A 102,057-nucleotide genomic window follows, 5' to 3' on the forward strand; every position below is an offset into this window, starting at 1 on the left:
GTGCTCACTAACAGGGATGTAAACATATTTGTGCACAAAATTTGAGAGAAATAATCTTATTGTGCGTATGGAACGTTTCTGGCATCTTTTTATTTAAGCTCATGAAACATGGAGCCAACACCTTTTACATGTTGCGTTTATATTTTTGTTCAGTGTATGTGTAGATGTCCACGGTGGGTCCGTGTAAACTATGCGATTATATTGGAGACGGGTTTATAGCAGTGAATGCCATCTATTCATCAACTGTTGTCTAAGTATGTCATATCAGTAGCAGCCATATCAGCCAGAGAAACATTATGATAGAACATTTCTGATTTTTCTGCCTGACTGTGGAGCTCTTTACCTGAAATATTAGGATTTTCTTGTGATCACAACAAAACTACTTATTTTTCTCAAATAGAGATATAATTCAATTGTGTTTTCTTTGAAAAGATGAGCCTGTTTTCTGCCTGAGTGTGTCACTGTTTTCCACATTTTTCTGGATTACCTCACAAGGGTCGGCATAGCCCTGTCTGGTGTGCCTTTCTAGTATGTGGCCAAATACCTGCCTGAAGACAGGAGGCCCAAGTTTATTGGTAAATGAAATGGTAAGGGTTAGAGCTATAGACACACAGACACGGGGCTGGTTGAAAAGATCCTGAGGCCTATTGTGAGGTCAATTTTTTTTAAAGGTATCTGTGACCAAACGATGCATATCTGTATTCCCAGTCATGTGAAATCCATAGATTAGGACCTAATGAATATATTTCAATTGACAGATTTCCTCGTTTGAACTGCAACTCATTAATCTACACACAATACCAAAGCAAAAACAGTTTTTTCGATATTTTAGCAAATGTATCACATTTACGTAAGTATTTAGACCCTTTACTCAGTACTTTGTTGAAGCACCTTTGGCAGCGATTAAAGCATTGAGTCTTCTTGGCTATGACGCTACAAGTTTGACACACCTGTATTTGGGGAGTTTCTCCCATTTTTCTCTGCAGATTCTCTCAAGCTCTGTCAGGTTGGACGGGGAGCGTAGCTGCACAGCTATTTTCAGGTCTTTCCAGAGATGTTATATCGGGTTCAACTCCGGGCTTTGGCTGGGCCACTCCAGGACATTCAGAGACTTATCCCGAAGCCACACCTGCGTTGTCTTGATTGTGTGCTTAGGATCATTGTCCTGTTGGAAGGATGAACCTTGACCCCAGTCTGAGCTCCTGGGTGCTCTGGAGCAGGGTTTCATCAAGGATCTCTCTGTACTTTGCTCCATTCATCTTTCCCTCGATCCTGACTAGTCTCAGAATCCCTGCCGCTGAAAAACATTCCCACAGCATGATGCTGCCACCACCATGCTTCACCATAGGGATGGTGCCAGGTTCCCTCTAGACGTGACACTTTGTATTTAGTCCAAGCGTTCAATCTTGGTTTCATCAAACTACAGAATCTCGTTTCTCATGGTTTGAGAGTCCTTTAGGTTCCCTTTGACAAACTCCAAGCAGGCTGTCATGTGCCTTTTACTGAGGAGTGGCTTCTGTCTGGCCACTCAACCATAAAGGCCTGATTAGTGGAGTGCTACAGAGATGGTTGTCCTTATGGAAGGTTCTCCCATCTCCACAGAGGAACTCTGGAGCTCTGGCAGAGTTTCCATTGGGTTCTTGGTCAACTCCCTGACCAAGGCCCTTCTCCCTCATTTTCTCAGTTTAGCCGGGTGACCAACTCTAGGAAGAGTCTTGGTGGTTCCAAACTTCTTCAATTTAAGAATAATGGAGGCAGCATTTTTTGGTACCCTTCCCCAGATCTGTGCCTCAACACAATCCTGTCTCGGAGCTCTTTAGACAATTTCTTCGTCAACAGTGAAGAGGCGACTCCGGGATGCTGGCCTACTAGGCAGAGTTGCAAAGAAAAAGCCATATCTCAGACTGGCCAATAAAAAAAAAAGATTAAGATGGGCAAAAGAACACAGACACTGGACAGAGGAGCTCTGCCTAGAAGGCCAGCATCACGGAGTCGCCTCTTCACTGTTGAAGTTGAGACTAGTGTTTTGCGGGTACTATTTAATGAAGCTGCCAGTTGAGGACTTGTGAGCCGTCTTTCTCAAACTAGACACTCTAATATTGTCACAAAGCTTTTATTTTCTATGGTAGAGTAGGTCAGGGCGTGACTGGGGGGTTGTTCTAGTTTATATTTTTTATGTGAGGTTCTAGGTTTATTTTCTATGTTGGTGATTTGTATGATTCCCAATCAGAGGCAGCTGGTTATCGTTGTCTCTAATTGGGGATCATACTTAAGTAGCATTTTTTCCACCTGTGGGATATGCGATATTGTTTATGTTTAGTTGCCTGTTAGCACTGCATTGTTAGTCACGTTTCGTTGATTCTTTATTTGTTTGTCTTTGCTAAACTTTCACTTTATTCTTTAATAAATATGTGGAACTCTACATACGCTGCGCCTTGGTCCGACCATTATTACGAACAACGTGACAAATGTACTTGTCCTCTTACTCAGTTGTGCACCGGGGCCTCCCATTCCTCTTTCTATTCTGCTTATAGACAGTTTGCGCTGTTCTGTGAAGGGAGTAGTACACAACGTTGTATGAGATCTTCAGTTTCTTGGCAATTTCTCGCATAGGATAGCCTTCATTTCTCAGAAGAATAGACTGATGAGTATCAGAAATCACAAACATCAAACACAGTCACCAACGCTCTGGATAACATGAAAACAGCCTAACAAGCTATGTTAGGGCAAGCAAAATGTTCAGAGTGAGATTGTTTTCTCATTTGTGTCTGGAAGTAGCTAGCCAACATTAGCCAGTTAGCTTGGGTGCTTGATAGTCGTTGTGAGGTCAGAACGCTCGTATCGACCATAGTCCTCGGCCAGGACGTCCAGTGTGCGCTCCGAGAGCGAAACGCTCTGGATTTACGAACGCCCAGAGCGCACTCTGGCACTCCAGATTGAATTTACGAACCGAATGTCAAACATACTCCACAATCTGATTCTAGCCTTGCCTGTCTAATACCTTTGCAGGAAGTGGGCTCAGTAAAATTCAAGGATTACACCAACAACTGGATTTGCCTCACATATGAATCAGCCAACTGTACAGTTAAGCGTTTCAGCAGAAGGATTTGGGAAGCAATACTCATGTTATACAGATCCCGAGTTGTGCAGTGGTCTAAGGCACTGCATCTCATTGCTAGAGGTGTCACTACAGTTCCTGGTTCGATTCCAGGCTGTATCACAACCAGCCGCGATTGGGAGTCCCATAGGGCGACGCACAATTCGCCCAGTGTCGTCCAGGTTAGGCCATCATTGTAAATAAGAATTTGTTCTTAATTGACTTACCTGGTTACATAAATAACTAGGCATGTTGACTGAGAACACATTCTCATTTACAGCAACGACCTGGGGAATAGTTACAGGGGAGAGGAGGGGGATGAACAAGCCAATTGTAAACTGGGGGTGATTAGGTGACCGTGATGGAATGTGGGCCAGATTGGGAATTTAGCCAGGACACCAGGGTTAACACCCCTACTCTTACGATAAGTGCCATGGGATCTTTAGTGACCATAGAGAGTCAGGACACCTGTTTATCGTCTTCAATCACTGCCCTGGGGCATTGGGATATTTTTTTTTAGACCAAAGGAAAAGGTGCCTCCTACTGGCCCTCCAACACCACTTCCAGCAGCATCTGGTCTCCCATCCAAGGCCAACCCTGCTCAGCTACAGAAGTAAGCCAGCAGTGGGATGCAGGATGGTATGCTGCTGGCTACTCAAGTAAAATAAAATAAATGTAGGCTACACTCTCTGGAGCCCTCTGGTTCTGTATGTTCATAATAACATAGGCCTACATGACTTAGTTTCAAATGTCGTTCTAAAATGTACATTAAATATTTTTTACATTGACATTTGTGAATACTCAATTAAAAACTGTTAACAATATTTATGTTTGTGTTGTAAATGAATACATCAATTGAATTTGAGCTTTGGAGAGAAACCCTTTGCTTGCACAAAACATGTGGTTAGTAGTTATCAAGGTTTAGCTTAATTTGTACACATTGTCATGATTTTTTTCTTTATATGAATGAAAAGTTACATAAACATTTTTGGGGGGTTGGGTTGGACTGTTCTTTTCAGGGAAGTCACCTTATGTTTGATATTTTAAAAAAGACTGAAGTCAGATCCATTGAATTAACATGAGTGTGAGAACAGACAGTTGCAGTATTTGTAACATGTTTATAGCCAAAGAAAAGATTACAGTAGTTAGGACTATTCAGTCCAACATCAAATCCATCAGAAAACACTGGAAGCAGATGACAAGATTCTATGAAAGTGGGAAAAGTTGTGACATAACTCTTGAATTACAGCTCCTCCCCCAGATGGTGATTGGAACGTGCAGCAAGTCAGTAAGTCAATGAAATTATACATTCAAATATATTATTAACATGAATATAATGACTGATAAACAGCATAAAATCATTGAAAATACAGTACAATAGTTCTTAATCTGCAGAACATGATGTACCACTAGAACTTCAATCTGCTATGCCTTGGATCATAATCCATCAAACTTTCTGGACAGTTTTCACGGTCAGTCGAAATTTCAGATCAGGTCGCTTCGCCCGAACGATGTCGTAGATCTAGTAGAGAAAATAGATCACTATTTAGTTCAACTCAAGCTCATCTACTCTAGATCTTATTTTCCAATATAAATAATTGTATAATAGATCAATCATATGCATTGGAACTTTATATAAAATATGCTACCTGGGATATAGATAAACATTTAAATAATATTTAAAAAAACACCATGATTGAATGAGGAAATGTTACCTGACTCTAGACTGGATCAACTGTGGTCTAAATGTCAGCTGACTCTAGACTGGATCAACTGTGGTCTAAATGTTACCTGACTCTAGACTGGATCAACTGTGGTCTAAATGTCAGCTGACTCTAGACTGGATCAACTGTGGTCTAAATGTCAGCTGACTCTAGACTGGATCAACTGTGGTCTAAATGTTACCTGACTCTAGACTGGATCAACTGTGGTCTAAATGTCAGCTGACTCTAGACTGGATCAACTGTGGTCTAAATGTCAGCTGACTCTAGACTGGATCAACTGTGGTCTAAATGTCAGCTGACTCTAGACTGGATCAACTGTGGTCTAAATGTCAGCTGACTCTAGACTGGATCAACTGTGGTCTAAATGTTACCTGACTCTAGACTGGATCAACTGTGGTCTAAATGTCAGCTGACACTAGACTGGATCAACTGTGGTCTAAATGTCAGCTGACTCTAGACTGGATCAACTGTGGTCTAAATGTTACCTGACTCTAGACTGGATCAACTGTGGTCTAAATGTCAGCTGACTCTAGACTGGATCAACTGTGGTCTAAATGTCAGCTGACTCTAGACTGGATCAACTGTGGTCTAAATGTCAGCTGACTCTAGACTGGATCAACTGTGGTCTAAATGTCAGCTGACTCTAGACTGGATCAACTGTGGTCTAAATGTCAGCTGACTCTAGACTGGATCAACTGTGGTCTAAATGTCAGCTGACTCTAGACTGGATCAACTGTGGTCTAAATGTTACCTGACTCTAGACTGGATCAACTGTGGTCTAAATGTCAGCTGACTCTAGACTGGATCAACTGTGGTCTAAATGTCAGCTGACTCTAGACTGGATCAACTGTGGTCTAAATGTTACCTGACTGAAGAAAGAAGCAACTGTTGTCTCATTTAGCTCCTGATGAGATTTGACAGCGACATGAAGAATTGCAAATCCTATATTTGGGCAAGAATATTCAAATTATTTCAGTAAATAAAAGACAATTAGCCGAGTATCATAATTCAATGTATTTATTTTATGCTTAAATACCCACCACTTTCCAGGGGTTTAGTACCAAAAGGTGGGTCCACATAAGGGGTAGTAAGAGTTGGAGGTGTTGTCACCTGTTTCGTGGTAGCCCTTGGTCCCATTGTAGTTGTTGAAGCTGATGGGGTAAATATTGACATGAAGCTGTATCTCTCATTAGCCTGAAATCCAAACCTGTTTTAGGCTAAACATTCCACTCCCTGTACTCCGTGTCATATACAAAACATTACATTATAAGGAGTGGAATGATAGCCCAAACAGACTAGTACCCATTCTAGTATATATATTTTATGATCACAACAAGCAATACAAAAATACAAAATAAAGTCGTTTTTACAGTAGTCATCACACTTCTCTACTTCCTACTATATTTTAAATATCAGCATTTGATCCACATTTAATCATCAGATTTTTTTCAATTGAATTGTTCTATTCTTTTCCACATATCATTTTTGTTGTTGTTGACTTACTCATGCTCACTACTAATGACTGGAAGATACATATCTTCACTGATATCTGGGTTTGGTTATGCTTCAACAGTCACTGTTTTCTGGACTGAACCTCTGACATTTTCTTTTCAAATCATGAACATTAAAAACATGTTAAATTGATAACTTACCAAAGGATTGCCCTGCAGACAAAGCAACACATCCAACACAAAATAATAGGAAAAGCATGATGTTGTTTCAGACGACAGAGCACCGACTGAGCTGTGATGTGGGAAGATTCTGTTCAGAGTCCAGTGCGTCTGACAATCTATGTTCAGCATGAGGAAGTTGACTCTTCTATTCATCGTGGGAGGGATTTGCCTTTTAAATAATGCCCAGGTTTTCAAAAATTCATTTGAGGCACAAGTGATTTCAGAAAAATGGTCAAACCGCCTCCTATTTTAACAGCTATGAGGAAGTTGTTCCATATTTCTGTCTCACAAGATTTTATGTCAGAACCTCAACGAGTATTTTTTAAATGCCCAATGAAGCTGTTTTTTTTACAATCTCAATATCACATCATTTCTGGGTAACAATTAAGCACCTTACTGTGATTGTTTTCAATTAAAATTTAAAAAGAAACAAAAATTGGTTCTTAACAAAGAGCAATTTCTCAAGCAAGAATTTTGTCACCAGGCAGGCCAAAACACCATCCCACCAAAACAGCCTTACATTTCAGGTGGTCTTTTCAAACAGCTCTTACTCTAAAAGGGTATTATCATAATTTTAACAGTATTATTCCAACCTCATAGTGTGGAAATATATATAAAACACAGAGAAAAAAAAAACATTTTTGACTACATTGGGCATTTAAACAAAACAAGTGTATTATCAACTAATTGATTATTCTGACAAGCAACCATCTATTTTATTGGGATATATCCAGAAACACATTGCCAGGAGTAAAAATAAATTTTAAAAAAGTACATATTTTCTTCCAATATTCTTCCATTTAAGAATGCTGGAGGCCACTGTGTTCTTGGGGACCTTCAATGCTGCTGCAGAAATGTTTTGGTACCATTCCCCAGATCTCTGACTCAACACAATCCTGTCTCTGAGCTCTTTAGACAATTCCTTCATCCTCATAGCTTGGTTTTTGCTCTGTTAATGCACTGTCAACTTTGGGACCTTATATAGACAGGTTTCTGCCTTTCCAAATCACGTCCAATCATTTGAACTTATCATAGGTGGACTCCAATCAAGTTGTAGAAACATCTCAAGGATGATCAATGGAAACAGGATGCACCTGAGCTCAATTTGGAGTCTCATAGAAAAGGGTCTGAATAATTATGTAAATAAGGTATTTCTGTATTATTATTTTTTACATTTGCAACAAAGAAAAAATATTATGGTGTATTGTGTGTGGATGAATGATAATTTGTTTTAATTTAATCAATTTTAGAATAAGGCTGTAATGTAACAAAATGCAGAAAGAGGGAAGGGGTCTGAATACTTTTCTAATGTACTGTATGTATTACAAGAACATTTACTAGCCCATCTTTGGTACATTACATGATAATACAAAGTTGAAGTTTCTTAAAGATCCCGATTGGCAAAACCATCTAAATCTTTGGTGAGGGCACTTATGGAGGCCGCTCGAGGACAGAGATGGAATGTGGCATCTTCTGCAAAGGTAGAAATCTTGGTCATAAAACCATACATGTCTAATCCTTCGATCTCTAAATTATTTATCAACTTTATAGCTAGTATTTCAATTCCAATTAGATATAAATAAAGTGAGAGTTTTAAACTATCAGAGCTGTATCCATGAACTACTTCTCTTGTGAGCCTACTTCGAGCTGGGGGTAGTTTGTTCGGCCTGTGCCGCGAGAGGGCAGAGTTAGCCGTTTGAGAGAGTGGTGAATTTGCTGCTAAAAAAACAAATCCAGGGGACGCAGGGGAACATAATGAACAAACTACTGTACATCATTCCAGTCGTTTGCAAAGGAACAGTCGTGATTAGAACTCAGGGTGTGTTCGTAAATTCAACCTGGAGTGCCAGAGTGCACTCTGGGTGTTCGTAAATTCAACCTGGAGTGCCAGAGTGCACTCTGGGTGTTCGTAAATTCAACCTGGAGTGCCAGAGTGCACTCTGGGTGTTCGTAAATTCAACCTGGAGTGCCAGAGTGCACTCTGGGTGTTCGTAAATTCAGAGCATTGTCAGATTGTCCTTTCGGAAATTCATCAGTTATTCTGCATTCTGGCACACTCAGACAAGAGTGCTCTGGTATCGGAGTAGACGGCCAGAGCGAATGTATGAACACACCCCAAGAATATAAGCGTTCTGAGCATTGATCAACGCCGGGAGCAATATTTAGATACTGACCCATAATTGATTTTCTTTGTATACAAAATATATATTTTTATGAATCTACTTTTTTTCAAATTAGGAAAAATTACAGAGATCCTTAATGTTCTCATATAGATACGGTCATGATTGAGACGCAGCCCGATCAAAAAACAGATTTCTCTATCTTAAACAGACAGACTTTGATGGATTTTTTATTTGATTTATTATGACTTGAGCAAAGAAATGATTTGAATACGTTTTTGTATACACTACCGTTCAAAAGTTTGGAGCCACTTAGAAATGTCCTTGTTTTTGAGAGAAAATCACATTTTTTGTATAGAAAAATAACATCAAATTGATCAAAAATACAGTGTAGACATTGTTAATGTTGTAAATTACTTTTGTGGCTGGAAACGGCTGATTTTTTATGGAATATCTACGTACAGTGGCCCATTATCAGCAACCATCACTCCAGTGTTCCAATGACACGTTGTGTTAGCTAATCCAAGTTGATCCTTTTAAAAGGCTAATTGATCATTAGAAAACCCTTTTACAATAATGTTAGCACAGCTGAAAACTGTTGTGCTGAATAAAGAAACAATAAAACTGGCCTTATTTAGCCTAGTTGAGTGTCTGTAGCATTGGCATTTGTGGGTTTGATTACAGGTTAAAAATGTCCAGAAACAAAGACCTTTCTTCTGAAACTCGTCAGTCTATTCTTGTTCTGAAAAATGAAGGCTATTCCGATTCAGAGGGGTTGGGTTAAATGTGGAATGCACATTTTAGTTGTACAACTGACTAGGTATTCTACATTCCCCATACGGAAGAGTACATTTTTTCCCACTAACACTACATTCCCCATAGTCTCGGAAATTCCAGACCTAGTGTTTGCTGGAACATTGGTTACATTGTGGGAGGCAACTCGTCTGTCGAGAGAGACTACATACAGAATAGTACCTCTTTGTCCATCGTGAAATGGACATTTGTCACTTGCGGTCTTGTTTAAAAATCCTAACGGTAATACCTTGAACACCAAACACATACACATGCCCTGAAAAACAAACACATACACATCAGTGGACACTCCTCAGTGAATTTCATAAAAATAACAATTGTAAAACATTAAAAAAGTTATCCTTTTTAGAAAAAACTATACTAAATATAATCACGTCACCAAAGAATTGATTAAAACACACTATTTTCCAAATAAGGTCTACGGTAGCATCAACAACACTCTGTAGGGTAGCTAGCTTCCATCCTCTGGGTACATTGACTTCAGTACAAAACCTAGGAGGCTCATGGTTCTCACCCCCTTCCATAGACTTACACAGTAATTATGACAACTTCCGGAGGACGCCCTCCAACCTATCAGAGCTCTTGCAGCATGAACTGACATGTAGTCCACACAATCAAAGGATCAGATAATTAATCTAGTACTTACTGAAAGCCTAAATTACAGCTAGCTAGCACTGCAGGGCATCAAATATGGTGAGTAGTTGACTCAAAGAGAGAGAAAGACAGTAGTTGAACAGTTTTCAACAAATCCATTTCTTCCAAAATGAAGGAGAAGCAAGAGAGAAATAGTGTATTTTTTTCCCTTTCAGTTTCACTTACTTAGCTAGCAAATGCAGCTAGCTAGTTTAGCCCACTGAAACAGCCTGCTCAAACAGAGGGATGCTATGTTAGCTAGCTGGCTATGATTTTCCAAACACAGCACTGGAACTCTTCCAAGTCAAGGTAAGCTTTTGGTTTTATGATTGTTTTTGCCACAGGGGCCCGCTGGTGTAACTGTTTACTTGACTGTACAATGTAATGTTACTGCATGATTGTAGCAGGTTTACAAACGGGTTAGTTCTATTAGCTATGCTGACTATGACGTTACTTTAGTTACTATGGTGACAATGATGTAGGCTGTGTGTAGCGGTTTGGCATGGAAAGGTTTTTTCGCCTGGTCACATACAGTTGATGTGTTATGCAAGTCCACAAGCAAAGGGAAGAGGTGAGAGGAGAAGAGCACATAGATGCTAGAAGGAATACAACGTGGCTCCTATGAAAGTGAACTGTGTCTCAAATCAAATCAAAATCTATTTGTCACGTGCCGAATAGAACAGGTGTACAGTGAAATGTTTAATTGCAAGCCCTAACCGACAATGCAGTTAAAAAATTACAAAAAATACATATATACCAAAAAAAAAAAGAGAAATAAAAGTAACAAACAATTAAAGTAGTAAAATAACAATAGCGAGGCTACATACAGAGGGTACTGGTACAGAGTCAATGTGAAGGGGCACCGGTTAGTCGAGGTATTTGAGGCAATATGTACATGTAGGTAGAATTATTAAAGTGACTATGCATAGATAATAACAGAGAGTAGCAGTAGTGTAAAGGGGGGGCAATGCAAATAGTCTGATTATTTGATTAGATGCCATTTGATTAGATGTTATGCCTTGCAGGTTGAAGCTATTTAGAAGCCTCTTGGACCTAGACTTGGTGCTCTGGTACCGCTAGAGTGGCTGGAGTCTTTGACAATTTTTAGGGCCTTCCTCTGACACCGCCTGGTATAGAGGTCCTGGATGGCAGGAAGCTTGGCCCCAGTGATGTACTGGGCCATTCGCACTACCCTCTGTAGTACCTTGCTGTCGGAGGCTGAGCAGTTGCCCTACCAGGCAGTAATGCAACCAGTTGCTGCTTTTCAAACCACACATCACTACATCTTGCTCTGCCATTGAGTGATATACCAACAACAACAAAAAAATCCCAGTTGAGCCCAGAACACCACAGACATGTGATGCGTCCCAAATAGCACCCTATGTCCTATTTAGACATTTCGATGGTGCAGCTGTAGAACCTTTTGAGGATTTGTGGACCCATGCCAAATCTTTTCAGTCTCCTGAGGGGGAATAGGTTTTGTCGTGCCCTCTTCATGACTGTCTTGGTATGCTTGGACCATGTTAGATTGTTGGTGATGTGGACACCCTCAACCTGCTCCACTACAGCCCCGTCGATGAGAATGGGAGCATGCTCGGTCCTCCTTTTCCTGTAGTCCACAATCATCTCATTTGTATTGCTCACGTTGAGTGAGAGGTTGTTGTCCTGGTGCCACACGGCAAGGTCTCTGACCTCCTACCTATAGGCTGTCTCGTACAGGAGGGGACTGAGCATGCACCCCTGAGGGGCCCTGTGTTGAGGATCAGTGTGGCGGATGTGTTGTTACCTACCCTTACCACCTGGGGGTGGCCTGTCAGGAAGTCCAGGATCCAGTTGCAGAGGGAATGGTTTAGTCCCAGGGTACTTAGCTTGGTGATGAGTTTGAGGGCACTATGGTGTTGAACGCTGAGCTGTAGTCAATGAATAGCATTCTCACATAGGTGTTCCTTTTGTCCAGGTGGGAAAGGGCGGCATGCAAATTGGAGTGGGTTGAGGGTTTCTGGGATAATGGTGTAGATGTGAGCCATGCCCAGCCTTTCAAAGCACTTCATGGCTAGAGATGTGAGTGCTATGGGTCGGTAGTCATTTAGGCACATTACCTTAGTGTTCTTGGGCACAGGGACTATGGTGGTCTGCTTAAAACATGTTGGTATTACAGACTCGGACAGGGAGAGGTTGAAAATGTCAGTGAAGAATCTTGCCAGTTGGTCAGCGCATGCTCGCAGTACACATCCTGGTAATCCGTCTGGCCCTGTGGCCTTGTGAATGTTGACCTGTTTAAAGGTCTTACTCACATCAGCTGCAGAGAGCGTAATCATACAGTTGTCCGGAACAGCTGGTGCTCTCATGCATGTTTCAGTGTTATTTGCCTCAAAGCGAGCATAGAGGTAGTTTAGCTTGTCTGGTAGGCTCGTGTGACTGGTCAGCTCTCGGCTGTGCTTCACTTTGTAGTCTGTAATGGTTTGCAAGACCTGCCACATCCGACGCGCGTCGGAGCCGGTGTAGTACGATTCGAACTTAGTCCTCTATTAATGCTTTGCCTGTTTGATGGCTTGTCAGAGGGCATAGCGATTTCTTATAAACTTCCGGGTTAGAATCCCACTCCTTGAAAGCGGCAGCTCTACCTATGCATGATCAGGGTTGTATCCATTCTGCCGATTCTGTTGAAAAACGTTTCTTAAATCGGAAGCAAATGGAACAAAACAGGGATAAACATACCTGAATTTCTCCAATAGAAACTCTCGTTTAGGGCTGTTGGGGTGACCATATTACCGCCACACCTGCGGTCACGAGTCATGAAGGCAGTCAAATTCCAGATGACCGTTTAGTCACGATAATTAGGTTTTTCTAAGCTCTGATGCAGGTCAATAGTAGCTTACCAAACTTGCTAACTGCCTGGTACTCATTACTCCATTGTCCCTCTAACTTTTGATAATGGTGTTTTCCTGCTAATAGAACATTTGTGCTTATAGCATACTACCATGTGTGCATTGCTGTGCTTATAATGTGAAGAAATAGCCAAATAGTTTATCAACATTTTAAGCTAAATGTTCTGATATGTTGCGTCAGCCACATAGCTTAAACATTTTTTGGGTGGATGATAGTCGTTGTATTATTTTGGGATCTATCGCATCCTACAACTGTCCCAGACAATGTTTGGAATATTTATTTCTTACACAGAATAGGTCAACTTTTGTACTATGGGGGATAGTAGATTGACATAGGCTAGTGAGTTTGCTGTTCGTTATGCCTTGTCATCTTGTTAGTTGACGAAAAGTAAATGTGGATAGTTCTTCCAATATCTTCAATATGCACCTCAGAATTGGATAAGGACGCCAGAGTTGGGTCCCCGATGTTTGTCTTCACTTGTAGCCTGTGAGAAAGACCCGAGTGTGAGTGAGAGATGCTTCGGATTGCGCAGCACACTCAGGGAGAAGCCGAAAAGGTTGCAGGTTCAAATCCCCGAGCTGACAAGGTACAAATCTGTCATTCTGCCCCTGAACAGGCAGTTAACCCACTGTTCCTAGGCCGTCATTGAAAATAAGAATTTGTTCTTAACTGACTTGCCTAGTTAAATAAAGGTTAAGAAAAATAAAACATTTGTCTCTTCCTGCAGCCTTACAATGTATTCAAAATCAAACATATAGCCCAATGTTTGTAGAACAACTGAGGTTACATTAATAACTCTAAATTAAGCATACCTATTTCTTTGTTAATCGCTCAACACAGAATGTGCACACTCCCTCAAATCGTTTGAAGAAAATGTTTGTGTTTTATTCAGCTTTTTTCAATTGCATTCTTCATAATATAAAATAATGTCACTGAATTATAAGCAAATATTGTCTGCTAAATGAACTAGTGTAGCCCACAGCCATTTGGCATAGTCAGATCAGGACCTAACATAAGGATAAATCATGCTTCTTTAGACATGTCTAAAATAAATAATGGATTTATTGTGAAGGTTTAGGCTATATTACATGGATTTATTAAACTTTTTAAAATGGCTTTTGTGAAAGCCAGGAGATGCTAAATGTGTTTATGTTAATTACCGTAAAACCAACAGTTATTTGTTTGACAATCACAGACAAAATTTTGTGACCGCCACAGCCCTACACTTGTTTGCAAATGTTGGACTAATGATTACACCCTATATCAGTTGATGCAGGCACTAGTGTACAAGGCGGTATTGAATGTCACTATCTGTCCATGTGTCACTGTCCTCCCTCATCTACAATGGCACTGACCGCCACTGATACACATTCTCTGAACACCAAACACATGCCCTGAACACCAAACACATACACATGCCCTGAACACCAAACACATGTCTTGAACACCAAACACATGTCTTGAACACCAAACACATGTCTTGAACACCAAACACATGCCCTGAACACCAAACACATGCCTTGAACACCAAACACATGCCTTGAACACCAAACACATGCCCTGAACACCAAACACATACACATGCCTTGAACACCAAACACATGCCTTGAACACCAAACACATGCCCTGAACACCAAACACATACACATGCCTTGAACACCAAACACATGCCTTGAACACCAAACACATGCCCTGAACACCAAACACATGCCTTGAACACCAAACACATGCCTTGAACACCAAACACATGCCCTGAACACCAAACACATGTCTTGAACATCAAACACATGCCTTGAACACCAAACACATGCCCTGAACACCAAACACATGCCCTGAACATCAATCACATGCCTTGAACACCAAACACATACACATGCCTTGAACACCAAACACATGCCTTGAACACCAAACACATGCCCATGAATAACAAAAACATACCCTGAACAACAATCACATGCCTTGAACACCAAACACATGCCTTGAACACCAAACACATGCCCTGAACACCAAACACATGCCCATGAATAACAAAAACATGCCCTGAACAACAAAAACATGCCTTGAACACCAAACACATGCCTTGAACACCAAACACATGCCCTGAACACCAAACACATGCCCTGAACACCAAACACATGACTTGAACACCAAACACATGACTTGAACACCAAACACATGCCTTGAACACCAAACACATGCCCATGAATAACAAACACATGCCCTGAACACCAAACACATGCCTTGAACACCAAACACATGTCTTGAACACCAAACACATACACGTGCCTTGAACACCAAACACATGCCTTGAACACCAAACACATGCCCTGAACACCAAACACATACACGTGCCTTGAACACCAAACACATGCCTTGAACACCAAACACATGCCCTGAACACCAAACACATACACATGCCTGCAGTACGAGTTTGATTACAGTATTTATTTCATTCTATTCCATGTCCTTTAATACTATCTGTATGAGGGGTTGAGATCCATTTGCTGGTTTTGTGTATTTAATTAAATCTGCACTTGGATTCCTAGGTCATTTTGTCTCCATCGCAAAGCAATCCATCAATTATTCTTCCCTTCCACACACTGTGGCCTCTTGCATGTTCTCAGGTGACACTTCTGTTCTTTACCAGGTTGATGCCATCTCAGAGTCTTGGATAAGCCAACTATTGCAGCCTCAAAGACCTGATTGTAGGTACGAGTATATCCCTACTACTTTATCCAGTAACGTCCCTGGTAATGTCCAATATTCTACTGCCATTTACTTTATGTTCATATTGTTATTTTTTTACTATTTCTCATTGTTGTTGCATTGTCAAGAAGGAACCTGCGAGTAAACATTTCGTTGAAGGATGTATACCATGCGTGTCCCGGACATGCGACTAAATGCTTCGATCACACCGACAGTGTTTTTGCATTTTGGTACACCAGAATTACATTCATTTCCAACGAAACGCTGCGTTTGCCTTGCAGCAATTGCGTTTCAGAGGCAGTTGCAGTGCGTTCGGCTTGGTGTATACCTTGGATTTATCGAACGTATGCGTCAAACTGTCTGCGTAGACGGCTTGATAGAAATGGTAGCATGTTAAACTGTTGTTGCATACATATCCATTTGCCAGCAGCATACCACCCTGCATACCACTGCTGGCTTGCTTCTGAAGCTAAGCAGGGTTGGTCCTGGTCAGTGGGATGCAGGATGGTATGCTGCTGGCTACTCAGGTAAAATAAAATACATGTAGGCTACACTCTCTGGAGCCCTCTGGTTCTGTATGTTCATAATAACATAGGCCTACGTGACTTAGTTTCAAACGTCGTTCTAAAATGTACATGGTACATTTTTTACGTTGATATTTGTGAACACTCAATTCAAAACGCTTAACAACATTAATGTTTCTGTTGTAAATTAATACACCAATTGATTTAGCTTTGGAGGGAAACCCCTTGCTTGCATAAAAAAATGTGGCTAGTAGTTATCAAGGTTTAGCTTAATTTGTACACATTATCATGATTTTTTTTATGAATGAAAAAAAATTATATATACATTTTTGGGGGGTTGGGTTGGACTGTTCTTTTCAGGGAAGTCACCTTATGTTTGATATTTTAAAAAAGACTGAAGTCAGATCCATTGAATTAACATGACTGTGAGAACAGACAGTTGCAGTATTTGTAACATGTTTATAGCCAAAGAAAATATTACAGTAGTTAGGACTATTCAGTCCAACATCAAATCCATCAGAAAACACTGGAAGCAGATGACAAGATTCTATGAAAGTGGGAAAAGTTGTGACATAACTCTTGAATTACAGCTCCTCCCCCAGATGGTGATTGGAACGTGCAGCAAGTCAGTAAGTCAATGAAATTATACATTCAAATATATTATTAACATGAATATAATGACTGATAAACAGCATAAAATCATTGAAAATCTTAATCTGCAGAACATGATGTACCACTAGAACTTCAATCTGCTATGCCTTGGATCATAATCCATCAAACTTTCTGGACAGTTTTCACGGTCAGTCGAAATTTCAGATCAGGTCGCTTCGCCCGAACGATGTCGTAGATCTAGTAGAGAAAATAGATCACTATTTAGTTCAACTCAAGCTCATCTACTCTAGATCTTATTTTCCAATATAAATAATTGTATAATAGATCAATCATATGCATTGGAACTTTATATAAAATATGCTACCCGGGATATAAAGATTGATTTTTTTGTTGTTTTACCTTACTCAAGACTGGATCAGCTGTTGTCTCATTTAGCTCCTGATAAGATTGGACAGCGACCTGAAGAATTGCAAATCCTATATTTGGGCAAGAATATTCAAATTATTTCAGTAAATAAAAGACAATTAGCCGAGTATCATAATTCAATGTATTTATTTTATGCTTAAATACCCACCACTTTCCAGGGGTTTAGTACCAAAAGGTGGGTCCACATAAGGGGTAGTAAGAGTTGGAGGTGTTGTCACCTGTTTCGTGGTAGCCCTTGGTCCCATTGTAGTTGTTGAAGCTGATGGGGTAAATATTGACATGAAGCTGTATCTCTCATTAGCCTGAAATCCAAACCTGTTTTAGGCTAAACATTCCACTCCCTGTACTCCATGTCATATACAAAACATTACATTATAAGGAGTGGAATGATAGCCCAAACAGACTAGTACCCATTCTAGTATATATATTTTATGATCACAACAAGCAATACAAAAATACAAAATAAAGTCGTTTTTACAGTAGTCATCACACTTCTCTACTTCCTACTATATTTTAAATATCAGCATTTGATCCACATTTAATCATCAGATTTTTTTCAATTGAATTGTTCTATTCTTTTCCACATATCATTTTTGTTGTTGTTGACTTACTCATGCTCACTACTAATGACTGGAAGATACATATCTTCACTGATATCTGGGTTTGGTTATGCTTCAACTGTCATTGTTTTCTGGACTGAACCTCTGACATTTTCTTTTCAAATCATGAACATTAAAAACATGTTAAATTGATTACTTACCAAAGGATTGCCCTGCAGACAAAGCAACACATCCAACACAAAATAATAGGAAAAGCATGATGTTGTTTCAGACGACATAGCACCGACTGAGCTGTGATGTGGGAAGATTCTGTTCAGAGAGTCCAGTCCGTCTGACAATCTATGTTCAGCATGAGGAAGTTGACTCTTCTATTCATCGTGGGAGGGATTTGCCTTTTAAATAATGCCCAGGTTTTCAAAAATTAATTTGAGGAACAAGTGATTTCAGAAAATGGTCAAACCGCCTCCTCTTGAACTATTCTAATAGCTATGAGGAAGTTGTTCCATATATATATATATATATATATATATATATATATCTCACAAGATTTTATGTCAAAACCTCAACCAGTATTTTTTAAAGGTCCAATGAAACCGTTTTTAAAATCTCAATTACACATAATTTCTGGGTAACAATTAAGTACCTTACTGTGATTGTTTTCAATTACAATTTAAAAAATAAACAAAAATAGCTCCTTAACAAAGAGCAATTTCTCAAGCAAGCATTTGGTCACCAGGCAGGCCAAAACACCATCCCACCAAAACAGCCTTACATTTCAGGTGGTCTTTTCAAACAGCTCTTACTCTAAAAGGGCATTATCATAATTTTAACAGTATTATTCCAACCTCGTAGTGTGGAAATATATATAAACCACAGAAAACATTTATTTTTTTTGACTACATTGGGCATTTAAACAAAACTAGTGTATTATCAACTAATTGATCATTCTGACAAGCAACCATCTATTTTATTGGGATATATCCAGAAACACATTGCCAGGAGTAAAAATTAATTTAGAAAAAGTACATATTTTTCATGCACATTTACAATACAATTCTATAAAAGGTTAGCTGACAAATGGAAAATATGTGCATTTCAAAGAAAAGGTCAATCATATATTATTTAAGTGTATTTCTCATATCACTGCCAGTTGTCCCAGTTCATAAAAAAAAAAATCAACAACAACATGCAAATCAAATCAACTCACGAGTACACATTGAACAGTGACACACATTCTCTTTCCTAATGGCACTACAGTCACATTAGCCTTCTGGTGCTGTAAGTGAGGCTGTCCTATTGTGGGGTTTCTATGGGCTCTGGCGCTTGCTACTGCTGCTGCTGCTGGTGGAGCTGGGTGGATGGGAGTCCCGTGGAGAGGTGAGAGGAGGGGACGTAACGGACAACCCCAGGCCCAGCTCCAGAGTCTTAACAGGGGGAGACTGCACTGACGCCGCCCTTGGGCTGCTGCTGGCTGAAGACCCAGCTGACCTGCAATGAAACAATACAAAATACATTTAAGAAGCTATATTTTACAAGAACATATTGATATACAATGAGTGTACAAAACACTCTTTCCATGACAGACTGACCAGGTGAATCCAGATGAAAACTATTACCCCTTATTGATGTCACCTGTTAAATCAACCTTGATCAGTAGAAGACAGGTTAAGGAAGGATTTCTAAGCCTTAAGACAATTGAGACATGGATTGTGTACAGTGCATTTGTAAAGTATTCAGACCCCTTGACTTTTCCCAAATTTTGTTACATTATAGCCTTATTCTAAAATGGATTAAATGTTTTTTTCCCCCTCATCAATCTACACACAATAACCCATAATGACAATGCAAAAAAAACATTTTTAAAATGTTTGCAAATAAATCATTAAAATAAACGGAGTGTCGCTGCACAGCTATTTTCAGGTTTCTCCATGTTGATGTTTGATCGGGTTCAAGTCCAGGCTCTGGCTGGGCCACTCAAGGACATTCAGAGACTTGTCCCGAAGCTACTCCTGCGTTGTCTTGGCTGTCTGTTTAGGGTCGTTGTCCTGTTGGAAGGTGAACCTTCACCCCAGTCTGAGGTCCTGAGCACTCTGGATTAGGTTTTCATCAAGGATCTCTCTGTACTTTGCTCCATTCATCTTTCCCTCGATCCAGACTAGTCTCCCAGTCCCTGCCTCTCCCAGTCCCACAGCATGGTGCTGCCACCCCCAAGCTTCACCATAGGGATGGTGTCAGGTATTCGTCCAGACGTAATGCTTGGCATTCAGGCCAAAGAGTTCAATCTTGGTTTCATCAGACCAGAGAATCTTGTTTCTCTTGGTCTGAGAGTCCTTTAGGTGCATTTTGGCAAACTCCAAGCGGGCTGTTATGTGCCTTTTACTGAGGAGTGGCTTCCGTCTGGCCACTCTACCATAAAGGCCTGATCAGTGGAGTGCTGCAGAGATGGTTGTTGTTCTGGAATGTTCTCCCAGCTCCAGAGGAACTCCAGAGGAACTCTGGAGCTCTGTCAGAGTGAGCATTGGTCAACACCCTGACCAGGGGTGCATTCATAAATTCCCTCTGATTTCAGAGCTTTATTGTCTGAGTGTGCCAGAGAGCAGAATAACTGATGAATTTAAGAACGCTCAACACCAGCAGAATATGGCCGTAAACATTGGCAAAGAAAGCGTAATTCAATTGTTGCCAGCAGCACAGTTAGTCACCAAGGCTCTGGATAACTCTGCAAGGGCGAGTAAAATGGTTAGAGAGAGGTGTTGTCTCATTTGTGTCTGGAAGTAGCTAGCAAGCTAGCCAACTTTAGCAGTGTGCATTCTGAACGCTCCGAGAGCGAAACACTCCGGATTTACGAACAGACAATTGTACAACGCTCTGAATTTATGAATGCCCAGAGCACAGTCTGAGCCCACTCTGGCACTCCAGATTGAATTTATGTACACACCCCAAGGCCCTTCTCCCCCGATTGCTCAGTTTGGCCAGTCGGCCAGCTCTAGGAAGAGTCTTGGTGGTTCCAAACGTCTTCCATTTAAAAATGATGGAGGCCACTGTGTTCTTGGGGACCTTCAATGCTACAGAATTGTTTTTGTACCCTTCCCTAGATCTGTGCCTCAACACAATCCTGTCTCGGAGCTCTATGGACTATTCCTTCAACCTCATGGCTTGGTTTTTGCTCTGGCATGCACTGTCAACTATGTGACCTTATATAGACAGCAGTGTGCCTTTCCAAATCATGTCCAATAAATTGAATTTACCACAGATGGACTCCAATCAAGTTGTAGAAACATCTCAAGGATGATCAATGGAAACAGGATGCAACCGAGCTCAATTTTGAGTCTCATAGCAAAGGGTCTGAATACTTTTGCAAATAAGGTATCTGTTTTTTATTTATTTTGCAAACATTTCTAAAAACCTGACTTTCACTTTGACACCATATGTGAACTGGTTGCCCCCCATCTATCTTCAGAGCTCGTGCTGCTAGGTAACCTAAACTGGGACATGCTTAACACCCCGGCCATCCTACAATCTAATCTTGATGCCCTCAATCTCACACAAATTATCAATGAACCTACCAGGTACAACCCCAAAGCTGTAAACACGGGCACCCTCATAGATATCATCCTAACCAACTTGCCCTCTAAATATACCTCTGCCGTTTTCAGAGGTGTATTCTGTTTTTGGGTCTGCGATCAAACGACCACCCCTCATCACTGTCAAACGCTCCCTAAAACACTTCAGGGAGCAGGCCTTTCTAATCGACCTGGCCCGGGTATCCTGGAAGGATATTGACCTCATCCCGTTAGTAGAGGATGCCTGGTTATTGTTTTTTTATTCCTTCCAAATCATCTTAATTAATTAAGCATGCCCCATTCAATAAATTTACAACCAGGAACAGATATAGCCCTTGGTTCTCTCCAGACCTGACTTCCCTTAACCAACACAAAAACATCCTGTGGCATTCTGCATCAACATCGAACAGCCCCCGTGATGTGCAACTTTTCAGGGAAGTTAGAAACCAATATACACAGGCAGTTAGAAAAGCCAAGGCTAGCTTTTTCAAGCAGAAATTTGCTTCCTGCAACACAAACTCAAAAAAGTCCATGGAGAATAAGAGCACCTCCTCCCAGCTGCCCACTGCACTGAGGATAGGAAACTCTGTCACCACCGATAAATCCACTATAATTGAGAATTTCAATAAGCATTTTTCTTCGGCTGGCCATGCTTTCCACCTGGCTACCACTACCCCGGTCAACAGCACTGCACCCCCCACAGCAACTCACCCAAGCCTTCCCCATTCCTCCTTCTCCCAAATCATGTCAGCTGATGTTCTGAAAGAGCTGCAAAATCTGGACCCCTATAAATCAGCCAGGCTAGACTATCTGGAACCTTTCTTTCTAAAATGATCTGCCGAAATTGTTTCAACCCCTATTACTAGCCTGTTCAACCTCTCTTTCGTGTAGTCTGAGATTCCCAAAGATTGGAGCTCACAGATCACTGCACCTGTTCATAGCCCATCTGTATACAGCCCATCTATCTACCTCATCCCCATACTGTATTTATGTATTTTGCTCCTTTTGCACCCCAGTCCAGTGTTTAATTGCCATATTGTAATTACTTCGCCACCATGGCCTATTTATTGCCTTAACTCCCTTATTTGACCTTATTTGCACTCACTGTATATAGACTTTCTTCTATTTTTTCTACGATATTATTGACTGTATGTTTTGTTCATTCCATGTGTAACTCTGTGTTGTTGTATGTGTCGAACTGCTATGCTTTATCTTGGCCAGGTCGCAGTTGCAAATGAGAACTTGTTCTCAACTAGCTTAACTGGTTAACTAAAGAAAAAAAAAAAAAAAAAAAAATCCTCATCGGCAGACTCAACAGCCTTGGTTTTTCAAATGATTGCCTCGCCTGGTTCACCAACTACTTCTCTGATAGTTCAGTGTGTCAAATCGGAGGGTCTGTTGTCCGGGCCTCTGGCAGTCTCTATGGGGGTGCCACAGGTTTCAATTATTGGGCCGACTCTCTTCTCTGTATACATCAATGATGTCGCTCTTGCTGCTGGCGAGTCTCTGATCCACCTCTACGCAGACGACACCATTCTGTATACTTCTGGCCCTTCTTTGGACACTGTGTTAACAACCCTTCAGATGAGCTTCAATGCCATACAACTCTCCTTCCATGGCCTCCAACTGCTCTTAAATACAAGTAAAACTAAATGCATGCTCTTCAACCGATTGCTGCCTGCACCTGCCCGCCCATCCAGCATCACTACTCTGGACGGTTCTGACTTAGAATATGTGGACAACTACAAATACCTAGGTGTCTGGTTAGACTGTAAACTCTCCTTCCAGACTCACATGAAACATCTCCAATCCAAAGTTAAATCTAGAATTGGCTTCCTATTTCGCAACAAAGCATCCTTCACTCATGCTGCCAAACATACCCTCGTAAAACTGACCATCCTACCGATCCTCGACTTCGGCGATGTCATTTACAAAATAGCCTCCAATACCCTACTCAATAAATTGGATGCAGTCTATCACAGTGCCATCCGTTTTGTCACCAAAGCCCCATATACTACCCACCACTGCGACCTGTACGCTCTCGTTGGCTGGCCCTCGCTTCATACTCGTCACCAAACCCACTGGCTCCAGGTCATCTACAAGACCCTGCTAGGTAAAGTCCCCCCTTATCTCAGCTCGCTGGTCAACATAGCAGCACCCACCCGTAGCACGGGCTCCAGCAGGTATATCTTTCTGGTCACCCCCAAAGCCAATTCCTTCTTTGGCCGCCTCTATTTCCAGTTCTCTGCTGCCCATGACTGGAACGAACTACAAAAATCTCTGAAAATGGAAACACTTATCTCCCTCACTAGCTTTAAGAACCATCTGTCAGAGCAGCTCACAGATCACTGCACCTGTACATAGCCCAACTATAAATATCCCAAACAACTACCTCTTCCTCTACTGTATTTATTTATTTTGCTCCTTTGCACCCCAGTATTTCTACTTTGCACATTCACCTACTGCAAATCTACCATTCCAGTGTTTTACTTGCTATGTTGTATTTACTTCGGCACCATGACCTATTTATTGCCTTTACCTCCCTTCTCACCTCATTTGCTCACATTGTATATAGACTTATTTTTCTACTGTATTATTACTGTGTTGTTGTTGTATGTGTCGACCTGCTTTGCTTTATCTTGGCCAGGTCGCAGTTGTAAATGAATAACTGTTCTCAACTTGCCTACCTGGTTAAATAAATGCAAATTATTGATTTATTTTTATTTAAAAAATTATGGGGTATTGTGTGTAGATTGATGGGGAAAGAAATTGATTTAATCCATTTAAAAATAAGACTAACACAATGTGGAAAAGGGGAAGGGGTCTGAATACTTTCCGAATGCACTGTATGTATGCCATTCAAAGGGTGAATGGGCAAGACAAAAGATGAAGTGCGTTTTGAACGGTGTATGGTAGTAGGTTGACACCGGTTTGTGTCAAGAACTGCTACGCTGCTGGGTTTTTCACTCTCAACAGTTTCCCGTGTATATCAAGAATGGTCCACCACCCAAAAGAAATCCAGCCAACTTCACACAACTGTGGGAAACATTGGAGTCAACATGGGCCAGCATCCCTGTGGAATGCTTTCGACACCTTGTAGAGTCCTTGCACTGACAAATTGAGGCTGTTCTGAAGGTATTCCTAATGTTTTGTACACTCTGTGTAAATTATCAGGAGATATTATTGGAAACTTTGAGATTCAGAAATAACAGTATGGACAATTCCGTTGTAGCAATCTAAAAACAAGGCATCCAAAAAACAACTAAACAGGAAAAACCTTTGGGGTTTTAAAAATGTGTCAGGAAGAAAAGGAATATAGCTTTCAGATATGTCCCTAACTGTGAGTCTCTCATTTTTTTACCCGTTGGCCCCCAAAAAGTATCTCTAGAGGGTATTTGGCCACGGAGTGTATATTGTAGACCCCTGAGCTAGATAGACTGTGTAAAATAGTTGTGACGTACCTGAGAGAGACGGAGCTGCGAGCAGAGTTAGTCTTTGAGCTCTGTCGGCTGGCAGGGGTGGAGGCAGGAGACGGCAGGGGCAAGTTGGCCTGGGACACATACAGTACACACAAATTAAATTAGACCTTTTTAAGTCCTGAGTAAAAGGCCATCCAAAATTAGACTTAATGGGATGGGTCAACTTCTTGTTTGCTTTTAGAGTGAGTTGCCAGAAATTGATTAGTTTAGATTTATTAGATTGGTTTGAAACATAGCTATCCCTAAAACCTTACATTTTGCATTTCCTTGAATCAACTAACATCAGGGCAATTCGCTGTCAGAATTTCAGAATGTCATTGCCTTGTCCAACTCTACAAGGCTAAAAAGGTATAATTCACACACCTACACTTTTAGAAAATTTCACAACAAAGGGTTGTGAAAAATGTTAATTTACTGGTTTCACATGAACATCGTATTAGTGAAAGGATTCTACTTTGATTCTACTAATTGAAGAACCCATCTTGGTTCTAGGTGGCATCTTTTTTCAAAGACTGTATTATCAGGTGTATGAAGAAAAACATCATACTCTTTTTTTTTTTCTCTCCCCAATTTCGTGGTATCCAATTGTTACTACTATCTTGTCTCATCGCTACAACTCCCGTACGGGCTCGGGAGAGACGAAGATTGAAAGTCATGCGTCCTCCGATACACAACCAAGCCGCACTGCTTCTTAACACAGCGCGCATCCAACCCGGAAGCCAGCCGCACCAATGTGTTGGAGGAAACACAGTGCACCTGGCAACCTTGGTTAGAGCGCACTGCGCCCGGCCCGCCACAGGAGTCGCTGGTGCGAGATGAGACAAGGATATCCCTACCGGCCAAGCCCTCCCTAACCCGGACGACGCTAGGCCAATTGTACGTCGCCCCACGGACCTCCCGGTCGCGGCCGGTTATGACAGAGCCTGGGCACGAACCCAGAGTCTCTGATGGCACAGCTGGCGCTGCAGTACAGTGCCCTTAACCACTGCGCCACCCGGGAGGCCCTACTTTTTATAGTAAAAAGGCTACCTGAACAAAGTACATGTGTAGAGCTGATCTGAGGTCAGGTTGTTCCTCCATGGCAACCAGCAGCATCTTGTTGATATTCTTATTGAAGTCCTTCAGCTCCCTCAGCTCAATGTCCCTCTCCTCAAATGTCTCCTCCTTGGCCTTCTTGGCTGACCGGATCTCTTTGGTCAGTTTGGAGCACTGTCATGGAGGATAGCAAGGGATGAACACAGAGCAGTGATAAGTAGGGCCAGGATTTTTTCCTGACCCTATGACCAACTAATGTTTATGACTGCCTATGACAGACGTTATATGTCTTGTGTAGCTGTTATAAAGGCTTTATGAATGCATACATAAGGGGGCTACAGTAAAGTACATTTCATATTTCATGTTTTTCTTTCGTCATTGAAGAATGGTGTGAACTCACTTGTTGCGATGGTGTGAATTGTTGGGTGGTGGTATCAAACCTGCTTAGTGACCCTGTGGAGTTTCTCCTGCTGGGAAACCAGTTCTCTGTTCAGAGACATGATATGTGACTGGGTCTCTTCAGTCCTCACATTCTGAATGGCCTCCTCTTGAAGCAGGTTGTCGAGTGTATTGTTCATGCCCTTCCGATTTAAATCACACACATGGACGCACACACACATACACACACACAGTTATGATTGCACTGTCTGGTAGTTAAGAGTGAGTTGTCAGACAAGTCTATATTGGACCTGTTGTTCTTGGACACGAGCAGCCAATGTAAGGCGTGTGATGAAGACAAAAGAGATCATGATAGGGCTTAGGACATATCTAACACACTGTACATGGGAAAGGCAGAGAGAGACAGAGAGGTAAAGTAACAACATGGAAATGAAGTACACAAAAGATGATTCTACTCCAGTTTCATGTGAGAAGATGATGGCCTGGTGGAAAACCCATGCTCACATCAAGTCTAGGACCAGGAGTTTTAGTAGTCCAGTAAAACTCCTGACCCCAGTCATGGTTGGTTTGGTGGAGAAGTACCTGAATGTCCTCCTGCAGTTCTCGGATCTGCCTCCTCTTGTACTTGTACTTCTCCTCAGCAGCTCTCTTCTGCTCATCCAGCTTCAGTTTCTCCTGATACTCTTCACCTTCAAAACAGAGTTTTGGGTTCATTGTTAACTTCTATAAAAACATTAAAGGGTTGTACCAACACACTTTACAGCATGAAGCAAGAAATAAAAACCAAAACAGAGTTTAAAAGGAAGGCCTCCCGAGTGGCGCAGCAGTCTAAGGCACTGCAGTGCTTGAGGTGTCACTACAGATCCAGGTTCAATCTCAGGCTGTGTCGCAGCCGGCCGCGAATGGGAGACCCATGAGGTGACGCACAATTGGCCCACCGTCGTCCGGGAACCATTTGGCTGGCCAGGATGCCCTTGTCCCATCGCGCTATAGCGAATCCTGTGGCGGGCCAGGCACATGCACAGTGACCCTTCTCCAGTTGTGAGGTGTTTCCTCCGACACATTGGTGCGGCTGGCTTCCAGGTTAAGCGGGCACTGTGTCAAGAAGCAGTGCGGCTTGGCGGGGTCGTGTTTCGGAGGACGCATGGCTCTCGACCTTCACCTCGTCCGCACAGGAGTTGCAACGATGGGACAAGACGAACTACCAATCGGGGAGAAAAAGGAGTAAAAAACTAAAACAAAGAGTATAAAAGGATCTGAACAGAACAACAGTACAAAACAACCACCACATTAAAGTTATAAAATAGTTTATAAATAGTATATCCTCTCATCTGATTATGTTGGGTTTTCCCTTCATAGATATAGAACACTGATAACATTGATGCTTGCGTTACTATGGTGAAGGCATAGAGTCAATATTTATTGCTGGCATATTTGTGTCATCTTTTTGGGGGGGAGGGGGAGGCATAGAGTCCGAGGCTCAATCTCTAGCCACTTTAATAATTGGATGTAATAAATGTATCATTAGTTACTTAAACAATGACACTTTATATAATGTTTACATACCCTACATTACTCACGTCATATGTATATAATGTACTCTATACCATCTACTGCATCTTGCCTATGCAGTTCGGCCATCGCTCATCCATATATTTATATGTACACATTCTTAATCATTCCTTTACACTTGTGTGTATAAGGTAGTTGTTGTGAAATTGTTAGATTACTTGTTAGATATTACTGCATGGTCGGAACTAGAAGCACAAGCATTTCGCTACACTCGCATTAACATCTGCTAATCATGTGTATGTGACCAATAACATTTGATTTGATTTGTTGGAATCAGTTTATCTCACAGGGAACCTTTCCTCATACAGTACGCACTGGACTCAGTCACTTTGTTGAAGGATTTGCGATAGGTTGTGTTGCGGCTGTTGACGACGTGGAGAGTGTTCTCCAGTGCTCGGATCTCCTTCTCCATCTTGCGGATCTTGGCGTCCAAATCGTCTCCCTCACGTTGGAGCTCCTCTTTCTCTTGGGCAGCCTTATGAAAAGCACATCACCCACGGTAGAAAGTAAAATGGTACAACGTTTTTCTCAATTGATTTGTAAACAAAGTTCCATGTTCTCAAAACAATTAACAACTGTCAAAACTACAGTTGCAAGAAAAAGTATGTGAACCCTTTGGAATTACCTGGATTTCTGCATAAATTGGTCAAGAAATGTGATCTGATCTTCCTCTAAGTCACAACAATAGACAAACACAGTGTGCTTAAACTAATAACACACAAATGATTGTATTTTTCTTGTCTATATTGAATACATAATTTAAACATTCAGTATAGGTTGAAAAAAGTATGTGAACCCCTAGGCTAATGACTTCTCCAAAAGCTAATTGGAGTCAGGAGTCAGCTAACCTGGAGTCCAATCAATGAGACGAGATTGGAGATTTTGGTTAGAGCTGCCCTGGAATATAAAAAACGCTCACAAAATCAGATTTTGCTATTCACATGAAGCATTGCCTGATGTGAAATATGCCTCGAACAAAAGAGATCTCAAAAGACCTAAGATTAAGAATGGTTGACTTGCATAAAGCTGAAAAGGGTTACAAAAGTATCTCTAAAAGTCCACCGTAAGACAAATTGTCTATAAATGGAGAAAGTTCAACACTGTTGCTACTCTCCCTAGGAGTGGCTGTCCTGCAAAGATGACTGCAAGAGCACAGCGCAGCTCAATGAGGTTAAGAATAATCCTAGTGTCAGCTAAAGACTTACAGAAATCTCTGGAACATGCTAACTTCTCTGTTGACGAGTCCACAACAAGTAAAACACTAAAGAATGGTGTTCATGGGAAGTCACCATGGAAGAAGCCAATGCTGTCCAAAAAAAACATTGCTGCACTTCTGAAGTTCGCAAAAGAGCACCTGGATGTTCCACAGCGCTACTGGCTAAATATTCTGTGGACAGATGAAACTACAGTTGAGTTGTTTGGAAGAAACACAACATCAAAACCTCATCCCAACTGTAAAGTATGGTGAAGGGAGCATCATGGTTTGGGCTCCTTTGCTGTGCCAGGGCCTGGACAACTTGCTATCATCGCCGGAAAAATTAATTCCCATGTTTATCAAATCAAATCAAATGTATTTATATAGCCCTTCGTACATCAGCTGATATCTCAAAGTGCTGTACAGAAACCCAGCCTAAAACCCCAAACAGCAAGCAATGCAGGTGTAGAAGCACGGTGGCTAGGAAAAACTCCCTAGAAAGGCCAATACCTAGGAAGAAACCTAGAGAGGAACCAGGCTATGTGGGGTGGCCAGTCCTCTTCTGGCTGTGCCGGGTGGAGATTATAACAGAACATGGCCAAGATGTTCAAATGTTCATAAATGACCAGCATGGTCGAATAATAATAAGGCAGAACAGTTGAAACTGGAGCAGCAGCACAGTCAGGTGGAAGTTGAAACTGGAGCAGCAGCATGGCCAGGTGGACTGGGGACAGGAAGGAGTCATCATGTCAGGTAGTCCTGGGGCATGGTCCTAGGGCTCAGGTCCTCCGAGAGAGAGAAAGAAAGAGAGAAGGAGAGAATTAGAGAACGCACACTTAGATTCACACAGGACACCGAATAGGACAGGAGAAGTACTCCAGATATAACAAACTGACCCCAGCCCCCCGACACATAAACTACTGCAGCATAAATACTGGAGGCTGAGACAGGAGGGGTCAGGAGACACTGTGGCCCCATCCGAGGACACCCCCGGACAGGGCCAAACAGGAAGGATATAACCAAGACATTTTGCAGGAGAATGTAAGGCTCTGTCCCCCAATTGAAGCTCAACAGAAGTTGTGTGATGCAACAGGACAACGACCCAAAACACAGAAGTAAATCAACAAAAGAATGGCTTCAACAGAAGAAAATCCTGACCTCAACCCGATGGAGATGCTATGGCATGACCTCAGGAGTGGTTCACACCAGACATCCCAAGAATATTGCTGAACTGAAACAGTTTTGTAAATAGGAATGGTCCAAAATTCCTCCTGACCGTTGTGCAGGTCTGATCCACAACTATAGAAAACGTTTGGTTGAGGTTATTGCTGCCAAAGGAGGGTCAACCAGTTATTTAATCCAAGGGTTCACATACCATACTTTTCCCACGCTGCACTGTGAATGTTTACACGGTGTGTTCAATAAAGACATAAAAAACGTATCATTGTTTGTGTTATTAGAGATTAAGCAGACTGTGTTTGTCTATTGTTGTCAAATTATATGACCGATTTATGCAGAAATCCAGGTAATTCCAAAGAGTTCACATACAGTAGGGAGAACAAGTATTTGATACACTGCCGATTTTGAAGGTTGGTTTTGGTTTTGGAGCATGTAGAGGTCTGTAATTTTTATCAAAAATCCAGAAAATCACATTGTATGATTTTTAAGTAATTAATTTGCATTTTATTGCATGACATAAGTATTTGATCACCTACCAACCAGTAAGAATTCCGGCTCTCACAGACCTGTTAGTTTTTCTTTAAGAAGCCCTCCTGTTCTCCACTCATTACCTGTATTAACTGCACCTGTTTGAACTCGTTACCTGTATAAAAGACACCTGTCCACACACTCAATCAAACAGACTCCAACCTCTCCACAATGGCCAAGACCAGAGAGCTGTGTAAGATCATCAGGGATAAAATTGTAGACCTGCACAAGGCTGGGATGGGCTACAGGACAATAGGCAAGCAGCTTGGTGAGAAGGCAACAACTGTTGGTGCAAATATTAGAAAATTGAAGAAGTTCAAGATGACGGTCAAACACCCTCGGTCTGGGGCTCCATGCAAGATCTCACCTCGTGGGGCATCAATGATCATGAGGAAGGTGAGGGATCAGCCCAAAACTACACGACAGGACCTGGTCAATGACCTGAAGAGAGATGGGACCACAGTCTCAAAGAAAACCATTAGTAACACACTACACCGTCATGGATTAAAATCCTGCAGCGCACGCAAGGTCCCCATGCTCAAGCCAGCGCATGTCCAGGCCCGTCTGAAGTTTGCCAATGACCATCTGGATGATCCAGAGGAGGAATGGGAGAAGGTCATGTGGTCTGATGAGACACAAATGTAGCTTTTTGGTCTAAACTCCACTCGCCGTGTTTGGAGGAAGAAGAAGGATGAATACAACCCCAAAAACACCATCCCAACCGTGAAGCATGGAGGTGGAAACATCATTCTTTGGGGATGCTTTTCTGCAAAGGGGACAGGACGACTGCACCGTATTGAGGAGAGGATGGATGGGGCCATGTATTGCGAGATCTTGGCCAACAACCTCCTTGCCTCAGTAAGAGCATTGAAAATGGGTCGTGGCCTGGTCTTTCAGCATGACAACGACCCGAAACACACAGCCAGGGCAACTAAGGAGTGGCTCCGTAAGAAGCATCTCAAGGTCCTGGAGTGGCCTAGCCAGTCTCCAGACCTGACCCAATAGAACATCTTTGGTGGGAGCTGAAAGTCCGTATTGCCCAGCGACAGCCCCAAAACCTGAAGGATCTGGAGAAGGTCTGTATGGAAGAGTGGGCCAAAATCCCTGCTGCCGTGTGTGCAAACCTGGTCAAGAACTACAGGAAATGTATGATCTGTAATTGCAAACAAAGGTTTCTGTACCAAATATTAAGTTCTGCTGTATCAAATACTTATGTCATGAAATAAAATGCAAATTAATTACATAAAAATCATACTATGTGATTTTCTGGATTTTTGTTTTAGATTCCATCTCTCACAGTTGTGTACCTATGATAAAAATTGCAGACCTCTACATGCTTTGTAAGTAGGAAAACCTGCAAAATCGGCAGTGTATCAAATACTTGTTCTCCCAACTGTACTTTTTCTTGACACTGTATATATTTTTTCACAATAAGCCAAATCAATTATTAACTGAAGCAATAGTTGGCTGGTGAAATTTTTTTGGTGTCTGAAGGAATTCTCACCTTGATCACATAATAAGCCTGTGATTTTTCCTCTTCTCCCTCGGGAGCAGCCATTGAGACAGTCATAATCTCATAGCGTTTCCTCATCTTGTCGACCTTGGACAGTCTCTCATGCACCTCAGCACTGAAATTAACCAATCAATGTATGCATAGAATAATTTGAGAGTGCTCTTCCCGACCATTGACGGCCTGATAAATCCTACCCCCGTAAACCTATGTGTAATTTCCTCCACATTTAAAATGTGCTGAGCTTGAGGCATATTTCAGAGAAGTTTTTATTGTTATTCTTATGTAGTAAATATTTTAGTTTCCATTTTCATTGTTTTGATTTATTTTTTCTTGTGACGCACATTGCATTGCATGTCTGAAATGTGCTGTATAAATAAAGCTTGATTTGATTAGATATAGAATATACACAATGGCTCAAAACACCAAGTGTCCAGCTATCCTATGTTCAATTCATTGGACATCTTTCTTTTCAAGTGCCGCATTAGCCCTGGGCAAAACAAACACAACCCCCCTCGTATGGCACTGGATCATCAAGCCCTGTATTCAGAGAGCATCTCAGAGTAGGAGTGCTGATCTGGAATCAGTCCCCCCCTCCCGTCCATACAATCTTATTCATTATGATCTAAAATACTCTATCTGAATATGGGCCCAGGTATGTTAGTACTGGGAAGGAGAAAAGGCCTGCAAACCCTGTGGATCCCCATGACCAGGTTCAGGGTTTAAAGGCATCAGATAAATAGCCCCCACAGCCAAAATCCCAAAGTATCCCTTTAAGAACACGTCACTATACTGTATGGGTAATAGGGTATCTTTTGGGAGCCCGTCTTAGACATACCTGAGTCCTTGGCGCTCCTGGTCAGTGATCTTGACCTGCTTGTTGAGCATCTCCCGGTGCGCTTTAATCTCCTCCTCCCGTTCCCTCATAGCCGTCTGCAGCTGCAGCCGCCGCTTCTCCAGCGAGAGCACGCTGTCCGCCTTGTTGTACAGCAGGTCACGCAGACGCTTGATCTCCAGCTTCAGGATGTTGTCCTCCACCATGGTGTCCTGAAGGTCAAAGGTCAGAGGCAACGAGTGGCTGTGTAAGAGTATGAGTTTCACATAATCGTTTTATTTAATAAGATTGATAAAGTCAAGGTTGGCTGAGTAAAACTGCAGTGACAGTGACTGTGTGTGTGCGCCTGCGTTCTCACCTGCTTCTTGAGCCGGAGCTTCTTCAGTTCCTTGTCGGAGATGTGGTTGAACAGGTGCAGCTCCTCGATCTTGGTGGTTAGGTCACTCTTCTCAGCTCCTGTCTTCTCCGCCTCTTTCCTCACACAGCGAATATCATCCTGTCAGACGACAGAAACAGTAAAATCACAGAATGTCTATAAATATTTTTTTATGATTAGTTAAAATGTAATTATATGGTAACTGTAAATAGAGACTAATTTGAAAACATAGAAAATCTGAGATTAAAAACCACCAACAATTTTTGATGATTTCTATGATAAGATAGGGTTGCAAGAAATAGTCTTCCTACTTTTAAGGTGACAAAAAAAAACTGAAATACCCAAATCATCAGGAAAAATAGTATCAAGAACATTCTACAGTACAAGAGAGGTCTGTCCACCTGGAGCTTCTTGAGTTGGGTGGTGAGCATGGTGGCTGTCCTCTTCTTCTCTTCCAGCCTGTGGGCCAGCTTTTGGGCCTTCTTCTCCAGGACCTGCTTCTCCTCTGTGTTCACCTCGCCACGCAGACGCAACATCTTCCTCTCCAGCAGCTGGATCTGGAAGTCCTGGAGTAGCAAAGTTTGAGGTGGAGAGGGAGTTAGTGATGTACCCACTACACCAAGCATACACCTCAAGACCAGCTGTATAGGTCATGAAGAGGGCACGACAACACCTTTCCCCCCCTCAAGACACTGAAAAGATTTGATTTGTTTACCCTATTGGTAGAGGGAGATGTGATGACATTAGGGCGAACACTAGCTATAACGGTCATGGTGGTAGAAATAGATAATGATCATATGACAGTGGTCTAAGGGCTATCTGAAAGCGTCTGTTGAATGACCATGCTGTTATTACTATTCAAGTGGAATGTTATTTGTCACACGCGCCGATTACAACAGACCTTACAGTGAAATGCTTAATTACAAGCCCTTAACCAACAAAGCAGTTAAGAAAAATATATGAGTTAAGAAAAAAACATTTACTAAATAAACGAAAGTAAAAAATAAAAGAACAACAATAAAATAACAATAACGAGGCTATATACAGGGGGTACAGGTTAGTCGAGGTAATTGATGTAATATGTACACGTAGGTAGGGGTAAAGTGACTATGCATAGATAATAAACAGGGTGGGTATTGCATATTGTTAGTGATAGGAAAATAACAATTAGAGAAAGACTAGTGTTTCTGCTGTCTAGCCTGGTTGTAGATGATCTCCTGCTGCTTGAGGGAGTTCTGGTCCAGTTTACTGAGGCGGCTGTCCAGGTTGGAGAGAGCCACCCGGCTCCCAGAGAGCACGGCCATGGAGTCTTTCTCCTTCAACCTCAGGGCCTGTACCTCCTGGCTCTCACGGAACAGCAACTCGCGGTGGCGGTGCAGCTGGGCATCCATGTCCTGCAGCCCACGACAGACGCAGAATGAGACAGTTCACCACAACATGGTCATGAGTACATTAACCAACACAATGTGACACTGAAGTCAACACATGGTTCATCAGCTCCAAAGAAAGACATCCGAGATGTTTCCCTGGTTGGCAAAATTATGAAAGAGAACCAATACACAATGTAACACTACATTCCTCATGGGAATGAATAGAATGACATCAGCGCATCTAAATGAAAATAACTAAATGTGAGAATACAGTCAGTCAGAATAGGATTTAATGTATCAGTTTGATTGATACAATGTTCATATACTTCTAAATATCTAGCGATATCGAGTTCATATTGTGACCATTGCAAGGTAAAATGCACAGGTTAGCTCAACGCAACCGCAGCCTGCCATCCCAGTACCATGCAGACACTCTTTCCGATAAACATACTGATATTATAACAAAAACATAGTTTTATCATGCGGAGTGCACTCACTTTGATAGTTTGCTCCTCTTCCTTCAGTACTTGCTCCATCTGAGCAGCCCTCTCCTCCACGCTGAGGGTCGTCTCAGTCACTGTCTTCAGCTTCTCCTCCAGGGCTGTGTTATGAAGCTTGGCCCCCTTTACCCTGGACCAGGTTTACACACACACACACACACACACACACACACACACACACACACACACACACACACACACACACACACACACACACACACACACACACACACACACACACCAGAACTAGTGAGAGGGTGGGTGTTCCACAGAATTACATATAGAATTATTCCTATTTGACTGGTACTGAGGCCTGCCAATCTCTATGTCTCACTTGTTGTTTTTGTCCTGGATGTCCTTTTTCATGTTGGCTAGCTGGGACCTCATGGACTCGACATCAGTAGCTGCTCTGTCCACTGTCCCTTTCAGACTCTCCAACTAGAAAGAGATACGTGATAATAACATATAAGACAAGCCATCATTCCCATAGAAAGAATTCATACAGAATAAAAATACCTGTCAGCAGAAAGCTGACTTTTTTAATCATTTTCTTGAACAAGACACTATAAATGTAATTACATGCATATAAATGCTGATGAATTGCTGATGAATTGCAATGTTATAATGCCTGTAAATACTAATTTGTTAATGTTTCGTCCTGGGAAGAAAGCTCGGGACAACAGACACACAACAGACAGACTCACCTCGTCCTGTAGTCTGGTGCGGTTACTCTCCTGCTCCTGGAACTCCCGTCTCAGCTTGGCCGCCTGCCGGTCGGCCATGGCTATCTTCTTCTCGTACTCCTTGTTGTTCTCAGTCTCGCTCTCCAGGAAGGCCTTCTTCTCCTTGATCACTCCATTCCTCTCTCTGATGTCCTGGTTGACTTGGGTGAGGAGCTGGAAATATATAGCAAAATCCATTGCTTACATTGTCAGACCATTATTTTTAGAAACTTCACAGTTGTACATCAGTCACTTTCATGTAGCCTTTTTTATGATTTTGATGGACTAATCTTAAGAAGGTGTCGTAATATGAAAAGGGGAGTTGAAACAGTGTTGTTTCAACTATAAAATACCTATAAAACACATGTAATCGTTTCTGGACCAAGTGAATATGTGAAAAAGTAAACTAGTGTCTTTAATAGTTTCAAACTGCTATAATATTCCTAGCCTAGTTGAAATAGACAAAATGATAGTGAAGCAAAGTGAGTGTAGCATTCAATCTGGTTTATCCAGGCTATGATATCCCATGTCATCTCAAATATTGTATGACTGACTGACTGTAATGACTGCAGGCTGCCATCTAGTGGTTACCATTGAACACTGCTGCATCTCGCTATCTCTTTTCTTCATCTGCTCGATGGTGTTCTCCCACTGGTGGATCAGCTCCTGTCTCTCTAGGTGAGCCTGGCGGAAGTTTTCTGCTGTCTTATCCAGACCAATCTGTTGGCAGAGCACAACTACAATACATGAGACACACTCTGATGGATATCAACAAGGAAGAATAAATGCTTTCTGTTTGATGTGGGAAGTATAAATCTGTAGTGTGTCAACAATGGACACACAGTAGCTTAAATGTCAACAAAATATTCTTTGTTGCGGGTGATTGAACATTGACTGATATTCCTGTGTTGTTCTGTACTAGTTAATGTACTGAACTGTAAGATAGCTGGTGTTTTAGACCTGTGCTGATATGGTCTCAGTCAGTTCGTTGTCCAGTGCCTTGTGCTTTTGGTTGGCCTCAAGCGTCATCTTCTCTATCAACAAAGTGAGCTCCTGTAAACAAAGAATGCAAACAGTAGTTTAGAAAATAGATTGTTGTACTGTTCATTATGAATATTCCATTGTCAGTGAACTGTTCATTCTAGAGGATCCTGAAAGGAATGTAGTTGCTTGCCACTGTAACTGAGATCCAAGACCACACAGGGTACCCGGGATTTCGTACCCCCATCAGTCGGTCACTCACAACACCCATGACGTACCCGTATCCTGCTCTCATCCTGCTGGGCGTACTTGATGATGGCCATGGTGTCCTCGTCCTTGTGTGCCGACTCCTCAAGCCAGGCATCCAGGGTCTGCTGGTCCCAATTCAGCTGGCTTTTTAGCTCTTCCAGCTTCTGGGTGGCTTTGAAGATGTTGTTCTGAGGAAACAGATGGCTAGACATTTATCTAATACAGTGGAACATACACTGAATATATTGTATGTTCTGGTGAATACTAGCAGTTGGAAATAGAACTACAGGCCAGAGAATTCTCAGTCATGGAGAGAGAGAGAAAGAGACCCAATGCTGTTTTGAGGAAAGACCTCTATTTTAGAACAGAAAGACCAGGATGTTGATGGTACGTAGAATAACCTCTTGTGCATTCTTCTTCTCCCTCAGAGCTCCAAGCTCGTTGTCCAGCTGTGCAATCTCCTGACGCAGGCGGCCCACCTCCCTCTCTGCCAGGGCCTTGAAATGCATCTCCGACTCAGTCTCTTTCTCCCTGGCTTTGCACAGAGCCTGATACAGTACAGATAAAAATAAACCAGTTATAGGACAGCATTTCAAAGTTGTTGCAAAACGATTACTGTCATACCTGTGTTCGCATGGCATTATTAATTCATCCTTGCATAAACATAATTACTTAGCAATATAACTACCAGTCATACAGTAATGGGTGTAGATCTATGCATGAGCTAAATAGTTTTGGGTCAGAACCTCAGAAGTCTATTTTCATGGAATTCCAAAATGGGCAAGTAGCTTTACCTGAGTTTGAGATAACTCCTGCCTAACATTTGTCAGGTGTTCAGCCATGGCTTGTATTCTATCCTTGTATCCACCAAGTTTGTTCTCCAGTTGTAACTTCTGATTTAGTTTCATTTGAAGCTGTGGAGAGGCAGGAAGTGCAAATGACAGTCATATTTCACATTGGACTGATGTTCATCCCAGGTCACGTTACCTGTTTCGTTTTAGCTAGCTAACGTTCGCTAACTAACTTAGATCCCTACCAACTGTCCGCTATGTAACTGGGGCAAAAATATTTCGATTTATATAAAATACAGATGAAACAAATGAAATGTCAGATATTCTGGTACAGATAATCTAATAAACTGTTAGCTAACAGACACTTACCTCATCTTCCAAACCTTTATTTTCTGCATTGGCAACTGGGATGGCAAAGCCCTCGTCCCAGCCTACCTCGGATAAAAGTATGTTCGACATTTTTTCTGTATGACTAAATTCCAAGTTTTAGAACTGAATATCAAGCCAGCCCAATATGCCAACTAATTATTTACAATAAGTAATAAATTTCTACTTTGTTCAATTTTTTTGACAACTTGTAAAGGGTGATACAAAACCGCCGTGTTGTCAATGCTGGCCCCTAGCAACCGTGTCAGGTGGTTAGTTACCACATCATCCGGTTGTAAAATAAAATCGCACGCGTCACAAGAGGGCCACACAACTACCACCACTTGGCAATGCATGCTACCGTAAGTCACTGTACTGAGTTTATCCACTAAAAACTTTGTGAATCACACCAAAAGGTTAGAATTGAATGACTATTTTACAATAAACCATCCTGCCTATTTTCTATCCAACTTACATACTTAACATTGTAGGCCATCATTGTAAATAAGAATTAGTTCTTAACTGACTTGCCTAGTTAAGTAAATAATCACATTAAAGAATAGTTCATTCACTCTCAGGCCAGTAGCGTACAAAGGACATCACTATTTGAGAAACATGTGGAGTAAAATTAAACAATTGGAAGAATAGTACATCCTTTTAACATAAGACATACAAGTTCATATGCAGGTTTCAGGTATCAGCTTTGGCAGAGAGAAATATGACAGACAAGAGTGCATCACCATTATCAACACACATCAAAGAAATATAAAATGGAAACATTTATTACCTTATACATTTGTACTGGAATAGCATTATGATTAAAACTAACAAAAATTACAATCAAATGTTTTTGTACTGTTCTGTCACACAGGTCTCATAAAACAAAATTCATATTCATAGCAGGAATGCACACAAAGTATTAAAATGTAATTTAATATTTAAAGAATGACATTCCCTCACGGACCATCGTGTTTAGAATACGATACAATTGTATTTGTCTTTTCGGGGTGTCGGTTTGCTTCACGTGAACTTCGACTGTGTCAACTAAACACTGGGACAGGAACTGTAAGGTCCAGGATGGCGACTCCTCTCCAGTTGGCTAGAGTTGACACGAAAAAAGCCCCATACTAAAGATAAAATCCCAAACCACCACAAGACGACCGACGAGGAGATATGCCTTTTATATTGTCTGTTGTGTAAAACATCTCAGTCCTGAGGGTTGGAAAAGGCAACATAGATCTCAGCTCAGTGCAGTCCCCTGTGCTCCGTTTCTCAGCCTCGGTTGTGTGTTTTTTGTATAAACAAACGTATGGACGTTCCTCCGAGTTTGGGCGGTCCCTAGACAGCGGTGCTTTTGGTCCCAATGTGCAGTCGTGCAAACTCCACAAAATCGTCAATGAGGACTGGCCATGCTCCTTGGAGGAAGGAGACAAAAATGACAGATGTTTCATGCATAAAATTCAACTTGCTTTCTCTAAAAGGAAGCACAACAGATATGGGGTTAAGCAAAAAAAAATACTTTTCAACTCTGGTGGTTGTTGGGAGAGGCAACAAGTGGGCTGGCTCCATATTATTCCATTCACAACTGATTACATTGTCATGCACCTGACCTGAGGCAATAGGTTGCTATAGTTCAGCCTTAGTACACAAAAACACAAACCTTCCTCGTCGTAATTGGACATGTCATCAGTTATCATTGTGCTGAAGTCTAACAAGAGGTTCCAGGTGTCCTTAGGGATTGATCGTTTATGGTGCTCCTGCGGGGAAAGAAGAATAAAAAAATAAAAATGTGCATTAAAAGAAACTAGCCTGTTTATTGAAGCCTTCAACTGAAGCAAACCCATCCAATTTCCCCTCTGTGTGGATCAATAAAGTATACTCAATTCAATAAAGAGAAAATAACTTACCACTAAAAATTTGTTCCACAGGTCCAGGAATTTGAATCTTCCAGCCAGTACTAAATTCCAATACGCAATTGCCATTTCTAAGTCTAGAAAATGCACAACAATAAGGACATGTCTGAGAGAAATCCAAGTCCAATGAGCAGAGTAGACTATGAAAATAGATCAGGAATGTCAAAATGTATTGCTTACCCAAACCTTTCTGGCCAGGATTCTTTGCAAAGTTAAATGTAAACTGGTAAAAGTCCTTAAATTTTCCATGGTCTTTTAACTCTTGCTCCATTTTTGGTAGTTGGGCTTTTAGTTTCTCTATACTGTCACACCTGAGGAGAACAAAATAAGCTTTAGCACCAAGTACAAGTTTAAGGGTTAGCCTATCTGATGTGGAGAAAGAAGAGCTTAGCCTACATTCTGTTACACAACTCAGTGGCTGATGGACGACAACAAACAATTTCCTCTATAATTACATGATGAAATGAATTAACACAACACACACACACACACTTGTTGTCAATTAAATTGGCCCCAGAAATTAAGTGAAACCTCTCGCTCTTTAAAGGCCATCCTCACCCTTGTTCTGCCATCCCATCCATGAACTCTTGTCTGGAGAACTCGCACTGTGTTGCAGCCCGGAACTTCCAGGCGATGAAGAGCACACTAATACTGGCCGGGTCCAGGCCCAGGTCATCACAGAACTGCTGGATGCCATCTATTCCAATTTTGTTGTCATCTTGTGGGTCTGAGTGAAGGATAAGGCAAAAATAAAGTGTTTAATTAATACTTTGCCACTTTTGAGCAACTTGACTGACAAATATATGAATTTATTTGATGATATCCATTTTTATTTGATTTTGGTGGTCAAAGGTAAGTTATGCGTTTCGACATTATGCATGGCCCTATGGCAGATTTTATTTTTACAGTCAGTTATACTGCTATTGTTTTTACTTACAGTACCATAGTACTATCTTGTGCCCTTGTGACAAGCTCTCTGTAGCTCAGTTGGTAGAGCCTGGTGCTTGCAATGCCAGGATAGTGGGTTCGATGGGACCACCCATACTTAAAAATGTATGCACGCATGACCAAGTCGCGATGGATTAAAGGGTCTGCTAAATGGCATATATTATTATAGTACAGCCAGCATAGACAGAGATGTGAAAAGAAAGATGACACTTACCTCTGTATCTGTTGTAGAGTTGCTCTAACCTTTTCTTGTCCAACACTCCCTTTAGATTCGGATGGTAGAGGTCTGGATTTTGGAAAAAGTTGTCTGTGGAGACATCTAGTTTCCAGTCATTCTGTGACAGACAGGTCAATGCCGTCTTCTCATTTGATTGTGTGAAGATCATGAACTGTCGAACTTTATCCTTCTGTGAGGACTTCAGCTTGTTCTGGGGAACAACACAGACGTTTACAGAACAAACACAATGACAGAAATGTAGCTCTCCTCATGCTCAGAATTGTGAGCTTTCAAAACGGTATAGCCTTGGGTAGAAATTCCATCCCTGGCAACACTCTTGAGTCTGCAAACCTGACAATACATGCATTGCACACTTCTTCTGGTGTCATCTTGCCAAGCAATAAGCATAATCTTGGATGCATGTTATAATAGCTGGCTTGTAGCCACGGAAGTCGTTTTGGGAAGCTATTTAGCCTAATGACTTTCCTCTAGGTATCAAGGCAACAACGCAAAACTGCTTAATCGACTATACACGAACGGTTTGGATGCAGAAAAGTATTGGCATGACATAAGTGAGCACAACAATTAAGTTATTGTGACATTCACACATTCTATCCAATATCCACAGCGTTCATAGGCAAAACAAACAGGCCTAGTCAAAGCTATGATCCGCGACGGCGCATAATGTTCATTTGAACGACCAGCTAGCCGAGATTGGCCGGCTTCTTTAGCAACGTTTTAATATTTAGATAGCTAGACTGACTGTCTAGTATCTGTTGTTGACTAGAACTGTCTGACAAACCTACCTATGCTGCAGTATTGACAAGCCACATAGGTTGTTCAATGACAATGAAACGAAATACAGTCGAGTTGCTGAAAAGCTAAATAGCTAACAACTAGCTAGCGTTACCTTTGCAACGCTAACAGATAACCTTTTAAACAAGTATGTTTAAATTCAGTGTTTAGGGTGTTCATTTGATCAATGTTGTATGGCATAACTAAAAATAAACATAAAAAAATAGATAAATAAACGTATTCTTCACCATGTTTGTAATTGCCCGACTCCCTTTTTCCCATCCAGCTGCCTCGCTCGCTTCCACCTTTTTCCGCTCATGCGCAGTTTGGACACAACAGATGCCTGTCATGTTGGTGTAGCTACATATCACTTTTCCAGGTCGCTATATGTATAGTCAGACATGGTCCGTATGCATATCTACGGACTACGGTTGACAGACTGTAGCATAGTGTATCTTATTTGACTTAATGGTTGGATAGTGTATCTTAACCATTGACATAATGGTTGGTTGGTGGTGGACACTATTTGTGGGTGGGGCAGAAATGCTATGCTAGTATACCAGACATATAATTTACTAGATCAGATACCACGAAAAAACATGAATCCTGCCTGGATACCAGATTCTTATATTTCAAACTGAACAGATAGACAGACACACAATAACTCTTTACCAGCCCCAACCATAAGAATAAAATACAGAATATGTAAATTGCATATATTACAACATCTCTCAAAGGTATTATTAATATAGCTACTATTGTAATTAGTATTCTGTTCCCATGATATTGCAGTGTGCTATCACCAAAATATATATTGTATAATAATGATCTATCTATACCACTCATTACACAAACACTGGAATCAATGCCAACCAATTACATATTTTTTGTAATGTACTCCATGTTCTCCATTGAGTCTCATTAAAAGATGCAGTAATGATCACAATGAACCGCAAACAGAGAGTTTGCTGAGTTTGCTGAGTTTGCTGTAGGTTTTTTATTTATGCACTTTCTTGCACTATGATTTTTTTGGCCACTAATGATGTTCTAATAAACATCTTTATTTTGCATTCAAGCCTCAGTTTGGTATTTTTGACATGGGGCTAGGGCCGGAACAGCTATAACTAATTTGATAATAATCCAAAACATTCCAAATGTATGAGTGGTAAAACAGGGCATTTTGACATGAGAAAAATAGGAGTCTGATTGAGGTTAGAAATGATTTCATAAAGCTGATACAGTATGTTGTCTTGGCAAAGGTACTCCTGCATCATTGCTATCCCAGATCCTTGGGACTTCCCTACCCCATTGAAGGTGACATTTAAAATGGTTAAGGTTAGGGTTAGGTAAGGGTTAAGGTTAGGGTAGAAGTTAAGGTTAGGGTAGGAGTTAAGGTTAGGATTAGGGTTAGGATTTAGGGTAGGGACGTTCCCAGAATTTTGACATGATGAGGACGCCGTAGCAACCGAAGCACATGCAATTTGTGCTGTAATATCATTCCGTTCTAAAATATAGTCTAAATCTTTAAAATAAAAATCCTTATAGAATGAAACTTCACAGTATTAACACATAAAACACGAGTATTTGTATATTAAAAAAATATTGTGTTGTTGTGTTGAGAAAGTCTTGTCGAATAAATTGAATTTTTACATTTCAGTGAAAATAGTCCGGCTATATAAAAGCGCTTGTCCTCCTCCACGTAGATCTTTCCAGTCGCATGTTGAAGTTGGAGAAGGATCATGTCTAGCCACTCTCCTGAATACAACAGGTAAAACAAAGAAGAAACTTGTTACATTTACAATTATTGTAACAAATTAAAATGATATATATTTATAGATATGCGTTTTCCATGCATCTTGCAGATATTCAGAGGGAACTAGGTGGGTTACGCCGGACGCATTGGCATTCACTTAGCTAACGTTATCTAGCTAATGTTAGCTACTTTAATTATCTGCGAAGATGGCAATTCATATCCGACTCGTGTAGTTGCGTGTAACGTTAGTATGCAAAGAATATGCAGTCAACTATAGTAGTTACCAAGACATTTGTACATTTAATTGATGGAATAAGACCTGTGACTACTAAATTAATGTGTCATCCTTGGCCTAGTTCCAGCTTCCTCGGCTAAACTAATTTAACTTGCGACGCACTGAGTTGGCTGGCCGCAGGATTACAATACACATTTAGAAGGAAATAAAATATTAGCGACTATAAATTCATCTTGTCGAATTTCGGGGGCATGTCAGTCAAATTACCGCACGAGACACGTGCCCAACCAAGGTTGGTGAAATTGGACAGCACAGGCCAAACTCGATAAGCAACAAGTCATTTAGAATTTTTGGACGATGTGTTAAATATTGCTATCCCATCTTTCGGCTACGTAAACTAATTATGTAGACCTTTTTGTATTTTTACACATTTTCCAACTTCCCACGTGGCGACTTAGGTTTTTCTGTAATCGGTTCAACCCTCGCCCAATAACTAAGTTAGTCAAATGTTTTTGTTTTCTCCGTTTTTCCATCTCTGACGCAACTCTTTTTGCGTACCACTTGTTATAGTGGATTTCAGTTCTGTGGGGAGTGTTGAGTGAAATGATGGCATTTCATCTTTCGGGACAGACCTGATAATGGTGACAACATTTAATACTGATCACTCAAACCTCAAGCGTAAGCCTGCAGTTAACTCAATGTCATCTCGCACTTATCGAAATGTGTGAACAGAATACTCATTGTGCAGAGCATCTGGAACGAGATTAATCTTAATTTTGAAGACGTGGCCCCTGGAGGAGACACTCCTTAGGGTATGAGTGTGGTTTTCAGAAGCCATCAGCCATTCAAGAGTGCAGTCGTTCCTTGTATCAAAGGTATGCAAGTCAATGGCTTGTTAGCAAAAAATACACTGAACAAAAATGTCACAATTTCAAATATTTTACTCTGTTACCGTTCATAGTACATTTAATTCATTGGGCCCTAATCTATGGATCTCACATGACTGGGCAGGGGTGCAGCCATGGGTGAACTATCTGGTTACAGTAACTTTAGTCCGTCCCCTCGCCTCTACCCGGGTGCGAACCAGGGACCCTCTGCACACCAACAGTCACCCACGAAGCATCGTTACCCATTGCTCCACAAAAGCCGTGGCCCTTGCTGAGCAAGGGGAACCACTGTCTCAGAGCAAGTGACGTTGCCGATTGAAGCGCTATTTAGCGCGCACCACAGCTAACTAAGCTAGCCTTGAAGTCAGCATGCCAATTGTGCATGTCTGCCATTATGACAACTGCACATTTGTGGCCTTTCATTGTCCCTGGCACAAGGTGCATGTGTAATTATCATGCTGTTTAATTAGCTTCTTGATATGCCTCACCTGTCAGGTTTTTCTTGGGAAAGTAGAAATGCTCAAAAATGAGGATATAAACAAATGTATGCCCAAAATTTGAGTACAGCTTGTTGTCCATATGGACATTTTCTGCCGTCTTATTTCAGCTCATGAAACATGGGACTAACATTTAACATGTGTTATTTTGGATTAGTATAATTGCAAGTTAAATTCTTGTCTATTGACTGACACGATGCCATACCATCTTTCGGGACTGACACAGCAATGGAGAACTACTATTACTGATCATTAAGTCAATTGTCACCGGGCAAAGCAGGATTTAAGTTCTGATCCTGAATCCCTTTTACTTTTTCCCTTCACAGGCTGCATCATCGCCCAAGCACGGGCAAGACTGCCATGTTTGCCATCTCTATCCTGCAGAATTGTACCCAGGCTCTGGTGCTGGCCCCCACCACAGAGCTGGCTCAGCAGGTATGCTGTGCCTGAGGTCTGGATGAACGTACATGTTTATCAGACCGAGGCGGCATATTTGGACAATCTACAACTAAAAAGGTATATTTTTCCATAATTCTTCCTGCAAAATTAGCTAATTGGGTTAAAGAAGGTGACGATCTTTTGGGATTGTATTCAATGACTGCATTAATCTGAAAGTTGGCCTGAATACTTAGCAAGGGATTTCTGTTCTGTAACAAGTGAGTGAAATGATGGCATTTCATCTTTCGGGACAGACCTGATAATGGTGACAACCTCTTATACTGATCACTCAAGACTGTTTGTCCTGTATAATACAGTGGCGCCAAGAGCAAATCGCCATGAAGTTCTTGTTTTGTCTGTTTTCTTAGAGCCAGAAGGGACTTCTGGCTCTGGGGGACTACATGGGGGCGGCCTGCCATGCCTAAGTTGGGCACTAATGTCTGCAAAGAGATGCAGAAGCTGCAGACTGGGTCCCCCCGCATAGTGGTAGGAACTCCAGGCTGGATGTTTGATGCTTAATAGGTGACGCCTGTAAGTACTCATCAGTGTAATTATCTGCTATCTGACTGTCTTGTAATTCAAGTGAAATTGTATTCGTCACATGCACCAAATACAACAGGTATAGATCAACATTACTGTGAAATGCTTGATTATAAGATTTTAGACAAAAATGAAGAGTTAAATTCAGAAAATATATGTATATCTTGTCCATTTTATATGCTTCGGATGTCTTAGTTTGGCTTAACCACGGTGCATATTTTAAGTTGTGCCCATTTTACTTGTGAATATATATATTGATATTGATTTCTGGATTAAATTCTAGAGCCTTGCTGTAGAAAATAGAAGTTAAACCTTGTTGCCACAAGGCAATCAACATGGGCTTGTCTCATCCCCAGCCACCCCACTTCCATATAAAAGAACTGTGCTAAAATTGCAGAATCCAGGTAACCCTTGGTTTAGGCAATAATGCTAGCAGAGTATTGTGTGGAAGGAGAGCATTTTTGCACTGTGCCGGAAAAGAGTTGTGGTCGAACCTCTTTCTTAATGTTCGTTGACCTCGTGTCTCGAGGCCTAGTGCAACAATTAATCCGTGACTTAAGATTAGTGCATTTCCTCAAGTTGTGATTTTTACTGGTGTTTCTTTAAATGCTGTGCAGGTGGCCCTCCTGTCAGCCACCATGCCTACTGATGTGCTGGAGGTGACCAGGAACTTCATGCGAGAGCCCATTGGCATTCTGGTGAAATAAAAGGAATTTCCCTAGAGGGTATTAAGCCGTTCTACATCAATGTAGAGAGGTGGGTAGCGTTCAGAAGATACATGACTCTTGTGCCCGTGTGTATATACCTGCCTTAATGTTGCAGGACCGCAGGAAGACTAGCTGCTGCCATTTGTAAGTATTGAGTCTGTAGTCATTGTGTATAGAGTTTCCCTTCTTTTTAAAGCACCCTGCTAAAATTGTGGGGGCGAAGCCTGTGGGCTTCGCTCCTGCGGTCATGTAAGCATGGGTACACCAAGGAAGGACAGTAAAGCCAGGGTTGAAATGAGGCTTGGGTGGACCTCTTTCTTAATGTCCAGTGTCCTTTGTCTCAAGATTCTGTGCTACAAAATTTCTGGTTATTTTCTATTTTAGAAGTGGTATGTTCTAAGGTGAGTGGTCAGTGAAATAAGTTGTTACCCTCACATTAATTCCAGGAGTGGAAGTTGGACACATTGTGCAACCTGTACGGGATGCCAACAGTCACTCCGGCAGGCATCTTCCTAACACCGGGAGGATCTGCTGGCTGACCGAGAAGATGCACTCAAGGGGCTTCACGATCTCTGCTCTGGTAAGACCATCAGACCCATTGCTCCCTGAATTATAATGCATTTAAAATTACTGTTGTGTTGGGCATGAGGTTGTAATTTTAAATGCAGGTTGAAATATAACACTTTGTTTTCCAGCATGGCGACATGGACCAGAAGGAGAGGGATGTCATCACGAGGGAGTTCAGGTCTGGCTCAAGCAGAGTACTCATCGCTACGGACTTATTGGTGAGGATAGCATCTCACTCTTATCATCTAACTGTCATGTTTGACTTGACTTGACATGGCTACATGTATTTGTTATCCCAAATGGGTTTTCTCTGCAACTGCCCTTTCATGGCTTAGCAGTAACACCTTTTGGGAGATTAAATGTCTGTTCTCCACCACGGGTTTCTCTCTCTGTAGGAATCTGTTACTTAATGTCAGACTACATTTACAGTAAAATGTTTTGTAAGTCTGATTACACCTACACTTGCGTTTAATATCTTTTGTTTTGATATCCAGGCTCGGAATTGATGTGCAGCAGGTTCCTTGGTCACCTTCCTACAAAGAGGGAGAATAATATTCGCAGGTATGTACAGTCCCTGCATAAATATAAATGGTAGACTTCAGACTATTGTATTTGGAAAGCAGACCTGGACCTAAGGATTGTTCCTCCCCCATTTCTCTAGAATTGGTTGTGGTGGCTGTTTTGGCAGGAAAGGTGTGGCTGTAAACTGAGCGAGGAGAAGTGTATTCTTCGGGACATCAAGACGTTTCACAATACAACAGTGGATGAGATGCCTTTGAATGTGGCTGACCTGATTTGAACCTGGATGTTGAATCATTGCTAGCGGTCTTACACTCATTGTGTTCATTTGAGCATTGAGGTAAGTTTGCGTTTCTTTGAATCAGACTTCTGATATTTGTAAGATATGGTGTCTCATGGACAGGTTAGAATCAACAACTGTCCATGAGACCAAGTCTGATTCAAGATAGGCAAGCTTACCTCAATGCTCTGGGCTACACAGCTGATTAAAATAACTAGTGGGGTTGCAGGCTGACTCATTGTGGCTTGTGATGGTTTTAGCATGTACAGTCTTTTTTTGTGTGCCAGCAAAGCCACAAACAATACATTACTTGTGCTCACACGGTGTCCACAAGCTTAGGACACAACAGCAGAGCTTTTCACAATGTCGTGAATCCTTACGACTACTACACCTGGTTATCAGCGGAGCCTTGTCTGACAGCAACAGTTATATCAGCCTCATATACTACCTTTTAATAAAACAAAATGAAACATGGCTGAATTTTTTTTTCTTACTGACAATTGTTCATACTGTGGCATGAGGGGACGAGTGGAAAAGAGACTCAACGGTTAATTTTGATTAAGGCATGAGCGAGCTAGGCCGGATGTAGTCAATTTTACCTATTTGTTCAGCACTTGTGAAATGTACAGTGCCGGAATTCTGAACGTCAGTATTCTACCCCAAGTCAGAACCGTAGGGTAAGGGGGGCATATAAGCAGACAAAAGCTCTTACAATATTGGTGCACATATAGGCTGCGCCAGAAGATAGCGGCTTAATACACAACGTACACTTAGCTACAGTATGCAGTGCCATCAATGTTCAGACCCGCTGACTTTATCCACAATTTGTTACTTGTGACTGTTTCCCCCTTAGTGGTGGTAAGTACTACAGTCGTTTATCTACTTTTTGTATTTTGCCTACATTCCTAAAGATTTATTTTTACTCCACATTTTCCCTGCCGCTCAATGCGTTTCATTTTGAATGCTTAGCAGGCCAGGCAAATTGTCTAATTCACACACTTATCAAGAGATCATCCATGGTCATCCCTACTGCCTCTGATCTGGCAGTCTCACCAAACCCATGCTTTGTCAATTATGTCAGAGTTGGAGACTGGTTTTCTGCTTGGGTATGATGCTACAGGCTTGGGACCTGTATTGGGAGTTTCTGTCATTTTTCTATGCAGATCAAATTTTATTTGTCACGTGCCGACTAAAACAGACCTTACAATGAAATGCTTGTTTACAAGCCATTAACCAATGATGTAATTTAAAAAAACGTATGTAAAGAAACATATCAGCAGTAAATAAGAATAGCGGGGCTGTATACAGGGGGTACCGGTACAGAGCCCTCAAGCTCTGTCAGGTTGGATGGGGAGCGTTGCGGCACAGCTATTTTCAGGTCTCCAGAGATGTTTAAGTCCGGGCTCTGGCTGGGCCACTCAAGGACGTTTCGAGACTTGTCCCAAAGGCACTCCTGCGTTATCTTGGCTGTGTGCTTAAGAGTCGTTGTCCTGTTAGAAGGTGAACCTTCGCCCCAGTCTGAGGTCATGAGCACTCTGGAGAAGGTTTTCATCAAGGATCTCTCTACTTTGCTCCATTCATCTCCCTTGATCCTGACTAGTATTCCAGTCCCTGCTGCTGAAAAACGTCCACAGCATGATGCTGCCACCACCAAGCTTCACCTTAAGAATGGTGCCTGGTGTCTTCCAGATGTGATGCTTGGTATTCAGGCCAAAGAGTTCAAGCCTGACCAAGGCTCTTCTCCCCTGATTGCTCAGTTTGGGAAAGGAAGGATTGGAGTGATAAAATGTGGGGATTAGACTGGGACAAGGCACAGTTGAAAATTACAGTGACTATGCCTGTAAGCTGAAATGTCACTCAAGACGTAGACAGTAGATGGGTAAAATATACACTTTGGATGGTGTATCCAATATTTAGCGCGCACCACAGCTAACTAAGCTAGCCTTGAAGTCAGCATGCCAATTGTGCATGTCTGCCATTATGACAACTGCACATTTGTGGCCTTTCATTGTCCCTGGCACAAGGTGCATGTGTAATTATCATGCTGTTTAATTAGCTTCTTGATATGCCTCACCTGTCAGGTTTTTCTTGGGAAAGTAGAAATGCTCAAAAATGAGGATATAAACAAATGTATGCCCAAAATTTGAGTACAGCTTGTTGTCCATATGGACATTTTCTGCCGTCTTATTTCAGCTCATGAAACATGGGACTAACATTTAACATGTGTTATTTTGGATTAGTATAATTGCAAGTTAAATTCTTGTCTATTGACTGACACGATGCCATACCATCTTTCGGGACTGACACAGCAATGGAGAACTACTATTACTGATCATTAAGTCAATTGTCACCGGGCAAAGCAGGATTTAAGTTCTGATCCTGAATCCCTTTTACTTTTTCCCTTCACAGGCTGCATCATCGCCCAAGCACGGGCAAGACTGCCATGTTTGCCATCTCTATCCTGCAGAATTGTACCCAGGCTCTGGTGCTGGCCCCCACCACAGAGCTGGCTCAGCAGGTATGCTGTGCCTGAGGTCTGGATGAACGTACATGTTTATCAGACCGAGGCGGCATATTTGGACAATCTACAACTAAAAAGGTATATTTTTCCATAATTCTTCCTGCAAAATTAGCTAATTGGGTTAAAGAAGGTGACGATCTTTTGGGATTGTATTCAATGACTGCATTAATCTGAAAGTTGGCCTGAATACTTAGCAAGGGATTTCTGTTCTGTAACAAGTGAGTGAAATGATGGCATTTCATCTTTCGGGACAGACCTGATAATGGTGACAACCTCTTATACTGATCACTCAAGACTGTTTGTCCTGTATAATACAGTGGCGCCAAGAGCAAATCGCCATGAAGTTCTTGTTTTGTCTGTTTTCTTAGAGCCAGAAGGGACTTCTGGCTCTGGGGGACTACATGGGGGCGGCCTGCCATGCCTAAGTTGGGCACTAATGTCTGCAAAGAGATGCAGAAGCTGCAGACTGGGTCCCCCCGCATAGTGGTAGGAACTCCAGGCTGGATGTTTGATGCTTAATAGGTGACGCCTGTAAGTACTCATCAGTGTAATTATCTGCTATCTGACTGTCTTGTAATTCAAGTGAAATTGTATTCGTCACATGCACCAAATACAACAGGTATAGATCAACATTACTGTGAAATGCTTGATTATAAGATTTTAGACAAAAATGAAGAGTTAAATTCAGAAAATATATGTATATCTTGTCCATTTTATATGCTTCGGATGTCTTAGTTTGGCTTAACCACGGTGCATATTTTAAGTTGTGCCCATTTTACTTGTGAATATATATATTGATATTGATTTCTGGATTAAATTCTAGAGCCTTGCTGTAGAAAATAGAAGTTAAACCTTGTTGCCACAAGGCAATCAACATGGGCTTGTCTCATCCCCAGCCACCCCACTTCCATATAAAAGAACTGTGCTAAAATTGCAGAATCCAGGTAACCCTTGGTTTAGGCAATAATGCTAGCAGAGTATTGTGTGGAAGGAGAGCATTTTTGCACTGTGCCGGAAAAGAGTTGTGGTCGAACCTCTTTCTTAATGTTCGTTGACCTCGTGTCTCGAGGCCTAGTGCAACAATTAATCCGTGACTTAAGATTAGTGCATTTCCTCAAGTTGTGATTTTTACTGGTGTTTCTTTAAATGCTGTGCAGGTGGCCCTCCTGTCAGCCACCATGCCTACTGATGTGCTGGAGGTGACCAGGAACTTCATGCGAGAGCCCATTGGCATTCTGGTGAAATAAAAGGAATTTCCCTAGAGGGTATTAAGCCGTTCTACATCAATGTAGAGAGGTGGGTAGCGTTCAGAAGATACATGACTCTTGTGCCCGTGTGTATATACCTGCCTTAATGTTGCAGGACCGCAGGAAGACTAGCTGCTGCCATTTGTAAATATTGAGTCTGTAGTCATTGTGTATAGAGTTTCCCTTCTTTTTAAAGCACCCTGCTAAAATTGTGGGGGCGAAGCCTGTGGGCTTCGCTCCTGCGGTCATGTAAGCATGGGTACACCAAGGAAGGACAGTAAAGCCAGGGTTGAAATGAGGCTTGGGTGGACCTCTTTCTTAATGTCCAGTGTCCTTTGTCTCAAGATTCTGTGCTACAAAATTTCTGGTTATTTTCTATTTTAGAAGTGGTATGTTCTAAGGTGAGTGGTCAGTGAAATAAGTTGTTACCCTCACATTAATTCCAGGAGTGGAAGTTGGACACATTGTGCAACCTGTACGGGATGCCAACAGTCACTCCGGCAGGCATCTTCCTAACACCGGGAGGATCTGCTGGCTGACCGAGAAGATGCACTCAAGGGGCTTCACGATCTCTGCTCTGGTAAGACCATCAGACCCATTGCTCCCTGAATTATAATGCATTTAAAATTACTGTTGTGTTGGGCATGGGGTTGTAATTTTAAATGCAGGTTGAAATATAACACTTTGTTTTCCAGCATGGCGACATGGACCAGAAGGAGAGGGATGTCATCACGAGGGAGTTCAGGTCTGGCTCAAGCAGAGTACTCATCGCTACGGACTTATTGGTGAGGATAGCATCTCACTCTTATCATCTAACTGTCATGTTTGACTTGACTTGACATGGCTACATGTATTTGTTATCCCAAATGGGTTTTCTCTGCAACTGCCCTTTCATGGCTTAGCAGTAACACCTTTTGGGAGATTAAATGTCTGTTCTCCACCACGGGTTTCTCTCTCTGTAGGAATCTGTTACTTAATGTCAGACTACATTTACAGTAAAATGTTTTGTAAGTCTGATTACACCTACACTTGCGTTTAATATCTTTTGTTTTGATATCCAGGCTCGGAATTGATGTGCAGCAGGTTCCTTGGTCACCTTCCTACAAAGAGGGAGAATAATATTCGCAGGTATGTACAGTCCCTGCATAAATATAAATGGTAGACTTCAGACTATTGTATTTGGAAAGCAGACCTGGACCTAAGGATTGTTCCTCCCCCATTTCTCTAGAATTGGTTGTGGTGGCTGTTTTGGCAGGAAAGGTGTGGCTGTAAACTGAGCGAGGAGAAGTGTATTCTTCGGGACATCAAGACGTTTCACAATACAACAGTGGATGAGATGCCTTTGAATGTGGCTGACCTGATTTGAACCTGGATGTTGAATCATTGCTAGCGGTCTTACACTCATTGTGTTCATTTGAGCATTGAGGTAAGTTTGCGTTTCTTTGAATCAGACTTCTGATATTTGTAAGATATGGTGTCTCATGGACAGGTTAGAATCAACAACTGTCCATGAGACCAAGTCTGATTCAAGATAGGCAAGCTTACCTCAATGCTCTGGGCTACACAGCTGATTAAAATAACTAGTGGGGTTGCAGGCTGACTCATTGTGGCTTGTGATGGTTTTAGCATGTACAATCTTTTTTTGTGTGCCAGCAAAGCCACAAACAATACATTACTTGTGCTCACACGGTGTCCACAAGCTTAGGACACAACAGCAGAGCTTTTCACAATGTCGTGAATCCTTACGACTACTACACCTGGTTATCAGCGGAGCCTTGTCTGACAGCAACAGTTATATCAGCCTCATATACTACCTTTTAATAAAACAAAATGAAACATGGCTGAATTTTTTTTTCTTACTGACAATTGTTCATACTGTGGCATGAGGGGACGAGTGGAAAAGAGACTCAACGGTTAATTTTGATTAAGGCATGAGCGAGCTAGGCCGGATGTAGTCAATTTTACCTATTTGTTCAGCACTTGTGAAATGTACAGTGCCGGAATTCTGAACGTCAGTATTCTACCCCAAGTCAGAACCGTAGGGTAAGGGGGGCATATAAGCAGACAAAAGCTCTTACAATATTGGTGCACATATAGGCTGCGCCAGAAGATAGCGGCTTAATACACAACGTACACTTAGCTACAGTATGCAGTGCCATCAATGTTCAGACCCGCTGACTTTATCCACAATTTGTTACTTGTGACTGTTTCCCCCTTAGTGGTGGTAAGTACTACAGTCGTTTATCTACTTTTTGTATTTTGCCTACATTCCTAAAGATTTATTTTTACTCCACATTTTCCCTGCCGCTCAATGCGTTTCATTTTGAATGCTTAGCAGGCCAGGCAAATTGTCTAATTCACACACTTATCAAGAGATCATCCATGGTCATCCCTACTGCCTCTGATCTGGCAGTCTCACCAAACCCATGCTTTGTCAATTATGTCAGAGTTGGAGACTGGTTTTCTGCTTGGGTATGATGCTACAGGCTTGGGACCTGTATTGGGAGTTTCTGTCATTTTTCTATGCAGATCAAATTTTATTTGTCACGTGCCGACTAAAACAGACCTTACAATGAAATGCTTGTTTACAAGCCATTAACCAATGATGTAATTTAAAAAAACGTATGTAAAGAAACATATCAGCAGTAAATAAGAATAGCGGGGCTGTATACAGGGGGTACCGGTACAGAGCCCTCAAGCTCTGTCAGGTTGGATGGGGAGCGTTGCGGCACAGCTATTTTCAGGTCTCCAGAGATGTTTAAGTCCGGGCTCTGGCTGGGCCACTCAAGGACGTTTCGAGACTTGTCCCAAAGGCACTCCTGCGTTATCTTGGCTGTGTGCTTAAGAGTCGTTGTCCTGTTAGAAGGTGAACCTTCGCCCCAGTCTGAGGTCATGAGCACTCTGGAGAAGGTTTTCATCAAGGATCTCTCTACTTTGCTCCATTCATCTCCCTTGATCCTGACTAGTATTCCAGTCCCTGCTGCTGAAAAACGTCCACAGCATGATGCTGCCACCACCAAGCTTCACCTTAAGAATGGTGCCTGGTGTCTTCCAGATGTGATGCTTGGTATTCAGGCCAAAGAGTTCAAGCCTGACCAAGGCTCTTCTCCCCTGATTGCTCAGTTTGGGAAAGGAAGGATTGGAGTGATAAAATGTGGGGATTAGACTGGGACAAGGCACAGTTGAAAATTACAGTGACTATGCCTGTAAGCTGAAATGTCACTCAAGACGTAGACAGTAGATGGGTAAAATATACACTTTGGATGGTGTATCCAATATTTAGCGCGCACCACAGCTAACTAAGCTAGCCTTGAAGTCAGCATGCCAATTGTGCATGTCTGCCATTATGACAACTGCACATTTGTGGCCTTTCATTGTCCCTGGCACAAGGTGCATGTGTAATTATCATGCTGTTTAATTAGCTTCTTGATATGCCTCACCTGTCAGGTTTTTCTTGGGAAAGTAGAAATGCTCAAAAATGAGGATATAAACAAATGTATGCCCAAAATTTGAGTACAGCTTGTTGTCCATATGGACATTTTCTGCCGTCTTATTTCAGCTCATGAAACATGGGACTAACATTTAACATGTGTTATTTTGGATTAGTATAATTGCAAGTTAAATTCTTGTCTATTGACTGACACGATGCCATACCATCTTTCGGGACTGACACAGCAATGGAGAACTACTATTACTGATCATTAAGTCAATTGTCACCGGGCAAAGCAGGATTTAAGTTCTGATCCTGAATCCCTTTTACTTTTTCCCTTCACAGGCTGCATCATCGCCCAAGCACGGGCAAGACTGCCATGTTTGCCATCTCTATCCTGCAGAATTGTACCCAGGCTCTGGTGCTGGCCCCCACCACAGAGCTGGCTCAGCAGGTATGCTGTGCCTGAGGTCTGGATGAACGTACATGTTTATCAGACCGAGGCGGCATATTTGGACAATCTACAACTAAAAAGGTATATTTTTCCATAATTCTTCCTGCAAAATTAGCTAATTGGGTTAAAGAAGGTGACGATCTTTTGGGATTGTATTCAATGACTGCATTAATCTGAAAGTTGGCCTGAATACTTAGCAAGGGATTTCTGTTCTGTAACAAGTGAGTGAAATGATGGCATTTCATCTTTCGGGACAGACCTGATAATGGTGACAACCTCTTATACTGATCACTCAAGACTGTTTGTCCTGTATAATACAGTGGCGCCAAGAGCAAATCGCCATGAAGTTCTTGTTTTGTCTGTTTTCTTAGAGCCAGAAGGGACTTCTGGCTCTGGGGGACTACATGGGGGCGGCCTGCCATGCCTAAGTTGGGCACTAATGTCTGCAAAGAGATGCAGAAGCTGCAGACTGGGTCCCCCCGCATAGTGGTAGGAACTCCAGGCTGGATGTTTGATGCTTAATAGGTGACGCCTGTAAGTACTCATCAGTGTAATTATCTGCTATCTGACTGTCTTGTAATTCAAGTGAAATTGTATTCGTCACATGCACCAAATACAACAGGTATAGATCAACATTACTGTGAAATGCTTGATTATAAGATTTTAGACAAAAATGAAGAGTTAAATTCAGAAAATATATGTATATCTTGTCCATTTTATATGCTTCGGATGTCTTAGTTTGGCTTAACCACGGTGCATATTTTAAGTTGTGCCCATTTTACTTGTGAATATATATATTGATATTGATTTCTGGATTAAATTCTAGAGCCTTGCTGTAGAAAATAGAAGTTAAACCTTGTTGCCACAAGGCAATCAACATGGGCTTGTCTCATCCCCAGCCACCCCACTTCCATATAAAAGAACTGTGCTAAAATTGCAGAATCCAGGTAACCCTTGGTTTAGGCAATAATGCTAGCAGAGTATTGTGTGGAAGGAGAGCATTTTTGCACTGTGCCGGAAAAGAGTTGTGGTCGAACCTCTTTCTTAATGTTCGTTGACCTCGTGTCTCGAGGCCTAGTGCAACAATTAATCCGTGACTTAAGATTAGTGCATTTCCTCAAGTTGTGATTTTTACTGGTGTTTCTTTAAATGCTGTGCAGGTGGCCCTCCTGTCAGCCACCATGCCTACTGATGTGCTGGAGGTGACCAGGAACTTCATGCGAGAGCCCATTGGCATTCTGGTGAAATAAAAGGAATTTCCCTAGAGGGTATTAAGCCGTTCTACATCAATGTAGAGAGGTGGGTAGCGTTCAGAAGATACATGACTCTTGTGCCCGTGTGTATATACCTGCCTTAATGTTGCAGGACCGCAGGAAGACTAGCTGCTGCCATTTGTAAGTATTGAGTCTGTAGTCATTGTGTATAGAGTTTCCCTTCTTTTTAAAGCACCCTGCTAAAATTGTGGGGGCGAAGCCTGTGGGCTTCGCTCCTGCGGTCATGTAAGCATGGGTACACCAAGGAAGGACAGTAAAGCCAGGGTTGAAATGAGGCTTGGGTGGACCTCTTTCTTAATGTCCAGTGTCCTTTGTCTCAAGATTCTGTGCTACAAAATTTCTGGTTATTTTCTATTTTAGAAGTGGTATGTTCTAAGGTGAGTGGTCAGTGAAATAAGTTGTTACCCTCACATTAATTCCAGGAGTGGAAGTTGGACACATTGTGCAACCTGTACGGGATGCCAACAGTCACTCCGGCAGGCATCTTCCTAACACCGGGAGGATCTGCTGGCTGACCGAGAAGATGCACTCAAGGGGCTTCACGATCTCTGCTCTGGTAAGACCATCAGACCCATTGCTCCCTGAATTATAATGCATTTAAAATTACTGTTGTGTTGGGCATGAGGTTGTAATTTTAAATGCAGGTTGAAATATAACACTTTGTTTTCCAGCATGGCGACATGGACCAGAAGGAGAGGGATGTCATCACGAGGGAGTTCAGGTCTGGCTCAAGCAGAGTACTCATCGCTACGGACTTATTGGTGAGGATAGCATCTCACTCTTATCATCTAACTGTCATGTTTGACTTGACTTGACATGGCTACATGTATTTGTTATCCCAAATGGGTTTTCTCTGCAACTGCCCTTTCATGGCTTAGCAGTAACACCTTTTGGGAGATTAAATGTCTGTTCTCCACCACGGGTTTCTCTCTCTGTAGGAATCTGTTACTTAATGTCAGACTACATTTACAGTAAAATGTTTTGTAAGTCTGATTACACCTACACTTGCGTTTAATATCTTTTGTTTTGATATCCAGGCTCGGAATTGATGTGCAGCAGGTTCCTTGGTCACCTTCCTACAAAGAGGGAGAATAATATTCGCAGGTATGTACAGTCCCTGCATAAATATAAATGGTAGACTTCAGACTATTGTATTTGGAAAGCAGACCTGGACCTAAGGATTGTTCCTCCCCCATTTCTCTAGAATTGGTTGTGGTGGCTGTTTTGGCAGGAAAGGTGTGGCTGTAAACTGAGCGAGGAGAAGTGTATTCTTCGGGACATCAAGACGTTTCACAATACAACAGTGGATGAGATGCCTTTGAATGTGGCTGACCTGATTTGAACCTGGATGTTGAATCATTGCTAGCGGTCTTACACTCATTGTGTTCATTTGAGCATTGAGGTAAGTTTGCGTTTCTTTGAATCAGACTTCTGATATTTGTAAGATATGGTGTCTCATGGACAGGTTAGAATCAACAACTGTCCATGAGACCAAGTCTGATTCAAGATAGGCAAGCTTACCTCAATGCTCTGGGCTACACAGCTGATTAAAATAACTAGTGGGGTTGCAGGCTGACTCATTGTGGCTTGTGATGGTTTTAGCATGTACAGTCTTTTTTTGTGTGCCAGCAAAGCCACAAACAATACATTACTTGTGCTCACACGGTGTCCACAAGCTTAGGACACAACAGCAGAGCTTTTCACAATGTCGTGAATCCTTACGACTACTACACCTGGTTATCAGCGGAGCCTTGTCTGACAGCAACAGTTATATCAGCCTCATATACTACCTTTTAATAAAACAAAATGAAACATGGCTGAATTTTTTTTTCTTACTGACAATTGTTCATACTGTGGCATGAGGGGACGAGTGGAAAAGAGACTCAACGGTTAATTTTGATTAAGGCATGAGCGAGCTAGGCCGGATGTAGTCAATTTTACCTATTTGTTCAGCACTTGTGAAATGTACAGTGCCGGAATTCTGAACGTCAGTATTCTACCCCAAGTCAGAACCGTAGGGTAAGGGGGGCATATAAGCAGACAAAAGCTCTTACAATATTGGTGCACATATAGGCTGCGCCAGAAGATAGCGGCTTAATACACAACGTACACTTAGCTACAGTATGCAGTGCCATCAATGTTCAGACCCGCTGACTTTATCCACAATTTGTTACTTGTGACTGTTTCCCCCTTAGTGGTGGTAAGTACTACAGTCGTTTATCTACTTTTTGTATTTTGCCTACATTCCTAAAGATTTATTTTTACTCCACATTTTCCCTGCCGCTCAATGCGTTTCATTTTGAATGCTTAGCAGGCCAGGCAAATTGTCTAATTCACACACTTATCAAGAGATCATCCATGGTCATCCCTACTGCCTCTGATCTGGCAGTCTCACCAAACCCATGCTTTGTCAATTATGTCAGAGTTGGAGACTGGTTTTCTGCTTGGGTATGATGCTACAGGCTTGGGACCTGTATTGGGAGTTTCTGTCATTTTTCTATGCAGATCAAATTTTATTTGTCACGTGCCGACTAAAACAGACCTTACAATGAAATGCTTGTTTACAAGCCATTAACCAATGATGTAATTTAAAAAAACGTATGTAAAGAAACATATCAGCAGTAAATAAGAATAGCGGGGCTGTATACAGGGGGTACCGGTACAGAGCCCTCAAGCTCTGTCAGGTTGGATGGGGAGCGTTGCGGCACAGCTATTTTCAGGTCTCCAGAGATGTTTAAGTCCGGGCTCTGGCTGGGCCACTCAAGGACGTTTCGAGACTTGTCCCAAAGGCACTCCTGCGTTATCTTGGCTGTGTGCTTAAGAGTCGTTGTCCTGTTAGAAGGTGAACCTTCGCCCCAGTCTGAGGTCATGAGCACTCTGGAGAAGGTTTTCATCAAGGATCTCTCTACTTTGCTCCATTCATCTCCCTTGATCCTGACTAGTATTCCAGTCCCTGCTGCTGAAAAACGTCCACAGCATGATGCTGCCACCACCAAGCTTCACCTTAAGAATGGTGCCTGGTGTCTTCCAGATGTGATGCTTGGTATTCAGGCCAAAGAGTTCAAGCCTGACCAAGGCTCTTCTCCCCTGATTGCTCAGTTTGGGAAAGGAAGGATTGGAGTGATAAAATGTGGGGATTAGACTGGGACAAGGCACAGTTGAAAATTACAGTGACTATGCCTGTAAGCTGAAATGTCACTCAAGACGTAGACAGTAGATGGGTAAAATATACACTTTGGATGGTGTATCAATACACCCAATCACTACAAAGACACAAGCGTCCTTCCTAACAGTTCCCGGAGAGGAAGGAAACTGCTCAGAGATTTCACCATGAGGCCGACTAAAACAACTACAGAGTTTATTGACTGTGACGAGAACTAAGGATGGATCGACATTGTAGTTACTCCATAGCACTGATCAAATTCACAGTGTAATACAAAGTGTTATGTTTGGGGCAAATCCAATATAACACATTACTGAGTACCACACTCTGTATTTTCAAGTATAGTGGTGGCTGCATCTTGTAATCGTTGAAGGACTGGGGAGTTTTTCTGGATAAATAAGAAATGGAATTGAGCTAAGCACAGACAAAATCCTAGAGGAAACCCTGGTTCAGTCTGCTTTCCACCAGACACTGGGGGATGAATTCACCTTTCTGCAGGACAAAGCAGGCCAAACCTACACGAGTTATTCATGGTAGGACCTGAAAATGGTTGTCTAGCAATGATCAACAACCAATTTGACAGAGCTTGAAGAATTTTGAAAAGAATAATCGGCAAATGTTACACAATACAGGTGTGGAAAGCTTTTGAAGACTTACCCAGAAAGACTCACAGGTGTAATTTCTGTCAAAGGTGATTCTAACATGTATTAACTCAGGGCGTTGAATACTTATCTAATAAAGATATATTGTTTTATTTTTCATTACTTTTTTACAAGGAGGCAGGCAGGTTAGTTATAATTATAGTCTACCTCAGCGGCACTGAGCACCTCAGTGAATGTGTAATTGGCTATGATATGGTAAATGCATGTATTTTTAGCACATGAACTTTGTTCTTTGACTCCCACGTTCACAGAAGTCAATGCAATTATGCTGGCAGGACCGCATTGGGAGGGTAGAGAGAAGAAAAAATAAACTAATTGGACATTTGGATCGAGATTGGCTGATTCCACATGGACCAGTTCTGCTGCATTGTTAAATGTTTTTCAGATTGAGAAGCAAGTCTTCCAAAGGACTGGAGAAAAACTGGTTGACCTTTGTAAAGCTCCGATAATATCTTAAAAGTGATAAAAACAAGAAAATTGAATATATTTGGGTAGTTGTGTCACTCTGAACAGGACCTTTCAATGGCAAGATGAAAGTTACATGTGCGCTGCAGTAGTAGCTATGAATTGTGAAAGGTAGGTTGTTGGACTGTGTTTTGGGCCCCTCTTAATCATTTGTGTGAATTATTCTCGTTGTGCAGTTGCCGTGGAAACAGGCCAGATGTTTGGAGAATGGCTAATCCCAAAGATATTCCTACACACCTCTTTCAGAACAAGTCGTGGGCCATTATACAAAGAAAACGCACAAATAGGAAAAAGGCCCACGAGAAAATATGCCCAAAACAGAAAGAAAGGCAGATTTTTTGGGGTCCGTGATTTTGGGATATCTCTCTCCTATTGAATTTGACATTTTAAAGTTAAGGATAGGGTTTAGGATAGGGGCGTCCCAAGTATCCTTCATAGCACTGACCAATTTATTTGGTTTTGAACGATTCAACCAATTCTTATCTTATGCAACAGATCAGAAATGCACTTCCTCAAAACTATTTGTAACTGACATTATGGAGACAACAATCTCGTTGAGCTGTTGTCGTTAGGTGCACTAGATTCAAAAGTCCTGCGCACCGGGTAAACAAAGTGTTCCCATGAGACAAACTCCGCCTACCCGGCGGACCGGCAAATCTGTGAATAAATCGAGTGCACCTATTGTGCTGCCCAATCAGATAGCTCAAATCACCGTGGCTACAGAGCTTCCATGACCCTGGCTACAGCCAAGTTTAGTAGGCTACTAGCCTATGTCAGATTTAATAACTTTTAAAACCATGGCCACAGAGAGACTGTCAACGAATACAGCAAAGAGCTGCTGTTTTTCTGAGTGAGTTCATGTTTATATTCAGGACTGTCACAGTTTTTATTCAACACTATTACAAAATGCTGCAGCTGCAATGAATGAGTAGCCAAGTATCGATAGCCCTGCGTTTTATTATTATGAACAGCTTGTCATATTGATTTTAATATTAAGGAATATTTAACATTCTCTGGTCATAGGAACAACATTAATTTGTTCATGAGGCAGATACGGTGCGACTCGAATTTCACCATCAGGTGGAAGACGGTGTCCCCTCTCTCTGGTCAGTCTCACCGGAGGAAAGGAAGGAGAGGGAAAAATAGTTTTGAACGGCCATTCCAAGTCGGAAACTCGGGTATCTTTCTATAGCTCCGACTTTTTGACCTTAAGATCACTAGCGTCGTAATTTGACCTCCTTGAACATCAGATGCAGGTACCATCAGTCCAATAAAATAAAAAGCAAATTATTTCAATTCATGCTCCACAATGGTAAGCCAACTGATCTATTTTGTTATCAAAGCTCAAGTTTTGAAATATAATATAGTCTGATTAACAATATTGGCAGGCCATCATATAGGCAATATGCTGTGATAATGTATTCGGCCTCCTGCCAAAACCTCATTCCTACACAACTGTTTGTAGGAATGAGAATCTGAGCAGTAGATCTCCGCTTGCTTTTTGACTGCAAAAGTGATCTTGACTCAGAAAAGGTTGGTGACCACTGATCTAGAATGTCATTGTATGCTGTAGTGTTAAGATTTCCCTTCATTGGAACTAAGGGGCCTAGCCTAAACAATGAAAAGGAGCCCCAGATCATTATTCCTGCTCCAACAAACTTTACAGTTGGCACTATGCATTGGGGCAGGTAGCGTTCTCTGCCCAGAGTTCAATGGCGGTGAGCTTTACACCATTCCAGCCGATGCTTGGCATTGTTCATGGTGATCTTAGGCTTGTGTGCTGCTCAGCCACGGAAACCCATTTCATGAAGCTCTGTTCTTGTGTTCATGTTGCTTCTAGAGGTAATTTAGAACTTTTTACGCGTTTCAGCACTCTTCGGTCCCGTTCTGTGAGCTTTTATGGCTTACCATTTTGCGGCTGAGCCGTTGTTGCTTCTAGACGTTCCCACTTCACAACAACGGCACATACAGTTGAACGCTCTAGCAGGATAGAAATCTGACGAACTGGCGGTGCCACGTTGAAAGTCACTGAGCTCTCAGTAATGCCAATCTACTGTCAATGTTTGTCTATGGAGATTGCATGGCTGTGTGCTCGATTTTATACACCTTTCAGCAATGGGTGTGTAGAAATAGCCGAATCCACTAATTTGAAGGGGTGTCCACATACGTTTGTATATAGACACTGGCAATGAGGCATTTGTTTGCTTAATATTCTCATCTTGCCCTCAATAGTTCACAGCTATAATGATTACAATTATTTAATTTACAGGCTTATGTTTCATTATATTAAATATTTCTACAGACGTACATCCTGGAAGAACCTCCACCGGCTTGTATATCAAGAGTGAACTCATGTCAACAGCCATCATGCAGAATGTCCACAGGAACACAACCCAGAGCTTTGTGGTGAGGCTTGTGTGTCACTCATCTAACCCACTCCCCCACCCGCTGCTCAACATACAGTTGCTATGGTGAAGAGAGAGAACCCATGAAAGGGGTTGGATATGATCTGTGGTTCAACAACCTTTCTCTGAGATTAATTTGTTTCACAGTTAGTCTATATCACCTCATTGTTTGTTTCTTATTTGCTTTGCGACAGGTTGAAAAGGCTTCCTATATGCTTTGGTTAGGGTTTCCAAATGTAATACAAAGAAATTGCTTGAAACAAGATGTATATTTCCCACCTTCATCCTCCTTTAATTTACAGAACAATTCATTAATGTTCATTTAAATATTAATTAATGATAAGAGATCAGCTGATATGCATAATACTTTGAATCTCTGTGGAATTTTCCACCTCGTAACAGACACTTTTGGCACTCGCACATGATAACCCATCCCTGTCATGTAGTCTGGGTATGCCAACCACGGGCACAGTATGTCACTAGTCACCACTAATAACTCAAACATATGCTACACATTAATGTACTGCTTCACCTAAGACAGTTGCCACCTTATGGCTGCAGAGTTTTGAAGACTTCTTTGACCCCCAACATCCATTTGAAATGCTTGCTGTCAGTTTCAAATGCATCCTTGACATTGGGTACGTTTTGAAATTTACAAAAATAAATGGTATCGTCCTTTTAACTTTAGCAAACCTTACTGTGAAACGACAGACAATGAGCCAATTGTGTCCATCCACAGTTAGTTTTAAACCACAGCAGCATAACCAACAGAATAACAGAATTTTAGGCCATTCTCTCAATTAGTTTAATGGAAGGAGATGTGGGTGTGGAAATTCACTTAGAATCCTATTTGTCATCCTTATCTCTGGATAGCATCTCCTTATTCATCACATTCAGTCTCTGCTCTTCATTACATCGTAAAGATATCAAGAATTGGACCACTGCTGGCCATATAGATAGACGGTCACTATAAAGCCATATAGATAGGTCACTGTAAAACCCAAATTTACAGCAATAGATTTGACTCATGAGTATCTTCCTCCATCAACACAAAAAAACAGGCCTTCCCTCCTTCATCCTTTTCAAATGACGGGAGACCGATGAAAGAAAAATTTGGTACAAAATGATCCCTCGCTCTATTTTGGACCAAACACAGTACATAGGTTTACTGTACTACAACAAGGCTGCCTTGCAGGGGTAGCTGTTTAAGAAATAAGGTCTACAGAGAAGGGTGAGTTTCACAGCTGTGCAATACAACTTCCCAAAGAGTCCTGACGTGACCCGTTTGACCTCCGGATTCGTGGCGGCTTTCCAGAGTTCGTATATGTCGGCCACGTGGCCGTGCGACGTCATCATCTTGTCGTAGATGCACAGGTGGTAGGGCGCCTTGCCCTCACCTGAGAAGTACACATGCTCCTGCGGCAACACGCCCATGGCGTTGGCGCAGATGCCCATGAAGACATCGTCGATATACAGCGAGGCGTTGAGGGTCAACGAAGCCTGGTAGATTTTGTTCGCCACGTCTCTAGAGACAACGTAACCCGCCCCTGCCGTGTAGTCCGGGTATGCCAACCACGGGTACATCTCGTATGGGACATAGTACTTGCTTTCCTTCTGGCGGATGGGTGGCGCGCCTCTGTACACGCGACCGATCCAGAAGTCTGTAACGCCCTTCCTGTCTATGTCCTGAAGGTAGCGCACCAGGTTGGGCATGTGCACGAAAATGTCATCATCAGACGTCATGAGGAAGCGGGCGTGCGGGCAGTAGGAGTGCGCCCACCGAAACTGTAGCAGAAGCTTGAGGGTTAGGTTGTGGAACGAGTCCACAAAGTCCTGCTGGACCAAGTCGCCATTCAAGCGGTCTTCACGGACAAGGTTGTCCTGGGTGCCCCCTCGGCTCCTCCGAGTATGGGCAGCTTCCTGCTGCTTGGGGAGGCCCAGCACAAAAACCACCTTCACCGTCACCCCCAGGGTCTGGTGGATGTAGGTCTCGTTGCCCCACGTTGACCGTATGGCTCGCCGTCTCTCAATGTTCTCTGGGGAGGACTTGACTAGCAGCAGCAGTAAAACATTCTTCTCTCGTGAGCACTTATACGGGTGGTTGAGCAGGTAGCGGTGGTTGCTGAACATGTGGGCCTCCTGCCGCGGGATGGTGAAGCTCTTGTTGATGAAGGTGTAACGGTTGACCAGGTAGCGGTAGGAGTAGGCCTTGACGTGGCTCACCACGCTGCCATCCCAGCACACCATCACCACCGACAGCACCAGGCACGTGGTCATTAGCTGCAAGCACTGGCACTTGCGGATTCGCCGAAGATTCACAAACATACCGGAAAATTGGTTCTGGAAAATTCTGGGGTTCTTCCTCTGTCAAGTCTGAGCGGTGGCGGCGGCGGTGATGCGTGTCAGTGTGTGAAAGAGTGGCTGCACAGGCAGTTGTCCCAGTGACTGTGCATAGCAGTGTGTGTGTTCCATCCTAGGTTTCCCACATGGAGCAGGAGGCATGGGTGTGTCAGGGAAAATCACATGAGGAGCCTCCCGGAAACCATCGCCTCCGTCCGGCAAGTCACTCACACTCCTGTTGTTACTGACTCACACACAGCCGTCCTCATAGTTGCTCAGACTCATCCAGCGTCCCCAGGGTGCCGAGCATTGCTCTGAAATGGAACAGAGAGTACACGTTTTACTCTAATGGCCCAATGTGGTGAGAGTTAAGTGTAATAAAATCCTCCTCAGAGAAAAACAGACAAACCGATCAATCAACTAGTCTAAAACGGAATTTTACAATTTTGCCTTTGGGTGTGATAGAGTTCTTAAACATCTGGTAACTGTTTACGTTAGACTGCTCTTCGACCTGTGTAGTTACTCTGTAATTACTCTAACTAGAATGTATTAAGTTCTTAATACAATGTTGTTATTTAAAGATGCAATATGCAGAAATCGCTCTGCCATTTCCTAGTTGATAAAATTCTAATACTTTGCCTAATTTCAGTTGATGTGACAAAACAAGCAGTCATTGTGAAGACTCATTGCACCATCTAAACCACTGTGAAATATCTTTTCCATAACCAAAAATATTGTATTTTCAGCTGTTTGAAGCTGGTGTACAAAACCCAAAGTAAAAGATGCAAAAACTAAACTAAAGAACAGGATGCATAGAAATAGCAAATTATGAGAATGAAAGCTCTATAACTCATATTTCTATGTGCATTTGGTCGGTCTCCCTAAAAAAGTTACATATTGCAGCTTGAATACAACATCATTACTAGAGCAATTACAACACAGGTACAAAAGCAACTTAATGTAAAGACTTAAAAATTATTTTTTTAATGTAAAGTTGTAGTATTTACTCTTATTTAGCATAGCTTTTGCTTCTATAATCTCCATGATTTTTTTTAAAGCTAGTCGGGCTAATAAAGTGTCATAATGATGAATTGTGGGGGGGGGGGGGGGTCAACACCTTTTAGTTGGTGCTCCCGATTTGATTTCTGGAAAAACATTCCTGTGTCTGATCTTCCCTGTTATTCATTTTGCTAAACTTTTTGGTTTGCTTCCTGTCTAAGTTTGTGTGGGCAAATTTAGTGGGTGTTCACGGTGGGTGTCTTTTAGGTCATAGTTGTTCTTGCTATGCAATTTTCAATGAACACCCCTATGAGAGTCTTTTTATAACCCCTCCTAAAACCCCACCTGTTTTGGCTGTTGTCAGTGACTTTGTTAGTTCCCTTTTCTGTTTGAGTGACATGTTTGGTTTTCTTGCTGGGGGAACGTAACACCACCCTCAGACTTAAGGTGTAGAACTTTCCTTTTTATTCTATTTTTATTTGCCCATATAAAGTCTTATGATCAAGTATGCTTTTTTTATAAGAATGTCTTCGGTGTGGTAACCGAGAAATCAATTAACAACTTCGAGAGCCATGCCATTCTGAAGAGGAAATATTCTGCTTTCATATTGTTGAGTAATGAGACACATTTCTATTTGTTTGTCACTTATTTAGCATCCTAAGTATTTTATATATTTTTTGTGGTCCACTAAAGGATTGCTGTAGATCATGAATGTTTTGTTTTAACTATTGCCATTATTTTAGGGGTTTCCAAGGTAATTTTATACCCTGAGATTTGAGTATTCTGAAACTATATTTAGCAAGAGTGACATTGAGTTTTCAATATGGTCAGGTATATCAGGAGATAGTTATTGTATACATTACATATATATAGAGCATGTGGGCTGAGCAAACATTTAACAGAACACACAAATCTAGCAATTATTTGTACTTTGACGCACTTTTAAACTCCAACTCCTCTCCTAATGTACCGAAAATCTCTGGATTATGTTATTGTACATACATTGGAGGAAGACTGTCAGTTAAATGTACTCTGATTTCAGAGCACTCTCGTCTGACTGTGTCAGAGTGCAGAATAACTGATGAATTTACGAATGCTCAACACCCGTTGAATACGGCCAGTGTCGGTAAACATCAGCAAAACAAAGCGCACTTAAATTGTTGCCAGCAGCACAGTTAGTCACCAACGCTCTGGATAACATGAAAGCAGCCTAACCAGCTCTGCTAGGGTGAGTAAAATGGTCGGTGAGGTTCTCACATTCGTGTCTGGAAGTGGCTAGCCAACGTTAGCCACTTAGCTTGACTGCTGATGTGAGGTCAGAACGCTCGGATCAGCCCAAAGCCCAGAGCGCACTGGCACTCCAGATTGAATTTACGGACACACGCTGAGTATTGTGGTCAGGTAGCCTAGCGGTTGAGAGTGTTGGAGCAGAAACTAAAACGTTGCTGGTTCGAATCCCTGACATGACTAGGTGAAAAATCTGTCAATGTGCCCTTGAGCAAGACACTTAACCCTAATTGCTCCTGTAAGTCGCTGTGGATAAGAGCGTCAGCTAAATTACTAAAACGTAAATTTAAATATAGTGGCTGGTGGGGTTCTACTTGGGGAGAGTGGGTCCACCGAGAGACTGAAGTGAGATGAGTCGAGGCCCCACACACACCTCAGAGAAGCTGCCCTTCCAGTCACCCCAATCCCTCTACACCTGTTTTAAATCTATAGGCTTTAAACTAAATCAGTTTCATATCATAAAAACAAGTACTTCTGTTGTGTGCTTCTCCTCTGATTTCCTGGTGTGGCTTTGTGTGACATTAGCTGAGAAGTCCAAAATGTGGCCTGTGAATGGTAAAAGCCAACGCAGCAAACGTGGTGCTGGGGGTTCTGCCATAATAGAGGGGTTTATGGCGACGATCCATCGGAACTCCTGAGAGCTGCGGAAAGCGTTCGGCACACAATGGAGGGCATCAGGATAGCTCTGGGAGCACAATGACAGTGAGAGAGCGGGGATGAGAATAGGTTGTTTCCGCCCGTTTGGCCTGGGTATAAACCAAGGGGGATCATGGATGGGCCTGGGACTCCCAGCACATCACCACGCTGCCGCTATCCACTGCCTAATAGGGTCACTCGCTCAGAATCTTGTATCTATCTCTGTCTCCCCTCTCTGTGCCTCCCTCTCTCCATCCTTATCTCTTCCTGTGACTCCCTCTTTGCCTGAGTAAGATGAGGTATTGCTGTCTTGTCTAAATCTCAGCTTCCCCCCCCCCCCCCCCCATGTGTTAATGAGAATATTGACTGTCTGTGTGTTACAGTAAAGTCCACGCCTGCATGAATCTGTTTACTGATTTAAGTGTCATTTTCTCATAAAGGACAATGGTTCAAGAAACAATCGTCTGCAAATTGTCTGATTCAAGTAGATCTGGAGTTAACTGGAAAGGGACATCCAGTGACACTACTCCACTCACCACCGCTTACCGTATATGAAACTGGGGTCATTTTGCATTGGTAAATTAAACAACAGTTAGAAGTAGAGACATGCTAAAATAAATGGCTCTGGATATCAGTATTGTCTGTCTTTGATGTATTCATTTCTGCTTCATGTACGTGTGTGTGTACTGGCGTCTGATTATAAACTGGGTGGTTTGAGCCCTGAATGCTGATTGGCTGACAGCCATGGTATATCAGACCGCATACCATGGGTATGACAAAACATTTATTTTAAATTTTTAAACATTTAATTTTTAATATAATTACGTTGGTAACCAGTTCAGAATAGCAATAAGGCACCTCGGGGTTTATAGTTTATGGCCAATATACCACGGCTAATGGATGTTTTTAGGCATGACGCAACAGCCGTGGTATGTTGGCCATATACCACACCCCCTCGAGCCTTATTGCTTAAGTATACTTCCCAGGCACTTAGGTTTAGGTCCATTGTAAATACAAGGCTTTAATGGCTTTCCTGCCGATGGTGTCATGGCCACGATACCATGTCCATCTAACAAAGACAAAGGTGTGTCTCGCCTCTCCACTCTCATCATTGACATCTGCCAGTAAAACTGCCTATTTGTTCTGCAAGTTTTCTTGTTGACTGTTGAAAGTCAAATATGCTTTACCTCACAGGTGTGTTTGGTTTGTAATACTGGCTTTTTTTATGGCGGTTTTGGAGCAGTGGCTTCTTCCTTGCTGAGCGGCCTTTCAGGTTATGTCGATATAGGACTCGTTATACTTTAGATATAGATACTTTTGTACCTGTTTCCGCCAGCATCTTCACAAGGTCCTTTGCTGTTGTTCTGGGATTGATTTGCACTTTTCGCACCAAAGTACGTTCATGTACTTGTGGATGTATTTCAAGACCTACCTTCAAACTCAGTGCCTCTTTGCTTGACATCATGAGAAAATCAAAAGAAATCAGCCAAGACCTCAGAAAAAAAATTGTAGACCTCCAAAAGTCTGGTTCTTCCTTGAGAGCAATTTCCAAACGCCTGAAGGTATCACGTTCGCAAGTATAAACACCATGGGACCATGCAGCCGTCATACCGCTCAGGAAGGAGACGCGTTCTGTCTCCTAGAGACCGCCAGTTGACTCAAATTATGTCAATTGGCCTATCAGAAGCTTCTGAAGCCATGACATAATTTTTGGGAATTTTCCAGTCAACTTAGTGTATGTAAACTTCTGACCCACTGGAATTGTAATACAGTGCGTTATAAGTGAAATAATCTGTCTGTAAACAATTGTTGGAAAAATTACTTGTCATGCACAAAGTAGATGTCCTAACGGACTTGCCAAAACTATAGTTTGTTTACAAGAAATTTGTGAAGTGGTTGAAAAATGAGTTTTAATGACTCCAACCATTGTTCTTCCTCTGTCAATCATGGTTACCTGCAAGGAAACACGTGCTGTCATCATTGCTTTGCACAAAAAGGGCTTCACAGTCAAGGATATTGTTGCCAGTAAGATTGCACCTAAATCAACCATTTTATCGGATCATCAAGAACTTCAAGGAGAACGGTTCAATTGTTGTGAAGAAGGCTTCGGTGCGCCCAAGAAAGTCCAAGCGCCAGGACCGTCTCCTAAAGTTGATTCAGCTGCGGGATCGGGGCACCACCAGTACAGAGCTTGCTCAGGAATGGCAGCAGGCAGGTGAGAGTACATCTGCACGCACAGTGAGGCGAAGACTTTTGGAGGATGCCCTGGGGTCAAGAAGGGCAGCAAAGAAGCCACTTCTCTCCGGGAAAAACATCAGGGACGGACTGATATTCTCCAAACGGTACAGGGATTGGACTGCTGAGGACTGGGGTAAAGTCATTTTCTCTGATGAATCCCCTTTCCGATTGTTTGGGGCATCCGGAAAAAAGCTTGCCCGGAGAAGACGAGGTGAGCGCTACCATCAGTCCTGTGTCATGCCAACAGTAAAGCATGCTGAGACCATTCATGTGTGGGGTTTTTCTCAGCCAAGGGAGTGGGCTCACTCACAATTTTGCCTAAGGACACAGCCATGAATAAAGAATGGTACCAACACATCCCCCGAGAGCAACTTCTCCCAACCATCCAGGAACAGTTTGGTGACGAACAATGCATTTTACAGCATGATGGAGCACCTTGCCATAAGGCAAAAGTGATAACTAAGTGGCTCGGGGAACAAAACATCGATATGTTGGGTCCATGGCCAGGAAACTCCCCAGACCTTAATCCCATTGAGAACTTGTGGTCAATCCTCAAGAGGCAGGTGGACAAACAAAATCCCACAAATTCTAACAAACTCCAAGCATAGATTATGCAAGAATGGGCTGCCATCAGTCAGGATGTGGCCCAGAAGTTAATTGACAGCATGTCAGGGTGGATTGCAGATGTCTTGAAAAAGAAGGGTCAACACTGCAAATATTGACTCTTTGCATCAACTTCATGTAATTGTCAATAAAAGCCTTTGACACAATTATAATTCAGCATTCCATAGTAACATCTGACAAAAATATCTAAAGACACTGACGCAAGCAAACTGACAAAAATATTAATTTCCACATTCTCAACTTTTGGCCACGACTGCACACTCACACAGTCACAAACCTGTACTTGAAACTCTAACCGGAAGTGCACATTGAAAAAGCCTCCTCATGGGTTCCCAACTCTAAGTACAGTTTGTGTAAAAGTGAGCCTTCTATGTCTGCATAGTTTCAAAGTACAAGCACAAATTAAAGCAGGATGCACCAGTGACTAGATCAATAAAAAAAGTTGGCAGATGGAGCAGATGCTAAGCTACTGGACTGTTTTGCTAGCACAGATTGGAATATGTTCCGTGATTCCTCCGATGGCATTGAGGAGTACACCATCAGTCATTGGCTTCATCAATAAGTGCATTGATGACGTGGTCCCCACAGTGACCCCAAACAGAAGCCATGGATTACAGGCAATATCCGCACTGAGCTAAAGGCTAGAGCTGCTTCTTTCTAGCAGTGGGACTCTAACCCGGAAGCTTATAAGAAATCCTGCTATGCCCTCTGACGAACCATCAAACAGGCAAAGCGTGACTAAACACCTCCATCTGCAACTGGATCTTGGACTTCCTAATGGGCCGCCCCCAGGTGGTAAGGGTAGGTAACAACACATCTGCCATGCTGATCCTCAACACAGGGGCCCCTCAGGGGTGCGTGCTCAGTCCCCTCCTGTACTCCCTGTTCGCTCATGACTGCACGGCCAGGCACGACTCCAACACCATCTTTAAGTTTGCCGATGACACAACAGTGGTAGGCTTGATCACCGACAACGACGAGACAGCCTATAGGGAGGAGGTCAGAGACCTGTGGTGCCAGGACAACAACCCCTCCCTCAACGTGATCAAAACAAAGGAGATTATTGTGGACTACAGGAAAAAGACGACCGAGCACGCCCCCGTTCTCATCAACGGGGCTGCAGGTTGAGAGCTTCAAGTTCTTTGGTGTCCACATCACCAACAAACTAACATGGTCAAAGCACAACAAGACAGTCGTGAAGAGTGCACAACAAAACCTATTCCCCCTCAGGAGACTAAAAAGATTCGGCACGGGTCCTCAGATCCTCAAAAGGTTCAGCTGCACCATCGAGAGCATCCTGACTGGTAGCATCACTGCCTGGTATGGCAACTGCCTGGTATGGCAACTGCTCGGCCTCCGACCGCAAGTCACTACAGAGGGTAGTGCGAAAGGCCCAGTACATCACTGGGTCCAAGGTTCCTGCCATCCAGGACCTCTATACCAAGTGGTGTCAGAGGAAGACCCTAAAAATTGTCAGACTCCAGCCACCCTAGACATAGACTGTTCTCTCTGCTAACTCATGGCAACGGTACCGGAGCGCCAAGTCTAGGTCCAAGAGGCTACTAAACCGCTTCTACCCCCAAGCCATAAGAAGTCTGAATATCTAATCAAATGGCTAGCCAAACTTTTTGCATCCCCCCCCCCCCCGCCCCCCCATTTTACACTGCTGCTACTCTCTGTTATCATCTATGCATAGTCACTTTAATAACTCTACCTACATGTACATATTACCTCAACTAACCGGTGCCCCCACACATAGACTCTGTACAGGTAGCCCCCTGTATATAGTTTTGCTATTGTTATTCCACTGCTGCTCTTTAATTACTTGTTACTTTTATTTCTTATTCTTATCTGTATTTTTTTAAACTACATTGTTGGTTAGGGGCTCATAAGTAAGCATTTCACCGTAAGGCCTACCTGTTCTATTCAGCGCATGTGTCTAATAAAATTGGATTTGATGGTCAGAGTTGATGGTCAGATTTGCCAAATGGCGGGAGTGCTTTGTACGCGTCTCTGTGTGTGGAGTAAAGGTGGTCTAGAGTTTTTTTTCCCCCTCTGGTTGCACATTTAACATGCTGGTAGAAATGAGGTCAAATGGATTTGAGTTTCCCTGCATTAATGTCTCCGGCCACTAAGAGCGCTGCCTCTGGTTGAGCGTTTTCCTGTTTGCTTATGGACGTATACAGCTCATTGAGGTGTGTTTTTTTTTTTCTTTCATCATCATTGAAATGCAAGTGAAAGGCTATACTTTCAGATAGGAGTCTAGGTGTAATTTATATTTTGGCCACCAGACGGCAGCAGTGTGTGCAAAGTTTCCAACTGATCCAGTGAAGAATTACATTACCGCACAAAATTTTGTATCAAGTCTGTCAGGAGTTTGCCCAAATGTGCCGAATTGATCAATTGAGTGGGGTCAAACTGTAGATCCCAGTGCCTACATTTGGACATAAAAATGTATTTATCTAACAAAACTATGCTACATTTTATCTCTGAGACCTTCAGGATGACAAATCAGAGCAAGATTACTGAATGTAAGTACATTATTTACCTTCCAGGGTGAATGTATCAAAATAGTTGCCGTGATAAGAGGTTAAACAAATCAAAATCTATTTTAGATTCTTCATAGTTGCCAAACTTTGCCTTGTTGACAGCTTTGCATTCTCTCAACCAGCTTCACCTGGAATGCTGAGCACATGTTGGCTGCTTTTCCTTCACTCTGCGGTCCAACTCATCCCAAACCATCTCAATTGGGGTGAGGTCGGGTGATTTGTAGAAGCCAGGTCATGTGATGCAGCACTCTATCACCCTCCTTGTTGGTCAAATAGCCCTTATACAGCCTGGAGTTGTGCTGGGTCATTGTCCTGTTGGAAAACAAATTATAATCCCACTAAGCGCAAACCAGATGGGATTGCGTATCGCTGCAGAATGCTGTGGTAGCCATGCTGGTTAAAATCACAGATGGTGTCACCAGCAAAGCATCACACCACCACCTCCATGCTTCACGGCTGGAACCACACATGCGGAGATCATCCGTTCACCTACTCTGCGTCTCACAAAGACAGGGCAGTTGGACCAAAAATCTCAAATTTGGACTCATCAGACCAAAGAACAGATTTCCACTGGTCTAATGTCCATTGCTGGTGTTTATTGGCCCAAGGAAGTCTCTTCTTATTATTGGTGTTCTTTAGTAGTGGTTTCTTTGCAGCAATTCAACCATGAAGGCCTGATTTACGCAGTCTCCTCTGAACAGTTGATGCTGAGATGTGTCCGTAACTTGAACTCTGAAGCATTTATTTGGGCTGCAATAACTCTTAATGAACTTATCCTCTGCAGCAGAGTTAAATTTGTCTTCCTTTGCTGTGGCTGTCCTCATGAGAGCCAGTTTCATCATAGCGCTTGATGGATTTTGCCACTGAATTGACTGCCCTTTGTGTCTTAAAGTAATGATGGACTGTCGTTTACTCTTTGCTTATTTGAGCTATTCTTGCCATAATATGGACTTGGTCTTTTACCAAATAGGGCTATCTTCTGTATACCACCCCTACCTTGTCACACCACAACTGATTAGCTCAAACACATTTAAAAGGAAAGAAATTCCCCAAATTAACTTTGAACAAGGCACACCTGTTAATTGAAATGCATTCTAGGTGACTACCTCATGAAGCTGGTTGAGAGAACGCCAAGAGCCTGTCATCAAGGCAAAGGTTGGCTACTTTGGAGAATCTCAAATATAAAATATATTTTGATATTTCACACTTTTTAGTTAGTACATGATTCCATATGTTATTTCATAGTTTTGATGTCTTCAAAAGTAGGTGTCCAAACTTTTGACTGGTACTGTATATAAAAAAAAAAATGTATTCACAAATGTAGTGCACTGGGCCTTCAGTAGTCCTGTATTAGCAGTCTGATATAGCCCTCGTTAGGGCGGAGAGACCTGTATCCTGTCAGTATATCTATAATATTTGCTCCAGCTAAACTTAGAGGACAGTAGGCCTAACTACTTTCAAAAAGCATGTTTAAAAAAAATATATATAAATATTTTATTGTCACCAGGTCGGTGCAGTGTAATATGTTGTTCTGATGACAAATAAGCAAATGGCGGTATTAGACTGAAAGATTATAAGGTAATTTGGTCAAATTTATGAGCCTCTCCATGCTTATTAGTTGTTTATTCAACATATTTGCTGCTACGGCACTCATCCTGTTTGAACCCGTTTCCCTTCCTGTTTTACTGGTTTAGATCAACCAGAAACGTTCCTTGGCCAAATATTCTAAGATTTTCATAAAAAATGCCAAATATGAGGCAAAAATAGTTGGGTAGGTGCAGCGGACAGCAGCGGTCCGGAGCGCATGGAGTTTGGCTCTGCCACTTCTCACAATGGTGCTCCTTTAGTAGTTAGATCAAAGCTGAACCAATGTCTTGGAAGATCACATCATAAATCATTAGTATTCTACATGAAATGAAATAACAAAACATCTTCCCGCCGCTCACAAGTCATATAAATAGATCTCAAACTGAAAAGAATCACTGCCGAGCACGCGCCACAACACAGCACTTACCGCTGTTATGCATAATATCCCAATGTCAACCGACTTCTGTTGAGTTCTCCCCTCCTGTACAGATTCTCTCCTTTGTATAGCACTGGAAATTGTTCTGTCTACTCTCCCTGGAGTGGAGTCACACACACACACACCTCTTTCTAGAAGCAGCGGCAGCAGCTGCCAGTTCAACTGAGTGTGTCAGCATCACTCTGTCAAGAGAGTGTGAATACGGCTCTCTGCTCACTCCCCGCCCTCACACACTGTGGGGGTGTGTAGACAGGGAGGTAGGAAGCCATATGAGGGAGTGAAAGACTCTTGAAGTGCTTGCTTCCACCTCAACATTTTCAACCAGAGGTTTTCCCCTGACGATATCAAATCCATAAACATGTCCCTAGATCATCTATAGTACCTATCTTTTTATTAAGAACACATTCTTATTTACAATGGCGGCGTACCGGGGAACAGTGGCTTAACTGCCTTGTTCAGTAGCAGAATGACATATTTTTTTACCTTGCTAGGTCCGGGATTTGATCCAGCAATCTTCCGGTTTGGCTACCTGCCGCCCCAATCATATAGAGAAAGTCATCAATCATATAGTAAAAGTAAAGACAAAGGAAATTCTGTCATGCATCTATTATTATATAAGTATGGGTCCGTCTTTCAATCTGAAACCATTATACTCATCTAGTACAAAGAGAGTAGAGACAAAGGAAATTATCTATCATGCTTCTAGTATTAGCTAGCTATTAACAGAGGGAGGAGACCCACTGTCAAGGCCTCTTCCTATTCTCTCTCTCACCACAATTAAGTGTTTTTCTTGATGTACTACTCTAGTGCTGTTCTGGGCGAGTGTCATCTTCTGGGCTGCTGGGTCTTTTTGTTAACCAGCTAAATGTAACTACATGGAATCTACGCAATGATGCATACTCAAAGGTTAAAATGTCAGCTTTCTGGTAAACATAGTTATAAATTGCTGCTGTGTAGTCACGTTTGATGACACATGCTCAAGTATCTATCTGTCATGCATCTATTATTCTTCCTGTTCTCTCTCTCAACAAAATGAATGTTCAGTGTTCTACTAGTCTAGTCCTGTCCTGGGCTAGTGTCATGTTCTGGGCGGCTGGGTCTTTTGTTCACCAGTTAAATGTAACTAAATGTAATCTTCATTTATCATGAGAGGGCCATAAACAATAACTAGTAATGCTGCATAGGCCTACTCAAAGAAAGGCTCAAATCTCACCTTTCTCTTAAACATAGTTTATACATTGTTGAGGTATAGTTACATTTGAGGACACAAACTCAAGTACACAGTACAAATAGAAAATATTTTATACGATGTATTTCCTATTCAACAAAACTGTGTCTGAATAAGGCTTGAAATGAGGTTATATGCTTTCTAAATATAGCATGATCAGATTATAAAACACGACTAAGTATACGATTTCAACTTCCTTATAACTGTAAAATACATATCTGTATGTTTAGTGTTAGAGAAAATGTGCATATTTTCTAAAGGTCTCTCTTGATCAAAACGTCTGCCCCCATCGCTGTGAATGTTTCACAGAGCTCTAGCTTAGCTTCCTGAACTCCTCAAGAACTTGCCTTTCATCTCATATTAATATTGTCCCTCTATGACAAACTGTTTTGATTAAAATCTATTCATTATTTGCGATGAATGGCTATATATCGATCTCTGAATGTGATACCCGTGATGAAAAAACACACTCCTGCTGCGCTACGATGTAACAATTGCAAGCATGTGCTTTGTCAGTGGCTGTGATGTTTAGGTTATCAGCCAGTAGTTGATGGACAGTCAGAAGAAAAAATGAAATTGTAGGAGGGACATCCTAGCTTCAAGTGCTTTCAGATTTCACATCCTAAGTCACACAGGCTCAGGAAAAATACTACTGTGTCCGTGGGAACCCAGGACTCAACGCAAGCCATTTCGCTCTACGGAATCTACATGCTAATGCTAATATCTGGTTGAGCACAGTTTAACTATGGTGTTTTATTAGGAAAATATGACACTTGTATCTGACCAATCACAGGCCTCTGTCTATAACAAAGCATTTTTAAATCCAATGGCTGTGGACCAAACACACATACCATACAGTGCATTCGAAAAGGATTCAGACCCCTTGACTTTTTCCACATTTTGTTGTTACAGCCTTATTGTATTTTTTATTTTTTTTATCCCCTAAATCTACACACAATACCCCTTAATAATAAAGCAAAAACAGGTTTTTAGAATTTTTTGCAAATTTATAACAAATACAAATATGAAATATCACATTTACGTAAGTATTCAGACCCTTTACTCAGTACTTTGTTGAAGCACCTTTGGCAGGGTGTACCACCGTCTCGCCTACTCCTGCTGCCTCCCACCCTCAGGTGGTCAACGTCCATCATTATGCACACCTGGTCATCATTTACTCTGTGATTACTCCCTCTTCATTTAGCCCAGAGTTGACATCAGTCATTAGGTAATATTGTTTTTTTCTCACGTTCCGAATAATTTCTTTATTAAACTCACCTTCCGCACCTGCGTCCTGACTCCTGGCGTATTATGTTACACTGGAGTAAAAGTGCTTCCTGGAATTAAGTGAATGTTGGTTTTTATCTTTATTGTAGATCTGACCAAATCCGTTCGGCACCTGCGTGTGCGCACATGTTTGACTGTGTGCTACAGGATTCCGTACATTGTGTGCCTTGCTTTAATTTCCTCCTGGAGTTTCAGTAAGAAGTGAGTCACCTTTTCAGTAACTTCAGAAAGAATTCACACCCTTTGACTTTTTCCAATTTTTGTTGCGTTACAGCCTGAATTTGGATTGAATTGAGATTTTGTTTCACTGGCCTACACATACATTTTTACAAATGTATAAAAACATGTCTCAAGTCAACCCCTTTTGATATGGCAAGCCTAAAAGTTCAGGAGTAAAAATGTGCTTAACAAGTCACATAATAAGCTGCATGGACTCACTCTGTGTACAATATTAGTGTTTAACCTGATTTTTGAATGACTACCTCATCTCTGTACCCCACACATACAATCATCTGCAAGGTCCTTCAATCGAGCAGTGGATTGCAAACACAGATTAAACCACAAAGATCAAAATGTAAACAAGCAGACATTGAATATCCCTTCGAGCGTAGCGAAGTTATTAACCCAAGGGCGCAGTGGTCTAAGGCACTGCATCTCAGTGCGAGAGGTGTCACTACAGTTCCTGGTTCGAATCCGGGCTGAATCATATCCAGCTGTGATTGGGAGTCCTATAGGACGGTGCACCATTGGCCCAGTGTCGGCTGGGGTAAGAATTTGTTCTTAACTGACTTGCCTAGTGAAATAAAGATTGGGAAGGACTAGGATTATTTTTATTTTTTATGTATAAAAAGCCAAGCACAGAAAAAACTGGTTCAGTCTGCTGTCCAACAGACACGGCGTGACAAATTCACCTTTCTGCAGGACAATAAACTAAAACACAAGGTTCCTGAGTGGCCTAGTTACAGTTTTGACTTATATCGGCTTGAAAATCTATGGCAAGATTTGAAAATGGCTGTCTAGCAATGATCAACAACTAATTTGATAGAGCTTGGAAGAATTTCAAAAATAATAATCCCGGTGTGCAAATGTCTTAGAGATTTACCCAGAAAGACTCACAGCTGTATTCGCTGTCAAAGATGATTCTAACATGTATTGACTCAGGGGTGTGAATAGCTATGTAAATGAGATTTCTGTATTTCATTTTCAATAAATGCGTAAACATTTCTATAAACATGTTTTCACTTTGTCATCATGGGGTATTGTGCGTAGATGGGTGAGAATTTTTTTTATCCAGTTTGAATTCAAGTTGTAGCCTAACACATCAAAGTGTGGAATAAGACAATGGGTATGAATATGTTCTGTAATCACTATTGCTAAGGTATTGATAATAGAATTCATAATATAATTTATATACATATTTTATTAAAAAATGTATTCCTACTATTCATCCTTCCTCAAGATATAGTCCCGACACAATTCTAGGGTTACTTGGTCATTCGTTCGGTTTGGTTGCCATAGATGCGACCCAGTCGTTCAGTTTTTTTGTTCTGTATCTATGGACGCGACCCAGTCATTTATTCTAAATGTTCCATTGCCATACTGGCTGACAACGTTCTTATACCTTGCTTGCTAGCTCGCCAACTACGGCTAACTTACAGTCACGTCAAACAGTGAAGCCAAAATAACAAAGTACAGTAGCTGCATTTGTGTTTAAGCTGTTTCTTAGTGGCATTTATTTGGATATATCCATAACTATGAGCTAAAGATGAGCGATCAGCTGTACATTTCAATCTCTTGACACAATGATGAAAATAATCATGGCCTCTAAACCTTCAAGCTGCATACTGGACCCTATTCCAACTAAACTACTGAAAGAGCTGCTTCCTGTGCTTGGCCCTCCTATGTTGAACATAATAAACGGCTCTCTATCCACTGGATGTGTACCAAACTCACTAAAAGTGGCAGTAATAAAGCCTCTCTTGAAAAAGCCAAACCTTGACCCAGAAAATATAAAAAACTATCGGCCTATATCGAATCTTCCATTCCTCTCAAAAATTTTAGAGAAGGCTGTTGCGCAGCAACTCACTGCCTTCCTGAAGACAAACAATGTATACGAAATGCTTCAGTCTGGTTTTAGACCCCATCATAGCACTGAGACGGCACTTGTGAAGGTGGTAAATGACATTTTAATGGCATCGGACCGAGGCTCTGCATCTGTCCTCGTGCTCCTAGACCTTAGTGCTGCTTTTGATACCATCGATCACCACATTCTTTTGGAGAGATTGGAAACCCAAATTGGTCTACACGGACATGTTCTGGCCTGGTTTAGATCTTATCTGTCGGAAAGATATCAGTTTGTCTCTGTGAATGGTTTGTCCTGACAAATCAACTGTAAATTTCGGTGTTCCTCAAGGTTCCGTTTTAGGACCACTATTGTTTTCACTATATATTTTACCTCTTGGGGATGTTATTCGAAAACATAATGTAAACTTTCACTGCTATGCGGATGACACACAGCTGTACATTTCAATGAAACATGGTGAAGCCCCAAAATTGCCCTCGCTAGAAGCATGTGTTTCAGACATAAGGAAGTGGATGGCTGCAAACTTTCTACTATTAAACTCGGACAAAACAGAGATGCTTGTTCTAGGTCCCAAGAAACAAAGAGATCTTCTGTTGAATCTGACAATTAATCTTAATGGTTGTACAGTCGTCTCAAATAAAACTGAAGGACCTCGGCGTTACTCTGGACCCTGATCTCTCTTTTGAAGAACATATCAAGACCATTTCGAGGACAGCTTTTTTCCATCTACTTAACATTGCAAAAATCAGAAACTTTCTGTCCAAAAATGATGCAGAAAAATTAATCCATGCTTTTGTCACTTCTAGGTTAGACTACTGCAATGCTCTATTTTCCGGCTACCCGGATAAAGCACTAAATAAACTTCAGTTAGTGCTAAATACGGCTGCTAGAATCCTGACTAGAACCCAAAAAATGTATCATATTACTCCAGTGCTAGCCTCTCTACACTGGCTTCCTGTCAAAGCAAGGGCTGATTTCAAGGTTTTACTGCTAACCTACAAAGCATTACATGGGCTTGCTCCTACCTATCTCTCTGATTTGGTCCTGCCGTACATACCTACACGTACGCTACGGTCACAAGATGCAGGCCTCCTAATTGTCCCTAGAATTTCTAAGCAAACAGCTGGAGGCAGGGCTTTCTCCTATAGAGCTCCATTTTTATGGAACGGTCTGCCTACCCATGTCAGAGACGCCAACTCGGTCTCAACCTTTAAGTCTTTACTGAAGACTCATCTCTTCAGTGGGTCATATGATTGAGTGTAGTCTGGCCCAGGAGTGGGAAGGTGAACGGAAAGGCTCTGGAGCAACGAACCGCCCTTGCTGTCTCTGCCTGGCCGGTTCCTCTCTTTCCACTGGGATTCTCTGCCTCTAACCCTATTACAGGGGCTGAGTCACTGGCTTGCTGGGGCTCTCTCATGCCGTCCCTGGAGGGGGTGTGTCACCTGAGTGGGTTGATTCACTGTTGTGGTCATCCTGTCTGGGTTGGCGCCCCCACCTTGGGTTGTGCCGTGGCGGAGATCTTTGTGGGCTATACTCAGCCTTGTCTCAGGATGGTAAGTTGGTGGTTGAAGATATCCCTCTAGTGGTGTGGGGGCTGTGCTTTGGCAAAGTGGGTGGGGTTATATCCTTCCTGTTTGGCCCTGTCCGGGGGTGTCCTCGGATGGGGCCACAGTGTCTCCTGACCCCTCCTGTCTCAGCCTCCAGTATTTATGCTGCAGTAGTTTATGTGTCGGGGGGCTGGGGTCAGTTTGTTATATCTGGAGTACTTCTCCTGTCCTATTCGGTGTCCTGTGTGAATCTAAGTGTGCGTTCTCTAATTCTCTCCTCTCTTTCTTTCTCTCTCTCGGAGGACCTGAGCCCTAGGACCATGCCCCAGGACTACCTGACATGATGACTCCTTGCTGTCCCCAGTCCACCTGGCCATGCTGCTGTTCCAGTTTCAACTGACCTGAGCCCTAGGACCATGCCCCAGGACTACCTGACATGATGACTCCTTGCTGTCCCCAGTCCACCTGGCCATGCTGCTGCTCCAGTTTCAACTTCCACCTGACTGTTCTGCCTTATTATTATTCGACCATGCTGGTCATTTATGAACATTTGAACATCTTGGCCATGTTCTGTTATAATCTCCACCCGGCACAGCCAGAAGAGGACTGGCCACCCCACATAGCCTGGTTCCTCTCTAGGTTTCTTCCTAGGTATTGGCCTTTCTAGGGAGTTTTTCCTAGCCACCATGCTTCTACACCTGCATTGCTTGCTGTTTGGGGTTTTAGGCTGGGTTTCTGTACAGCACTTTGAGATATCAGCTGATGTACGAAGGGCTATATAAATACATTTGATTTGATTTGATTTCACCTGGTGTAGAAAATGAGCTCTCTCGTCAGGACACTTGTTGAGAGGAGCCAACAACACAGCTAACACAATCACTTCAGTCTGAAGCTGGATAGAGTTAACCATCTATAATTTCATTTAATTTACCTGTTTTCTATTGATAGTTCTTTGTATATATCCTTAAAAATTATGCTGATTCATGATTTCGACTGGCTGAGAAAAGCTGCCTGCCCGTCTGTCTCATTGCGACTCCCGACATGTTCATTACTATGGGACAGCTGGAGATCGAATTTGTATATTGAAACAATGTCTCTCCGACATTTGCAACAGATCCAAGGTTTATACAAATCTCTGCTGATGACAACTAAATGTTAGTCTAAAAGAAATGTGAGATGCTTTTTATAGTGGAGATGAAGTTTATAAATCGCCTGGCTGGGCTGATGAGACAGTGGATTGCGCAGCCAGATGGAACAAAGTAAATAGGCATTTTTAAAGTCATAGATTTAGCCAGTGGTAATTTGTGGAATAGACACTCGGCTGGAATGCGGTTTTAAACAATCAGCCTTCAGGATTAGACACACCTTTTGTATAAATGTACAATATCCTGTAGACCAAGCATTGGCATCACCCCTACATCTGTGGCTGGTGTGTGTGTTTACATTAGTGGTGATGGACAATCAGAATACAGGCATGTATTGTACCTGTTCCTTCCCCCCAGAGCCAGGCACTAGCATCACCCCTACAGCTCTGTGTTAGAGTGTGTGTGTGCGTACATTGTTTACGTAAGTGGCAATCACTTTAACATATAAAGGAAATGTTCTATATATACATGTAAAATGGTTTAGGCCCACACATTGGGGAGGTGGGTTAAAGTAAAAAATAAAATAGAAAAACAATTAAAAACAGAATGTTAAAAAATCACATGAGTTGAGGTAGCAACAACTCATTAAGGATAATGAAACTACATTTTATTACATTACAGCCTTATTCTAAAATGGATTGAATAAAAAAAAGCAATTTACACACAATATCCCATAATGACAAAGCAAAAACAGGTTTAGAAATGATTGCAAATGTATAAAATTCATATTCACATAAGTATTCAGACCCTTTGCTAAGAGACTCGAAATTGAGCTCATGTGCATCCTGTTCCATTGATCATCCTTGAGATGTTTCTACAACTTGATTGGAGTACACCTGTAGTAAATTGATTGGACATGATTTGGAAAGGCACACACCTCTCTCTCTCTCTATATATATATATATTAAATAAATACAAATTAAATACAAATTTAAAAAAATGTATTTCACCTTTTATTTATACACACTGTAGGTCAGTTGAGAACAAGTTCTCATTTACAACTGCGACCTGGCCAAGATAAAGCAGTGCGACAAAAAAAAAAAGAGTTAAAAGTACAGTCAATAACACTATATACAGTGTGTGCAAATGGAGTAAGGAGGTAAGGCAGTAAATAGCCCATAGTCGCGAAGTAATTACAATTTAGCAAATTAAGACTGGAGTGATAGATGTGCAGATGATGATGTGCAAGTAGAAATACTGGTGTGCAAAAAAGTAAATAAAAACAATATGGGGATGAGGTAGGTTGTTGGATGGGCTATTTACAGACGGGCTATGTACAGCTGCAGTGATTGGTAAGCTGCTCAGATAGCTGATGCTTTAAGTGAGGGAGATAAGTCTCCAACTTCAGCTATTTTTGCAGTTCGTTCCAGTCACTGGCAGCAGAGAACTGGAAGGAAAGGTGGCCAAAGGAGGTGTTGGCTTTGGGGATGACCAGTGAGATATACCTGCTGGAGCACGTGCTACGGGTGTTGTTATGGTGACCAGTGAGCTGAGATGAGGCGGGGCTTTACCGAGCAGACTTATAGATGACCTGGAGCCAGTGGGTCTGGCAACGAATATGTAGGAGGGCCAGCCGAAGAGAGCATACAGATCGCAGTGGTGGGTAGTATATGGGGCTTTGGCTATTTTGTAAATGACATCGCCGAAGTCGAGGATCGGCAGGATAGTCATTTTTACGGGGGTATGTTTGGCGGAGTGAGTGAATGAGGCTTTGTTGCAAAATAGGAAGCAGATTCTAGATTTAATTTTAGATTAGAGATGCTTAATATGAGTCTGGATGGAGAGTTTACAGTCTAGCCAGACACCTAGGTATTTGTAGTTGTCCACATATTCTAAGTCAGAACCGTCCAGAGTAGTGATGCTTGTCAGGCAGGCGGGTGCGGGCAGCGATCGGTTGAAGAGCATGCATTTAGTTTTACTAGCATTTAAGAGCAGTTGGAGGCCACGGAAGGAGTGTTGTATGGCATTGAAGCTTGTTTGGAGGTTTGTTAACACAGTGCCCAATGAGCCAGATGTATACAGAATGGTGTTGTCTGCGTAGAAGTGGATCAAGGAATCACCAGCAGCAAGAGCGACATCATTGATATATACAGAGAAAAGAGTCTGCCTGAGAATTGAACCCTGTGGTACCCCCATAGACTGCCAGAGGTCACCAGGCCCTCCGATTTGACACAATGAACTCTGAGAAGTAGTTGGTGAACCAGGCGAGGCAGTCATGAAGTTAAAACAATTGTCCGTAGAGCTCCGTGATGTGATTGTGTCAAGGCACAGATTTTTTTTACATTTGTTTTTATTTTACCTTTACATAACCAGGTAAGCCAGTTGAGAACATGTTCTCATTTACAACTGCGACCTGGCCAAGATAAAACAAAGCAGTGCGACAAAAACAACACAGAGTTACACATGGGATAAACAAACGTACAGTCAATAACACAAGATCAAATCAAATGTATTTATATAGCCCTTCCTACATCAGCTGATATCTCGAAGTGCTGTACAGAAACCCAGCCTAAAACCCCAAACAGCAAGCAATGCAGGTGTAGAAGCACGGTGGCTAGGAAAAACACCCTAGAAAGGCCAAAACCTAGGACGAAACCTAGAGGAACCAGGCTGAGGGGTGGCCAGTCCTCTTCTGGCTGTGCCGGGTGGAGATTATAACAGAACATGGCCAAGATGTTCGAATATTCATAAATTACCAGCATGGTCAAATAATAATAATCACAGGCAGAACAGTTGAAACTGGAGCAGCAGCACAGCCAGGTGGACTGGGGACAGCAAGGAGTCATCATGCCAGGTAATCCTGAGACATGGTCCTAGGGCTCAGGTCTTCCGAGAGAGAGAAAGAGAATTAGAGAGCATACTTAAATTCACACAGGACACCAGATAAGACAGGAGAAGTACTCCAGATATAACAAACTGACCCTAGCCCCCCGTTAAACTACTGCAGCATAAATACTGGAGGCTGAGACAGAAGGGGTCAGGAGACACTGTGGCCCCATCTGATGACTCCCCCGAAAAAGGCCAAACAGGAAGGATATAACCCCACCCACTTTGCCAAAGCACAGCCCCCACACCACTAGAGGGATATCTTCAACCACCAACTTATCATCCTGAGACAAGGCCGAGTATAGCCCAAAGATCTCCGCCATGGCACAACCCAAGGGGGGGCGCCAACCCAGACAGGATGATCACATCAGTGACACACCCCTCCTAGGGATGGCATGGAAGAGCACCAGTAAGCCAGTGACTCAGCCCCTGTAATAGGGTTAGAGGCAGAGAATTTCAGTGGAAAGAGGGGAACCGGCCAGTCAGAGACAGCAAGGGCGGTTCGTTGCACCAGAGCCTTTCCGTTCACCTTCACACTCCTGGGCCAGACTACACTCAATCATATGACCCACTGAAGAGATGAGTCTTCAGTAAAGACAAAGTTTGAGACCGAGTTTGCGTCTCTCACATGGGGAGGCAGACCATTCCATAAAAATGGAGCTCTATAGGAGAAAGCCCTGCCTCCAGCTGTTCGCTTAGAAATTCTAGGGACAGCCTCCCGGGTGGGGCAGTGGTTAAGGGCGCTGTACTGTTGTGCCACCAGAGACTCTGGGTTCGTGCCCAGGCTCTGTCGTAACCGGCCGCGACCGGGAGGTCCGTGGGGCGACGTACAATTGGCCTAGCGTCGTCCGGGTTAGGGAGGGTTTGGCCGGTAGGGAAATCCTTGTCTCATCGCGCACCAGCGACTCCTGTGGCGAGCCGGGCGCAGTGCACGCTAACCAAGGTTGCCAAGTGCATGGTGTTTCCTCCGACACATTGGTGCGGCTGGCTTCCGGGTTGGATGGCGCTGTGTTAAGAAGCAGTGCGGCTTGGTTGGGTTGTGTATCGGAGGACTCATGACTTTCAACCTTCGTCTCTCCTGAGCCCGTACGGGAGTTGTAGCGATGAGACAAGATAGTAGCTACTAAAAACAATTGGATACCACGAAATTGGAGAGAAAAGGGGTTTAATTCACACACAAAAAAATTATTCTAGGGACAATTAGGAGGCCTGCGTCTTGTGACCGTAGCGTACGTGTAGGTATGTACGGGAGGACCAAATCAGAGAGATAGGTAGGAGCAAGCCCATGTAATGCTTTATAGGTTAGCAGTAAAACCTTGAAATCAGCCCTTGCCTTGACAGGAAGCCAGTGTAGGGAGGCTAGCACTGGAGTAATATGTTAAAAAAATGTTGGCTCTAGTCAGGATTCTAGCAGCCGTATTTAGCACTAACTGAAGTTTATTTAGTGCTTTATCCGGGTAGCTGGAAAGTAGAGCATTGCAGTAGTCTAACCTAGAAGTAACAAAAGCATGGATTCATTTTTCTGCATCATTTTTGGACAGAAAGTTTCAGATTTTTGCAATGTTACGTAGATGGAAAAAAGCTGTCCTTGAAACAGTCTTGATATGTTCGTCAAAAGAGAGATCAGGGTCCAGAGTAACGCAGAGGTCCTTCACAGTTTTATTTGAGACGACTGTACAACCATTAAGATTAATTGTCAGATTCAACAGAAGATCTCTTTGTTTCTCGGGACCTAGAACAAGCATCTCCGTTTTGTCAGAGTTTAAAAGTAGAAAGTTTGCAGCCATCCACTTCCTTATGTCTGAAACACAGGCTTCTAGCGAGGGCAATTTTGGGGCTTCACCATGTTGTTTCATTGAAATGTACAGCTGTGTGTCATCCGCATAGCAGTGAAAGTTAACATTATGTTTTCAAATGACATCCCCAAGAGGTAATATATATATATTAGTTAAAACAATAGTGGTCCTAAAACGGAACCTTGAGGAACACCGAAATTTACAGATGATGACAAACCATTCACAGAGACAAACTGATATCTTTCCGACAGATAAGATCTAAACCAGGCCAGAACTTGTCCATGTAGACCAATTTGGGTTTCCAATCTCTCCAAAAGAATGTGGTGATCGATGGTATCAAAAGCAGCACTAAGGTCTAGGAGCACGAGGACAGATGTAAAGCCTCGGTCTGATGCCATTAAAAGGTCATTTACCACCTTCACAAGTGCAGTCTCAGTGCTATGATGGGGTCTAAAACCAGACTGAAGCACTTCGTATAGATTGTTTGTCTTCAGGAAGGCAGTGAGTTGCTGCGCAACAGCCTTTTCTAAAAATTGAGAGGAATGGAAGATCTGATATAGGCCAATTAGTTTTTTATATTTTCTGGGTCAAGGTTTGGCTTTTTCAAGAGACTTTATTACTGCCACTTTTAGTGAGTTTGGTACACATCTGGCGGATAGAGAGCCGTTTATTATGTTCAACATAGGAGGGCCAAGCACAGGAAGCAGCTCTTTCAGTAGTTTAGTTGGAATAAGGTCCAGTATGCAGCTTGAAGGTTTAGAGGCCATGATTATTTTCAGCATTGTGTCAAGAGATATAGTACTAAAACACTTGAGTGTCTCTCTTGATCCTAGGTCCTGGCAGAGTTGTGCAGACTCAGGACAACTGAGCTTTGAAGGAATACGCAGATTTAAAGAGGAGTCCGTAATTTGCTTTCTAATAATCATGATCTTTTCCTCAAAGAAGTTCATGAATTTATTACTGCTGAAGTGAAAGCCATCCTCTCTTGGGGAATGCTGCTTTTTAGTTAGCTTTGCGACAGTATCAAAAATAAATTTCGGATTGTTCTTATTTTCCTCAATTAAGTTGGAAAAATAGGATGATGGAGCAGCAGTAAGGGCTCTTCGATACTGCACGGTACTGTCTTTCCAAGCTAGTCGGAAGACTTCCAGTTTGGTGTGGCGCCATTTCCGTTCCAATTTTCTGGAAGCTTGCTTTAGAGCTCGGGTATTTTCTGTATACCAGGGAGCTAGTTTCTTATGAGAAATGTTTTTAGGGATGCAACTGCATCTAGGGTATTGCGCAAGGTTAAATTGAGTTCCTCAGTTAGGTGGTTAACTGATTTTTGTCCTCTGACGTCCTTGGGTAGACAGAGGGAGTCTGGAAGGGCATCAAGGAATCTGTGTTGTCTGTAAATTTATAGCACGACTTTTGATGCTCCTTGGTTGGGGTCTGAGCAGATTATTTGTTGCAATTGCAAATGTAATAAAATGGTGGTCCGATAGTCCAGGATTATGAGGAAAAACATTAAGATCCACAACATTCATTCCATGGGACAAAACTAGGTCCAGAGTATGACTGTGACCGTGAGTAGGTCCAGAGACATGCTGGACAAAACCCACTGAGTCGATGATGGCTCCGAAAGCCTTTTGGAGTGGGTCTGTGGACTTTTCCATGTGAATATTAAAGTCACCAAAGACTAGAATATTATCTGCTATGACTACAAGGTCTGATAGGAATTCAGTGAACTCAATGAGGAATGCTGTATATGGCCCAGGAGGCCTGTAAACAGTAGCTATAAAAAGTGATTGAGTAGGCTGCATAGATTATGACTAGAAGCTCAAAAGACGAAAACTTATTTTTTTGTGGTTTTTTTTGTAAGTTGACATTTGCTATCGGAAATGTTAGCAACACCTCCGCTTTTGCGGGATGCACGGCGGATATGGTCACTAGTGTAACCAGGAGGTGAGGCCTCATTTAACACAGTAGATTCATCATGCTTAAGCCATGTTTCAGTCAGGCCAATCACATCAAGATTATGATCAGTGATTAGTTCATTGACTATAATTGCCTTTGAAGTAAGGGTTCTAACATTAAGTAGCCCTATTTTGAGAAGTGAGGTATCACGATCTCTTTCAATAATGACAGGAATGGAGGAGGTCTTTATCCGAGTGAGATTGCTAAGGCAAACACCGCCATCTTTAGTTTTGCCCAACCTAGGTCGAGGCACAGACACGGTCTCAATGGGATAGCTGAGCTGACTACACTGACTGTGCTAGTGGCAGACTCCACTAAGCTGGCTAACCGCCTGCTGCCTGGCCTGCACCATATCTCATTGTGGAGCTAGAGGAGTTAGAGCCCTGTCTATGTTGGTAGATAAGATGAGAGCACCCCTCCAGCTAGGATGCAGTCTGTCACTCCTCAGCAGGTCAGGCTTTGTCCTGTTTGTGGGTGAGTCCTAGAAAGAGGGCCAATTATCTACAAATTCTATATTTTGGGAGGGTCAGAAAACAGTTTTCAACCAGCGATTGAGTTGTGAGACTCTGCTGTAGAGCTCATCACTCCCCCCAACTGGGAGGGGGCCAGAGACAATTACTCGATGCCGACACACATTTCTAGCTGATTTACACGCTGAAGCTGTGTTGCGCTTGGTGACCTCGTGACTGTTTCATCCTAACATCGTTGGCGCCAACGTGGATAACAATATCTCTATACTCTCTAAACTCGCTAGTTTTAGCTATGGCCAGCACCATCTTCAGATTAGCCTTAACGTCGGTAGCCCTGCCCCCTGGTAAACAGTGTATGATCGCTGGATGATTCGTTTTAAGTCTAATACTGCGGGTAAAGGAGTCGCCAATGACTAGAGTTTTCAATTTGTCAAAGCTAATGGTGGGAAGCTTCGGCATCTCAGACCCCGTAACAGGAGGAGTAGAGACAAGAGAAGGCTCGGCCTCTGACTCCGACTCGTTGCTTAATGGGGAAAACAGGTTGAAAGTTTCTGTCGGCTGAATGAGCGACACCGGTTGAGCATTCCTACAGCATTTCCCTCCAGAAACCGTGAGAAAGTTGTCCGGCTGCGGGGGACCGTGCGAGGGGATTTATTCTAACGTTCCTATCTGTACTTACTGGTGGCACAGACGCTGTTTCATCCTTTCCTACACTGAAATTACCCTTGCCTAACGATTGCGTCTGAAGCTGGGCTTGAAGCACAGCTATCCTCGCCGTAAGGCGATTGTTCTCCTGTATATTATGAGTACAGCGACTGCAATTAGAAGGCATCATGTTAATGTTACTACTTAGCTTCGGCTGTTGGAGGTCCTGACGAACCATGTCCAGATAAAGCGTCCGGAGTGAAAAAGTTGAATGAAAAAAAGTTCAGTGAGGGAAAAACCAAAAATATAAACGGTAATTAAAAAGTAAAACCGTAAAGTTGTCAGGTAGCAAAGTAAGGTTGGCAAAAAAACGCACAGCAACACGTAAACAAGTCTGCAAGTTGTGACCGGAAATCTGGGGAAGGGTACCAAAGCATTTCTGCAGGATTGAAGGTCCCCAAGAACACAGTGGCCTCCATCATTCTTAAATGGAAGATGTTTGGAACCACCAAGATTCTTCCTAGGGCTGGCCGCCCGGCCAAACTGAGCAATCGGGGGAGAAGGGCCTTGGTCAGGGAGGTGGACAAGAACCCAATGGTCACTCTGCCAGAGATCTAGAGTTCCTCCTTGGAGATGGGAGAACCTTCCAGATCTCTGCAGCACTCCACCAATCAGGTCTTTATGGTAGAGTGGCCAGACGGAAACCCCTCCTCAGTAGAAGGCACATGACAGCCCACTTGGAGTTTGCCAAAAGGCACCTAAAGAACGCTCAGACAATGAGAACCATCCCTACGGTGAAGTATAGTGGTGGCAACATCATGCTGTGGAGATGTTTTTCAGCAACAGGGACTGGGAGACTAGTCAGGATTGAGGAAAAGATTAATGGAGCAAAGTACAGAGAGGTCCTTGATGAAAACCTCCTCCAGAGCGCTCAGGACCTCAGACTGGGGCAAAGGTTCAACTTCCAACAGGACAACAACCCTAAGCACACAGCCAAGACAACGCAGGTGTGCCTTCGGGACAAGTCTCTGAATGTCCTTGAGTGGCCCAGCCAGAGCCTGGACTTGAACCCGATTGAAAATCTCTGGGGAGACCTGAAAATAGCTGTGCAGCAACGCTCCCCATCCAACCTGACAGAGCTTGAGATGATCTGCAGAGTAGAATGGGAGGAACTCCCCAAATACAGTTGTGCCAAGCTTGTAGCATCATACCCAAGAAGACTTGAGGCTTTAATCACAGCCAACAGTGATTCAACAAAGTACTGAGTAAAGGGTCAGAATAAATGTGATATTTCAGTCTTGTATTTTTAATACATTTGCAAAACAAAAATCTGATTTTGTTTAGTCATTATGGGCTAGTATGTAGATTGATGAGGGGGGGAAACTATTTAATCAATTTTAGAATAAGGGTCTGAATACTTCCCGAATGCACTGTAGGTCACCATTTAAATTTGCCTTGATAGGATAAGTCCTTCTGCCGATATAGTTAGATGGAGTTAGAGGAGCAGACACATTGCTTTCCCACGGGAGCTGCTAAGAATCCATTCAATCTGGTCTGAGATCAGATCAGAGACTGTGTCAGCATCCCAAATGGCACTCTATTCCTTATGTAGTGCACCTCTTTTTGACCAGGGCCCATATAGGGTTCCATTTGGGACTAGTGCCTCGTGATGCAGTAGATATGACATCATGGTAGTGACCATGCAGCAATGGATTTCTCTCAGGAATTGTCTGCTTCACACCCGACTTGAGCTACCGTCCACATTGACATCATGGTGTCTATACCTTCCATTGATTCAATGCCGTTGCACCCATCAACTGGTGTCATTGGACGGACAGTTTGGAAAACGGGCGTGTTCATCATGATTAAGTTTGAGCTATTGTCAACATTGACATTCCAATGTTCTGCTCATTGATACACTAGGCTACTGCATTACTCCTCAACTAGTTTTATTGTGCTGTATAGGCAATTGGGCATGGAGAATGTGCATGTGCCTCAGCCAGCTTGAGGTATTTGCTTTAAATGAATGTGTTCAATTGACGCCCTACTGCCAACCACCTTAACAGGTTTCACTGGATCAACTTTGAGAATGGGTATGTAATTAGCACTAATGTTTTTGAGTACTCAATGTCTGGTTGTCATGTACTATGAATCTTTTTTTTTTTAAATGGCCATGGTAGGTACTAAGACTGAAAACCAAAAAATACACATTCAAAACGGTTTTAGTTTAATATTTCCATTTTAATCTGCACTTTCCTATAATTTATTTCCAGTAAGAAATTGTGAATAAAAATATATATTCTAAAAATCTGGGTTTTCCAACAGTTACTGGGTGCTTTACTGCAGAGTTGTATTTACACAGGCGTTCACTAAGTGACAAAAAAGCTATTGCAAATATTTTACATTTACTGTTGATTCAGTCATTCAACACATTCAGTCAACAAATTTGACATATTAACTTTTGCTACAAATGGTACAAGATATACCATATTGTTTAAATTCAATGACAAATCATGGTCTATAGTCAGGGATTAATACGGCAACAACAATGAATCCTGTGATGGGAACTTAAGTCGATCTCCGATTGATGGTCTCACAAGCCACAGAGATGAAGGGGTGATGCTAGTACCTGGTTCTAGGGTATATAGTACATGGAAGTCTGTGTGACGTAGATTCTTAATTCCCTCGAAGCCGGTGTTTGGAGGATATATTGACACAGTTTGCCAGCCCGAGACGAAACACCCGTGTCAATATATCCCCCAAACACCGGCTTCCCTGGCATTATCACTTAAATAAACAGGTGGAAGTCTGTGTGACATGCAGCTGAACACACGGCATACTGGAGAAAGCTTCAGGTGAGATTGATAACAGCGAAAGGTGTGCATGTGCGTGTGTTTCCATGCCCACACCTTTGTTAATAGCTTGTATAACAACCCAGGTGCTAAATGTACCCAATTGTCATACTTGAGAAAAAGTAAAAATACCTTAATAGAAAATGACTAAAATAAAAATAAGTCACGCAGTAAAATCTACTTAAGTCTAAAAGTATTTGGATTAAAATATACTTAAGTATCAAAAGTAAAAGTATAAATAATTTCAAATTCCTTCTATTAACCTCTATGAACGAGATGGGTGTCCCTAAACTGGGATGGTTGTTGCTAACGTGCGCTAATGTGACTAGCATGATGTTGTGTACAACAGCCAACTTTCCGGGACACAGACATGTCTTATATGGGCAGAAAGCTTAAATTCTTGTTAATCTAACTGCAGTGTCCAATTAACAGTAGCTATTACAGTGAAAAAATACCTTGCTATTGTTTGAGGAGAATGCACAACAACAAAACACTTATCACGATAACTGGTTTGATATATTCACCGCTGAGGGTCTCAGAGATTAAATGTAGCAGAGTTTTGTTTGAATTTTATTTTTCAAATGTAGGAAATGGGGTCTACAGTTTGACCCCACTGCTGTCTCTGGCTGCACACCCACCCCGCCCGGCCGTCTAGATGTGTGAAAGTTAGTGTATAATCTAATGATCCATCATGTATGACATTCCTGGGAGTGTAAACTTAAATGTTATTACCATAGCTATGTACTTCAAAATGTATCAATTGACCACAATTCTACACATTTCAGTAAACTCCTGGCAGACTTGATACAAAATTGTGTGCAGTAATGTAATTCTTCACTGGATCTGTCTGAAACTTTGCACACTGCTGCCGTCTGCTGGCCAAAATATAAATGACACCTAGACTGCTATCTGAAAGTATGGCCTTTGTCTTGCATTTCAAAGATTAATTTAATTTATGTTTTAAATATGCATTTTTTTGTGTTTGTATTGTCTTTTACCAGATCTAATGTGTTATATTCTCCTACATTAATTTATAATCTCCACAAACTTCAAAGTGTTTCCTTTCAAATGGTATCAAGAATATGCATATCCTTGCTTCAGGCAGTTAGATTTGGGTATGTCATTTTAGGCGAAAATTGAAAAAAAAAAAAAAAAAGGGTACGATCCTTTAAGCAAACCAGATGGCACCATTTTCTCGTTTTTTTAAACGGAAAGCCAGGGGCACATGCCAACACTCAGACATCATTTACAAACTAAGCATGTGTGTTCAGTGAGTCCGCGAGATCACAGGCAGTAGGAATGACCAGGGACGTTCGGTTGATAAGTGTGTGAATTTGGCTATTTTCCTGTCCTGCTAAGCATTCAAAATGTAACGAGTACTTTTGGGTATCAAGGAAAATGTATGGAGTATAAAGTAGAATATTTTCTTATTGAATGTAGTGAAGTAAAAAAATATAAATAGTGAAGTACAGACACACCCAAAAAGTACTTTAAAGTATTTGTACTCAAGTACTTTACACCACTGTGTGTGTGCCCCATCAAAAGTAAAATGTTTACAGCGTTTTTCCGTGCCAACACCTTTGTTAATAGCTTGTATGACAACTAAGTGAACCCACCATCAAGGATTTGTTCCATAACCTTGGTTAAAGATTAGATCCAATGTTTAAAAAGAACAAAGTTCCAACAACCATCATAGATAAAAGGGGTGTTTCAGAAATATGAGCTGGATTAACGAACACTCAATGAAGGAACAGTCAACTGATTATGATTGTGTTATTCTAATGTTTATATTGTCAATACCTTACCAAAAGTGATTAGTGCCTTCAGGACTTTGTTTCTATTTGACCAAATAGAAACAATCTTCTGTATACCATCCATACCTTGTCCCAACACAACTGAGTGGCTCAAACACATTAAGGAGGAAGGAAATTCCACAAATTAACTTAAGGCACTCCTGTTAATTGAAATGCATTCCAGGTGACTACCTCATGAAGCTGGTTGAGAGAATGCCAAGAGTGTGCAAAGCTGTCATCAAGGCAAAGGGTGGCTACTTTGAAGCATCTAATATAAAATATTGTTTAATTGTTTAACACTTTTGTTACGACATGATTCCATGTGTTATTTCATAGTTTTGATGTCTTAAATATTATTTGAAAATGTAGAAAATATTTCGAATCAAGAAAAACCCTTGAATGATCAGGTGTGTCCAAGGTTTAGACTGGTACTGTAAGAAAGTCATGACCATTATGCTTTTAGGTAAAGAGGACCATTTTGTGCATGTTTTAAACTGTGAGTGTGACTGATTCCAGTCCCCTTGATTAGGGGGTCCAGGGTCCTCCCCCGGGAGAATGTTTAAGTAGAAGGACTGAGAAGCTCAGTTCTGGTGACTTGTTAAAAGGACATATTCCAAAATTCATTAAAATAAGTTCACGCTGACACCATCTAAGCTATAATTACCACCTCCAAAAATGGGCCTAATAACATACTGATAAAAATGCTCAAATTATTTTAACATATTGGATATAGCCTATGCATGGTCTATATTATCAGATGTGCTATTAGCAATAAGCATTATCACATGTAACCCAACTGATGAAGAATAGTGGCTATAAAATCTGCATTCACCCCATTGGACACAACATCCTGATTGTTGTTGTTATTATTATATACACATTTTGCCATGAGACGGTGAGAAGACTTTGCAGTTTTACAGCTCATTTCCCTCAAATCTACACATTATGGCATATATTGGAGAGAAAAATTTGCGGTCTGTATTATGAGTGAGACTGACAAAATTATGGGGCCTCCCTGGCCGGTAATTCGACCATGATAACAAGTTTAGATAGCTGGCCGCTAAACTAATTTAGCAATCTAAAAAATGTAAGCTAACATAGTCAGCTAGCCCATCAGTGACTGACGTAACAAGAGAGAAACAGCTGGTCGCCAGTTGCCCATCACTGATCAGACAACCATCTAGCATTAGTGTTACTATCCTGGACCCAGTATTGGAAGGGAACAACCATCTAGGACCAGTATAACTATCCTGGACCCAGTAGGGAACAACCATCTAGGACCAGTATAACTATCCTGGACGGGAACAACCATCTAGGACCAGTATAACTATCCTGGACCCAGTAGGGAACAACCATCTAGGACCAGTGTAACTATCCTGGACCCAGTAGGGAACAACCATCTAGGACCAGTGTCACTATCCTGGACCCAGTAGGGAACAACCACCTAGGACCAGTGTTACCAATCCCTTTTGGCCCGACAGTCTAGGGAGGGATGGTAACGAGACCCGTAACAACTCATGCAATTTATAATAGTGACAAAGTAAAAGTGAGAACGAAATAACCACGACAACTGAAATCTACCATCAAACTCAGGGTTTATTGGAAACACACGGTAAATGGGGGGGGAGCAGGAAAAGGGGCTGAGCTGGACCCAAGGAAAGAAACAATAAGTATTCAAAAACACCCCTAAGCTAGACTAGCCTATTTCAACAACAGCTAACTAACCAACCAAAAATAGTGGGTGGTCCGCCCAGTTCTAACTAGGGTATTTAACAAAGTTTACCTACAGGTAATGTATGTCCATGGGCGACTTGTCTTGGTTCCCCCTTTTCCCGCCAGTAAACAAACACCATAACCAAAAACAATACTCACATGTTAGGACAAAGTGATATGGAGGTGCTCAAACAAAAGATAGCTCATTACATAAAGAGAGTGAAAAAGAGAGATTGAGCTCCACAGCAAACAACTGACAGGGTTTTTAAACAAAGGGAAAGGAACTGTGATTGGGTAGGAAACAGGAGGAGGTGTGTCTTCTGATTGATGATTGGTGACTGATTGGGGAGTGATGATTTTCACCTGTGAGGGGAGAAGGAGAGAAAAGAAACACACACAGAGGATACTTGTATCCGTAACAACCAGTATAACTATCCTGGACCCAGTAGGGAACAACCATCTAAGACCAGTTTAACTATCATCGACCCAGTACTCTTTGGGTGCAAGAATATCATAACATTTAACAGTAGAAAAAGTAGATAATCTAAATTGAAATAATTTTGAGTGTTGAATGTTATCATGATCAATTAGATATTGGAAATTAAATAAATGTTTCTGTTGCTACTTGTCAGATTTTTTTGGTTTCTATTACCAGGTATGTAATGACCTTTTAAAGGTGACATTACCTCTTTTAAGGGCTCTGTTACGCAGCTGTGCCTAAACCATGCTTGAAACTCAGGATGTAAAAACGGCATTTGTCAAATGATGCCACGTGCAATTAAAATGTTTAAGAAATAAACGTGGTAGCAATGTAAAACTGCCCCCCCCCCTTTTTTTAAAAACAAAGGCCAAAACTGCTTTCAAATGTGTTTACCAGCTATCGCATTAAGAATTGCTGTGCATTGACTACTTGTCTGAGTAAATTTCCCCCCTATGGCTCTCTAACACGCCTCGAGAGGAATATTTATCTCACATAGAACACACCAAGCCGACTAGGTAAATAGGTCAACTGTGCTACTGTGGGGTTGTCTGATTTTGTTATAAAAAACAACATTACGTCAAAAATAGTACCTCTGGAAAGGTACAGAGTTAAAAGTACAGGCTCTGAATGACTTTGCCAGCAGTTACAGTAGGCTACACACCGCTGTCGGAATTGAGCGCTGCTGTGGTGCGCGTTATAGATTCATTAATTCCCTTCATCTGAACATAGGAGGGCTTGTCAACAATCATGCATGTCAGTTCAGTGCACACAGATTAAAAAACGAAATAAAACACTTAAGAATACATGTATTTGGGAATGTATTGAGTAGAACATACATGTTTGTATTAGGCTGTATAATTTCCAAACCAGTAGGATGAGCAATCTGCATGTATAATTTAGTTACTTCCTGTGGTAATGGCAAGGAAGGCCAAGGAAATGGAGAATGGACCTCCCCTGTCAATTTGAAACAAGACCATTTTTTAAGATAAAATATATTTTAAAAATCATCATTGTAAATAAAACTTCATATAAATCATATCTGCATAAAACACAGTTTTGCAATGAAGGGGTTTAAAGTAGTCTCAATTGCAATTCCTTTTAATATCCCAATTTCACAATGTACTTTTGACCACTAGATGGCAGTCACTGGCCATTGAAAAAAAGCATCGGCTGCTCACTGGACTGCATGCTTTCCCTAACTTGTAGCCTAGGTTTGGACAACTAGACACAGAGCATGCAAACATCACAAGACCGAAAGCAAATACTAACTCAGATAACGCAACATGTAAAGTGTTGTTCCCATGTTTCATGAGCTGAAATAAAAGATCCCAGAAATGTTCCATGGGCACAGTAAGCTTTTGTTTACATCCCTATTAGTGCTAAGTTCATCCATCCATTCATCCATCCCGACAGGTGTGGCATATCAAGAAGCTTATTAAACATGATCATTACACAGGTGCACCTTGTGCCGGGGACAACAAAAGACCACTCTAAAATGTTCAGTTGTGTCACACAACACAATTTTAAAGTTTTGAGGGAGAATTTTAGAGAATTTGGCAGTACGTCCAACCGGTCTCACAAGCGCAGACCACATGTATGGCTTCGTGTGGACGAGTGGTTTGCTGATGTCAATGTTGTGAACAGAGTGCCCCATGGTGGCGGTGGGGTTATGGTATGGGCAGGCATAAACTTCAGACAACAAAGACAATTGCATTTTATCAATGGCAGTTTGAATGCATAGAGATACCTTGATGAGATTCTGAGGCCCATTGTCTTTCCATTCATCTGCAACCATCAGCTCATGTTTCAGCATGGGATGCTCTGGATCGATGTGTACGACAGCGTTTTCCAGTTCCCGCCAATATCCAGCAACTTCGCACAGCTATTGAAGAGTGAGACAACATTCCACATGCCACAATCAACAATCTGATCAACTCTATGCGAAGGAAATTTGCCGCGCTGCATGAGGCAAATACATGGTGGTCACACCAGATACTGACTGGTTTTCTGATCCACGCCCCTATCTTAAAAAAAAAAAGTTATCTGAATTCCCAGTCATGTGAAATCCATAGATTAGGGCCTAATTTATTTCAATTGACTGATTTCCTTATTGAAACAACTGTAACTCAGTAAAATCTTTGAAATGGTTGCATTTATATTTTTGTTTCGTATATTTTCTTATTTTCGTTAGGCAATAACTGAAGTGTGTGTGCACAATAACTCAATTCACCCTTCCATGCCTTTTAAACAACACAATTTTTCAAAACCTTGGCAAAGGGTCAAGTCTACAAAACTTTGAGCACTCTGCTCTTTAACAGATTTTCTGTTCCCAAGACTACAATGTATTAAAAGTTGAAGTTAGCAGAACGGCCTCCAAGCTTCTCCCACTTCCCATCATTGGACTTCCTCTTATTACCATATTTGGTGGTGAGTGGAAGTTCTAAACGGATACTTCAGATTTATACATCCTGTGAGACATCTGGCTCCATCTTCTCCCACTTCCCATCATTGGACTTCCTCTTATTACCATATTTGGTGGTGAGTGGAAGTTCTAAACGGATACTTCAGATTTATACATCCTGTGAGACATCTGGCTCCATCTTCTCCCACTTCCCATCATTGGACTTCCTCTTATTACCATATTTGGTGGTGAGTGGAAGTTCTAAACGGATACTTCAGATTTATACATCCTGTGAGACATCTGGCTCCATCTTCTCCCACTTCCCATCATTGGACTTCCTCTTATTACCATATTTGGTGGTGAGTGGAAGTTCTAAACGGATACTTCAGATTTATACATCCTGTGAGACATCTGGCTCCTGCTGTCTGTGCCGAAAGTGCTCGAGGGACGATGCTACAGTGCATTCAGAAAGTATTCAGACCCCTTTTCTCACATTTTGTTACGTTACAGCCTTTTATTTTATTTTAAATGTATTACATTTAAAACGCATTCATCAATCTACACACAATACCCCATAATGACAAGGCAAAGAAAAAATAAAGAAAATAACCTTATTTACATAAGCATTCAGACCCTTCGCTATGAGATTCGAAATTGAGCTCAGGTGCATCCTGTTTCCATTGATCATCTTCCAGAAGGACAACCACCTCTGCAGCACTCTACCAATCAGGTGGCCAGAAGGCAGCCACATAACAGACCACTTGGAGTTTGCCAAAAGGCACCTAAAGGACTCT

The 102,057-nt window shown here is 42.0% G+C and overlaps 3 protein-coding genes, 2 long non-coding RNA genes and 13 other non-coding genes across 23 annotated transcripts; 14 read left to right on the forward strand and 4 right to left on the reverse strand.

The window, feature by feature from the left end:
* Nucleotides 1-4,198: 4,198 nt before the first annotated feature.
* On the reverse strand, nucleotides 4,199-6,647 carry LOC109872180 (uncharacterized). The gene is made up of 4 exons (XR_002252418.2): nucleotides 6,474-6,647; nucleotides 5,862-5,972; nucleotides 5,687-5,763; nucleotides 4,199-4,619 (listed from the first exon to the last, which is right to left on the reverse strand). It is a non-coding gene; the product is annotated as an uncharacterized LOC109872180 (long non-coding RNA).
* A 9,805-nt stretch (nucleotides 6,648-16,452) lies between these two features.
* Nucleotides 16,453-38,739, reverse strand: ccdc39 (coiled-coil domain 39 molecular ruler complex subunit). 2 transcript variants are annotated; one of them, XM_031806876.1, is made up of 23 exons: nucleotides 38,431-38,739; nucleotides 38,065-38,184; nucleotides 37,672-37,818; nucleotides 37,300-37,458; nucleotides 37,001-37,093; nucleotides 36,632-36,760; nucleotides 36,023-36,214; nucleotides 35,653-35,756; nucleotides 35,316-35,448; nucleotides 34,648-34,842; nucleotides 33,850-34,014; nucleotides 33,431-33,568; nucleotides 33,076-33,284; nucleotides 32,232-32,355; nucleotides 28,141-28,300; nucleotides 26,836-26,942; nucleotides 26,295-26,435; nucleotides 25,849-26,028; nucleotides 24,802-24,890; nucleotides 17,978-19,265; nucleotides 17,366-17,476; nucleotides 17,191-17,267; nucleotides 16,453-17,028 (listed from the first exon to the last, which is right to left on the reverse strand). In XM_031806876.1, exons 1-20 carry the CDS (start codon nucleotides 38,518-38,520, stop codon nucleotides 19,085-19,087), a joined length of 2,856 nt encoding a protein of 951 aa, XP_031662736.1. In that variant the 5' UTR covers nucleotides 38,521-38,739; the 3' UTR covers nucleotides 16,453-17,028; nucleotides 17,191-17,267; nucleotides 17,366-17,476; nucleotides 17,978-19,084. The 2 variants fall into 2 exon arrangements, with proteins under 2 accessions (XP_031662736.1, XP_020318525.1); XM_020462936.2 differs by having other exon boundaries at nucleotides 17,366-17,502.
* Nucleotides 38,740-39,109: 370 nt separating this feature from the next.
* Nucleotides 39,110-42,673, reverse strand: LOC109871912 (DCN1-like protein 1). Its single transcript, XM_020462938.2, has 7 exons — nucleotides 42,549-42,673; nucleotides 41,503-41,716; nucleotides 40,899-41,067; nucleotides 40,521-40,651; nucleotides 40,335-40,417; nucleotides 40,088-40,184; nucleotides 39,110-39,842 (listed from the first exon to the last, which is right to left on the reverse strand). The coding sequence occupies exons 1-7, from the start codon at nucleotides 42,648-42,650 to the stop codon at nucleotides 39,766-39,768; spliced, it is 873 nt and encodes a 290-aa protein (XP_020318527.1). The 5' UTR covers nucleotides 42,651-42,673; the 3' UTR covers nucleotides 39,110-39,765.
* Nucleotides 42,674-43,978: 1,305 nt separating this feature from the next.
* On the forward strand, nucleotides 43,979-59,465 carry LOC109871919 (uncharacterized). 4 transcript variants are annotated; one of them, XR_004205738.1, is made up of 21 exons: nucleotides 43,979-44,068; nucleotides 45,999-46,188; nucleotides 46,479-46,641; nucleotides 46,934-47,054; nucleotides 47,268-47,406; nucleotides 47,804-47,937; nucleotides 48,053-48,142; nucleotides 48,419-48,485; nucleotides 51,133-51,322; nucleotides 51,613-51,775; nucleotides 52,402-52,540; nucleotides 52,938-53,071; nucleotides 53,187-53,276; nucleotides 53,553-53,619; nucleotides 56,267-56,456; nucleotides 56,747-56,909; nucleotides 57,536-57,674; nucleotides 58,072-58,205; nucleotides 58,321-58,410; nucleotides 58,687-58,753; nucleotides 58,854-59,465. It is a non-coding gene; the product is annotated as an uncharacterized LOC109871919 (long non-coding RNA). The 4 variants fall into 4 exon arrangements; XR_004205739.1 differs by lacking the exon at nucleotides 46,934-47,054 and adding an exon at nucleotides 52,068-52,188; XR_004205740.1 differs by lacking the exon at nucleotides 46,934-47,054 and adding an exon at nucleotides 57,202-57,322.
* LOC116357864 (small nucleolar RNA SNORD2) lies at nucleotides 44,885-44,955 on the forward strand. Its single transcript, XR_004205906.1, has one exon. It is a non-coding gene; the product is annotated as a small nucleolar RNA SNORD2 (small nucleolar RNA).
* On the forward strand, nucleotides 45,859-45,927 carry LOC116357868 (small nucleolar RNA SNORD2). The gene has a single exon (XR_004205910.1). It is a non-coding gene; the product is annotated as a small nucleolar RNA SNORD2 (small nucleolar RNA).
* LOC116357865 (small nucleolar RNA SNORD2) lies at nucleotides 46,331-46,401 on the forward strand. Its single transcript, XR_004205907.1, has one exon. It is a non-coding gene; the product is annotated as a small nucleolar RNA SNORD2 (small nucleolar RNA).
* Nucleotides 47,014-47,195, forward strand: LOC116357861 (small nucleolar RNA SNORA81). Its single transcript, XR_004205903.1, has one exon. It is a non-coding gene; the product is annotated as a small nucleolar RNA SNORA81 (small nucleolar RNA).
* Nucleotides 47,539-47,718, forward strand: LOC116357858 (small nucleolar RNA SNORA81). The gene has a single exon (XR_004205900.1). It is a non-coding gene; the product is annotated as a small nucleolar RNA SNORA81 (small nucleolar RNA).
* LOC116357869 (small nucleolar RNA SNORD2) lies at nucleotides 50,993-51,061 on the forward strand. The gene has a single exon (XR_004205911.1). It is a non-coding gene; the product is annotated as a small nucleolar RNA SNORD2 (small nucleolar RNA).
* Nucleotides 51,465-51,535, forward strand: LOC116357866 (small nucleolar RNA SNORD2). Its single transcript, XR_004205908.1, has one exon. It is a non-coding gene; the product is annotated as a small nucleolar RNA SNORD2 (small nucleolar RNA).
* On the forward strand, nucleotides 52,148-52,329 carry LOC116357862 (small nucleolar RNA SNORA81). The gene has a single exon (XR_004205904.1). It is a non-coding gene; the product is annotated as a small nucleolar RNA SNORA81 (small nucleolar RNA).
* On the forward strand, nucleotides 52,673-52,852 carry LOC116357859 (small nucleolar RNA SNORA81). Its single transcript, XR_004205901.1, has one exon. It is a non-coding gene; the product is annotated as a small nucleolar RNA SNORA81 (small nucleolar RNA).
* On the forward strand, nucleotides 56,127-56,195 carry LOC116357870 (small nucleolar RNA SNORD2). Its single transcript, XR_004205912.1, has one exon. It is a non-coding gene; the product is annotated as a small nucleolar RNA SNORD2 (small nucleolar RNA).
* LOC116357867 (small nucleolar RNA SNORD2) lies at nucleotides 56,599-56,669 on the forward strand. Its single transcript, XR_004205909.1, has one exon. It is a non-coding gene; the product is annotated as a small nucleolar RNA SNORD2 (small nucleolar RNA).
* On the forward strand, nucleotides 57,282-57,463 carry LOC116357863 (small nucleolar RNA SNORA81). The gene has a single exon (XR_004205905.1). It is a non-coding gene; the product is annotated as a small nucleolar RNA SNORA81 (small nucleolar RNA).
* LOC116357860 (small nucleolar RNA SNORA81) lies at nucleotides 57,807-57,986 on the forward strand. Its single transcript, XR_004205902.1, has one exon. It is a non-coding gene; the product is annotated as a small nucleolar RNA SNORA81 (small nucleolar RNA).
* Nucleotides 59,466-64,611: 5,146 nt separating the features above from the next.
* LOC109872332 (lactosylceramide 1,3-N-acetyl-beta-D-glucosaminyltransferase A-like) lies at nucleotides 64,612-79,619 on the reverse strand. 2 transcript variants are annotated; one of them, XM_031806375.1, is made up of 2 exons: nucleotides 79,547-79,619; nucleotides 64,612-66,998 (listed from the first exon to the last, which is right to left on the reverse strand). In XM_031806375.1, the coding sequence occupies exon 2, from the start codon at nucleotides 66,667-66,669 to the stop codon at nucleotides 65,518-65,520; it is 1,152 nt and encodes a 383-aa protein (XP_031662235.1). In that variant the 5' UTR covers nucleotides 66,670-66,998; nucleotides 79,547-79,619; the 3' UTR covers nucleotides 64,612-65,517. The 2 variants fall into 2 exon arrangements, with proteins under 2 accessions (XP_031662235.1, XP_020319123.1); XM_020463534.2 differs by lacking the exon at nucleotides 79,547-79,619 and adding an exon at nucleotides 77,032-77,237.
* Between the last annotated feature and the right edge of the window lie 22,438 nt (nucleotides 79,620-102,057).

The sequence above is a fragment of the Oncorhynchus kisutch genome, linkage group LG27 (assembly GCF_002021735.2).
Source record: "Oncorhynchus kisutch isolate 150728-3 linkage group LG27, Okis_V2, whole genome shotgun sequence".
Lineage (NCBI taxonomy): Eukaryota > Metazoa > Chordata > Actinopteri > Salmoniformes > Salmonidae > Oncorhynchus > Oncorhynchus kisutch.

Excerpts from the sequence above, each read along its gene's own strand:
- ccdc39 (XM_031806876.1), bottom strand. The coding sequence starts at position 38,520 with ATGTCGAACATACTTTTATCCGAGGTAGGCTGGGACGAGGGCTTTGCC. Across the intron at positions 34,015-34,647 it reads AGGAGATCATCTACAACCAG|GACTTCCAGATCCAGCTGCT; the intron begins GCTAGACAGCAG and ends TTGCTACTCCAG. Across the intron at positions 26,436-26,835 it reads AACTGCAGGAGGACATTCAG|GGCATGAACAATACACTCGA; the intron begins GTACTTCTCCAC and ends TTAAATCGGAAG.
- LOC109871912 (XM_020462938.2), bottom strand. The coding sequence starts at position 42,650 with ATGACAGGCATCTGTTGTGTCCAAACTGCGCATGAGCGGAAAAAGGTG. Across the intron at positions 41,717-42,548 it reads GTCGGGCAATTACAAACATG|AACAAGCTGAAGTCCTCACA; the intron begins GTGAAGAATACG and ends GTTGTTCCCCAG. Across the intron at positions 40,418-40,520 it reads TCCTGGCCAGAAAGGTTTGG|ACTTAGAAATGGCAATTGCG; the intron begins GTAAGCAATACA and ends TGCATTTTCTAG.
- LOC109872332 (XM_031806375.1), bottom strand. The coding sequence starts at position 66,669 with ATGTTTGTGAATCTTCGGCGAATCCGCAAGTGCCAGTGCTTGCAGCTA.